Genomic DNA, 144,179 nt, shown 5'->3' on the forward strand with positions numbered 1-144,179 from the left:
TGGCTATGGTGTTGGGCTGCTGAGCACGAGGTCGCGGGATCGAATCCCGGCCACGGCGGCCGCATTTCGAGGGGGGCGAAATGCGAAAACACCCGTGCACGTTTAGGTGCACGTTAAAGAACCCCAGGTGGTCGAAATTTCCGGAGTCCTCCACTACGGCGTGCCTCATAATCAGAAAGTGGTTTTGGCACGTAAAACCCCACTATTATTATTAACGCGTATAAGTCACTTTTACACGCTGAGTTTTCGCAGTTTTGAGGCTTGGGGGGACAGACAGGCGAAGTCAGCGCCGCCCTAAAGCTTTTGACAAATAGCAGAGTACTAACGTCGAAAGGGCGTCAAATCAGAAATAATTTATTTCTTTTGTTCGATCAAATCATGTATAATCAGCGTATACACGTTGTATCAGATGGGGCGCTATCGCCGTTCTCGTGACGTCGCGTGACAGACAGGCGAGATTGGAGATAACCGAAAATTTTTTGACCAATCGTATGCGGCTGATTGCAGAATTGGAAAAGTTTAGAATAAATTTACCTTATAGAGCCCTTGATTTCTTCATATTTTTCCGGGATGATGACTGCAGTAACAGAGCTGTTGAGTTTTACCGAACCATCTGTGTAGACATGTTACCAGATTCTGTGCACGTTGTAAAGTAGTTCCAAGGTTGCTTTTTTTAAAGCTTGCACCTGAGGAAAACATAGGGCAGGCAAGCACATCGAGCAGGCAGGGCAGGCAGGACAGGTAAGCAGAGCAGTGGAAAGGTATTTATTGCGTTCGTATTGCGAATGTCATTTCGCTCGTATCTATCACGCGCAGCACTGCGTAAGTAAATCAAATCAAATCAGTCTTACTCCGCAGTCTTTCATTTACAAAAAAAATTAACGCTGTGGCAAGAACTATAAGCTATTTGTTTGCAGCTTGACAAGGTTCTTGTCCCTATTCATACCAACGAGTACATAATAAAATTTATAGACTTTAGTATGTGCAGTGTACAATTAATGACAGAGTATAAGCGGGAATGTGTCAGGTAGAATGTACAATCAGTGTTACAAAATAGTAGGTTTAGTCAGTATAGATAGCGTGTATGAATACACAGCATATAATAGAAATAATTATTTTTGTTTGCTGTAGGTTAAGAAGTTATCGTATTAACATCCCATTTACACACGAAAACAGAGACCGCAAATAAAAGCATCTAGAAATGACTGACAGGTTACATTCTATACAAAAAAAGTTATATTTCCTGTAGAGGTACAGATGTATAATTGTATACAAGCCCTAGTATACATCTATGCTATTGGAACACAAAACCACCAGTACTAAAGGAAGTAAGTAATGACTTCCTATAGCGAAAAGAAGGTTATGTAAATAATTACTCGGTTTGAATTAGGTAGTCACGTATTGTTTTCCTAGTAATATCAGTTATCTCGACACCGTTTTCGTGTAGTTTAATTAATAAGGATGGAACGCGATTGGTTAAACGATTTAATCCATAATTTGTACGGGAGAGCGGTAGCAGTCATTTCTCTAATGTTGTAAGATATATCTGTTCGTTCTGTTAGGTTGCACAATTCCAAGAACGCTTCATTGTTACACTTAAAATACCTCTGGTACTTAAGGGCAAGGTTAACTTCATATAAATATGGTACACAAGTGACGTTAAACTTCGAAAATAGTTCAGATGCATGCGCATCGAATGGTGTGTTTGCGATATGACGAACATCCTTTTTTTGTAGCAGAAATAATTTACTGATATTGTGCTTTTATGTGGTGCCCCAGACAAGGTTGCAATGCTGTAAATGAGATGAGAATAGTGCAGTATAAAGGATCAGCTTAACTTTAGGTGATATCGTCTCGCGGAGTCTACAAAGCACGCCGCAAGCCTTGGCTAAGCGGTACGCAATAAGTTCCACATATTCATTCCACAGTAATTTTTCATAAAATAAAATACCCAAAGTTTTGACGTTAGGAACAAGTTCAATTGCTTCATAGCCAACTTTCAACAATATGTCTTCACTGAGATGCTTTTGTGGAGGTGCAAAAATAACACCTTTGTTTTTGTTGTGTTTAATTTGAGAGCATTGGCCTTGCTCCATTCGGTCAATTGTTCCAGTGTGACATTTGCAAAGAACGAGAGATCGCCGATATTACGAGACTGAAAAGAGAGGCTGGTGTCGTCCGTATAGATGACAAAGTTCGTGTCATTACATATGTTGACAATGTCGTTATTAGATGTGTTAAACTCTACTGACCCTAGTATACTTCCCTGGGGAATGCCCTGTGTAATTTCCCGCAGACGTGAGTCTTTTGATAAAATTGAAAGGAGTTGATTTCTGGGCTTAAGATAAGATTGTAAAAGTTTCAAAGAAATTCCCCCAAATCCATAATCTTCTAGTAAACCTGCCATGGTTGCCTAGTGGCTATGGTGTTGGGCTGCTAAGCAGGAGGTCGCGGGATCGAATCCCGGCCACAGCGGCCGCATTTCGATGGGAGCGAAATGCGATAACACCCGTGTGCTTAGATTTAGGTGCGCGTTAAAGAACCCCAGGTGGTCCAAATTTCTGGAGTCCCACACTACGGCGTGCCTCATAATCTGAAACCTCATAACGTAAAACCCCATAATTTATTGCTCTAGTAAGTAAATTCTGATGATTTAGCCTAGCAAATGCTTTAGAGTAGTCCACGAATATTCCTATCATTAGTTACTTATCTTCAAAACCATTTAAAATTTTAAAGTAGTTAGTAGAGCCAATTCAGTAGACATTCCCGCTCGGAACCCAAACTGTTAACTATCTGATATGATGGAATGTTTATCACAAATAACTTTACTCTTTTACAAATAACTTTTTCTAGTCCCTTGGATAGGACAGGTACTACTGAGGCTGGCCTGCAATTCGACGATTTTTTTTTCTTTTGCTACTGGGCCTGAATAAGACTGTTACTTTCGCGTGTTGCATTTTTTTTTCAGGGGAAATTCCAGTTGACAGTGATAGGTTAAAAATATGAGTAAGTACCGATAGTAAGAGATCAAGCACGAACATAATAGGTCTTATTTGAAGCCCGTTCCCATCACGAGATTACTATTTCTTAATGACATGAATGCCGTGTAAACTTCATGTGGATCTGTAGGTTTAAGAAAAGCTGTATGTGCGTCGCGTGTGCCCAAACATTTGGCTGTATACTGCTGTGTCGTGAATGCTTTTTTTTCCAGACTGGTGAAAAAATTATTAAATACGTTTGCTAATTATTTGTCTCTTAGCGTTCTATCCTTACCTACGAGTTCAAGGTCAACACTATTGCGGACATCCGACTGCAAAAGCTAATTAATTTCGCGCCACAAAAGACTCTTTCGATTACTTACCTCTTGAAAGAGGTTCTGATATTGCAGCTTTTTAGCATTTCGCGCAAATCTTTTAACATGGTTCCGCTATTTTTTAAAGCCTGCAGAATCATCAGGGTTCCTCGTGTTGACAAACTTATAGTACAGTGAATCCTTCTCAAGGATCATCCTAAGGCATCCGTCATTAAACCACGGTTCCCGTATACGAGTTGACCTCTGTATTCTCTTATATTTAAAGGAGTTGTCATGTGCTTCCATAAGGGCGCACATGAGTTTATCATATGCCCTATCAGTGCCATGACATAGAAGCACAGAGCGCCAATCAATATTATTAATCTTTTGTTGAAAGGCGTTTAGTGTTTTGTAATTAATTTCCTGGAAAACAAATGACTGAGACTGACGCACTGGTTTTGAAGCTTTGCGAAACTTACAGAACATGTATACCGGCAAATGATCGCTCATGTCAGCTACAATCACTCCCGATTTGGTGGTATCTTCAAAACATTTTGTCATGAATAAATCGAGTTGCGTTTCAGATGTATGACTTATGCGCGTAGGTTCTGTGACAACATTCCTACAGTAGAAATACTGGATGAGTAGTTGTAGCGGATTGCGAAGTGTTCGGTAAGAGATTAACATTGAAATCAGCCCCAACGGAAAGAATATTCATCTCATTTAAACATACAAAACGGATAATCTTTTCAAAGAAAGAAATAAAGTTATCGATCTTTCCATCAGGTGGACGATACACAACCACAAAAACGTGTTTTTTTTTGTACTGCAACTTAAAACTTCCTAATCTGGCGTTATAGTAGAGAACTCAGGGATCAAGGTGAAAGAAAACTCATTCGATACTGACTGCAACACGCCGCCTCCGCGACGGGAAGGCCTGTTTAAGAAAAAAGATCGATGTCCAGAGGGTGAAGTACGCCATTCTCCTGTTTGCACCAGGTCTCAGTTACCATAACGACATTAAGTTGAAAAGAAAATTTACTTAAAAACGCGGAAAGCTCATCACACTTGTTCTTTGCAGATTGCGCATTCAAGTGCAAGAACTTCAAGTAGTTGCATGCGGCTCTACAATGTCACCGGGTGTATTCATTTATAAAGAAAAGACACGATTAACGGGAAAAAAAAAAGAGTAAAAAGAAAGGAAAAAAAAACGCCTTTAGTTAACTGTGGTGGCCCGTTGCATTTTTTGCAAGTCTGATTCACACGAAATACGCAGTACACGTGATGTGTTTGTCTGAGGTGCAAAAATTTTGCCGCTGTTCAGTTGCGCCATACTGACTCACGGCAGGCGCAAGAACAGCACAACAAAAAGAAAAGCAGAAACGCCGTCCAGCTCTCAAAGAACGGCGAAAAGCCCTCCGAAAGGGCGAAATTTACGTCGCCTATTGTTCACCAGGCGGGAGGAAGGACAAAGTGAACAAGGTTGAAGGGCCTGAGCAGCGGAGCGCGTCGAAACCTCGCCGGCCCGCTTTATACACGACTTCTTGTGTATAAGCAGCTGACAGCAAAGCATTCCCCTGGGCGTTTTCTCGTACGTGCGCGCCGGAAATCGGCCGGCCGCGTGCTTTTACAAGCGCGCGCGTTCAACGGGGAAATCTACACGAGATACGTGCCGTCTCCCGAGCCGTGGAGCGCGAAAGAACAAAATTTCTTTGCGTTGGTTGAGCCGACGCCGTCATGACTCCGGGCAGCGTCCTATATTCGCGCGAAGCCCCTGAGCGCGCGCGTGTAAATATAGAAAGTTCACGAGAGAATGGCGATAGCCGCTACGTAATTCAACGGCTCTCGGAAACTCGGCGAGCAGGCTGCGAGTTAGCAAAGCGGGCGAGAGAGAGGGCAGCGGGGTGGCTCTCGCGTGCGCGTAACCGGCGATGACGACGCCGACTCTCGCGGTGCCTGCATTTCGCTTCTCGCGCGCGCCCTCCGTAACGGCCGAGAGCGTCAGCGCCACGAAAACAGAGTTGAGGAAACGCTCCAGGCGCCGGTTACGCTGCAACTGCTGTGCGTTGTTTTCGGAGTGCGGCACCTTCTCTCTCGCTATATTACTTGGTTTGTTTATGTGTCCAACACCGACTCGCTGTGATCTGCGTGGCGGGCGTCGCGAGACTCTATCGCTTCTTGCTTTAACTGCGCACACGCTCTCTATAAATGCGCTGCTCTCTTTTTCCTTAAAAGAGCAACGGCTTGCGACGGTGACGTGCGTTTTGTTCTCGAGTCGTTATTTCCTTCACTTGGTCGATTACCTCGTGTTGATGTAACCACGCTATTTCAAGTCATTCAACAAGTCGATGAGTGATACATTTTTTTTTCAGGACACCGTATGCAGGCCTCGCTTGTTCACACTGTGCGGGCACTTGTTCGCCGTACCTGACGCAAGAAAAAGAAAAAAAAAAGGGGTAAAAAAGCCCCGAACCGCTTCACGACGTGCACTGGGTTGCACACTGTAATTTTCCTCAAAAGGGGTCATTAGGATATTTAATCCAAATTGGTGAAGAAACCATCGACGATGATTGTCAATGTATGCGTGTAGCCGGACGGTTCTATAAACCTGTTCGCTTTATCAAAGGAAGCTACGCTTGACGGTGTACATTTGGTGTAGAGTGAGGTTACTTCACCAGCGTTTGTTGATTCACTGCACGATTCCATCGAGAACCAGCACGTCTGTAGTGACTGATGGTATAGATAGACAACATGTGCGTCTCGAAGAGCTGCAATTGTTGGCGTTCAGCGATGAACGTGCCCCGCAACGCGGCTGCGCGAGCGCCCGCACCCGTTGCATTGGTGCCCTTGCATCGGCGGTGAAAGTAGAACCACCAACCACGAAAACGGGAGAAACAGCCAAAGAGAGCAGCCTGGTTTAAAAAAGAAAGAAAGCCAGATGATACATTTCTTCTCACGATGTGCCTTAAGAAAAAAATAAAAGGTCAATTTTAGCGAAGCGTGCTGCTCACGTTCGCGAAATAGCGGGTTCACAGCAAACGTGCCCAAAACCGTTTGGTCATCTGTTGGTGCACACGCTATTTTGTTGCGTACATGGCACTAAAGTTGTCCACTCAGAGGAGACTAAATGAACAAGGATGGTGGCTGCGATGCGGGAAAGCGGTGGACAGGGGTAAGCTTGTGTGAGAAGGGCCGGAGTATTAACGTCTTCTCTAAACATCTTTCCCATTGCCACAGTGAAGGTGGACAAGCACGCTGAACAACAAGTTCAATGTGAAATTCTGTAAGTAGACTTTACACGCTATTAGGCTGCCCTGCACAAGATGACCGACCACTCCACTCACGGCACCATTTAGCCGAGGATGGCTTGCAAGCAGTGATGACGTAGTAAGCAAAGGATAATGGCAAGGATAGCTAGTGGCACGAGCTCGGGCGCATATGCTTTATTTATATTTCAGGGGTGACGCCCACCTTGTTGTATGAGTCGAACGAGATGTATGGGAAAGCGCACTCAGGTAATTTTGCATATCAACCATTGAAACAGATATATATTGAAGCAGATATAGCAGTACAACTTGGGGGCGGTTTCATCATCGGCAATAATACGTACTGGTATCTACAATTATGCTCGTCTCCAACGAAAATACATTAGAGGATCCTCCATCTAATCTGCAGCCGCCTGTCTTTCACTTTTGAGGGCTTTCTCCTTTGAGGGCGTGCACGATTATTGCTCCTGGTATACCACCTGTCACAATGTTTAGACTGATCCTCCAATTTCATTCCCTTTTTTTAAAACCTGAATCGATCATTTAGAAACTTAATATTGACAAGTGCTACTGCTGACATATTGGCGATCGAACTGAGACACGATCAGGTCAGAAAGACTGCAGGAAATATGATCAGCAGCGAACGCATTGTGCAGATGATTAGGTCGGGCACAGTTCGTTGCTCGCATTGCAAGAAAGGGAAAGCGGGAACGTTTATATTCCCTAAACGTACCAGAACCAGAGAAGCAACTCGACAGGAAAAAAAAAAAAGAAACTGGAGCAGCGACGTTAAACAATTTCATTCACCGAGAATGAACTGCGCACTTCATAGAGGATCCCATTGGTAACAGACGAAGATTGTTCAAGCTAATGCACAAGGAGTTGCGTCGCATAAAAATTATATCCTAATGTTTTCGCGTTGCATTACAGATCTGCCCAAACGTTCCGAGAGCCTCGCTCAGTAGTGCACACTCGTTGTGTTTTGGCGACAGCGCGTGAAAGAGGTAGCACAATGCCGGAAGCCTACAGCTGGGACAAGCTTTTTGGTACATTTAGTTTGTGATGAAAGTACAAAGCTATAACGGGACGTATGGTAAAACAGCAAAAATTACTCTGTTGTTTAATAAGTGTCGACTGCGGTGAGACAGACGGCATGTAACGTCCATTAATTTGGTAGCCTGCTCGTTTCACCGTTGGTGTATATTGTTCCGTAAGCCAATGCGCCGTGCTGCGTAAAGAGCGACATGAGTCTCTTAATAGAGAAAGTGTGCAACGCAAAGAGCCTGACCATGTACCTTTTCTTTCTCTTTTTTTTTGGCGGGGGGTGGGGGGGGGGGGGGACACACGAGCAACGTCGACGACTCAGTTTAAAGGCTTCATAAATCTAATATTAGCAACAAAGTGTGCCTCTAATGTGCCTATACTGAGCACACGATGCTTACGAGATGCCCGCAGTATTATAGCTAGAGTATTTCACGTCCGCGAAGTGTGCATGTAGACAATGGTTTTCGATGTGTCTTGACACTAAAATACCACCCGGTTCGGTTGAAATAAGGGTTTCTTCATTCAATTTCTTTGTACGAGCCCTTATCACTTGTTCCGTGCAGCGTTTCTGAAAGCTGCAAGGTGTAGCGGGCACAGTTTCAGCTGTTAAAGGGCCGGTGCTGCTCTCTGTATCCAAGTTTTCGCGAATGCCGGGCTAAAATGTTTCCTATACTCTTCCTTAGCATACCTTCACGCGTGCAGCGTGCGCGTGGGCTTGCCTCGCACAGGTTCAGCGGCCATCGACAAACTCAGTCTTGCATAAATCCGGCATTCGCTTTAACAAACCACTTCCTTCAGATATCTGATTACATCACACTATAGCGACGGGCCACCGGACGGATATCTTACAGGAAGATCTAGAAGGAGGCACCGCACACGCCTACCGTAGCCCGTTTTGAGACTTCCGAAAACATCGCATGTGCGACGCGACCTACATATTAACCTTGCCTTCCCGTGGCCACTTACAGGAATTATCATTTGTGGCAACAGGTGGTGCTACGTATGAAGAACGGGCTCTCACCTCGGGATGCTCTGCCGTGCAGACGCTGGTTGTGAGGAGATCACGGAGAACAAGCACTACATTATTTTCAGAATCACGCAGATGGGACCATGTTGGAGTCATTATGTGGATGAACCTTTAACACTAAGGAGTTCTATGGATAAGGCAGACAGCGAACATGATTTCAAGCTTATTGCAAGCTGTTCGCCCCTTTCTGGTAGCAATGTATTCTGTTAAGAAGATAGCTTATGGTTTATGCAAATGGTATACCCCTTTCGTGATTACTCAAGTGGGAATGTATCCATAATATAACGCAAGGACAATATTTGCTGTGGAAGGGTGCAGCTTTGAAGCAGTGCATTCGAAAATATGACACCGCGGTCATTGCTGTTACAGGTCGCTGTTACGCTTTGAGTGACACTGCTCTATCAGTACTCAACCCATACTATATACTGTTCAACAAAAGCACTAGCAAAGCAAGGAAGGTGCATAACTCACGCAACATCTACGTTGTAAAAGGGCGGTCTCTTTAAAGCGTATGGTCACAAAACCATCACTAAAGCTCCTTCTTACTGAAATCCTGCCCTGTAGATTTCTTGCTAATGCCGAAGAGCCTAAAACAAGAGTATTGAGAGTCGTGGGCGCAACATCTAGAGTTGCCATGCCTAAAGGGCGGGTGGCCGTTTCCATGTATATCCGAGTAGCCGTTGCCGTTATCAAATAGGTGAGGCGTTTCTAGATCATATGATCTGCTGCAGTGATTGCGATGTTTGTACGGAGAGAGAGAGAAAGAGATGTCTGTAATGACACGCCGGGCTTCTTGTTTGCCTGGTTTCAGGCGTTGGGTAAAGAATATGGTTGCACACACACACACACACACACACACACACACACACACACACACACACACACACACACACACACACACACACACACACACACACACACACACACACACACACACACACACACACACACACACACACACACACACACACACACACACACACACACACACACACACACACACACACACACACACACACACACACACACACACACACACACACACACACACACACACACACACACACACACACACACACACACACACACACACACACACACACACACACACACACACACACACACACACACACACACACACACACACACACACACACACACACACACACACACACACACACACACACACACACACACACACACACACACACACACACACACACACACACACACACACACACACACACACACACACACACACACACACACACACACACACACACACACACACACACACACACACACACACACACACACACACACACACACACACACACACACACACACACACACACACACACACACACACACACACACACACACACACACACACACACACACACACACACACACACACACACACACACACACACACACACACACACACACACACACACACACACACACACACACACACACACACACACACACACACACACACACACACACACACACACACACACACACACACACACACACACACACACACACACACACACACACACACACACACACACACACACACACACACACACACACACACACACACACACACACACACACACACACACACACACACACACACACACACACACACACACACACACACACACACACACACACACACACACACACACACACACACACACACACACACACACACACACACACACACACACACACACACACACACACACACACACACACACACACACACACACACACACACACACACACACACACACACACACACACACACACACACACACACACACACACACACACACACACACACACACACACACACACACACACACACACACACACACACACACACACACACACACACACACACACACACACACACACACACACACACACACACACACACACACACACACACACACACACACACACACACACACACACACACACACACACACACACACACACACACACACACACACACACACACACACACACACACACACACACACACACACACACACACACACACACACACACACACACACACACACACACACACACACACACACACACACACACACACACACACACACACACACACACACACACACACACACACACACACACACACACACACACACACACACACACACACACACACACACACACACACACACACACACACACACACACACACACACACACACACACACACACGCGCACACACACGCACGCACGCACGCGCACACGCACGCACGCACGCACGCACGCACATGCACGCACACAATTGTGAATCTTTCGTTTTACTCCGCAATTTGCCGCCCGCACGACACAGCTATGGTCATTTGTTCAAGCCACGCTGCATTGCACACTTGACGGGCTGATGCCTTAAATGACCGTGGACACATGCGGAGAAAGAGAGATGACAGCGTGCTCATGTGGGAACAGCCGACGGCGTGCGGCTGCCGCTTTCCTTCCCGGATAAGTGTCTTTCCCGGACAGCTCTTTTCGAAGGAGGAAAGCGCGTTCCCTGGTCCCACTGCAGAAAAGAAGTGAAATATTCCAGGAACGTACTAATTGCGTGAGACGTCGTAAGCGTTACGCAACGCTATAATTTCCCCAATAAGTAAGAGACACAGAGCTGTTGCCCCGAGCGTTTTCATTTGTTGTCCTTACTTCTTTATTTATTGTGTATTTCTTTATTGTTGTTTTTAATCCCCGCACACGCTTTGGTTGTCATCTTTGTGGAGTTTTACATGTAATTGTGACGGTTTGCACAACTGGGGCGCTATAGGGTGACTTTATTCTCGACTGTTTCCGTTCCATTTCTACAGTCGGCCCTCCACGACTGGTCGAACATTTTTCGTGCAACCCCAACTTCACCTGTTTGTCACGCGACGTCAGGAGACCGTGAAAACTCACCACGTCAAAGTGATGCCGTACGAATTAAAGATCTCATTAATACACCGAACAAAGCAGAATATTTTTCGGAATAACCGTAGACAGTCCCGTTTCGATAGGAATAGAAGATGGCTGCCCGCCTGAGCGCCCAAGCCCTGGTTGCTCGGAGCTACCGGGGTGAACCGATTTATTTGCGTGTAATAAATTTTTTTGCATGGCAGTGCAGTGTTGTTGAGCCCTTTCAGGACGTATACGACATTGTTCTGCCAACTCTTCTTTGGTGAGGATTAGTTTTATTGGTATTTTTAACCTTCTGTTGCACGCAGCCGCGATTTTTGACCAGCCACCGCAAGCTAAGTAAGGGGAAGGGGACCCATAGCAGACGCCAGCACCATCCTCCGCACCCGGTTATTTATTTTCACTATGCTAGCTCAGCCCCATAGAAACCCTCTCCACTTCTGCGTACTCCTGGCCTCTTATCAGCCAATTAGATTAGAAAAACCTGTCAAGGTTGGCAATGCTCTTATCCTTGAAAGAAAACAAATGTAACCTCCTATCAACAAGGAGAGTGTTTGAATGGGCGGTTCGGACACCGCTGTGGGCACCCGGTCGATGTTGCGTAAGCGGTTACGTAAATTTGACGTCAGGAGTTTGGAATAGTTCTACGTTATAGAGCCTCTGCTGACATTTACTAACATTTATTTCACTCGCCCATTTTACTTGGAGTCTCGTTCAGTTTGACAGTTTGCTTTTTTTTTTCCCGCGGTGAACGTGTGGATTGAAAATACCAAAAATAGCGGCCCATTTCCCATGTCAAGTCAAAGATGACGGGGAAAATTGAAGAAGAAAAAAAAAGGGTGACTATGGGCGCTAATTTCGCTTTCGCAGGATGCCATTTGTAGGGGACGTTTTCTGACCACATTTTTCAACACACTTTTGCAATAGTGCATCCATTCCACGGTTGGTGAATGAGAATTTGAGAGCATAAGAATGGCAGTCACGGAAGAGATGGGCGAAATACTTTGATCCACGTCCCGACCGATATAAACGGTGTAGGCGTGCAAGATGCTCGAAACACAGCGGCTTGCAGAGACCGTGGAACTGTCCGATAGATTACAAACGTTTGCATACCTCCTCACACGTGTGTCCTCGTTACGATCTTCTTTTCAAGTTTTCAGCCCGTCTTTTCCTCACACGCGGTAGCCAAACCGATTTTCATTGGCTAACCATCCTGATCTCCTTTACCATGGCTTTGTCTATCTCTCGTTTTAGAGCGAAATATTATTTTTTAATGAAGCTTTCACTATCAGGAAATACTATTTTATATGCTAGGGAAAAAGGCTTAGAAAAATATTTAGGGATCTTTAATTTGTGAACCAAACTAGTTGATCTGCGGAAGCTGAGGCCGGTATGGGCTTCAGGAACAATGGAATTGATAAAAAATAACTGTGCAAGTAGCACCTGGCTGGCGATGGTGCCAGTCTGCGCGACTAACGCGGTTACAGCGTTTCTTGCTCATTTCTCTCTGCCTGACGCTTCCTCAGCCGGTGTTACCTAACTCGGTCCGTCTAACTCTCCGCAGTTGACGGAGCACTTTCCCGCGTCGGATCCCTGGATGGCCCGTCGTCGTGAGACAGCGCCAAAGAAGGTTCTTCTCTACCGCTTAAAAACGAGAAGTCGGAACTGAAAATGTAAGCTTTCTCTATAGCCCCCACGTGGTCGGATCGTTTTCCAGGGCTAGGGAGGCTAACAACAGTGCGTTTATCAGTTGGGAAATATGTATAAAAGCCTTTTGACGCATTCATGAGTTTGTGAAATTAAACGAGTATTTCAATCATCTCGAGACTTGAGCTTCCGCGAGGAAATGAGCGCTGAAATGATGAGAATTGCTTATGCGTTCCCTATCTGCATCTTTAAGCGTATTACAATAGTGCTGAGGCTTCGGCAGGTTAGTACATATCTATAGCGCGTAGAACGAGGGACATGTGTCTTTATGTCCTTGTTTATTTTGCACGATTGCCCCTGGTTACATTAGGCGTTTTCACGCGTTCGTGTGCTTGTGTACCTCAATTAGTGCTTCAGTTATTTCAAGACTCAAGCTACCACGAACGAAGAGCGTATGCTGCTTGATGCCTTACCAATCCAACCCAATAGCATGAAGAGCCGCCTGCTGTATTACGAATCTCAAGAAGACCACCGAGATATCGCCTGAATTTCGCCGCCCAGACGAGGTGAATAGGAGTGAAGGCCTACAACACCATTTACTCCGCGTGAAGGACGCAAATGTGTCAGAAATGGCTAGCCGTATAGCCTGAAGAGGGCAGGTTTGGCGCCTCTCCTCCTCCCCGCCCCCCCCCCCCTTCTCCCCCACACGAACATCTCGATGGTATACCTGTGTTCCATTTATTTGCTTTATTCCAGCGACTTGCATCTGTTCGGCATACGTCCAGCACGTCCGCTCTGTGTATGCACCGCCAGCTTTAACCTTCTGAATAAAAACTTGAGCTTCATGTGGCAGTCATCTGAGCAGTCGGCAGCCGTTACCTGGGACCCAAACATTTTGCTGTTTAAGCTCAATGCTATTTTCTTCTAGTTCCTCAAGAGGCCAAAGGAACCATATTCGAGCTGGCCTTGGGGATACTTGGAAGCAAGGAGGTCAAGCCACACACAGACATCTGGCTTCCAGCCCACATGGGACAGATTGAGGGTGCCCCGCCCAACCTCAATGAGTCGGCACACAATGCTGCGCGACGGATCATCGAACGCGTAGCCACCTGGCAGCGTGATGTTGGGGGTACAGATAATCGGGACTCTCCTTCCTCGTACAACGACCTTACTAAGCACTTTTACTTGGCTCGGAGGATCTACCCCCTCCGACATTCTAAACTCAATAGACCACAGGCTCTAACGCTAAGGCTTCTACAGACTGAGGCATACCCAAACTCCCTACTTCACAGTATTTCCCCGAAGTTCAGGCAACAAATGCATGTGCACTATGAAATGACTTAGCGAATTTAGATCACATACTCTGGCGGTGTCCCACGTTACGCGGCGATGAAAGCAACACTTCTTCACGTTGGGATGCAGTTCTACACAGCCCCAACCTCGAAGTACAGTTATGGGCTGTCCAACGGGCCCACGACACGGCGGGGAGGCTCGGCCCTCTCTGTCCCGACGTGGGAGCGGCCCGCTGCGCGCTCACGCGCGCTCTAAAGGACCACAACAAAGTTGATCAATCCATCCTCAACCGGGCGGGGGGTCGTGTACGCGTAGTCGTGAGGCGAGCGGAGCACTCTCGGCAAGGCTTGAGTGGCATCATTACTATGCTCCCGGGCTTGCACTCTGTTTTGCAGGTGGAATACGCGGCAATGACTGAAGAGTTCAATAGGGAAGCCAAAAGCGAGAACGAGCAGTTGCTGCAAGAATAAGGGCTTCGTTGGCTGGACGCATACAGTAACTGCTGATGCCGCCAATCTGTGGGACATTGCCTAATAAAAGATCGCAAGGAGGGCGCAACATTTGGACTGGGTTATCTATAAGCTTTAGCGTCTGGATACTTGCTTTTGTCGTAATGAAATGTTATTTATCTTTATTGTACAATGTGTATTCCATTAAATCAGTCTATCACGGCTTGTTCATTTTTACAAGGTAGCACAAGCACGGGCTGAAAGTTCATTATGTCTATACAATCCTCTAGCACGACACTTTGCGCCATAATTCTTTTGCGGGACACGTCAGTTAAGAACGCGTTCATTCGGGCTGGTTGACAGGTACTCGAACGCGAGGAGCAGCGCAGGGCGAAGGAAGAGCACAACCGCAGCGCTGACGGCCAGCAGTCAGCGTTTCGTTCGGCTCGTCCGTATACGCTCTTCCTCACGTTCGACAAGTAAGCTGTGGCGTTTTCACTTTTGTGACGGTGCGCTCGCGCATGACAAAATTTGTGCGAACGGATACTAAGTTTAAAACTGTTCTTGGAGCGGCAGAAGAGAACGCGATCATTACTGAGCATTTCTGCTTTGCCGGAATAAATGCTTACAGCCTCAATAAGTGAAAAGTCGCGCGTGGCGATCAATAGACTAAATCGCACTCTTATTGCACTCTGAAGCAGCACTAGCTCAATAGACGAAATCACTTTTGAATTAGAATTCAAAAATTTTGTTCGCTGTGTCTTGGCAGTGACTTCGTGTGAAGTGTACTCGCTGTCTCAAGCAGCGCCATAGCCGCAGTGGCTCAATCGATCATTTTATGCTACACAGTGGATTTGAGAACAAAAGAAAGGAAGAGTGAAAAAATAGCACAGAAAAAAATGGCTGGCCCAGCAGGTAATTGCTCTCCCATTGGTCCTTGCCACAAATGCCTTCTCTTAGGTTGCATTTATGGCCATAATGATGGGAGTGGTAAGAGTATTTTTCATCGCAGCGACGTCATGCCCGCTACATTGGAGTTCATTGTGCGCTGTAAGAAAAAGGGAATGTGCAATAATGAATTAAAAAATAAATAAATAAAAATAAATATTAAATGATGGGGTTTTACGTGCCAAAACCACTTTCTGATTATGAGGCACGCCGTAGTGGACGACTCCAGAAATTTCGACCACCTGGGGTTTTTTAACGCGCACCTAAATCTAAGTACACGGGTGTTTTCGCATTTCGCCCCCATCGAAATGCGGCCGCCGTGGCCGGGATTCGATCCCGCGACCACGTGCATGCTCAGCAGCCCAACACCATAGCCAGTGAGCAGCCACGGCGGGTAAAAAGAAATATGTACTTTTTTTAGCGGGGAAATTGTTGATCACGTTCATAAAAACATGTAACAGTATTTGTCTTCTACATTTTTGCAATATATAAGATCATTCTACCAACCTCTTTATTTGTTTGTATTTGGTTAATTGAAAGGGGACGCAGGCCGCATATTTTTTCTTTACAACCGATTACTGGGGTCGAAGACACTATGATGAGCTCAGCAGAAAATAAATCGGCCAAACGCTGACTGCTGTGTCTGAACTAAAGCGTTTCCGAAAATAGGCGAAGCCTGTGCACTGATCCCTGTCTCGAGCGAGTCCCTCAGTCGCTGGTCAATGATCGGGTGCTCTGGCACGCGCCTGACGCAATAGCGAGACGAAACGTCCAGGAAGCTGCCGACCCAAAGATCACGTCGTGTTGCCAAACGGGGGAGCGCACAATACAGTTCCCATGGCTGCAGTTACTTCTAATGGTACCCGTATGGCGCAGTGAAAGCCGCGTTGCAAACCTTTAATCACAGTTGCCTTTTCGCTGAAAGCGGAAACGCGCGCCCCAAGCAGACGAGAGGCCAGCGGTCAGGCAGAGAATGGCCCGGCCGTATGCTGTTCGCGTCATTCATTCTCATCATTGGGCTTATGTACACACGCACAAGCATGCACAAACACATGAAAGAAGACAAGATGCATCGTCTTGTGATGCCGCCGCTGCCGCCCCCGTGCACGGTGCCCGTACGCTGCCAATCTTCCTGCTCCTGTAAAGAAACGAGCGGGCGAGCGGCGGGCGACTCGTTGTTCCGCCGGACTTCCTCGAGGAACTGAAAGGAGGGGAAGGCCTCCTAGGAGGAAGGAAGCACAGACGGACGGCCTGGCGGAAGGTGGAAAATAAGGGGTGGAGAAGAGAGCCACGACACAGCGGGGAGCGAGAGAAGGCGAAAGGGACGAAGGAAGGAACCTCTGCTCTCCATTCAGGCGAAAGGAGTTCCAGTTCTTTCCGGAGGCCCCCTCAGAGAACAACAACGCGTGTCCCTCCATAGCATCGCGAGCGTACGCAGTTGCTACGACTAGCCGAGGCACCCGCAATGTGGACCCGCACGACGTTCGCGGTCGCCGCGGCTTGCATCTACCTCGCCGCCGCGGGGGCGGCCACTATGCAACCACAGGTGTCACGCGCCGTGGCCGAAGACCGCGTCGGCGATACGACGGCTGGCGGCGAACCGCCCCCGTCCGCCGGCGCCACCACAGTGTCCGACGACCTGGACGTGGAGGGTCGCCTCAGGTCCCTCATGGACCGTCTCATCCATGACTCACTCCCACGCATGACTGCGCTGGGCAGCGGCTCTAACGTGACCGGTGACTGCTCAGCTGCCCTCTTCCGGCTGCTTCTGGGAATGCGCAAGTTCGAGCCCTGGGCTCTCAGGCGTAAGTGCCGTGTGCTACTCCGTTTTCGACAGCGTTTTCGTTCCTTTTATCTCTTCTATAAACCTGATGTCTGCCTTGTGCCGTGTAGGCTGTCTGTCGTGGCTGTCCAGAACCTCCTAATAGCAGCGATATGAGAAATGTTCGCGCCACACCACGCACACCGCAGCTGCCTTGCGACAGCAGCAGTGTACGTTGTTGACTGCTGACGACTCAGGCTTCCGCATAATCGCTTTACTTTGATGTTGCATATGGTTTATTTCCTTTCTTTGCCTTCTCAATCTGTTGTATAAGATGCTTCGGTAGTCTAAGAGAAAGTGACGGCTATACGGTAAACGTCTATGCTGGTGTCCCAAAGAGAAATCCAATGAATAATTTAAGGGCTTCCTCGAAACTATATGAGATAAATTTTACTGGTGACTGAGCGAAATTTCTCGGTTAGCGGACCAAGGCGCTGCGGTCGTAATAAACAGCATGGCAGGTTCAGCATGTGTGGGCGTTCTGTTTTAAAGACTAATCCGTATAACATTACCCGCCGCATAGTGGCATGGCATTGCGCTGCTAAACATGAGGTCATGGGATCAAATCCCATCGTGGTGGGCGCATTTCGATGGGGGCGAAATGCGAAAACGCTCGTGTGCCGTGCATTGTGTGCACGTTAAAGAACCACAGCTGGTAAAAATTATCACGGACTTCCCCACTGCGGCGTGCCTCATAATCAGATCGTGGTGTTGGCCCTTAAAGGTGAAGAATTTAACTTAATTGACATCCGTAATAATGTGGGTACTGTCACTGTGTAATTGCCCACCAGATTTAGAGCGGAGAGCAGAATTGTTTAGTTTTGATTCGGTGGATAAAACACAGAAAATTCTGTTTTAGTCAATAAGCTGCCATCGTTTTGCCGCAAGTCAATCATAAGACTCATTTTGCAGCAGTCGGAAGTAGCGGAGACACGAAAGTTACCACTTCCCGCCGCCTACCCCTACGCACTTCGCCATCCACGCTGCTACTGTTTACGCAATGTTTGACCCTAGTCGCACTCTTGACAGAATATCGCAGCAGCAGGCGAACTACCACCACCCCTTCATTCATCCGACGCCACGCATTTCGACTATAGTATACGAGGATTTCTTCTTCTTCTTGTCTTTTTTGTAGATTTCAAACTGAAGTATAGTTGATTTAGCTGTTTCACTCCGATACTCCAAAGTAATTAATATGGAGAAATGGTTGCAACACAATCAGAGATCCATAGCTCTACGCTATGGGGAACGGGAAATAGAGTTGAATGCGTCCCGGAGCGCCTGGTTTCGTGAAAAGAAAACGGAATCGCGCCCACGGTCATCCCGTTACGTTGGTCGCTCATTCCCATCCTTCCTCATAGCACCACGCTTTGCGTCTCCCTTCTACGTCCTAACGAATATGTGCCACCTGTTACACAACGCTTCGTCGACGGCTCCAGCACGGGGAATGCCACCATGGCTTCCCGTTCCCAAACCGGTGGTGCGCGCTGCCGCCTCTGCCAGCGGTCAATGCCGGTATTTCGCTGGCGCGTATGGGGTATCTTTCCTCAATGCCCATCTCTTTCGAACGCTAGCATAAAGTGGAGCGGTGAACAAAAAAGAAAGAAAGAAAGAAAAATAGACGATAGCGCCGCAGCGGAGTGGCTAACAGGAGCCGTGGGGAAAACAGTGCACACGCGATTCAAGGACCCATTATCCAGCGATCTTGGGCGCGCGAAAGAGGTCAGTGTATCCAAATTGCCTCATCTGTTGCGCATTATTCAGCGGACGCCCGGTGCTCAGTGCCTAGTGCATCATTAATTCATCCATTGAACTACAGGCGAACAAGACGTAGCGCAGCAACAATGAAACGCGTTTCATTGATAGTCAAATCAGGCGCGCCATCCAGCGATAATTATATGATGGCGTAACACTTTGTTATGTCACACTTACTTGCAGTCATGAGATTGCCTGCTTCTATAGCAATTTTTCAAGGGCAAGCTTCGACATTTGCCATTTGTTGGTAATACGTACGCAGCTTAGGCTGTTGTCAAGGGCCTCTCACGGCATGTATACCAGGCATTTTGTTTGTGTATCAGCTCAGCACGCCATTTGAAACGAACGAAAATAGACCTAAACCGGACTGCTTGTTAGCATTTGGAATTATTCTCGCCACTTAGGCAATGATAGAATGATGTAGTCCATCACAAGGAAATGACTATACCTAAGGTATAGCTGCATGGCTTAGCTTGGCCAATCTGAAATCACTGACCTATACTTGCTACAATTTACAACATTGTATGAAGCACTTGCGTCTTCTTAGTTAACACAAAAATGTTATGTGCCATATTTAGTTATGAATATCGTGCAGTTTTAGAGAACAGTCCGAGCATGTAAATTTCTCGCACAGGTGGAGCCATCTGGTAGCAGTTCTGGCGGCACTACAAATGCAGAATGTCTTATTGCTTGAGGGGAGGGGGGGGGGGGTCGTCAAGAAAGCCTATATCTACGGAATAATGAAGATGTTTACTGAAAGTTTAGAACTATCTACAGCTTCACAGGAAACCTTGGAGAACAACATCAATGAATGCCTCTGTATTGGTTGAACCGCGCAATCTTGTTTTAAAGGGCATCGCTTTCTTTGACTCTTTCGGCCGTTCTTGTGTTTGGTTCGTGGTTGTTTGGTGGTCGGTGGTCGGACTCAGCAAGGAAAACACGTTCGCTCACTCGATCGCTCACTTTGTCGCTAGTTCGTTCGCTTGTTCGCTCAGGCTATTCGGTTACATTGACAATCACGATCGATGGTTCCGGTACATAATTTCTTTTTTAGCTAGTCTCTTTATTTCTGGGAAAACTTTGCCTACAGCAGCAGACAAGAAATAAAAAGAATTGAGGCTGCTAAAATAAATACGTCGATTAACATGCCGCTACTTTTGATGACACCCTGGCATGTCTGAGAAGCTCCCAGCGTAGGTTCTACAGGAGGTGCACTGACACTCCACGTGGGACCACGGTGCGGCACTGCTTACATCCTCTGCTGTTCAGAGCACAATGCGTGATCATGACTGCGGGCCCCTCGTTAAAGCCGCCAAAGTTAACGAGACCACAGAGCGAGAGCAGAATCAGTGAGTGTCACAACAGTGCACTTGCGTGCGATGTAGTCGCCGGGGCAGTGTGCACGAGTCCTTAGCGCCTCCGCAATCGACCTCGCTGGGTAGCGCGCATTTCTGCGCGCTCTATCTCCGGCCCAAGGAGCACATGGCCATGGAGGAAGTTCGAAAATAACCTGGGACGCAGAGCTATGTACTTTATCGGCATCACGATAGCGAATCGAGTCTTTCCGTTTTGGCGAGACGGAAAACGGCCCGACAGGCCCGCGCCGCTTACAAACTGACGGAACCAGCGAGCAGTTTATACGCAGCTTTTCTGTGCGACTGAGCGCGTTCATTTGCTCAACATGATCATTCTTTGCGGCTGTAAAGCTGTAAAAATGAAATGAAAGCAGAAAACCTACACCGACAAAGAGCCAGAGAAGATGGTGCGTAATGCGTCGGACGCGGCGAGTGGCCCAAGGCAGACAGCGTGCGACGGCAACGGGCTTTCCCGCTGCGTCGAGCCTCTCGCGCCGCTACGCATGACGGCCCCGCCGACCTTTGAGAGCCGTGACCCTCTTCGACAACGGATTACCCAAGCGCGGCGTCTGAAGGACGGGGGGCGGCGTGCGGTCCCTGCGGGCCATTGGTCCCGCACGCGCGCCAGGCTCCCGGAAACACCCGCGCCGCGCGGATGTAACTCATTCCTGTAGTTTCCTTTCAGTGGAGGCGTCGGTTGGCGCTTGGAGAACTCTGACCTGCAAATGCAACGACATAATACCTTTGTCACTTCATTCTTTTCGATCAACGTGAGGCACTGGTCGGCTAGCATATTTTTCAGCGGAACTGCGAGTTGAAGGTGCGGTAATTTTGACAATTCTCTCCAGTTAACAAGTGCGACTTGTGGCTGCCAGCTGACCAAGACGCACCACTTGTTGACAACGCTCTCCTGACAACCTACATTATTTGCGACGGAGTCAATAATTTGCGTACCCAAAGCAAGCTAGTGATATTTCAACAACTTCATCGCCACCTAAATTTGTTTTCTATATGAGCGCATTTCGCTCACCAGTTTGATTTGTACCCAGTGTGTTCAGTGGGCAGGTTTTTATATCGCCAACGCTAAAGTGTCGCATCGTATGCGATGGCAGCAGTATCGCTTCGGCAAAGCTAGGTCGTTTGTTTGCTTCGCATTCTAGGACCTTAGCTTAAGCATCAAGCTAATCATCTTATACGAGTAACGGTAATTTACACCCATAACTGCGTCATGTACTGATTTTCCGCAGATAAGCTCAGCATAGATAGATAGATAGATAAACTTTATTAAAAGAATAATCAGAAAAACCGCTAATGGTCGGGGCCCTTAGTCCAGGGCTCCGCTGGCTCTTGCCATCTTTTCAGCTCTCTTAATCAGCTTGAGCTGGTCGTCGAGGGCCGAGCTGGACAGCAGTGCCTCCCATTGCTCCCTCGTTGTGTTCGTGTCTGGGTGTTCTATGTTGTGTAGTGTGCACTCCCACGTAATGTGGTATAGGGTTGGTGTGGCCCCACACCATGGGCATTCGTCCCTGTAGGCTGTGGGGTGTATCCGATGTAATATGTGTAGGTTCGTGTAAGTGCCTGTCTGGAGCCTACGCCAGGCAGCGGCTTCTTCTGTCGTTAGGTTTCGATGGGGTGGTGGATATCGCAAGCGACGCCCTCTGTGGTAGTTCACGATGGCTGAATACTCGAGGTCGACAGGGTCCAGGTCTTCTGCAGCCGACGTGATGAGTGCTCGGTTATGTACGAATCCTCGAGCTGCTCCGTCGGCTTGCAGGTTGCCCGTGATGCCAGTGTGGCCCGGTATCCAGATGATGGTTTGGGTGGTGAAGTCCTCAGAGTCCTCCTTGAGTATTCCGGCTAGGACTTGTGCAGCAGGTCTTCCAATTCTTCCCTGTAGGAAGTTGCGACAGGCCTGCTGGGAATCCGTGAGGATCGTCAATGGTTGGTTTGCGTGTAGGCCCTCGCGGATGGCTAACGCGATGGCCAGCTCTTCGGCTTCCGTAATCGTGCAGGGGCGGGTCGATGCCGCGGAGGTAACGTGGCCTCGGTGGTCGCATGCCACTGCAACTGCGCCCTTGTTGTTCGTCCCATACATGGCGGCGTCCGTAAAACGGGCCGTTGTACTGAACCTGAACGCTTTCTCCATGTACTGGGCCCTTGCTCTCCTCCTGCCGGAGTGTAGGTTAGGGTCCATGTTGCGTGGTATCGGGGCAACGTGAAACCTGTCCTGGACGTGACGAGGTATCAAGCAGGTTTCTTGGGTTCGTGTTGTTATTGCTGGGAACCCCAAGGTTTGTAGGACCTGCCGGCCCGTGCGAGTCCGCGCAAGTCTCTGTTGTTGCGAGACGTAATGGGCTTCTGTCAGTTCGCTGAGGGTGTTGTGCAACCCTAGCGCCAATAATTTTTCAGTCGATGTACTCATCGGCAGGCGGAGAGCGGTCTTCAAGGCCATCCTCAAAAGTGTGTCGGCCTGCTTTGTCTCGGACTGTGTGAGGTGGTAGTAAGGCAGGCTGTATGTGATTCTGCTCGCCACCAGGCTACTGACCAGTCGGAGGGTGTCCCTTTCCTTCATGCCTCTGTTCTTGGATGTTACGCGGGAGATCATGCGTGATACCGCCTTGACACTGGTTTTAAGGAGTGTAAGGGTGTGTGTGGCCCGCTGGTTGGACTGCAGTCACATGCCCAGCACCCTCAGCAATGGCTTCTCTGGTATGAGGCCCCCGTTGAGGCGTACCTCGAGTCTTCTTGTTGGGTCTGTGGGGACTGTGTGGTTACCCCGGCCTCGCCAGACTCGTAGGAGCTCAGATTTCTCGGGGGAGCATTGTAGATCTCGTTGGCCGACGTAATCTTGGATGAGATTTGCAGCAGTTTGCAGCCGTTCTTCTTTTTCAACGAGGGACCCTGTTGTGGTCCAGAGCGTTATATCGTCTGCGTAGATTGCGTGCCGAAGACTTGCTACATCCTGCAGTTTGCTTGCGAGACCGATCATGGCGACGTTGAACAGCGTGGGAGAGATGACAGCACCTTGTGGTGTGCCCTTGTTGGGAGGGTGGTACACTGGAGTCTGGATCTCTCCCATCTTCAGCTCCGCCGTGCGGTGGCTCAGGAAGCTCTGAACATACTTGTACGTTCGCTCGCCGCAGTTGGTGTCGGCCAGCCCTTCTAGGATTCCTTGGTGGCTGACGTTGTCGAAAGCCCCTTTGATGTCGATTGCTAGGATGACGTGTTCGCCGCTGCGGGAAACGTTACTGAGGACTTCTTCCTTGATTTGAAGTAGCACATCTTGTGTGGACAGGCCTGCGCGGAAACCGAACATGGTGACCGGCAGGTGTTTGTTATCTTCCAAGTGTCTCTGTAGTCTCGTGTTTATAATTTTTTCGTACACCTTGCCGAGGCAGGACGTGAGCGATATGGGTCTGAGGTTTTCAATTGCCAATTTCTTGCCCGGTTTAGGGATCATGATTATTCGTGCGTGTTTCCACATCGCCGGCACAGTACCTTGTTCCCAGTGTTGGTTGAGAAAGGCCGTGAGCGTGGAGATAGACTTGTCGCTCAGGTTTCTGATCATCGAATTCGTGATTTGGTCCGTGCCCGCCGCTGTGTTACGGGTGGTGGCTGCGATGACTGCTCTCAATTCATTTTCGGTGATAGGTTCGTCCATTAGTGGGTTGGGTTGTCCTGTGTAGGGTGTTCTACATGGTTGTGTGGGAGTGGGATCTCCATAGCACTTGGTCTTGATGGCATCGATGAGGTCTTGTTGGCTCCCTGGGTAGGTGTGTAGTAACCGTTCCAGAGCCCTGTGTCCTTCTCCTTTGGTTTTGGTGGGGTCCAGGATGGCTTTGAGGATGTGCCACGTTTTGGCCGTGTCCAGCGTGCCACCGAAGGAGTCACAGAATCTATACCAGTTCGCTGAGGCGAGTTGCATGGCATATTCTTCTGCTTCCGCTGTTATTTGTGCTATGCGCGTCTTCAGTTTCCTGTTATATTTCTGTTTTTTCCAGCGGCGGGTAAGGCCCCTTTTGGCATCCCACAGGTGTAGCAAGTGGGGATCCACCTCTGGGGTCTCTTCCGTTCTGGCGATTTCCTTTGTGTGGCGTTGTTTATGTCGACGGAGATTGTCGCACCAGTCTTCCAGGTTCGTGATTGTGTCGGCATCCTGTTCTTGGGATTCCCTGATTTTTCGCCAGTCAGTGAGTTTAGCTGTGCCGATCTGCCTGCGTAGGCGTCCAGTCTGTAGTGTTATGTTTAGTATGTAGTGATCGCTGCCTAGGTTTTCGAGTGTGTTGAGCCATTCGGCTCGCGTGGTTTGAGTGATGAAGGCGAGGTCGGGAGTGGTGTCGCGTGTTACGCTGTTCCCTTCCCTCGTCGGTATGTTCGGGTCTGTGATGAGTGTGAGGTGACATTGTTCAATTAGTGTTTGTAGCTGGAGACCCTTCCAATCTATGATTACCAGGGGACTGTCTTTAGCGAGGCGGAGGGTGTCCCCAAAGAGTTTTCCGATGTTTGCCCGCCTTTGGCTGGGGGGGCAATAAATGTTGAGGCTCAGCATGGGAATATAACAATCGTAGCCCTACTGGTATTGGCTGATATTCGCGCACTTGCCGTCCTCGTCGTTTAAGGTGTACAGCACTCGCTCACGTAACAGGGAAAGAACTTTCCTCGGGGGCAGGAGTGCGAGCTCCCGACGCCCTTCGTATAGGCGTGCGACAGGGAAACGCCGTTCTCTTTCACTCGGTATATGGTCAATTGTCCTTCCTACGCTTTTCCTTCGGATGAGCGCGATATCCTTATACCCCAGCGCGAGCCTCAGACCCAGTTCTGTTCCAGGACATCGTGTGTTGCGTAAACGGGCTCCTTCAGTGCACAGGTTCCTCTTGACCGCCAAAGAAGGGCATTAAACACGCAAGCTTACGTAAGCAAAGCCAGAACCGGAAGAAACGCGCAAATATCATTATCTCAGTTTAGTTGCCGTTTGCGCTGGCTTCCTCATAACCTTCTAAACCAGTTACTTCTTGTCCTGTCAGTTTTTTTTTTTTTTCGTTAGGCTGTCGGACTTTATTTTCTCTTGCCAGCCCGTCTAGACTTCCGCGCTTTACGGGAGCCCGCATAACTTCCGTAATCTGCATCCGGTGCAAGCCGACGCCAAGATGGTCTCTGAGCTGCATGACTTCCTCCACGCTAAAATTAACTTGACAAACGCCAGAAAGCGAAGCCCGCGGTGTGCTTTCGAGGAAACGCGGAGGAATGACGGCTGCCCGCCGCCGCCACCGCCAATGCACTGAGTGTGTAGGGCGGCCTGTGCGCCTCTGTATGCATGTAACAAGCAACGGACGGCTCGAGATCAGTGCACGTAGGAAGAAGAGGCGGAAAGATTTGTCCTCAGCCCAGACCGAATCAAATTGCGCTCGGCTGCACAGTCTCCGGACCGACTGCCTGCTGACGTTGCGGACTATCCGAATTACTGCGGGACCTGCATGCACGCTCCGCGGTAATTTTCCTTGCAGGGCATCGGCTCGTTCTACACGATCTGTCCGAATAGGCTGGAGGTGGAGAACGTTCACCTGTCACGTTCAGAGTTCTAGGCACTATTACCACATTGCCGTAAAAAATCGTGGCTTTGTGTGCATATCTAAATATGGTGACAAGAAAACGGAAAGAAAAGAATCATCTCGAGAGAACCCTCTCGTCAATCGGACCAGTTGTGCCTTCGTTTCTGTAAATGACGCTAACTGAAGCTGTGCGCATATGTATGGCTTTATGTAATACGCGTGTTTAAGCTGAATTCATGCGGCAATATAAAAATGAAATTTTTTAACGACTGACATGGCATTGCGATGTACACAGATATTAAAGTAGCTACACATTTTTTTTTACGCGCGCAGAAGAGCGTAGAAAAAGTGGTTACAGCTATGAACCACCCGTGACTGCATGTTGCTCACAAAAATATCGTCAACTCCAGCGAAAGTTAACTATCGATGTAGGCGAACTCTTTATCGTGTAAAGGGACTGTGGCTGATGCGCGCTTCGCCCCTCCTTTTTTTTATGTGGTATGATTCAGCTAGCTTACGTTGATCTCGATGCTGGAAACAATCCCTGTTTCTCAGGAAACATCTCTGTACTTTACGGATAGGGAACATCACGTATTGGGAAAGGCCATCAGAAACTTCACATATTGCTGACCATTGCAGCACCTGCTGGTGCTAGAAACAGAAATTATTTTCAGACATCTAGGTGAAATCGCTCGGGAGCTAGCTGAATCATACCGTATCGAAAATAAGGGCGAAGCGTCAAGTCACATGTACTTTACAAGAGTTCGCCTACCTCGATAATTAACAGTTGCCTGAGTTTTAGATAGTTTTATAAGCAACACGCTGTCATGGGTCTTTTTTATCATGTAACCAGTTTTCATACCTTCTGTTGCACGCGTGCAAGAAATTTTGTGACCGCTTATATCGTCTGTGTTCAATAAAAAAAATCACTTGTGAGTGAAACGCTGTCCTATCTGTTATCGCTTCTCTTACTTTTTGTGCACGCGCTCTTACGCTTCAAAACCTTTCTATGACATCGCGTGCGAGAAGCGTTTATTTGTTTCAGCATCCGTACAATATACATGTTTAAAGAAGTTTCGAGAAACAGCTCCTTCGAGTACCGCTGGAAAGGATGATACAAACAGAGAGAAGAACGAGTCTAAAGTGTCATTTTTATATGAATGTCTGGTATGCAGAAAATGCCTTTTAAAAACGAAACATGACGGTACTGCTAGGCTTGCTGCTATACAGACAGAGGCGATGAGGTGATGTTGAAAAGGATATAGAAAATACATTCTCCGGAATAAGAACGGTGAAGTGGAGTTTGGCTGCTCCAGCATTATAGGCGGTTCACTGTGACCTTCATTAGTTCAAATTTCATTGTTGACGCACGTAGTAACGCAGTAACGTAGTAACGTAGATTACCGCGTGGGACCACTTGGTGAATGCAGCAGAGTCATGGCCAAAATATACATCACGGCTAGCTCGCCACGGATCGGACCTACGCCTACCTTACCAGTGCATTCGAATTATAGTCCGTCACGTTCTGAACCACCATGCCGGCTCGTGAGCAGCTGTAACCTTTGCGTTTCATTTTGTGACTGTGTTACGAAAAGAACGATCTCGAAAAAAAAATCTTGTTAGCCATTTCGACACGCGCTGTTGCAATTCGCGGGAAGCAGATCCTTCAAAAGCTCAATCGCACGTTCAAACTAAATCCCAAACTGAATCGAACATTCAAGTCAACCCAGTAGTTTATTCGCAAATTGGTTTCATGTATGAAAAATAAAAATCACCATATACATAATTTGCAGAGAAACACTTCGCGTGCAATACAAAACATTATTTCATTTTTCTTAAAGTTAGGTGATACAGGAACCTACGTACATATCGTAAAGTGTTAATAACGAGGCAAATAATGCTTTGAATTAAAACCTGCACTGTCCATGCGTCGTATGCGACCAAGTGGATAATTTAAATTTCTTTCCAACATTTCTGGTTCACTACCTCTGCATTTAGTATTTTTTCGCAAACAAGCGCTCTTCCCTAGAGACCACCTTTGTTCTGTTTCCGGCAGCTAAACGCACTGGTTGGGCATGTCCGTAATTTCTAGACTCTAGTGTCGTCAAGATTCTTGTTCCGCAAAGCACGGAAAATTTCTCAGGAAGACACCTCGGCTCTCTGCTATCGAATCAAGCACATGAGACAAAGATTTGACGACAGCCGCTTGCCAAGATCTAACATCAAATCTTGTCAAGTAGTTGGTGCCGGGCTTCGTATATTCTTTGTGATCCTGTATGGGAAGGAAGGAAAACAACAGTTTGGGTCAAAAATCTACCTTTCCTTCGCATGTTACACTGGAAGCAATTCCTTTTTTCTTCCTGTACGGAGGGACGACTATTCCATAGATCAGACATTTCTTTAGGCTGCTGTTCTTGCTTGATTATAAGATTTGCTGTGCATAATGATCGCGACGGAGGCCAGGACCAATGTATGTAATCTATTGCGCCAAAAAGACCGGGGCAGTGGTCTGCCCAACGTAAAGGTGGTACAGACGCGTCGAACAATGCGATTACGTTTTCTTTAAGGGGATGACATAGCAACTGATAAGAAAGCATTAAAAGCTGCGAGCTTTCTTGTTAATAGTACAATGTTGGTGAACGCGATTCGTAGTTAAATTCGATTACACTGGAAACGCATTGGCGAAACCTTCAATTTAGAGATTTATGCGCGATTTATATTAGTTTTGTTAAATTAATTTAGCTTTCTTTATTCTCGACCGTCTTACAGATCCGTCAGCATGATCAGTAAAGTATTCTGTGCTCTCAAGTATAAGGCCTCTTCGGATAAAAAGCGAAGACAATTACATAGCGCACTGTCGGAATAGAAGTAATGACCAAATCTCTAAAATACGAATGTGCCCTATGTGAAATTTGTTAAACATCGTTTCTCGACCCATTCGATTGCTTCAGCGGAGGCAGCTCGCCTGATCTTCAGTCATACAACCACCTGCTGGGGCTGAAATGGTGTCACTGTGGTTACGGTTGACTTCGTTGGACATTGCGCTTCTCGGACAAGCCCACAAACACGCTTCTGAGAATGAGCTTCGCTTTGTGCGGACCGTTTCTTTTCGTATCTTCGTATTTTGTCTTCATATATTCCATCCTTTCCACTCCTCCCCCCCCCCCCCCTCTTCCCGAACGCAAAGTAGATAGCCGGAGAATTATTCTGGTTAATATGTTGGTGGATTTAATCTTGCTGCAGGGCCATAGCCAGGACGTTATTCTGGAGTTCTTGTCAGCCAACTCAACGTCACGTTTTTTTTCTTTCTTAGAGTGGTCTCATAAAGGCCATTCAATTTTAGGAAAAAACGAAGGAAGGAGGTGGGCTGTCTGACAATCTGGGGATATGTGAACGCATGCTGTAATAGTAGGTAGACGCATTTCATTCTATATACAAGAACGTAACCGGGTTTTGAGAGCCCTTGCAAATTATAGCTACATGTAGCACAGAGACCGAAAGGATATCATGTCGGCCAAACCTGCATTTCATCGCACTGCTCAGCGGGAAATAGATCCGCAAACCTGTCTAGCATTTAAAATAATTATTCTGTTCTCTTTATATAGTTCCACACAATGGCAAATAGGGGGTTAATTAATGATCTCGAAATACTGGCGAGTGACGCGCAAAGTCGGGGGGTTATTAACGGTCCTTTCAGACGAAGCTAGAAACGACCAATAGTCGTCGTCAGTTTCGATTGTTCTACGAAGCTACCCTTTGGGCCTATAGTAGAAGCTGTCGTACCTCTTTTATTAAATGTAGCTCCCTTAAACAGTGTGGGACTTGTTGGGACCACTTTAATCAAACGTATGGTTTCCTTAGGGTAAAAAGCGGCAAAAATATCCCAAGAAGCCCGAGAAGTTACGTTGCGCCCAACGCACACACTCCACGGGTGGCCGGTGACACAGTGTTCGCGACTACTTCTCTGGAGTGCTCTGGAGGGGTGACTCAGTGGGTCAGGCTTCTGCTGTTCAGCACGAGGTCACAGGTTGAAATCCCGACCGCGGCTGCGGCATTTCGATGGTGGTGGAATGCAAAAACGCTCGTCTGCTTAGATATCGGTGCAAGTTAAAGAACCACACGTGGTCAAAGTTAATACGGAACCTTCCCCTACGGCCTCTCGCATAGCCCCATAATTGGTGCGCGACGTTAAACCCTATGAATGAATGAATACTTTGCTCTGAGCACGTGCCTTTAAAGCATGGTTATACCAAAGCTAAGTTCTTGCACTCTCGCCATTTGCCAAAAAATCGCTTTGCGCACCTGCGACTATCCGCCAACTCTGACTGGCCTACCCCAAAATGCACATTTGTTCTCAGCTCTGTAAGAAGAGATCTGGCGCAGTAAGCGTGGTAGGCTTAATGGGTGCGCACAGGCGAGCTGCTGTGTGTAATGTATACGAACGGCAGTGCGAAGTAGGAGAAGTAAAGGCCGCTAATGGTTGCAGAGACTTGACGGAGCAGCCCGTTCAGTTTCCTTTCAGGTTCTGTGCCAGGGGCTAGTTTGTATATTCCACCGCGTGCAAGCTTCAGGTTTTAGAGCAGTCGACTTCGTGGTTTGAATAAAACATCGAATACTATGTTTCTACGCGCAAATCCAATCACCGTGGCGCGTGGGTAATGCGATACTTCCCTACATGTTTCGTAATCTGGTCGCATAAATGATAGCATAGCCTTGCACGGAGGGCTTCTAGGTGTGTGCAACCTGATTTAGGAAACTCCTGAGCACATGCCTTTTTTATTTTATTGCATGACGACATCTCCTCATTCTTTGCAGCCATTAGACGTCTGTTCCTTTTGTTCGTGGTCAGTGCAGCTACGCAACTATATTTCTCTGCTTGAATTTACAATATCTTGCCGCAGGAAGAATATATTTCTCTCAGGATAGTGGAACATTCGTGAAATGTTAAAAGGTTTGAGCTTTACCTAGGCACGTAACATTCTTTTTTTCTGTTACAATAAAAATTACTCAGACTTCTACGAAAACAAATCCGCCTCTGCTGCTGTCAAATGCACTATCTTCTGTATTTTTACATGGACGACTTCAGTATGCAATTCATGACCGAATGCCACGTGCAAATGAATTATTTTATAGCTCGAGAACTATCTTGAACATTTAAGTTTTTTGTGAATTGAGACTTTTTTACCTTACAATCATGTTTGAGACTTTCAGTATAATCAATTGTTCAATGAATCTCGAGGAATCAAAATATGTTTTCTTAGATCTTCAAGTCTCTACGCAAAATACTTTTACATTCAATTAGAAGTGAAACAAACTTACAATGAAGGCCATGTTTTTAAAAAATCCTCGGAGAATTTTGTAGTCACGCAGCACACTTTACGCTTGGGTGAGAAAATTAAGAAATATTATTTTAATAGGAACCATTTTTTAAGTATACTTATCAGATCATTATTATGAATTACCTTCGTTTTTCAAAGAGATCAGAGCTTGTCGACCTGAGCGCTCGATGACGCAATGTGGTGACACAGCAGTGACAGAAAACAGTTGTGGCCGTTTCCTGTAGATTAGCTTCAGGAAACGTGTGCACTGTGATGTCTCGAAACCATAACTTGGTTTAGAAATCAGCATTTGCGGAAACACGCTCCGCTCTCGGCGTCCCGTAACATGCCTTTATGAACATCAATTTTTTTTTGGAACAGTGCTATTATAAGACATGCTGTTTTTAATGAAAGCAGATTTTTGCCTGGCTGGTGACCTTGCATGCTGTTGCAGGCGTTGGGAGAAAGTTATGATATGAAAATTGATCACAAGTGCTACAATGGCACCTATATCCATAGAGATGCGCACACTCAACCGGCTCATGAAGTTTCATTAAGACATGTAATGTATATTCTAGAGTAAATAGTTTATCATTTCTGCCCACGACAGAAGCGCCAGTGATCAGTGCTATCTTACATCTACGGACATTTTTGGGCACTACTCATTAGCCTAGTTATTGGCGCTAACCCACCAAATGCAACTGTAAACTTAATAGAGAGAAGTAATAGTGAAGGATAGCCAGGGAGGCCAACCAGACACACGCCCCGTTTGCTACCTTACACAGGAGAAAGTTAGAGTACGAAAAGAAAGGAAGAAAGAAAACGAAAGAAAGAAAGAAAGAAAGGGAAGAAAACACTGAGCGTATCGCTTCGTCTACAGGTGCACATGGAAACTAGAGTCGCTCACTGAAGTCTGTCGACTTCAAAAACTGCAGTAATGCACTTATTGCTTTCTGGGCCTGTGAGTCATGTGGCAGTGGTCGAAGCACTTTTACCACCATAAGTAATAATAAATGCAGGTGATCTTACATGGTACGGAGTAGAAGGCACGGGTCTTCACAGTGGGGTCAAATACAGAGGCGCTTGACAGACACCTCACACCTGCAAAGGTCGCAAGAAAGGTATGTCACTCATCTCAATGAGGAAGACGAAGCGTGTCTACCTGGCAGAACGTTGTTTGAGTACCCCTTTATTTTAAGCATGAAATGCTTTTAGCTCCCGTTGTCCGTGACCTTCAAGTGACCTTGAGCCAAAGGCCAGAGCCGTTATCCGGGCATTCAAAGGAGAACATTCGGGAAAGTTGCGAGATCAGAACGAGATCATCCGGGCAACCAGTCAAACTTAAGAAAATGCGGCCTCTGGCCCCGAACCCTTTGTACAGGACCACATTACATATGCTAGTTACTGCCCAAACAAATTGCAAAAAATATTGCTTCCGAATTCTTCTTGATGTTCACAATATCACTAAACTGTAACTTCTAGTACTATGAATTTTTATTTGTCATTTCCAATAGTGACGTCCAAAAGGCACATACAGCGCACCATACACTTCATTGTCATCTTTTGGAGCTGCGACAACCCTGTCTCAGCTCTAAAGAGCACAGACAACCCTGCCTGTGTTCTTTTGAACGCCAGCGGTCCGTGAATTCCGCAGCGCGGGTTTTGCGTCGCCTCGAGACATGGCGCCACGCTGCGTGTCGCTTCATTCAGGCGCTTTTCTTCTTCTAGTTGGGCAGTGCGCTGTCTCCCTGGCGCCTTTCGCTGCCTGTCTTGCCACCTTCAGTCGGTTTTTCTCCTTCTGGCTGGGCAGCGTCCATATGGACCAGTGCACAGTATGGCGTAGCGCGGTGCGGTGTGGTGAGGTGTGCCATAACGAACACGCATTGCACTCATATTAAGATTGTGGCTAATGTCATCTCCAACCAACCTGTTTGGCCGATTGCCATTTCGTGCTTATATCTACTGTCAATTCCGAGAGCGCCAGCTATTGTTTTTCGGAATTATACGCGTACCTCTGGGATGTCGCTTCTTGGTTCGTCGGTGGTGGACATTGACCATGACCACCTCGGACGTTTGCCAGGCTCGATAACGTCAGCTGTGGCCGCATCCAGAAAACGGACTGGCCTTCACAACGACTTTGTCATTAAGGGCATCGGTGTCAACTCCCTGAACAGCGACGGCCTTGCGACGACAACTTCGAACTATTATTGAGCCGTACGGCAAAGAGACGAAACACCAGGGGCCATTAGTCTTCAACATTGATTGAAAGAACGCAATGAAGGCCGTCGGTGTCACTGTTGCTGTCACCGTGAGGTTCCGTGTAAAGTACAAGGACGAGAAAATTGTCGCCGCGCGCTATCTGTTGTATGTGCAAATGAAAGCGCACGAGGGTGAGCCGGCGACAGCGGCTCAATATCGTGCTCGCAAGCGAGGAAAGCGAGGAGATAGCGCGCCGACTTCTGTCGCGAGCAAGGATCCGGCGTGGGGGGGGGAGGTAGGGAGGGGGTGCGTTTTACTCCGGGCTGCTGCATCTTGAAAGCCACCTGTGACGGGCACAGTATCCGACATGCGCTGTGTTTTCGTGGCTTAGTTCGCGTTGATTAGAGACGCAGCACGAAGGTCAATTCGCTCGCTGCTGCTACCGCACTTCCACACTCCAGGCTTTTGACAGCGAATTTCCACGCTCATCGAATGAAATGCGTTCATGTTTACTTGTGCACGCATGGCACCATGCTTGTTAATCTAGTTCGTATGTCTATGTTTACAAGCTTATACGGTTTTAAAACTACTATCCTTACTTGGTATAGCTATACTAGGGGAATGCCAGCAAACTTGAGAGTACAAAAAAATCAAGAGGCAGACATAGACAAAGAGCCACCTCCCTGTCTCTTTGTCTATGTCTGCCTCTTGATTTTTTTCTACTCTCAAGTTTGCTGGCACTCTCCTAGTATAACCATGTACCAACTAGCCCAACAAGCCACTCTCATGAACTTGGTATAGCTAGCTGTTCGCTAATTTGTTATCGCAATCGATGCTATCTATGCCTTTCCGGTGAAACTGCAACTTTTTTTTGTTCGTCAGGTCCCCAACAGCAACATGAAGTGCCTCAACAGGCGATCTGTTTCGGTAATGGTGGAGGATTGGATGCCAAATGAAATTACCGACATCACAGTAAACGGACGTAAGAACGTCCTGGCGATTCATGGTGCGCATGCGGCCGCGTTGAGCACACCGCGAAACCTCCCAGATTTGGATAGAATGAAAGCCTATTCCCATGTCCCGCTGAGCTCTAACGTCACCATCTGCGATGTAGATGCTGCCATTCACAAATTCCACATAGAAAATCTGGCCAACCCAGCCAGTGAAGCTGCCATTATCGCAAATGTCGTGCGCTTGCCAACTCACGTTTTTTGAAGATTGTGTTCAACGGCGAGTGTAAAGGTGGGCCACTGTGTGTGGCCCACCTTTACACTTGGTGGACGAGTTCGTGTGTGAAAAGGTGGGCCACGTCGTGTGTAAAGGTGTGCCACTGTCGACATCATGTGCGACTTTTCGTAGCGAAGCCACTACAATGTCATAAATGTGTCGAGCTGGGTCACGTGAGAAGCACAAGCAAGATTACCACGATGTGTTCTCGCGGCGCTGAAGCCCACTCCGCGGTTGAGGGATAGACCACTGTTCTTAAATGCTCGAATTGTGATGGATACCATGAAGCTTTGTAAAAGAACTGCCTAAACATTAAGAAGGTGCTGGCTGTGTTTTAATTAAGTGGTGAAAGACCATTCTTCTCATCGGGGAGGCTGCCGAAACCATTGGAAAGCGGCCATATCGACACCGATACTCGTTAAAGAAAGCCAACGACTTTACAGCGTCCGTCCCAATCCCTGCTTCTCCGCCTCCCCTTTCATCCAGAGCAATCGGGGCTGATATTTGCAAGAACACCAAAACAAGCATGGTTGCAGCTGGTGCAGCTTGGCCTACGTTGTTAAAGCCACATCCACTAGTAAGTATTCCCAGTGTACATCAGCGGCCTTTGATTCTCAACATCCCACCGATAAGCTGCCTGAACAGGATAAGCGTGTAAGTGTAATGCTTCGATCGCGTATGAACCCCATTGCCATGCTTTTTGTCAAAGTACAATATTGTCAGCTCAGAGTGCACTACAGGTGCTGAATGCTCTAAATCCAGTACTTGCCAGCCTTGAGTACTCGTTCAATACTTTCATTTTCTACTGAGATCAGACATACTTCGATTTTACAGTGAAATGACAGAGGCCTCAGTTCCCTCGTATCATCCTTCCGTCAATATATCTATACAAATTGGATTCCCGTAATCGTTATTTTCGAAACCAACGTAAAAAGTCCTATCGAAATTACAGGGTAGGAATCATTTGTTTCTTCGACGTGTGAGCAGCGCAGCGAGGCGGTTGTTTACAATCACACGGATTTTACGTATGCCCATCGCGCGGTACAACCACATGACGACAATTAGTATGCCTGCTTTACGTGTAAGAAATAAGAAAGTGTGTCTCATGGTGTCTACACATGACCTGTCGGGGACATATAGACATTGTTCGAAATTGTTTGAACGCGATAGACTGAGAGACATATTGGACGTTATTAATGCCCCTTGAATTATACCACGCGATTTCAACGCATATCACTCACTATGGGCTAGCTCGACCATTAACTCCAGAGACAATGATATGGTGTCATTCGCCGCTGATCACGAGCTTCATTTCAGGTAGAAGGGCAGTCCTGGCTCTCTGAGGGGCCGTACGCACAGCAGTCGTCTAGACTTGACTCTGCTATCACGCCACTTCATTTCGCCAGTTCAGTAGTTTTCATACATAGAAACGCATGGGAGTGACCATATTTTGACTTATGGAGAGATCAGGAGCCTTAACAGTTCCTTCTCCTCGACTGCATTACGAAGAATCGACTGGTTCAATGTTTAGCTGCACATGAAAAAATGCATGCCGAGAAGACCTTGACCACAACTTCGAGGATATCATAGGAGATGAGATGAGAGGAACTTCACGCATCCAAGAAAGGCCACGTGCACTTCGAAGACGAGCAGAAAGTAGATACAGCCTTACAAGGGCAGTCTTTAACTCGAGAATGGCACGGCAAACACAGAATAAGATCCAGCGTCGTTTGGACAGATTGTAGGAACCGTGTTAGAAGTCTTTTTGTGAATGACTGGAACCTTGTAAACCACTGTCGCGCATCTGAATGTTCGTGGCCTGCACTCGTCCCCACGACAACGAATACCTGTCAGGGTTTTAGCCGTACATGCATCACTGCCGGACAGTGCTTGAGGTGGCGAATGATTTCTGTGCACGAATCGCTAGCGTGTCCTTCATCCTCAACGCAGAGGATGTGTCTTCCCTCTGGCTTGCGTTATAGAAATGGACATTCGAGTTACTATGGCATAACTTAACGCATCTTGTCAGGCGAACAGCCAGCTAACATTTCCAGATACCATTAAAGTTTGTGCGTCTCTCTCTTTGGCTTCTTCTCGACGTTCTTCTTCACCAGGGCCCGACGGCATTACCAATGCTCCTCTCGCCCATCTAGGACAAGAGGACAAGAAAGAGCTGTTAAATTACTACCCCCGCGAATAGCATGAAATCATTGTTCCCCCGCAATGGCAGTTAGCTTCTACCGCTACTTAAACCAGGAAAGTCGCCATTTGACCTGGCATCTTCTCGCCCTATTGTCCTGTCAAGTCGCATAAGGAAAGTAATGGAGAATTATCCATACACACCTAGAATGACACTGACATGAAGGTAGGTTTCCAGCGAGGCAGGTCGTCAATGGAAAATGTTATTGACCTCACAACGTTCGTCCAGCAAAGAAAATTCCTCAAACGCGTATCAGTGGCGCATTTTTTATGTGAAAGGCGCATACGACAATGTCACTCATGAAGCGATCCTCAAATCGCTGGAGGCGGCCGGAATCGGGGGTCGAATATTTCAGTGGATCCGCGACTACTTGTCTGAAGGTATACTTCTCTGTGCAGACCGAAGATGACAACGGTGCCATCTATGCTACTATGGTGTCGTCCCACAGGGTGGAGTATTGAGCTCTACCTTGTTTAACGTTACTATGGTGAGATTTCCTGAACTTTTGCCCAACACAGTTCCCCTATTAATATACGCCGAATATATTTGTCTTTGGTCTTCTCTAGTGACCCGTCTTGAAGTGCAGTCAAGGATGCAGCGGCCAGTCACCCTACGAAGTTCCTATTTCCGCAAGCAATGCCTTATTGCCTCCACTGAAAAAAATGCGCGTTAATTCCATTTACGCGAAGCCCACGACGCAATACCCCATCTGTATCTATGGCCAGGCTGTTTCATACCAGAACTCTCATCGCTTCTTAGGAGTGATTATTAAAGGCAACCTTCATGGAGCCCCCACTGCTTCTACCATAAGAGGAGACTAATCGATCTGTTCACATAATGAAGTTCGTGGGCAGAAAAATTTGGAGCACCTCAGTATGCTACATGCTGCACCTGTACAGAGCGCTGTTTCTGGGCTGTTTGCGTTACAGCTTACCGGTTTTGGCAAACACACGCAAAACGAATGCTCACGCCATCGAAAGTTTGCAAGGCCAAGCATTGCGCTCGTGTATTGGACTACCACGGAGCGATTCGACTCATGCAACGATCATGATCACTAAAGACCATTCAATTCCACCTTGCGTAACATCTGACAACCTCGGAACTGACACTCGACATCTCTGTCGAGTCTTCAGTCACTATATTGCTGCTTTACCGGTGCAATGACCTGAAGTCATATTTTCAAAACTCGTCGGTCTTTAGACCAGCAGCAAGACCACTGTTACCCCTGCAGTACATACGACATCCACAAGCACGCCTCACGATTCCTGGAATTGGGAAGAAGACACCCCATTAAACAGGGGCCCTACGACACATGGCATTGTTAATAATGAACGAGATGTATGGACAAAGAACGTACATTTACACCGATGGATCGGGCTTCGCCATCTGCTCCACAGGCGCAGTTGTCATACCTACCTTACTAGTCACAATCAAGTTGAATGTGTCTCAAATGACGACGTCTGTGGCAACAGAACTTACCACCCTGCATGTTGCGGTTAATTAGATCGCGCAAGCGCAACCTCGAAAATGGGTAGAGTTTTGTGATTCCCAAGGCACCCTTCAAATTCTGCAGTTGTTCTTACGGCGCCAGACCTATGACCAATTTGTATGAGAGTCAAGAGAAGCGCTCCATCAAGCCTTCTCGATGGGTTATGATATCATCTTCCAATGGCGACTGGGGAACCGTGGCATTGTCGATAACGACCTTGCTGGTGATGCCGCCCGGTCAGCCCATAAAAGAACCAAGACAGCTTTCATGTCCCTGCCGATAACAGACGCTGCCAGTGGTCTTAGTTTGCCGTTTGCATGCTTACACCAAGGCGTAAACTTCGCAGAATACTTCGAGTGCGCCAAACTATCGTCTCCACAGACTTGATCTTTCGTTGAAGCTGCATATTCATTGCTCTTCTCCAACGGTGACGCAACTTTACTGTGCCGCCTATGGTTAGAGGTGGCTTTTACGTAAGCTTACTCATTATCTCCTGGAATTTCAGGCACATCCATCTGTTACATATGTAACTGCGAAGAGACAAGAGAACACGTGTCCTGTTTTTGTGATCGTTATCGCCAAACGCGAAGTTCTCTGGAGTGTGTTAAACCGGCTAGATCATAAAAAATTATCAGAGACAAAGGTGATTCGACCATGGCCCCACGCGTCGCCCCCTCGCAGGCTTACAAAGCGACGTGGGCCTGACTACGGTACGTCAAAGCGACTGGCATTATTGACCGATTGTAGACATTATGAACAACCGTAAGTGTTTGCATTGCTAGCACTTTCCTTCCTCTCTCTCTCCTTTTATGTTTACTTTTCATCCCTCATCTCACTTCCCCTTTCGTAAGGTAACAACCCGGACGCGCGTCTGGTTGACCTCCCCGCCTTGCCCTCCTTCCTTTCCTCCTTCTTTGTGGATACCACGCCCAGCCACAATAATCTTGCGTCGCAGCGGGAGAGGCCTTGTGGTAGCTTGAGATTGTTGGAAGGGCGGAGAATTCATTGGCAGCAGATAGAAAGACCGGGGGAGTTCCAGTCAGGTACAGTGACATTACGAGCGCGTAATCCGAGTTTTCTTGCAGCGCCCGTTCTAGATGGAGCTATCCGAACTGTCCGGGCAGTGTCGATGGTGGACCGAGTGGTACCGTCAGCAGCGTCATCGAGGTCATTCGTGACGACGCCGCAATAATGCTGCACCCTCTGAGAAACCCTGTTATGACCCTTTTCGAGAGCACGATGGAGAGCCTCCCGGATGTCGGACACTAACTAGTTTTAGGTTCCATAACGTAGGCTTCACATCAGGCTCTGAAGGGGTAGCTTGGGATCACAAAAGAACGCCCACCTTTTCAATGGTTCTTCTAAAATGCAATTAATCGTGGTAAAACGAACCGCAAGCTCAGCCCCGCCGATTTCATCTGGCCCATTATGAACTTGATTGTCGGTAATTTACCATAGATGATAACGGCATCCGAGCAGCTCTCGAATGAAGCGGATTCGTCGGTGTAAATGTGCAAGCAGTTAACATACTCCTCTTGCCATAAAGATAAACACATATGCCTTCAGACTTAATCATCCTTATGAGTGGGCGCTTTCACGAAGCCGTCTTCACCTTCATCTGCCCTCACCCTCACGAAGTGAGGTGACGTGAGGGGAGGATCGTATAGCTGGAAAGTCGGGTGAGCGAAGATGATAGAGGGTGCAGGCCGTGAGGCAAGGGCGAACGAAGACGACTTGGACAAAGTGAGGCAACATGAGTGAGTCGCCATTCAAGCTGCTAAGATGGGCGGGGAAAGTGTGAAGGCTTTCCATTTGATCGAAAATGTGTGGCCACAAAGGAAAGACAACTCGGTGATTTCTGGCGGCCGACTTCCGGTGACAACAGTCTCCGTCGTTTCGACACCTCTGTAAATGCGCCGACACCAACATACTGCAGACCATCCGCCGAAGGTCCGTAGATTCAGACTGTCTATAACACTGCCAGCAGCACAATGGTCCTATCGCCAAGCCGACGCGGCTGCCGTTGATTTTGTTGCCGCCGTTTACGCCAGCTGCTCAGTTTTTCCGTGTTCTACCCCTTCTTAAGAATGCATTTATTACCCACGACTACACGTTATCACAGAAATAAATTATGATGCCACCAGGTCCGTAAATTGTAGTTATTAAAGAAACGCGTTTTACGGTGCCGCATTTATCGAGCATCTATATAAATAAAATGGTTTGGCCTTTACGTAACTGTCTCTTCTACGCACTTCACATCAAGTAAAATAGTCTAATGACATGAAACTTGGAAATATTGTAGGTGTTAAAGGTAGCTGTAGACAACCCTTAAATTTTATGGAAATAAATTGCGGGAAACAGAAGATGGCTTTGTGCCTATTAGCTTGATTTATTTTTTTCTTCCCACATCAGCGGCATCGCCCATTCATGGTTGAAAAGAAATTATGTAAAACTTGGCAATGCAGCATTTAGCCGACCTTCACATGTACTTGTTTTTTCCTCTCGGTGTGTTGACTATTATAGAAGAAAGCGTCTTACGTGTGCCTGTGTGCTATGTTATTCATGTATCACAAAAAAGTCGCAGTTTCGCCCGAAACGCCAAGCACCCCTTGCGATAGTAAATTAGTAGACAGCTATACGAAATAGGGATAGTAGTTCTTTCGGCCGTATAAACTTGTAAACACTCGCTTACTAACTAAATTAACAAGCATGGTATCAGCGAGCACAGGGAAATATGCACACATCCCACTCGATGACCGCGGACACTAACTGTCAACATGCTGGCGTCAGGAAGTGCAGCAGCAGCAATGAGCGAAGTGACCTTCCTGCGGCCTATCGCTTTAACGCAAACCCAGCGGCGAGAATACAGCACACGCAAAGCTACGAACCGTCAGCCCATCGGGACTCTGCTCCTAAAGCAGATCACTTTCGAGATAAAGCCCGCGCAACAGCATGTTGCTGCCGAAGTACAGCCCCCCCCCCCCCCCCCCCCTACCATCCCTTCCTCCGGTTCCTTGCGCGCGACGGAGGACCGCTCGCTTCCTCCCCGCTTTCGTTCCTTGCGCGGGTAAGATTTAGCCTCTATCGTCAGCTCCCCCTCGCACGCCTTCACTGGCATAAAAAGGGTGTTTCAGCCAACACTTTCAAAAATTTTGGAAAACTGTCTGTGGCAGATAGCACAATTCTAGCCTGTGGGATGGTCTACTCGAAGAGGCGGACATAACTTGCGCAAGAAATCGAAATGCGTAATTGACGAATTAACAAAAGCTCACTAATGAAGTTTTTAACTAACTACCTTATGGCATTGCAATTTACAAATTCTAGCGGGTGAGACTGTAGGGCACATCCACTCGAAAGGAATTGTGTGGATGGCACCATTTACAAGATATGCGCAATCACACTTGCTGTAAAAATGCGCTGTCGTTCCACTTACTGTCTTCACAAAGCCTCGTCTTATGCATTGAAGCACAAAAGTAACTGGAATACCAGTGCATTATTCCGCAAAGTTCGGGAATCATTATCTCCAAACTGGTATCATCCTTACAATTCGTTCTAAGGGGACCCGCCTTGCGAACTCGCCGGCTGGAATTTGTAAATTGCAATATGTTCCATAAGGTTATAAGTGAAAAACTCAATTAATGAATGTTGGTAATTAGTTGATTATGGATTTTAATTTCTGAGGAAGTAATGTCCGCCTATTCGAGTACACCAGCTCATGGACTAGAATTGGGCTATCTGCCACGAGCAATTATTATTTAATTGGAAAGTGTTCGCTGGAACCCCCAGTATACAGCATACGGCGCACAGCAAAGGTGTTAACGCCCCTGGACTTTATACGGAACATCACGGCGACGACGAGGGTGATGACGACGGCCAAAATGCACCAGGAGTGTCCATATAATTGATATCGCAATAATACAAGGCGCTTGCGGAAGACGAGCCAGGCAAGGCGCCTCTCCATCTGTGTCCTGTATTTGGGACCCTGCCCATATTTCTCACTATTATTAGACACAAAGTTCTGCAGTGCTTGGCAAAGGTTGAACGTTTCCTTCTTCTGTACGCCCTTGAAGGAAGAGCTGTTCAGAATTTCTGTTGGTGATGTGGCTGTAGTAAGCCAACGCCTTTCGAGTTGCTGTTTCAATAGTTCCACCGGGCCATAATAGTGCCACTCCATCGTTCTAATTGTTTCAGTTTGTTGCGTATTTGACATATTTTTCGAACGAAGTTTTTATCGTCGGTTCGCCCCATACTTGAATTTTCTCTAGTATCTGAGTGGGGAGCGTTGTGTGTAACAAGAGTGGTCCACCGCTACAGCGTAAATAATTAATATCAGTGTGCAGTGTCACGTGAATGAAACAATATAAGCCGTGCACATGAGTTTTGATGCATCTCTACCTCAGAGTAATGGTTCACGTTGAGTCTCTCGACTGGCACTACAACTATAAACATGGAAAGAGCGCAAATGTTCCGAAGCGAGCACATGTTTAAAAGTTTATGGGCGATGGGAGATTGAGTGTTTCATTAGTGCGGTAGATGTTTTCCGAGCCAAAGTGACCCCGAGGTAACAAACCTATATACGACACCCGTATTGTTGTTCTTAAACTCTACGAGTATTCAAATTTCAGTCGGTCTTTTTTCGTGCGCACATAAAATATCTGGCTATAGTATGAACTCTGTAATTGTTCGTTGTACAAGCAACGGAAATGCGCAGTATGGCTTTATCGCAAAACTACAACAATAAGCAACCCTTATTACTGAGGCAAAATTGGCAAGTTCCTAATCACTCGGCTGTCCTATCCCTTAGGCAGCCCTGGCTAAGTGATGAATACAGCTAGTTCACAGGTGGTTCCTAGAAAAAAAGATCCATTATGTCTTTTTTAGCATTGTCATCATAGTGAGCGTGCGCGTATGTGTGTGTTTGTGTGTGTGTGTGTTTCTTGTTCCAAACGTTCTAAAAAATCCTGCAAAAGTTACTTGAATCATCTCACTACAGATGAATTATCTGCTCAGCTGGACATCATTTGCAACAGGAACGAAGGCAATACGTTTACTAAATCAACTAATTGCATTAATTAATTTCTTATTTACCAACCTTGCAGCACATGCTCATACAGGAAAGTTGAAGTAAATTGTCATAAAAGTCTTGTTCTGCGTTTCCGCATTTGAATATCGCCATATAGACCTAAATAACTGCTGTCAAATTATTCGGTTAATTTGCCTGACTACGCACGTGGTACTGCGAAACGGGGCTCTCTCTCCAACGCCTGCGTGACGTAGAAGTGTGGCGTAAAATGAAGTTTCTAGACAGAGCTTAAATTCAGCTCGTAACATACTCGCTAGCTATATCTGAGAAAGGAAGAGAAAGCTACCATGAGGTACGAGTCCAACCATTCGAAACTAGTGAAAATAAGTGTGGCCCACTCTTGGTGGACGCGAATTGTAAAGAACTCATATAGTCATAGGGTGGCTCTAAGTCTGAAAATACAAATGGAAAGATCGAAACAGAGTCATTTTTGTAACAGCCTAATGCTTCAGTTGCTGAAAAGTTAAGCTTGGCTGCAAAATGTTAAAAAGAAATACAGAAGGAAATAAGAAAGCATTAAAAGCAACCGGTGGTAGACAATCGGATTAGAACAGTGACTTGGGCAATATAAGAATGTCAACGGTAGAATTTTCACGGCAAACCGAGTACATCATGGTGTCGTCGGTGTCAGGGTTGCTTTCGTTGCCATTCCAATTCCATGAGTCAGCCGCCGCGGAAGCTGCAAAGTCTTGTATACGAGACAGCCTGTGTGGCCCTTTCTTGCAGCGAAAAAAAAAAAAAAAAACAAGGGACCGACGAAAGCATATGGAGCCAAACGACACGGTGTTCAGCAAGAAATACATCTCGCCTATTGCGATTCTGAGGTTGGTTTGTAAATTTCCCTTGATTAAAATATCAATTACTTTGACTCGACACTCTATTTGCGTTAACGAGTTGTTTATGTACAAAACATTTAGCAACCAGCGTCAAATAAATGCATGCAGTATTATTTGATGTAGCTAATGCAACAATGAATTCGCGCACTTGGCGCTGCTTCCTAAGCGTACGAAAATTGTCATAAACTTCGGTGATTCGTTTTCAGGACGTTTTGTTGGGGGTCGTTTTGACCACAGTTTGGGACGCTGTACAAATATCTTCAAATAAAAATACACAAGATACTGACATACACACTTGAGCGCTTCGTCGCAGTGATTCAACAAATGTCGCCCCAGCTGCTCAAACCAGAGCAACGGAGTCGAAGAAATCTCTATCAAGCTATGTCGAATGGTACGATGATTTTAGACTGCGTGCCATTAGCTATGATATCTTAGACACTCATTCGGTCATTAGAGGGCGTGATTTTTCTCACAGTCAGTTTCAGTTTCATAGGTAAAATGAGCCAACACTTACCTAGATACACGGTGTAGTAGCACCAACAAGCCCACATCACCCCCCTTGTCGAGCATAAAGTTGCTACAAAGCTAAATACTCACATTTATATGAGTACCTCGGCTGAAGAACCTCACATTCCTATCCACCATATTTATTTTGAGTGTTTATCGTTTGCTTCACCTTAAACTTAATGTAAATATTCTTGTCGATTATTTTGACCTACCCGCCGTGGTTGCTCAGTGGCTATGGTGTTGGGCTGCTGAGCACGAGGTCGCGGGATCGAATCCCGGCCGTGGCGGCCGCATTTCGATGGGGGCTAAATGCGAAAACACCCATGTACTTAGATTTAGGTGCACGTTAAAGATCGCCAGGTGGTCGAAATTTCCGGAGTCCTCCACTACGGCGTGCCTCATAATCAGAAAGTGGTTTTGGCACGTAAAACCCCATAATTAATTAATTAATTGTTGACCTGCTCCTTCTTGCTGCACTGTTTGGTGAATCTGCTTAAACTTGATAGGAATCTCTCACACGTCGACTGGGAACGCATCCTCCTGCCGCGGCTGGTCGCGCAGATACTGTCACTGAATCGAAAAGCATGTCGGTAACTTTCGCCGCTGCGTTTTTATGCAGTGCTGGACGCCAACTCCCGTCCACCGGGTGGCCTCATCTCGGGCACGTTCAACGACTTAGGCACCTACGACCAGTGCCTGTCCACGGCGGCACGCGATGCTGACGGTGGCGTCCACTTCTCGGGCCAGTATTGCACGCTGTACCTGCAGCCACGACGGCTGCCTTTCTTCGAGAAGATCGTGCGCCGGCTCCACGACGATGTCTACGATGGTGTGAGTATTGCCCTTTAACGAAGAATATTTTCACTGCAGCACCCGAAATTTTAAATCTAGCACCCACTGTGCCACACTGGAGGAATTTGAATGCATCTCACTGGGTACTACGCTGCATGGGCGCTCTTCATTGTGGCGCACAGTGTTTCGCTCACTATGTTTGTTGACACTTCCAGGGGCCGATGTATTTCGCGCACTTGTCGGATACGCGCAATACTTCAAGCTTCGAGTCTCGGTAGCTCAGTGGATGGGACGTTGCGCTGATGACCTCTAGGTCGCGAGTTCAATCCCGGCAGTGACAGCCGCGTTTCAATGGTGGCGAAATGCAAGACCGCTCGTGTACTTAAATTCAGGCGCACTTTAAGGAAACACAGGTTTCCAAAATGAAAATTCTGAGTGCCCCATTGTTGCGTGTCTCGTAATTAGATTGTGATTTCTGAACTCAAAACTGCCGAATTTTTTATTTATTTATTTATTCGTTCACTGGAGAGCAGCGTCTGGCTCGGGTTACAGTGGCTGCTCCAAAGGTATTGTGAAGTAATAAAAGAAGGTGTCGCTGACGTATTGAATGAGAGTCCAGGTTACTTTGTAGTACTGCAGTGCACATCTTAACTTCCTGTTTCTCTCATCTTTAATGTCACGAATATTCACCGGACATTTTTCTCGCTATTACGCGACCTTTACTCTTTCATATCTTCCTCAGCCAGCTTCTTTCCTGCCCTCTTATTCCAAATCAAGTGATCGAAAGAAAGTGATGCGCGCTTTGCTGCGCTTTAATTCAACCCTGGGACAACCTACCAAACAATCACATGGGGCCCTGCATCGATCGGCATCCTAGGGAGAGAGGCAGATAGGGAAAAAAAGCTTTAGGTTCACATAATGCTCAAAGCAACTTGGTCTGTCTTTTTTTCTTTTTTTTTGTCTCTATCCCACTTGACGAGTTTGCATGCCTGCAGCGAAAAACCTTATTTTAACATTATGCGGCTTCGACAAGTCAGCGTCAAACGGCACAAAAAGCTCATACCATAAAAATGATATCGCGCATACAATTGAAAAGATCCGTCGTTGTCGAGAACACAATCTTCATTATCACCGTAATAAGAATCGCCAAACGATAAATAACCATACTAAACATCTCGAATAACAGGCGTTTCTTTCATTGTAAGAAATTATCAGCACCCTCTGCTACGGAGCAAGACTGATAGCCCTTTTACAGATGCTCTACAGCCGTTGGGGGCAGTTTGCCAAGGACCATCGTGGTGGCCATGCTTCTAATTGTGTTTTGTTTTTCAGTCAGCCATTATCTAAGCCTGCCACTGACACTTCGAAATGCATTTTAATTGAAATGATCCAATTCGGTTTCCTAATCGAGGCACGTTACTGACAACCACGACGTGTTATGCAGCTTGGTACAGTTGGTGTATTGCTGACATTTTGACAGTTTAAAAGCCAATAGTTAAGGCAAAAATTTAATGTAATGTCGTTAAACGCATTTATAAACCCTCTTCAAAGTGGTTCAATTATAGGCACCATAAGAATAATAGCCTAGGTATTGCTGGTTAGTAGTCCTTTGGCCACTGCTCACTGTTCATACCACGTGACGATGGTAACTAGGATGAGTAATTTCGAATAAATTTATTTCAGTTCTGGCAACCTGTCATCAAGGAATCCACACCATAAAACCTACTTATTCGGTCCTGTGTATGGACACCATTACCGGGTTATAGTATGCAGGTGGATTCACGAAGCCACTTATTAGAAACGTTGGTTCGAAGGAATTTTTATCCGTCCTTTCTGCGTGCTGTTATGATTCACCTGTCAAGTGTGAGAAGCGTTCACGCGGGCGTCCCCAAGTCGACATAATTGCCCTCTTCGAAACAGCGTCACCCCTTTTTTTCTCCGAGCTGACACAAAGGGATCGACGAAGAAAAGACAAACCGAAGGGCCGGAGGTCGTCGACGACAGAAGCTGACACAAAGGGAAGGACGAAGGGAAGAAAATCCGAAGGTCAGGAGCTCGACGGCAGAACCTGACGAAAGCACTAATACTTCCACGGGCTCCCGAAGAAGTCGTCGACGTCGACGACCACAAGACCGCGACGGGTTATTTAAGGCCTTCCTGGCCCCCGTGTTAATCATAACCGTTCGAGACTCGGAGGAGAGTCACAACCATGTACTAATGAAGTGAATACAACTTTCAATTGTTCCAAATGAATACAACCTTGAATACAACCTTGAATACCAATGAAGTCAATACAACCTTCAAACGTTCCAAATGAATACAACCTTGAATACAACCTTCAAAAGTTCCAAATGAATACGCTGCAGTCGACGGCGAATATGAATGCCTAAGAGCAATTAGAAGGTGCGCAGAACAGGCTTACCGCCGCAGTGGAAAGCTGGACGACTACAAGATGGCACATAAAGTTCAGTCAACTTCGCGCAGACGCTTACAAAAATTAGGTACAAGAAAATGGCGAGAATACTGCGCGTCGTTGTCTCCGTTTACTCCAGTTCCCAGAATATGGTCCGTTGTCCGATCTTTTAGTGGTCCAGTTACCCAGAGCCATCCCTTTCGAGCCCTTGCCGTAGCTCGAAGCACTCCGGAAACATCTGTTGCTGACGAATTTTGTCAACGTATATCCAGACCAGGAATTCCGTTTACTTGCCTACAATTTGCAAGTTTGACAACACTAGCAGAACAGAAGGTTCGTGCGTGCTTTATGTCACAACATCCACAACTTGATTGTGAGTTTATATTAAATGAATTAAAGAGTGCTCTTTCGTCATGCCGTACAAAGACAACCGCAGGCCCAGATTGTGTTACGTATGTGATGTTAAAGAACCTAGGTCCAGTAGGAAGAATGACTCTTTTGGAGATATTTAATGATATCTGGATAAGAGAGACTCTACTGCATTCATGGAAATTAGCTCGGGTAATTCCAGTGCTAAAACCAGGAAAGACTCCGCTTTGTCTTGACTCCTACCGACCCGTCAGTCTCACAAGCTGTTTTTCCAAGCTAATGGAGAAGATGATAGACAGTCGACTGCAATGGTGGTGTGAACACACAAATGTGTTTTCCGACCACATGACCGGTTTTCGACAAAATCATTGTACTTGTATGCAGTATTAGATATTGCCACATACATCGAACATGAACGAAGTTGCGGAAATGTGACAGTAGCTGTATTTTTAGACATTAAAAGAGCATTCGACACTGTAAGTCACATACGCGTCCTTGCTGGTATGTTAGAGCTTGGCCTACACGGTCGAACACTGCGATGGGTATCAAATTTCTTGAAAGAGAGAAAAATATTTATGGAAACAATCGAAGGAGAAAGTAATTATCACAGCATCACGCAGGGCGTTCCGCAGGGCAGTGTTCTCAGTCCGTTTTTATTCAACTGTGTCATGGCAGCCTTGCCACAAAAACTCCCGTCTGGCCTACGGTATGACATCTGCATATGAGCCTCTGGTTCTAATATACAAGTCATTCAAACAACGCTGCAAGAGGGCCTTGATAGTATCGACACCTTTTTAAAAGAAAGAGACATGAGTCTTTCATACGCAAAGACAGCTGTACTTCCTTTCACTAGACGACAGTTGATTAATTTCCAACTTAGGCTTAACGGGCAAACTTTGATGTTTGTGAAAGAGCATAAATTTCTGGGAGTTATTCTTGACCGTCAACTTACATGGGCTTCACACATCCGCGCAATTGAAAAACAGACCAATGCAGTAATAAATGTGCTTCGGCGACTCGCAGGCACAACGTGGGGGGGATCAGTCTCTTCGCTACTACAAGTTCATAACGCACTCATAAAACAAAAAATCGCTTACTCGGCACCTATTCTCCATGGTTTATCGCAAACTTCTGAGGAACGTCTTCAACGTTTACTAGCAAGGGGGCTGCGAGTGTGTCTTGGGGTGCCGCAGGCTACCTCGAGTTCTTTAGTAATTGCTGAAGCTCGTCACCCCCCATTTCCAGTCATACGAACGGTTGAAACATGCCGACATATCTATCGCACCTTAACCCAACACGAGAAGCATCCATTAAACCTCGCGCTCACCGAAAGAAACAAAAGCAAAATTCACGATGTTGTTCGAGAACATAAAGCATTATTACCAAGATTTGAATTATGCAAAGTGGATGTTAGTTACCCTCCCTGGATGTTAACATACCCTAAGATTGAGTTATCGGTTGACGGGATTATATCTAAGAGAGACATGTTCATAGTAGCCGCACAGCAACTGGCACTCTTCCAAATTTACTCATTATACCCCCAGTACATCCACGTTTATACAGATGGTTCGTGTCATAAAAATTCCTCGACTTCAGCATTCGTCATACCACATTTAGGCTAGAGCAAACATTTAAATTATCCCGGGAGACATCTTCCACCATGGCAGAACTATTTGCAATCCTGTGTGCTTTGCGTTTCATAACATTAGAAAAACATTCGCAAAAATTGGTTATCTTTAGCGATTCGCAAGCCGCTCTCACATTACTACAGAGCAATAAGAAAAATTCTTTGAACACTTCGATATTGTATGAGACGCTCAAAGAACTTACAAAAGCAAGCGCAATGAACCACGTAATTGCATTTCAGTGGATTCCTGGGCACTGCAACATTCCTGGTAATACTGCAGCGGACGCAGCTGCGAATCGAGCGCACAATAAGGCAGAGACAACCAATCTCCCCCTATTGCGTAGTGAAGTCCGTCTGATCCTGAGACAGATTTCTTGTCGTCTTAGCAAAACTACCTGGTTTGACCAGCAAACTAAAAACTCGGAGTTATACTCTATAGCCCCATCTATAAACTTATCAATGCCGGAAACTCTAAGAGACAACAGAAAATTTGAAACTTTAGTACACCGGCTGCGTCTTGGTACTGCATTTACGAAACACTTCTTGTACAGAATAAAACGTGTCCCTAGTCCGCAGTGTTCTTGTGGCCATCCAGACGAAGATGTGCATCATCTTCTTCTCGAGTGCTCGAAATACGATACACAAAGAACGGTACTGCAAGCTCATTTGTTTATATTAGACAGAAGACCATTCACTCTAAAAAAGATACTTGGCCCACATGGCCAACTGCGGGCCTTCAAAAAAAAGCGCTTCTTGCTCTGAAAAAGTTTTTAGAGGACACCAACATTTTGGGAAAATATTAAGTATTGGATGATCCGAATACGCTCAATGAGTTACATAAACGTTGTTCGTGGTTCATAGTTGGTTTATGTGGTGATCGCAACTTTTACGCAGTATGTATAATTCTGTCGTGTACTTGGAGTGTATTACAAGTGTTGTTGTGTGTTTTGGCTGCTCAAAACATGGGACTTTATATATGCGTACGTGGACTGAACTAATGCACATAACTTTGCGACTCATGTACTGTTGGACTGTATATTTTTTATTGATCCGGTGTTCTACTGAGTGCTATATTTAGTGTCGCTATTCTCCCTTTTTGCGCAAATTTGTTTCGTCTGCTGAGTGACAAGGAGTAGCCGGTGCCACCACATAAAGGCGCCAACCTCTCCTAACATTCACTTCAATAAAAAAAATACAACCTTTTCTACTTTTTTTCATCATCACGATGCCCAGCTTCGTCGTCCTTTTCTGATTCTTGGGGTGAAGACCCACCTCCCCCGGTCGAGATCGTATCAGTGCAGACTACTTGCAGGCGGAATATTTCGAATGAAAATTCTCACATCTCAAAGATTACCACTGTTCGGCGCTGTTCTGTAACGTTGCACATACGATGTCAACATTAAATTAAAGATATAACATCCCTGATCTGTCTTTGTTTTGTGCACGCTGACCTAACTAAATACATCAACATAACCAGAGATAACAAAATGCTCTTGTTGAGTCTGACCATTCTTTAGCCATATTTGTCCTCTCACCATCAATAGTGTTGATTCTAGATTACTGAAAGCGTTATTTCTCGAACATTAGCGACAAAATATTTCAGCTATTTCGGAAATTTTATTCCAACTACTTTTCTAAAAACCATCGCTTGTATCTCAGTGGCGTTCACAAACAAATTGATCAGCCCTATTGACGAATATGTGCCGACAGTTAACATCACTAGCGACGCCGATATACCATGGCATTCGAACACTAAAAAAGAAACAATCACAAAAGAATAATACCTTCTATTGAGAATGTAAGTGTGCAAAAGAGAGATAGAGAGCGCGGATAAGGAGGTAGATGGCATCGAGGTTGACTAGGAAATGGCCACATTTGCTATCCTGCACGGGGAGAAGGAGAAAAGAGCTAAAGAAATTGAGAAGTATGAGCAGGCAGACCCAAACCGGAGCACAATATCTGAAGCGGCCTACGTCGCTGTCAAGGCCTATCTAGCAGAGATACAAGCAAAATGAGTGAAGATATAGCCTCCTATATTTTTTCTGTGCCCGCGTCATCGCTCCAGTAGCGCCGTTCAATGTCCTAGCCTGGGCTCCTCGTATTTCACTAGATGATGATCATAATAATAGCGATGATGATTTATTGGCATCTACTTTGAAACGGAGCGGTGACAAATAGTCACCTAGCCTGCTTCAATTAATCAGGTATGCTTTAGTAGACGCTTATCATTCTAGCATTTCGCCTACAACTGTGTAATCATTTCTTTCTTCCTTAAAACTTCTACATCAACCCTGTACAGTTACCTATGCCTGCAGTGGATCAGGTGATATCAATCCCTTCCCTGCATTTCTACATTCTGGAATGGCAGCGCCTATCGCTAGGGGCGCTATCGAAGCATCTGCGATATCATGGGTCGCGGCAATGGAAAAGAAAGCTGCCATAAGTAACTACTTAAGAGGAAAACACGAAATCGGGAAAGAAACAATTTATGATAACTCAAAGGGAAGCTCATTACTTTTCGAAGCGAAATCGGGATGCCTTAGAACACGCAACTATAAAGCGAGATATAAGAAGGAAGAAGAAGCATGTGCTTGCTGCGGTAAAGCTATGGAAACGATGGAGCATGTTTTATTAGAATGCGAAGACGTCTGCTCAGCGGTCGATTTAGGCGCCACTAGCCTCCTTGAAGCCCTTGGGTTCAGCGAGAGCAGTGGAAAAGTAAACATGTCCACAATAGAGATTAGTAAGAGGCGATTGGAAGATTGGTGGAAAAAAAGTAGGGAAACGACAAAAAACGGAGACGTACAAAAGCAAAGTTCGCTATAGGGAATCAGAAAATTTGGTTGTGGGAGTTCATAGCTTTTTTTCTTCTTTTTCTTTCTTTTTTCTTTTTTAACCTAGGTAGGACATTAGGCAGTATAACAGCAAGGGCTTGGTGGCGCAATCCACCGCCCCGTTCCAAAGGGGACGCTCATAACATCCGTCCATCCATCCATCCGAGGCGTTGCCGGCGTGCGGAACAGGCACAAAGGTAGCGTCTGTACATCTGGAAGTCTGAGACTTCCAGGTGTACATAAAGCAGCGGATGACAATAAAGTATAAAACGAGTATAAAGCAGCGGCTGCTGTACATAAATCAAAGAAAGCACTTTCATCACTGAATTTGACTACAGGCGCATCCTTCCCAGAAAAAGTACAGAAGAGGCTGTCCTAGCGAATTTGTTGTATTCCACTAAACAGATTCGCAGTTCGCTTTAGAATTTCAGTAACTTATATTTATTCTCGTACGCATACTTTCATTTCTGCGGCATACTGTTTGTTCGTGCCTGTGTAGGTGTTACTGGTGATTATATTCAGTAAATGGACAGAAGCTTTGCAGAGAGAAGGCCAGCTGTAGCGGGGGCCATGCTATAGCATCGTCTGCTCTGATGAAGATGATGATTTATTGGAATTCCCTTAGAAACTGGGCAGTAGATAAATAGTCACCTTGGGCCCTGTAATGTAAAACTATTCTAATATATTTTTATTCCAATCTACTGACGCCAAATTTGCATAACCGCCTACGCAAACATCGGGCGGTGACCTGCAGTGTTACCTCAACAGCCCTATCAAACGCTCTCTTAGCTTATATATAGGAGGTCACTATTTTTCGCGTACAAAACGAATTACATTGCCTACATTGAGTGGTTTTATTTCGTTGGTAATTGGCTTCCAGGAGGCGAGGAGCACGCTCAAGTGGAGAGGGTTTGGATGGGGCCGAGCCAGCACACTGAAAATAGATAACCGGATGAAGAGCGTGGTGCCGGCGCCTGCGATTGGTCCGCTTTCCCTTACTTAGCTTGCGGTGACTGGTCGAAAATCGCGGCGGCATGCAACAGAACGTTAAGAATGCCGCTAAAACGGATCCTCAGCAAGAAAGAGTTGGCAGAGCGAGGTCGTAAACGTGCCGAAAGTGCTGGAAAACGTTACATGGCCACGCAGAAAGTTTTATTATACGCAAATAAACCCATGCTCTCCGGCAGGTGCGACTAGCCAGTGCATGAGCGATCGGCGGCAGCCATATTTTATTCCTTTCGGAACGGTGCAGCCTGCGGCTATTCAGAAAAAAAATTCCGTTTTGTTCGGCATATGAATACATCTTTAACGCGTACACGTCCTTTTGACGCGGTGAATTTTCGCGGTTTTGTGACGTTGCGTGACAGGCAGGTGAAGTGGGCGCAGCCCGAAAACATTTGACCAATAGCCCCGGGGGCTAATAGCGAAAAGGCGTCGAATGAGAAATAGCTATGTTTCTTTTGTTCAGTCCAATCATGCATAATGAAAGTGTACACGCCATATCAGATGGGGAGCTACTGCGATTCTCGTGATGTCGCGTGACAGACAGGAGAGGGGGGGGGGTCCAAAATGTTTTTGACCTATCGCGGAGGGCTGACTGCAGAATTGGAATAGAAAAGTTTAAAATAGCTTCACGTTATAGCGCCCCTGGCCTGCTTGAGTTAATCAGGTATGTTATACACATTTTTCATCGTAGCATTTTTTATACATCTCCTTATTCTTGTTACTCGTCCTCAAAACTTCTCTATCTACCTCGTACGGCTACTTATGCCTGTAACGGATCCGGTCGTATCAATCTCTTCCCAGCATTTTTTTTTCACCAATACTGCAAACGTCTCTTGCTTATCTCGACTGCTGACCGGCTGATGTTTCCGTTCACTTTAAATTCAAGCGCTCTATTTTGAATTGGCACTGCCGACTGGCGGCTGGCGCCGGAACTAGGCTCGACCACCTCGCTCTGTGCTCTTCACGCTGATGAGTAGCATGAAAGTGTATAGAAGGCTATAAGGTCAAGCACTATGCGGTCTTAGGGTATTTTAATACGCCATCAAGATGCATTCAAGGAAAACTTCTTCATTGCCGAACACCCCTCCTTCTAAAAAGCGAATGTTTTGAAATCATTGCTAATCATAAGGCAGGTGTTATTGAAATATGTATTCAATCAATTAAAATGGCATGCAGCCTCGCTCTGAATCTGGCGTCAATGGGAAAATTTTGTCCTTTCTCTCTTTTCTTTTTTTTTTCTTTTTCACCGTGTTCACATGTGGCTGCTTTCAGTGCGTGGATGCTCCGCATTCACGCAATGCTTGGAAAGCATCAATATACATACGCGCTGACATAGATTTAACAGTTCTTGATACAGACCGCATCTGTGACGCCGAATTCGAGTGTACAGCAGTTACTGTAGGCCTCAGGGGTGCAACGACGAAAGTGGCAAGCATATACAATCGACCTACACGTTCTTCGGACACCACACATAGAGTGCTAAGCCTCTCGCTGATGTCCGCCATTTGTGCTATGTGGATACTTTAATGCTCACCACCCACGCTAGTGTTGCCATCCACAAGACAGTCATGGAGTGGAGGTTCACGATCTTATTGTCAAACATAGTCTTCAAACACTTGATGACGGATCACCTACATTTGTGGGCAGAGGAAAATAGCATTCCACCATCGACCTTACGATATCAGCAAGAGATGCGTCCCTGGCCTGGTCATGCGAAGCTGACCAATGAGGCTCAGATCACCTACCTATCTGGTTGACGCCACGACATACTTCGAGCCGCCAGACTTCCAGCTACACAGTGACAAACTGGGACAAGTTTCTTTAGCTGATTTCATAGGCGCCATCACATTACAGTCTGTTAAAGTTGGTGATCTACGATATGACGACTGCGGAGCACAGATAAACCGAACCCCGATCTTAAGCTCTTGAAGCTCCGCGCCTGTCGACGCCGCGCTTACAGGAAAGCACAGCGCCCTAAAAGGAGCACCGACTGCACGCTGTACAACCGCTTTGATGCAGCCATACGGCGGCATACAAAACAGCTTCGTCGCAAGAGCTGGGCAGCCCGCCGTAATTCCTTGCATTATGCAGGTAGTTTTGGAAGTGTATGGTGCGTGATAAAGACCCGCTGCACTCCTGAAATCTGTAAGCACCCAACGGCAGCATTGTGCATAGCGACCGGCCAGTCACGGAAAATTCTTGCAGAAGCATTTGCAGACCTTTTCGTCTCTTCTATGTCAAGTGACAACACAAACGGCAACTTTTTTTCTGATTATCTGAACGGCAACTACTTGCTATGGCCCTGCTTGCCAAATGGACGAGGTAGACTTCACTCTCGAGAAGCTGCGCCAAGCGCTCAGTCTCTGCAAGCGCCGCACTGCCCCAGGTAAAGACCCTATTGCCTACCAAGCCTTACGAGACATTCACAAACCTTTTCATGAATGTATACTGGACCAATATAACGAAGTGTAGCGAACCTGCCTGATCCCCGATGATTGCAAATCACCCGCGCTGATACCGGGTACTCTAGAAAACACCTCATGTCCTACAAATGTTATCAAGCTGATGGAACGAATGGTACTGTTTCGTCTAGATGTCAGGCTGCAGGAGCTGAAGTTCTTTCCTGATGTCATGAGCGGCTTTCGTCGCTGTCGTTCAGCCTTGGACAGCATTGCAAGCCTTGTATCATCGCTTGAATTTGCTCGAGAGAACAACCATTCCGCATATATGCTAGTTTTAGACATACAGCAAGTCTTCGACTCTTTTCCACATAAGGAGGTTATTGTCGCACTTGCCACCGCTGGAATTTCGGGCCATCTGCTTCTATTTCTTCGCAATTTTCTATCAGAGTGCAGAATGAAAGTGCGCGTTGGAGGAGCCATAAGCGAATCTCGCAATGTGATGCGTAGTGTACCGCAATGCAGCGTTTCGTCGTCTCTTCTTTTTAACTGCGTTTTTGCTGGCCTCCCAAGGCGTTTGCCTCAGGAATGTGGCAGCCCAATAGCCATAGCTGTCTATGCTGATGACATCGCTCTCTGGATAAGTAGCCCTTCGCACCTTGGCCCAAGCCTTCGTGTAAGCTTGCAGAGAGCTCTGAATATCACTGCATAGTACTTAGATGAAGTTGGGTTGCAGATTTCATCTGCTAAGTCAGCTGCAATTGCATACCGTCCCTGACAACGTGCTCGTCGAACCATTAGCCGACGATACAGTGGCGTGACACCAATATGATGGGTACCACAACACCGTTACCTCGGTCTTATTATTGATGATCACCTCTCGTGGCCCCGTGCAGTTAAATCTCTACGGCGCAAATCACAGTCCCTCCTCAAATATGTGACTACCTTGACTGCCAGGGAGGGGGGGGGGGGGGCAGGCTGCATCTTATCTGTACTATCTGTACTATCAATTATCTGTACTATCTGGAGTGATGTATGCGTTGCAGTCCTGAATGTGCCGCCAAGTTTGATGGCCCAACTGGAACGGGAGCACCGGGTTGCCCTCCGAGTCATGTTTGGCTTACCTCGCGAGGCACAATAAGTTCCGTTACTTCCTGAAGCACATCTGTTTCCCCTGACACTGCAAGTAGCCTGCAGAGCTCCTCGTCACATCGAGCGTCTGCACCGCGCATCGGATGACCAAGCGATTCTTAATCGACTGATTCAGCATCCATTCTCTCGCGTGGGGAAAATGGTATCATTGTTTAAAACCGTTGTAGGGAGTTCTGAAGGTGCCACTTTAGTTACATCTTTGGGAGGTTTCAGCAAATGTCTATTCTCCGTTTATCTTGCGATTCCAGATATGCACGAAAATTCTTCACTGCCGGTTCCGCCGCTGATGCAGTTCGCTCAGTCACACTCATTCGGAAGATTTAGAGATTATGTTAAATTATTTACAGACGCATCTGTATACGGCGATGACCAGGACGCCTCTGTAGATTTCTTCGGCCCTACAACTGACATCCGATGGGTGTTTCGCATACCGCATCCAGCATCATCAACAACTGCAGGGCTGGCAGCGATTGATGCTACTCTGAAGTAGATGCAAGAAGAGTTAAGGACATTGAAGGTTCTCATCCTTACGGACTCCTGCGTTGCCTTCAGCATATTACAGAGAAGTGACTCTGACCACCAAGTTATGCGTAGCATCAATGAGTCTGCCAGCAGATTTTTTTTTTTTTAATGCGAGGGCATACAGGGCATACCTCAGGGCATACAGGGGTATGGGAGACGGGCGAATAAGGATGATTAAATGAATGAAAAGAAAGATTTGCGGATCTAATAAAGGCTAGGAGGGATCGATAATGTGGTCCCTACGTCCAAGCAATGTAATGGCTAGGATTATGCGGCGAAAGTCCCACTGGCCAGCAGAATTACATTTCGTAGAGTATTCCTCGTCGGCCAGTGGATACCTTCGCACGTAAGTATCGCTGGAAACGAAGAGGCCGTTCGGCTGCCTTTCTCTTGTGCTCACAACGAATGTGATTGTCCGGAAATTTTGTATAGGCTTGAGGATGCTCGTCTGTTGACGCGAAGGTGCTTAATCAAGCAGCAACTAGAGCAACGTGTTACAAACGCAGCCTTTCCTGCCCGTGTTCATGGTCGAGGCTTGCCTCGTTGTGCTGGGGCTCTACTGCTCAAGTTAAGGGTTGTGTCCTGGTGTCTAAATGATGATGCTGGCAAAGACGTGTAGGCAGTCTTTCGTGTGCTTCTTGTGGTTCCTGCGAGCCACTGGAGCACCTTGTATGAGTGTCCTGCTTTCCTTTCGCAGCGCACGTCGCTACTAGGGAACTATAGCCTACTTGGCCTCCAGTGTACACTTGATCATTGCCTGCATCCAAGTGGCTGTGCTTCTCGACGCGACCAGGCTCATTGTACGCTCCTTACTTTTCTGCAAGAAAGTGGCTTGGCTTCCATTTTGCGAGTTTGCAAGCGACGAAATATTTTGTTTGCTAACTTTGTCTTTGTACATCCCTCTGCGATTAGTGCAACGTGCGCGTTTTTTTTTTTTCGGTTCTTGCGCGTATGTTCTTGGTTTACTTTGGTCATTGTGGCCTGTCATCTTGCTGTTTATTTATTCTATACACTCCTTCTCCTTATCTTCAGCTTCCTTTTTTATCATCCCTCCTTCCTAAAGGCTTTGTGGCCCGCTCGGTGGTAGGTGGCAGCCTGTTCCTTCACTACTTTCCTCTCTCTGTATTTATGTGTTTTCATATGTAATAGTAATAATAATATTAATAATAATAATAATAATAATAATAATAATAATAATAATAATCTTCACGTTAGAACTAGTCACCAACTTTGCCGCTAACATGAGAGGAATATTTTACAGCGATGTTACTAAGGAGAGTTCTACAATGGTTCTCATGCAGCGTCGGCGAAGGCCGATTACGGCGTGGTCGATATCAAATTGTTAACCAAGACGAGCCAGCAACGAAGCCGGCGTCGGAGCCTTTGGGCAGCCGTATGACCAGGGCATCACTGTATAATACGCAGGCGGACGCTGGCGTCACTGACGAGCTACGTGCCAGCCATCAAAATAACCCTACCAGGTGGCCGAAACGCGTGGCCAGATGCCGGCGTCAGTAGAGCGGGCGCAGCTTGCAGGAACATGCGTCTAATTTAACGGAAAATACAGAAGTATAGAAAGATTGGATATAGTGAAGAATATGGAAAGACCCCTACGATTAGGAGCTCGTACAAAAACTACTGAAACATGTAAGGAAAAATTCTTGAGAATCATACACACAAGCCAAAATGCACCGCGAATACTTTCGCCCCCAAGACCATTCCCCTTACTCAACACGTGTAGCTTTAGGATCTCCCAAATTCCCTCTTTCGTCCATTTAAAGAGCCGTTACGCTCTCCCTGCTTTTCTGCTAACGGAACTTACTTCTGTGTTGTTTTTTTTTTAGGGCATTTAGCGGCCTCATGCCACAGCTAAAGCTTTTGATCAGTGTTTGGTACCTGTTAAACAAGCTAGTTCAATCCATTCTGCAGGTCGCGCTTTTTCATGAGGTCAAGAAAACTTATACTGCCTTTCAATTTTATTTGCAGGCAAAGCTGGATTTCTTCAGATTCATGTACAACGACATGGCGCACGGCCTTCGCCTAGGGGTCTGTTTTCCATCAGCCTGCTCTGCAACCGAGTTCCAGTTCTTGATTGGATCGCGTGAGTACATCTACAATTCACATTGCGTGTGCCACGAACCAAAAACTAGAAAGAAAGAAAATGTATGGCTCTTAGTTGCGGTTCTTTCAGCTGCTACTGTGTGGTCTGATAAATACAATGCAGAGTCGATAGCTCTGTCGAGTAAGTGATGAAAACAGAAATTCTTACTCATCTCAGGACTGCATATCTTGCTTGTCAGGCTGCAAAAGAGGCCGTGGTGAAAAACAGGTAGACTGGACAAGAAGCGGCGCCCTATAACGTAAAACTATTCCAATGTGTGTTTATTCCAATCTCCTAACGTCAAACAACTTACGTAACCGGCGACGTCTGAACGGCGTTGTCTGAACAGGCCAATGAACGCTTTTCTTGTTTTCTCGATTATAGACGGTCACTTTTGTTTGCTTTCAAAGTGAATGACATTGTCTTAGTTGACAGCTTTTCTTATCTAATTGGCTCACCAGAGGCGAGGAGCATGCAGAAGTTGAGAATGTCTTGTTGGCGCCGGGCTAGCACCGTGAAAGTAGGTAACATCGGACGACCTGCATGATTTTCTTTTTTTTCATTTTTCTTCTACCTACCTTGTTCTAGGGCCGTTCTTCGCCTTCGTCTCAATCCTTGCAGAGTAGCATGTAGGCGAAAATACTCTGGCTAAACACTGCATTTTCAATAAAAAGCTTTCTCTCTGTCTCTCTCTTATGTGGAGGGCGGTGCCTGCGTCTGCGACTGGCCCGCTTCTTCTTGGTTCGCTTTCGGTGTCTGATAGAAAATCACGATGGCGTGCAACGGAAGAGTAAAAATGCAGCTGAAACGGATCCTCAGCAAAGACAATTTGTCAATGTCGTGTACCTGCCTAAAGGGCTCAACAACGTTGTACTGCCCCGTAACGTGCTTATTTATTTATTTATTTATTTATTTATTTATTTATTTATTTATTTATTTATTAAAAACTTTCTGCAACGCCGTAGTGGCATTACTGCAGCAGGGGGGGGGGGGGGGGTTGCAAGTCGGCATAGTTTAAACACATTGCTAGAAAATAATACGAAAACAGAATACAGAATACAACAATAATAGGTTATCACTACGTATTTAGTAATGCAAATGGTTAACCGATGTTTAGTTGTTAGGAACACGCAAATGAATCCATTCTCCCCGGCAGCTCCGAGTAGCCAGTGCTAGAGCGATCGGCAGGCAGCCATCTTCTATTTCTTTCAGAATGCGGCAGTCTCCCGCTATTCCAAAAAAAAAAAAATTCATTTTTATTAGGCATATTAGTACATGTGGCGAATCGGGCGTGTTGGTACATATTTGAAAAGGCGGCAGCGCAAAAAAGACACGGATGGAGACAAGATGTCATGCCGTATGCCGTGAACAGTATGCCGTGCTCGCGAACTCTCTTTCTGTCTCCGCGCCAAGCGACTACCTCAAGAAGTCTGCGTGTTGTTCGGTGGACTCTCGCCATCCGTCCTCCATGGAATACTGGTCGTCAAAATCTTGTGGCCTGAATGGAGACGCCAAGCGTGTGTGTACCGAGATCTTCTGAGTGTGCAAATCTACAGTAGGGCGCACATTTCATCCCGCCAACGTGAGCTGCGTGCACTTCCCGTTCTTGGCGGCCAAACAACGGAGTTCCTCTGGCAACAGGTGCTGGGAAGACTGAAGTTCCGGTCTACTTCGAGTACGCAAGGATCACACTGCAACGTGCATATCGTAGTCAACGCTCGTCCGTTTTGTCTTTTCTCCATCCGTGTTTATTTTTGAATTGCCGCGTTTTCAAATATTAATTCGTCTTTAATGCATACGCGTCAATTTGACCTGGTAAGTTTCCGCGGTGTTTTGACGTCACTTGAAAGACAGGTGAAGTGGGCGCAGCCCGAAAACTTTTGACCTGTTGCGGAGGTTTGATGGCGAAAAGGTGTAGAATCGCAAACTATCATTTCTGTTTTGTTCGGTCTAACCATGCATAACCAGACTGATGGAACAGAAAAGTTTGGAATAGTTTTACGTTATAGGGCCCCTGCTTACAACAGAAAGAGCGACCAGAAAAATAATTGCAGCTCACACTCATGAAATAGCTGCGAAAGGGGGAAGAGGTCGCGTTATGATCCCCACGCGTACCAATTCTGCGTGTATTAAATTAGAAGCCAGACTCTCACAGCGGCTTGGTTCTAAGGTTGTCAAAGCGCAACAAAGTCGTCTTGTGAAACATGCCTTTCGAAACGTCCGTCTTCGAAATTGCGGCCCAGAAAAATTGCGCAGCTTTACAGTACGGCGTGTAAATACGTCGGTGAAAGGAAGAGGCAGGAAGGGTACCTTGCGAATATTGGCGCGTGCTGTACTATTCAATTCGTTGCAGCTGGTTTTAGTTCGTTAGCACTTATATGAAGAAATACCAAGTCGAATAAACGCTGATGGCTTATGCGTCACCAAATATAAAATTAAAGGCAAAATGAGTGCTTGGTGTTTATGATAGCATGATTAGTTGAGGCAAATGGATCTTCGATGACGGACGCTTCGGATCACTTTCGTTCTAGGGCGTAGTTACTGACGAATGCTAAGCAACTAAGTAGCTCTCATAAAACAGTTGCTTTCTTTCTTCAATTTGGCAATAATTGTCATACGAACCAAAAATTAAGTTAGTCATTGAACTCTCATGCACCACTGACTACTGACCGCGCCGCAAGGTTGTTCACATGCAAGACCTATAACTGTGAAACTGCAACGACAACAAAAATAGTCGTGTTTCTTGTACAATAATTGTGAAAAGATTCCAAGAAAAGCCTGCCTGGTTGGACATCCTCTCTGGAGGACGCACTGGGAAAGACTGAGGGGGACAGGACTTCTTGATCTGTTCTATTTCAGGGAACCGGGCGTGCCAGAAGGACGCTACAATAGGGCTCGGCAAGAGATCATGTCACTCGGGGAGTGGCTTAGAAATTTGCGACAAAGGCTGTATGGGCACGTACACACTAAGAAAAAGAAAAAAAAATCTTCGTATATATTGTTGCGCGAAATAAAGTGGTATATTCGCTCTTAAAACCTTTTTTTCGTATCCCATTTATTTATTAACTAAATTAATGTAAAAAAATTAAACGACTGCTTTAGAAAGAATAGTGTATATGTTGTGTCGTATTTGATAATAATCAGCACTAAGCATTCACCAGCGCATGCGTTAGATTGGAAACAGCGACGCTATAACGTAAAACCATTCTAATCTGTTTTTATTCCCATCTTCTGACGTCAAATTTACGTAACCGCCGACACAAGCATCGGGCGGTACACCCCGACGTTGTTTGAAAAGCCCAATCAAACGCTCTCCTGGTTTATAGGAGGTCACGTCTGTTTGCTTTGAAAGCGAATAACGAGTGACCGCGTTTCATCGTCTAACAAGTATTATCCCTCAGCGCCGAACACGCCGGCATGTATTGGAAGTTTCTGGAATGTCATCGATGGTTTTATCCGTTGTCTGTTTTGACCGAACCATGTGTAATCTGATTGCATGTATGCACGACGCGAATGATGTAGAACTTTCTGGAAGACACGCGGGCACCAGCGTGGTGGTGGTGGTGGTGAATTGTAGCAACAGGCGGATGTAGCCTGGCGAACAAGGCCGGCAATTGTTCCGCCCGAGCGTCTCGCACAATACCACTGGAGGGTTTCACCATATGTCCATCAAACCAGTCTCTCTTAAGAATTCTATGAGGAGACGTGAAGTATCTTTGCGGGCTATAACTGATCCCTCGGGAAATATAAGGTGTTGCAGGCGCGCATGCGGAAGGTCCTTGTTTTGCAGATTCTTCAGGAGAGTGTCTCTTTCATCTTGGAATTGCTGGCAGGACCACAAGAAGTGCTCAATTTGTCCTGTCTCGTTGCATGCCGTACAGTTCGGAGAATCGATTCGCCCCGTTTTAAATAACCAGGCCGGTGTATTAGCAGATCCTGTCCTTATTCGATATAGAAGTGAGGCTTCCTCTCGGTGCAATCTCTTGGTTCCGCAAGGCATATGCGGTGGAACCCAAAGCGACGCAAAGTGATTTCGAATGTCAGATTTTGGCACTTGATTACTCTTTGGAGCCTTGATTTTGGGAGGATGATAGAGCGCTGCGTATGCTAGCGCATCAGCTTTTTCATTTCCTGAGATACCAATGTGGGAAGGAATCCACTGAAACTTTACTGTGAAGCCTTTGTTGTTGAGTTCTTTCACGATGGCTAGTGATTTGCGTGGGAACTTGAGGGATGGCAAACCACGGTATACTTGTTGTAATGCGGCCTTTGAGTCCGTAAGGACAACCACATTCTGCGGAGGCAAAGTCTTTAATTTGCGCAGAGCAGAAGCTATTGCTACGCCTTCCACAACTGTCGTCGAGGCTATACAGTCCAGACGGTCAGACCACGTATATCTTAGAGAGGGAATATAGAATGGGCAGCTGCACAGCGGTCTTCGTCTGCCTTGACAGAGCCATCTGTGTATACTTGTAGGTGATTCGGGTAAGTCGTGTTCAGGTGTTCCAGGACTAATGACTTGGCTCACGCAGATGGAATGCAGCTCTTTGATTGAAATCGTGGTACACTTAAGTTGCATGTGATGTCCTCGAATGTCCAGGGTGGTTCTATCCTTTCCCTCTGTCTCTAGCAGCACAATCCTAATACGCGAAGCGTGTTCAATGCTGCATAAAAATGTGAGCGCGGCCTGTTACCTATACGCCGTAAGAGGGCTCTACCGGGCGTAGACTCACTCAATCGTAGGAGCTGGATCATCAGAGCCTGGGAAGCCTGAAGTCCTAGAGGTCGTGACTCAGCTTCGTAGAGCACTTTCTTGTTTGACGCTGGCTGAGGGACTCCAAGGCAAAGTCGGATACCTTTTCTGTGGATGGCTTCTAAGCGCTCGTATTGGCTGTCTAAGGGTGACATCAGAGGTAGCTGATACAGGATTCGACTGGTAACCAACGCTGTATGTAGCCGTAGCATCGACGTCGGGTGGTTGCCCCAGCGTATGCCAGCGACTCGCTTGAGCACATGTAGCCTGGGTGACGATGACGCCACAACGTGGTCAACACCGCGGCGCCAGAGTAGCCTGTGGTCTAAGGTTACGCCCAGAAATCGGACGTTGGTGACTTGTCGAATCTGGTATCCGTCCAAATTCAGCGTCAAGCGTGTAGATTTTCTTTTCACTCCAGGAAATAGTACCAATGATGATTTCTCTGCTGATAGTGATAATCCAATCGTTGCCAAGTGGCCCTGAATGGCTTTTACTGCTCCCTGGGCTATTCGTGCGAGGCGGCGATGCTGGTAGCCGGAGACCCATATGCAGATATCATCAGCATATATAGATATCTTCACTGCTGTTCGATGGTTTAGTACTCTTGGGAGGCTACTCATGGCAATGTTAAATAATAAGGGAGATAAAACACTCCCCTGTGGCACACCGCGAGATATACGTATTTCATCGCTCAAAGTGTCGCCAAGACGAACTCTGATGCGACGATCATTGAGGAACGTATGTATGAAGTGCAAGAGATGACCCGTGACGCCTATAACTTGCAACTGGCTGATGATGGCTCTTTGAGACACGTAGTCGTAAGCCTTAGAAACATCCATGAAAACAGCAAGTGTCGACAGGCCATCCGCACTGTAATGTTCTATGTGGCTTAGCAGGTCCAGCACATTGTCTTGAGCGCTTAGACGCTGCCGAAACCCAGTCATGCACGATGGTAGTTTTCGACCCTGCTCGAGATACCAAGTGAGTCTTGTGCACGCCATTTTCTCCATTAGCTTCGCTGCACACGAGGTCAGTGATACCAGTCTGTGTGACTCCAGAGCTGCAGAATTCTTTCCAGGCTTCAGAACCGGTACCACCCATGGTACCTTCCATAAATGTGGGATAGCCCCACTGGCCCAGACTTGGTTAAAAAAATGCCAGCAAATCACGCCGTCTCTCAACCGGTAGGTTAGTCAGCATCTGATTACTGAGAAGGTCAGGTCCCACCGCACAGCGACGTTGGAGCCTGCTCATAGCTAGTTCCAGCTCTCTGAGTGTGAAAGGAGCATCCATTAGAGACGACGATAGCGGCGGAGGCGGGTTCGTTGTGCCGGCTGACCTGCCGGAAGAGTATATTTCAGCGAAGGCATTCGCAAGACAAGCGAGTGCCTTGCCTAACTTCAATGCGAGGGCTTCAAATGGCTTGTTTGGTCGAAAGTTTCCAGCAAGGTTATTAACGACCCACCATATCCGTGGAACTGGCGTGAAGACCGATAGGCTTGCACAAAATGATGCCCATTGATCTCTTCTTAGTTTCCTTGTATAACGTCGAATCACTGCGTTAATCCTGTTATATGTAGTCTTCATTGGTGGGTCGCCCTTCGTCCTCATCAGCCTTCGTTTCGCTCTTCTACGGGCAGCGCATAGAATTTTGAACTTTTGATCCGGAACGGGGAAGTGGTCGGGTAGCTTCAGCTCAGCGGTAGCCAATCTCTTGCTACGTAGCATGTCCGCGAACAGGTCTCCAGATGATTAGCTTAGGCCGTCCCTATACGTATCCCAATGCGTCACAGGATAGGATCTTCGGCCGTTGGTTCTATATCCAGCAATGTTAACGAAGACAGGAAAATGATCACTGCCCATTCTATCTTTACTAGTCGTTGACGATGCGAGAATGTCCGTTGAGTGTAACGTCAAGTCAATGACACTGTAAGAGGCCGGGGGTCGAAAAAACGTTGGCTGTTTGTCATTTGCCACGTAGAGTCCCTCGGTGTTTAAAGCACTAACAATTTGCTTTCCACGTGCATCAGTCGCCTTGTCGCCCCAGAGAGTATAGTGTGCGTTGAAGGCCCCACATATAATCCTAGGAGCTGGGCAGCGGCTGCAGAGGTCTCTTATAATTTCTCCCATCGAGACCTTCAGGCGAGAGCTCACATACACGGAGGCCACGCTGAGGCTTCGGTTTCCCAGCCGCACTTGTACAGCAGTGACTTCCAAAGCACTGCTGCAAAGGTCTTGAACTGGTAGAACGTAATGTGGTATTTCACGTCTCACATATAGCATGACGCTTCCGTTCGGAAATGTCGGAATACTTTGGTTTCCATGTGCGACATAACCAGCAATTGATCTGGAACTTGGAAGACCAGCCTCGGACAGGGCCAATATGGGCACAGGCATGTTGCGTAAGAAAAGCGACAGTTCAGGTAAATGACACGCAAGACCCGCACAGTTCCATTGCATAATAAGTGGCACCTGTGGATGAGATGGTGAACATTGTGTCCTGACCGCATCTATATTGCTAGGTGCTTTAAAAAGAGGCAGAGCTTAGAATCACTGACTCGAGAGCTACTTCGAGCATTTCCTTCATCGAGCTCGCCAGCATCTTCTCTATGTGTGATCGCAAGGCCTTGAAAAGAGCACGTAGCACCTGCTGACAGTCCTCCTGTGGTGTGTTTTCATCGCAACGCGATTGGGGTCGCTGCAGTACAGACACATAACTTAGCTGTTCCGGTTGTTCAGCAGTCTTCTCGTCTACGGGGCCTCTGTTCATTGATTTGACTGCTTTAGCCGGTCCGCTGCGCGATGGCACCACTGTGTCCTGGATTCCTGGAGAAGGCTTCAGGCTTGGAAAATCAGTTTCACTCTTTGAGCTCCATTTGATTTCGTCTGACTCTCTGTGACTTTCTGTCTTTTTCTTCGTCGTATTTTTCTCATCGTTTCCTGTTGGCCCCAAGATAAACGTTTTCTTACGCTTTATTGCCGCTGCCCGCGTAGGACACTTGCTATAACTAGCTGGATGACCACCACTACAGTTTGCACATAGAAAGTTCTCGCTGCACGCGCATGTTTTGAAGTCGTGTGGTCCTCCACATCTCTTACACCGCTGCTCACCACGGCAGTACTTGGCCACATGTCCATAGCGCTGACACTTGAAGCACCGAGGTGGTGTCTCAACGTAGTCAATGGTCTCGTGTCTTTTGAAGCCCAAGTTGATCTTCTCTGGACGGTCTGTATTTGGAGCGAACGTAAGAACCACGGAGCTGGTTCGCCTGGACTCCCAATCGGTTTCGAAAATTTGGACGCGTCGCGTGACTCTCCTTGCATGGTAAACACCTTGTGGTTTTAGGTATAGCAACAGTTCCTCGTCAGTGTACCACTTCGGTACTCCTCTAATAATGCACGTGTTTTGCAGTTACGAATTGGGCACTCGTGCTGAGATTGCAGTCCCTGAGATTGACTTGCAGCTGAGAAGGGAATTCACATGCTCTTCTGTCTGTACATCTAGAAGCAGGGCTCCTTGAGCAGTAAATCGGCTCCTAACTGGCGATGCGCCAAGAATTTTTTTAATTTCTGTAGACAGAACAATGGGATTTACTTTTTTCAGGTCGGCTCCTTCTGTGGCAGGCGTAACAATCACTGGGATTCCGACGATCCTCTTCTTGCGGTGACGCACAAGCCTGAAGCCTTTATCGTCCAGATCTGTGATGTCAGCTATGTCACAATCGTCAATAAGCGTAGACTCGTCGTCTGTTTCTGTAGCCTTGTATCGCTTACAGTCACGATTGCTCTCAGGGTCAGTCGGTGGCGTCTGGCCCGGTGTCAGGTCAGGCGTAGTCATGACGGAGCTCTCGCCGCTACCAGATCGGGCTCTTCTGCAGGCTCCTATCGAAGCGACGGGAGGCGAAGGCCCCCCTGGCCTCCGGTAGGGAAGGTACCTTGGCGAGTCGTCCGACGTCTTCGGCACCAGCGATAACTGTGGAACCTTCGATGGCTTATGTATAAAAAGCCGACGCGCTTGACCCGCTGGTCAGATTTCGACGACCCGCTGACCGTGTTCGCCGCTATTATTTTTCTTTGAGTACAGCCTCTTTTTGAGGGCCCAAGTTCGCCCAACAAAACCCTAGTTTCGCCATTCACAGTTTTGCTGCTTTCTTCACCGTCACTACCACGTGACAATATGTTGTGATCACTGCACCCCATATGAAGCTCCCTATCAATCTGGGGTATCCTGTTCACAACGTTGCAAAGACTATTCATCAAGCGGCCGGGCTCGACATGGATGTGCCTGTTTCGGATGGGGTGCTATAGCGTTAATATATTTATGTCTTCGTACCCTTTGTATCACTTTGGCACAATCATTCTGAGGTGTCCGCCAAGAAGGGCCTGTACCAATGCTGCATAAACAGTGCCAAAGTTGCCTCTGCGGGACGCATACCCGGTGGCCCATGTTTTCTGCAGGACAAGACAGCAGCGAGCACATACCTAGTGGCTTAATCTAGTATAGACAACTTGTGTCACTGGGTATGGGCCACTGTTTACTGTGCGAGATCATCCAACCATCCAAAGTGACCGAAGTAGCTAAAGGAAGCTGTCGTATTAAAAAATATAAGCAATTCCATACAGCACAACAAGGTTTCACAAGCCCGCGTTTACGGTCACGACGTCACTTATGTTAACGGTACGCGATGGTTATAACGTATAACGCTCAAAAAACGGCTATATTTTGAGTGCATTAATTTCTAGGGGTTATTCTCACTCTCTTTTTCCCAATCTCTAAACCAGGATAGCCGTGAGTTTCATTCGTCGCCCACTGCATTCATTTACTAGCCATTAAGCTACTCGCGTAATATTGTTTTAAGAACCTTATGTACGCCGCTTCTGCATGAGCTGTTTTGTTGGAAATGGCGCAATGCGTCAAGACATTACTCCTTTTCATACAACAAGTAGCAGTTTCTTCTTCATGTGCTAATAATGAATTCCATTCTTTTCACGCCTACGCCGCAGTGGTTGGCCAACACGGCTTTGACGCCACCGTCAAAGGTTGCGTGATTAAGGAAAAGACCCCGCTCAGCACTACGGAGAAAGCCCTCATGTAAGTCTGGGATCCCTTCTTTCTCCTCTTTCTTGTGCAGCGAGTGAAAAAAAAAAAAAAAGCTTTCGAGTCGTGGCGAAAAGTACGATGCGAAGGATGGCCATCCATCGTCTCAACTTTCCCTTCGCTTCGTGCGTGCATGCAGGTACTTCATGGCCTCGTGTATATCTTTCGTAATCGTCGGTTCGCTCACGGATATCTACCTGCGCAAATACGGCAAAGAAGCCGGACATGACCTCAACAACATTGGTGAGTCCCTAGAGGTTTTCTTGCATCCTTGAGCGCAACTAAAGCTGTAAAGAAAGCTCCCCACTCAGGAGAAACAGCAAACCTCATGACCTGAGCATGAAATGTGCTTCTATTTTTTTATATGCACGGTTTGAAATGCATTATGCCTTCATTGCTCCTTCATGGTGCCCACTTAAAAACTGGTCCTTCTTTCGCACATGTCAGCTGGAGTTACAGATCCATTAACAGCAGCGCAACAGCAAGAACATTTTTTTTTTATTTATCAGAAAAGAGCTTACTGGCTCCGACAATAATCCATTATTTGCACAATCTCTAAAGAGAGATAAATAAATGGGATGTGAAAGGCGGAGAGGTTAACCAGAAGATAACCATCTAATTTGCTACCCTGCACTGTGGAAAGGGTCAGGGTAACGGAAGGATAAAAAAAATCAAAGTGCATGCCGATAGACAGAAAGAAAACACATACACACGGACACACACAGAACGCGGAAGTGTTATAGTAGTTAAATTAGGTCTCTTGACCACAGGAACTTCAGCAGTGCATTTGTCTTCTTCTGGTGTGAGGACCGTATAAGCCGCCACTCCAAGATCGCTTGCTCAGAAAACGGCCCTTCTTCGAGGCGTGCCAACCTGTAGCGAGTGACTGCCTCTTCAATCCAGGACAATTCCAGGCGACATTTTCAGTGGTTTCCTCGCTGCCGCAATTGTCACAAGCAGCACTGTCAGCCATTCCGATGCAGCAAGCTTAAGTATTCAAAAAAGACACTCCAAGCCACCGATGGCAAAGCGCAGTTGTCACGATTCGAGATAGTTCAGACAGAATGTGGAGTCGGAGGAATGGGTCCAGGCGGTGCCTACGGGTGTGCCGGAAACCTGGCGTATTCCACGTAGATCGTGCGACATCACGCTCGAGCATGCAAAGCTTTGCGGCCGCATCTGTTCTTGACATCGAACTGGGTCCCTGTACGCCCATCTTCGTGAGCACTCCTAGCAGCTTCATCAGCATGTTCGTTGGGCAAGATGCCACAGTGGCCTGGAAGCCACTGAAAAGTGACGGTGTGTGTTTTCTTGGCTAGTTGCTAATAAAGCTATCTTATTTCGAGGTCTATTTGGTATTGTGGCCTACGCCGTAAAGCGGATAATAGACCGTGCAGGGTTGCTTTATGAACGGTAAAGACGCTACATTTTAGTGATGATCTATCATGAATCATACGAAGTACACTGCGAAGTGCAGCAAACTGTGCAGCAGTCGACGTTGTCCGGTGAGAAGTCTTAAACTGATTGTTGACGGCTTTTAGGAGGAAGATCACAGCTCATTCATATCCGCCCACAGTTGTCGGTCCTAGATGTAAATCTGAAGATAGTCCTTGTATTAATCGTGCAGCAGGAGTAAAGATAGCTGCTTGAGAGCTGACGACACTAATCCTGCTTTAGTCAGAATTTCTGGCACTGAACGTCGAACTTGTGGTCGAGCAAAACACCAAGGAGGTGGCCAAGGAAGTGCCAGCATTCTCTCGGTAGGCACATATTCTGTAGGCATGCAGTCGTGCATGATACCTTCTGAGAAGAGGCACAGACAGATACTCTTCTGGCATTGAGGCGTGGTGGTGGGAAGTAAAGGTGCCTGATGTCTGCTCTGAACACACATGAAGTAATGGGGGTTATGACTGAGTAATCCTGGGCAAGTACAGTGGTTTCCACTGTTGATGCGCAGCGCGGCAGTCCGAGACAAGCCTTGCGTGCTTGGGCCTGAGCACTTTCCATTGTGCGGATGTTATTTCTGCAAGTATTGGTAAGTACAGGTAAGCTGCATAGCAGATATCCAAGAAGCAGCGCTTTGTAGAATCGCAAAATCGCGTCTACTGACAATACGCCACATTTTGTTTTATTTATTATTTGTTTCACGGATTCTCTCCGTGTAGGGGGCAGCGGTAAAGGCGAAATGCCTGACAGAGCCTCTACGCCCCTACAGTTCAAGGCAGCATGACATCATTCACATACATATTTGCCGAACATATCTTTAACACACAGCACACAGCAACAAAAAATTCAATTATTCAGAACACATGTCTCCAAAGCATTACTTTTGCTTCAACGGGATAGATTTCGAAAAAGCAGAAGATACATATGCAATAAGTATTACATAACAATAAAATTGGCTTACACCAGAAGTCAACAAAGAAAAGAAAACCATAGAATCACTTGCTCCAAAATAAATAGCATATACAGTAAATAGATCAGTACATAGAAACATTTCTGAAAAAAACGAAGGTTTAGACTCATACACATTGTAAATGCCGAAACAATGGCAAATATGATTTGCAAGCGCTGAGAAAAATCTGTAACATAACTGAGGTTACATGTGTTATCAGGGATGAGCACACGTTACTCAAAATGAAAATGCAATGTCACTGCCCACTAATAGGTTTTGACAGTCATTTTTGAAGTTGTGGAAGGATTGTGTGTATTGTACGTTAAAGTGATCACTGTTTAATATATTAATCGTTTGATAATTCAATGTTTGCTTTCCGTAATTAGTTCTTGTGGCGGGCTTTACATAGTGTGGTTTACGTATTGGGTATGAGGTGCAACTGTCGACAGGTATTGTGTGCAACCTATTTTTATATATCCACTGGAGTAGTTTGAAATAATAAACTTGATCTGCTTTAAGCATGCTATATTTAATGAAGAGCGGTTTTGTTCGGAGTCCTCGTTTGTCACCCACATAGTTTTCTTACATTCTCAATATTTTCTTTTGTACAATGATTAGTTTGTTTTAGTTTGAAGCTGTCGTAGTTCCCCAGACTAAAATGTCGTAACTGAGTTTTGAATAGAAAAGTGAGTAATATAATGTTTGTTTCAACCAGGTGGGTAGTATATTTTGTATTTTATACATGCAGCCAGTAACTCGAGATAGCTCACTTTTTAATTTGTCAACGTGAGTATTCCAAGTAAGGTCCTCTGTAAACCATACGCCCAAGAACTTGTGCTCTGTAACTTGTTCCAGTAACGTGTCCTCAAAGTGCAGATGAACACAGTAGGGGTCTCTTTTATTTGCTGGCTTAAAAATTATATATTTGGTTTTGCTTGTGTTTAAACTCAGCCGGTTGCTTTCAAGCCACCTGGAGAGGTGTAAGAGGTAACTGTTAGCTGATGATTCTATGACCTCTTTTGTAGTGGCAGTAAAGAAGATATTAGGGTCGTCAGCATACATTATTATTTCAGGGGAGTTTGGTATTGACGCTATATCACTTATGTATACAATAAATAAGAGGGGTCCTAAGATTGATCCTTGAGGGACGCCATATTCGACTTTCAATTTTTGTGATACCAGATTGTCGACGCATACATACTAATACCGATTTGAGAGATATGATGTAATTAACTTCTGTGCTACTCCTCGAACACCATACGCAGCAAGCTTCTTCAGAAGGATATCGTGCTGCACAGTGTCAAATGCTTTTTTTTAAATCCAAGAAAATCCCCAGAGTGAGCAGTTTGTTCTCAATATTTTCAATTATTTTGTCCTGTATGTTTATTAAAGCTAGTTCTGCAGACTTATCCTTTTGAAAGCCATACTGCGACATCGTAATTATTTTGTGTTTATGAAAAAAGACGTAAGTCTATCATTAATAACACGCTCAAATATCTTGGAAAACACCGGCAAAACAGATATCGGCCTGTAGTTGGTAAGCTTTTTCTCATCGCCACCCTTGTAGACAGGGGTGACCGTAGCTATTTTTAATTCATCTGGGAACTCACCACGTGTAAGCATCTCATTTATTATATGGGTTAATACTGGACTAATAAGATGAGCGACATACTTGACAGGTAAGGCCTTTATTTCGTCTTCCCCGCCTGCATCTTTGTTTTCTAGGGTCATGATAATTGCTTCAATTTCAGTAGGAGTCGCTGGTGTAAGCATAATGGAATCAACCTGCCCTGTAGTCATGAAACTATCCGCTTCCAAGTCTTGTCCACTATATACCCCTGTGCTAACAAAGTATCGATTCATTTCATCAACAAGCTGTTTCCCAACTACACTGGCATTATCAATTACAATTTCATTCACGATATGCGTTTTTCGCCCTCATCCAGTTAAATTATTCACAGTATTCCACAGTCTACGTTGATCGTTTTGAATTTTGTAAAATTTTCTTTCGTAATAATCATCCTTTGCCTTTTTCAAATCGAAGTTTAATTTATTTCTGAATTTCTTAAACTCAGTCAATATGTCACAATTACGAGAGCTAATGAAACTGTGGTACAAATTATTTTTTTTTACGTATTCGTTTGTATAAGTCCGCAGTTATCCATGGTTTTCTAACTTCTTTATTTCTTTTTTTCTGCTTTCGCAGAGGGAAGGCTGTATTGTAGCACTGTTTGAATTTATCCAAGAAGATCTTGTACGCAGCTCTGGGGTTATGCTCATCATAAACGGTCTGCCAGCTTTCTTCGTTGATAAGGCAGCTGAACGTGTTTAGCGTAGTTTCGTTTATCGTGCGGAGCAAGAGGTTTCCTTCATCATTATGTTGTTCCTTGTGGGATGCGTTTGTCAGGCATAACACGGGCAGCTGATCGCTGATGTCATTCAAGATTACACCAGCGGAAAGCCCATCGCTATCTATGTTTGTGACGCAGATGTCAAGGGATGTGGCCGTGTCAACGGTCACCCTAGTGGGCAGTGTTATCACATTGTTGCACGCGTACTGGTGAACAACGTCTTGAAATGTGTTAGCATGTAAGTTACCGGATATTGTGTCAATATTTATAGCTCCAAGGATCATAAACGGCGCATTCGCCGAGCTAAAAGAGCTAAGTGAATTTTCAAAAAATGACATGAATTCAGATACGCAGCCAGAAGGTGGCCTGTACACGGCGCAGACAGTGGTGTTAAGCACTTTCACCGATAAGCTCTCGACTTTTTCATCCATTCTGCACATGCAGTCTAATACCTTATGCGGGAAATTATTCTTTAAGTAAATGGCTATCCCACCACCTCTTTTGTTTTTTCTACTTATGCAATCAGCTTGAATAGGTGTGTAACGGTGGTTAGGCCCTTCTCCAGGTAAGTCACACGGGGATTCCAGCAGAGGTCGCGATCAATGATGACCCGTAAGAATTTGTGCGTCCTGGCGAACCAAACTGTTTGCCCATTGACAGATATGGCCTACGCGTTCCACGTAAATGCGACTAGCGGACATTTCTGAAGTCCAATCTCGAGGCTTTGTTCACTAAAGTACGCCTTAATTGAAGTCACGGCTTTTTGAAGTCTCGCGCTCACCTGAGGACGTGTTACACTTGACGTCCTGACACATATGTCATCTGCATACATTGATATCTGGAAAACACGTGGTATTCGTTCCACGAGACCGATAAGAGTAAGATTTATTAGTGTGGTGTTCAAGACGCCACCTTGGATAGCATCATGCTTTCTGTAGCGTTGAGAGGTCGGACTGTCATTGATATGCACAAAAAAACAAACCTCATGTGTAAGTGCCTTCGGGTCCAGAGCAGACATCAGCCACCTCGCCTTCCCATTACCTCGCGTCGATGTCAGAAGACTGTCAAAGCCAACAGATTCAAGAACATCAAGTATGGCGTCAGGAGCAGCATTGTCATAAGCTCCTTTTACGTTCAAAATTATAGCGACGGATAAATGTTTGCATATGCGATGTTGAACGTAAGTGACCAGGTTGATGGCATAATCAAGGAGCAAGAGAGTCGTTAGAAAACGGCCATAGCGTTTGGGCAATCCATACTTCAGACATTTTCAACTAGTGCTAACAACATGCACACATTGCACAAGACTTCAACGGGAGCTACGTAAACTTGGCGTGAGTCTGTGGAGTTTGATCAACTTTGTAGCGTTCCAGGTACCATTCCAGTGGCAAGGATCATTCGTTCCACCACCTTTCCTACACAACTAGCCAGCGCAATTGGGCGGTGTGACGTGAGCTCTGGCGGAGACTTGCCAGGTTTGAGAAGCGCAACCAGGGGGCTTGTCTTCCATTCTTTAGGAACGTTTTCATCCCACCATGGTTTGTTAAGTACAGGCCGAGCAGCGCATTTTGGGCCGGCTCACCGAGGTGTCACAAAATGCAGTGTGATATTCCATCTGACTTCGCCAACGATATCTCAGTGGTAAAAATTGACATATTGATTATGGATTATCATAAGGTATTCCAACGTCCACTGCGCTATTTGGGGAAGGTCTAAAATTAACGCAACGGGTCAGCGATTGGCTTCACTTTTATCTTATCATGGACTGTACTTGCATAGCGGTGGCAGCCTTACTCTTCTACAAGGATCAACGTACAGCAGCTGCTTAGACTTGGCTTTTCTGTCAAATCGCTTCACCAAAGGTGCTAAGTGGTTTAGACATTGAGAATCATGGGAATTATCATATGCCCAGTTACCTCAAGATCATAAGTTGGGCTGTCTGTCATTCGTCAAATATGATCCGCCGAATTGATTGGTCCACATTCAAAACCAGCATCGAAGACGCTTGTGGCACAGATCTCAACTCTGGCATACAGCTGGCGATTAAAGAAGCAGCGGAGACGCCGATCTGCACGCTCACGTGCTCTCCAATGTACTCGGAACGTGGAGTTGGAGCGAGTCCGTGATATTCATTGTCGTCGCACCGACGCACAATGTCCATCCCTGATACAAGGACAGCCAGGTGGGCGCAAAGGAAGATCCAGCGCCGCATTAATAAAATGCAGTCTCAACGGTGGGCGAAACTTTGTGAGTGTGTAAACCCCCACAAACCTCTTGTTTCCTATACGGAGAACAGTGCGAGGCCTTACGTGTATTTCCTGAACAATGCCTCACATTCAAAGCCCGAGCGCTTTTCCAACGTCGACAGGATATCGAGGTAGCGAAAGATTTCTGTAAGAGGATCCGGTCCAATCAACTTGTACTGGCGTCCTTGCTACTAATAGCATTGCACATTCACGGGATTCCCACAAACTCTCTTGAAGTGCGAGTATACGAAGAAATGCGCCTGTCCTATTATGTGCCTTGCACGCATCGGGAGTATTACATGTAACTTTTGTGCCTTTTTTGTGTGTGTGTCACTTTTGTCCCTGGGGATTTACGCGCCTTTTGTCTTGTTAACTGCGATTCCATGCTATTATGTTTGGGCTTATTCGCGCGAATGAAGGCCAAGAAGCCAAAAGCAGTCGTCAGCCAATGTTTACGACTTGAACGATTACCCTCCCCACCCCTTCTGCTAGTCCGGATGGTGGGTATAATGCGGTGACTTGATTCCAATTATTTTTCTTGTTGATCTTCGTCAGTGGCGCGGGTGCCGCTCCCCCTGCGCCATCAGGACAATCGGCAGGTTCTACGTGAGCGGAGGATGACAAGAAAGGAAGCGAATATAGCAACAGGAATCCGTACAATATAACATCCTATTTCTTGATTAGCGTATACGGGAGACAAAAGATTACGCCATCACAAGCAGCTTGACGCGTACATGTTTTTCGGATGCGTTACGTTAGGTCGGAATTAGCCGAACCATCATCCATCACAAAATACTTGGCGAAGCTGTTCGGCGAGATTGAGTCTATTTTCTTCATTTTCCCTTTATTTCCCGCATTCGCTAACCGGGCCGGTATAGTGCAGTGATTCCTTCTACTCGATTCCGTGCCACTCTTATGATTCACTGTTTGCGGCCGGCTGATCCCATTGATACTAAGAGAGGAGCGCCGTCCTGACCACTGATGAGGCGCGAAAAGGAATGGCATTGCATCGAATATTTACGGGATCCCGGCCCGTGTCGCATAATTATAGATCTTGGGCTTCGGCAACCCGAAGTAACTAGGGCACACTTGCAATTAGTGCACTCGTTTGCAAAACTGTGAAATACTGTATGTGTTCTTTGACAAGTACATTTATTTACTAATGCAACTGTACATATATATTCATACATTTTTCGCGTGTGCGCGTACTATCTTCTGTGGCACCGTGGACTCCGGCGCAGAACTTTGCATCTGTTCCTATTCCTTTTCTGCATTTACAGTTTTTCGACACTTTCTGATTTCATATTGTGTGCCATGCAATGGGAAGTAGCCGGTGCCATTTCAAGGCACTAACGTCTCCTTTAAAACCATGTAAATAAAAAGAGTAACAGCATAAATTTACCACAGTTAAAAGGAAGCTGATATGTATAGGGAGTTCTAATTAAGTTGTACCAAACTTTTTAACATTGCGTGCGGTACATATCACAATTCTGACCCTTGAGCTAAATTACTCGATTAGGTGGCCATTACTTCCAAGAGAAATCGAAATGTGTAATTGAATTATTAACATAATTACAGCAATGAACTTCTTTATTAACTTACGGCACATTTTTATATAAGCAGTTTGCAAGGAATATCCACCTGGAACGAATTTTGAGATGGCACAGGTTTCGAGATATGCGCCGTCAAGCTTGCGGTAAAAATGCACTGTTGTTCCACTTCCTTTTTTAAGAAAACGCTGTTTTATGCATTGAAGACCAAAAGTAACTGGGACGTCAGTAAGTTCCCTTGGACACCTTGGAAATTAATATATTGAAACTGGCGCAGTCCTGAGAATTCGTTCAAAGTGAATACGCCTTCGGAACTCACCGGCTAAAGCTTGTAAATTGCAATGTACAGTAAAGTAATTAATAAAAAAGTTAATAAGTGTAATTATCTTAAATAATTAGTTAAGCATATTGATTTCTCGTAGAAGTAATGGCCGCCTCATCGAGCAACTTAGCTCAAGGGTTAGAATTGTGCATTCTTCCGGGGCAATTTTTAAGTAAACTCGGTGCAGCTAAAAACAGCACCTTGTATATCTTAGGCTGTTATGTGAACTGGTTTCTTACATAGAATATTGCAGTATAAGCGCAGGAACATTTCTTACATTCATGGTGGCTAACAAAAAAAAGAAGAAAATAGCGCTAAGACGAAAGCACCTCTTTTTTTCTATAACGACGATGCTAAACTCGGAGTATTTAACAATGATGTGGGTGGCACCCGCCGCGGTTTCTTAGTGGCTAATGGTGTTGGGCTGCCGAGCACGAGATCGCGGGACCGAATCTCGGCGACGGCGGCCGCCTTTCGAAGGAAGCGAAATGCGAATTCTACCAGCGTACTTAGATTTAGGTGCACGTTAAAGAACCCTAGGTGGTCCAACTTTCCGGAGTCCTCCACTACGGCGTGCCTCATAATCAGATCGTGGTTCTGGCACGTAAAATCCCATAATTAAAGAAATGTGGATGACAAGGTGCTCTAGAACTTCCTCGGAATTTCTGACAGGAAAAGGGTCACGCACTTTTAGAGTAAGTAGCCAAGTCGCATTGCAAATATATTGAAACGCTGAGCTGCCAAGTTTCTTTTTTTTAATGACCACGCAAAACGGGTCATCCGGTTTATGCGTTTCGCTAGTTCGAAAATAAAAGTAATATCCTAGATACTTTGCCTATCCCACCACTGTAAACATGTGCAAACACTGTCTTTCTCTTTTATCTAACTTTACTGAATCATCATCGTCTTAAAATTTCTTTCTAGAGCCTTGGTAGCTTCTAGCAGAAAAATAAACTTTGTCTTCAAGCACAACAAAAGATCCTCATTTGTCGGCTGTGATTACCTGCAAACCTGCCGTATACTATAAAAAGGAACTGAACCAATGGTCCCAAATATTCAGTGCCGACATCGCCCGCAGTTATCAAAAACATGTATGTCCACACAGTCTGCACCTTGAAAATTCATCTGCTGCCAGTCTCGAGATCTTTCTTCGGGTCCCTATTTTCTCCAGCAGGCTCGGTGATAGCTAGAAGTGTAAGTACGGTCCCATTTGCTGAGCTCCTCAATTATTTTAAGAGATGGATGGGGACGCGAGGATTAGGATCTTTCGAAGAAGCGGATTTTTTTACAGTGAAGCTGTTAGCCTCTCGGTGGTCGACATTTTTTGTGTCCATCCACGAGCAGAAATTATCATCATCAGCAATGACTCATAACCCTCTGAGCAAGCAAAAACGCAATGTCTGGTCCCCCCCCCCCCCCCCGTAAGACAGAGGCTACACGCGCTCAACAAAGTGAAGCGAACAGTGCGTACATTAATTGAGATCAACCATACAACACACAGAACAGCATACGTTTCAATAAAGAACAAGCTCGAAACAAGCACCCTAATCATCAATAAAGCACAGCATACCTTCCTGGGCTGTTGCAGTTGTGGATTTGCAACAACTTCGCCGGACATACACTTTCACAGGGCCGGGATGGTGAGTCAAGTTTTTTAAGGGCAGGTCAGGGTCGCGCACTGTTCTACAAGAAATTGGAGGAATGTTCCCTTGTCTTGCACACAAGAGACAAGTACAGACGCTCTTGACGCCACCGCTCGGTACTGCTGACTCGGCCAATCTTTCTTGCGGTCCTTCAGATGGTGCCATCGAGCCGCATATCGCTTGAATATCAGCAGGAGAATGGTCCTGATGATAGTGCAGCGATGCAATACTTTCTCGCCAGAACGACACTGCCAATAAGATTACAAAGATGACTTACGAAGTACTGGGTTACAGCACGAAAAGACACCCGTTGTACAAGAAATGTGTTCAATAAAGATTGAACGTTAGGCTAGTCGGATTATATTCACGGTGGCAAACAGAAAAACAGGGCATGTGTCTTGCCTTCTTCCTGCTATGCTTTGGTCTTAGTGCCGAGTTTTGTGTCTAGCACCATGAATCCTTTCCAACGAGCTCAACTTGCAGCACGGATCCACAAACACAAAAAATGTTTGCTTGTTTAACTTCTCATCTAAACACGTTTTTGAAAGGAGCCCGAGGCGTCCTGCTTATGAGGAAATCGAGGTGTTCAGTTGTATGTGCAACGGAACACCATGGTATGTGCAGCTGATATCTAACAGTTATTATCATTATTAACAGTTATCTAACAGCGTGTGGGGTTGTCTTTTCTCCCCTCTTGTGTACGCGTCCTCGAAGGCTGGGTTTCGTTGTTTGTCAAGTTATTTATTGCACGTGCTACGCGCGCAGGTGCCTTCTTCAAGGTAGTGCTATCGTTTAGCGCGGTGGCCAACACGGAGAAGCTTTTGAACGTGCGTGCCGAACGCGGTAGCGATGCCTGGCGTCTGCGTTTCCTGCACGGCCTGCGATTTCTCAGTGCAAGCTGGGTCATCCTGGGCCACAGTTACCTGACTGTCGAGCCGACGGCTGTGGGAGAGCTGCTCCGCATCGTTCGCTTTGGCAAGAACTTCATCTGGTGCATCGTCGGCAACGCCTATCCATCAGTGCAGACCTTCCTCTTCATGAGGTAGTATACTTCTTAAGTGGTACAGCTTACAAGACCTCCCTACCACCATTCCTGCTGCACGAGGCTGATTATTTGAAGGCAAAAGCAAGAGAGGAGTACGGGCTTCTATTCGGAGCTGCATTATCACCCCTAAGGTCTAAGCGACGAAAACTTTCCCCTAAACTAAAGGAATTAATTCTAGCAGTAAAACGTTCTCCGTATACAGGAATAATGGCTTAGCTAGACCATTTTGATGTTTGCATCTTTATTGCTATTTATTTCTGTTTAGTTTTATTTCAAACTTCTTGCCTTATCTATCTCTTGAAACAAAAGGGGTAACCGTCAGCACCTATACGCTGATTAAGTCTCCCTTCTTGATTTTATTTCAGCGAAAGAAAGAAAAACATAACATTTACGGCAGTTTGCGGAATAAAAATGGCTGCTACGCATTTCATTAGTGCATGGTATACCTCTGCGCCGTAACCATTAGTACACTCCGGTGAAACTTAATTTTGAAGAAGCGCACTGAGTCTGAAACACGGCCAGCAGCTATCAACTACTAGGCAATTGCGCCAGTGTTATAACTAAATATACATTAAGTACGACAGCCGTTCCTTGTATTTACAACCCTGTGCACTACTACGCACTCTAAACCAAGCTTTTCAAGGACAATGATGCTTTTTTTAACACACTAGGGTATAATCTCTTTATTTTCAGCCATCTTAACCGGATGCCTTTGACATTAGTGATGAGTGAGTGTTTCATCAGTTGCCTTCATTAGACGTCAAAAATAAAATGTCGAGCGAATGATGTAATACCAGCTCAGACAGAGATAAGAACTGCATTGGAAGGCAGGGAGGTTACAAAGTGGTAGTTCTGGTTGGCTACCCTGCACGAAGGGAAGGTGCAAGGGGCTAGAAAGCTCTTCAAAGAAACAACAGCGAAACATATAGGTGTACTTTGTTTCGAACCAGCCATCCATTAGGTCCATTCCAGAAATGATACAATGATTCACAAGCAATACTGCATAGAATGCCAATGCACCTTCCGCGCACAGATTCGGGATGGATATTTTGAAACCAACGCTTGTGTCACATTCGCTTGTCGATGGACCTGCGCTGACCACAGGCTGGTTTCAATACAGCATCTGAAGTACGAGCGCCAAAGCTGCTCATTAAAAATAAAATAATCCATCCTGATTAGTTAACGAATAAAGTTTGCTAATTACTATGATTAGTTGTGACGCCATAATGAGTGGCCGCCTTTAATAACTTGTTACCGAAGAATCACTCTATCACCTCGACAATGCTGTCTTTAATGAAGTTGATTTTACTTCGTGCTCTAATGGGCTGTTATAAGAATAGTTTATGACGTGCTGTTGTAAACTTCTTATCAAGTCCCGGAGTTCTTTTGCTGAGGCTAGTTGTGCCGTTAAAAAAACATGTCAGTTACATGACACGAAATGGTAAACTATCGCAACAGAATGGAGCATAACCTTCTGCTTCGGTATTTTCTACCGCATGCTTTGAGGGAAGGTAAGATTGTTGCCATATTTCAAAATTGTTGACGTGGCACCAGTCAGAACTTGATAGTATTCAAGAGGGCGTAATTTGCCACCACATCACCTGTTGATACCAATATGGTTATCCCGACGATGTGCGGCCGCGTAACTAATGGGTATTTAAAGATTCACGATTACCACCGAATGAAAAGCCGCATGCTGATTGTTTTTACTTTCGCCTTTCGAATGCTTCTAGCGGATTCCTACTGAGCTTTAACATCGCCAGGCACTTGAGGCAAAGAAGGGGAAACCTCTGGCTACCAGTCACCCTGCTTCTCATAAGAAGATACATAAGGTAAGTAAGAAAAACTTCGCGCATAGCCTAACGCACCTGCCGAAAAACGCGAAAGAAAGGGAAGAAAGAAGAAGAGGCTAACGCGATCACAATTTGTTAAAAGTAATCACTTCAGTAAATGAGAGAAAGAGGGAGAGTGCTATTCTATTTAGCACTAGGAAGTTTTCTTTTTTTTTTAATACGTCTTTATTTATGCGTTTAATAGGCCAAGCCTTGCGGCAGAAAAGGGGTGCTCTATGGGGGAGGGGGAGGGGGACCGGTGCTCTCTTCTTCCTCGAGGTGGAGTGGTCCCGAGGTCGGCTCTGCAAAGAGGCGGCCAGGCCCTTCCTTGTCCCTGAGGAAGTTTTCGAAATAGTGCCCCAATGACCTCACACGAACTGCTTTCGTTTCTTTGTTTATAAGTTGGGTGCTATATCTTTTCTATCCCAATTCTGCAATCAGCTCCCCACGATTGGCAAGAAAAAACGTTCGGGCCACCTGCACTTCGCCTGTCTGTCACGCGACGTCACAAAAATCGCGATAGCTCCACATCTGATATCGCGTGTACACACTGATTATGTATGATTGGACCGAACAAAAGAAAAATAGCTATTTCTAATTCCACGCCTTTTCGCCATTAGACCTCTGAGTTTGCCAAAAATTTTCGGTCTGCGCCCCCTTCGCCTGTCTGTCACGCGAAGTCACAAAACCTCGAAAACTCACTGCATCAAAATGGCGTGTACGCATTAAAGATGAATTGATATGCCGAGGAAAACTGAATGTTTTTCTGAATAGCCGGAGTCTGCAGCATGCCCCGTTCCAAAAGGAATAGAATATGGCTGCCCGCCGATCGCTCAGGCACTGGCTATTCGCACCTGCCAGAGACCATAGATTAATTCGTGTATAATAAACTTTTTACGTGGCAGTATAACGTTACCGAGCCCTTTCAGCACGCATACTACATCACTATGCCAACTCTTCTTTGCTGAGGGTCCGTTTTAGCGGCATTCTTAACCTTCCGTTGCACGCCGCCGCAATTTTCGACCAGCCACCGCAAGCTAAATAAGGGGAAGTGGACCAATCGCAAATGCTTGCACCACCATCCCCATCCTTTTATCTATTTCCACTGCGTTGGCTCGTCCCCATCGAACCCCTCTCCACTTGAACGTGCTCCTCGCCTCTTGTCAGCCAATCAGATAAGAAAACCCGTTCGATGTACGCAATTCTATTCGTTTTGAAAGCAAACAAAAGTGACCTCCTATAAACGAGGAGAGTTCGATTGGGCTGTTCAGACAACACTACGGGTCACCGCCCGATACTTGCGTGGGCGGCGTCAGGAGATTGGAATAAAAACAGATTGGAATAGTTTTACGTTATAGGGCCCATTTTTGCGTTCTTTTTTTTGTTTTGTTTTTTGGTACACCCGGCGGTGTGCGTCCTCTAACTTTGGTTGCGCGGAACGTAAAACTCCCTACTGCTCTTTTTAATGCGTAGCATTCTTTGGCTAGGTGCTCGGGGTCATTTTCTGCTCCGTTCTTTTCGTCTTTCCATTTCGTGTCCCTCCAAAAAAATCTGTAACGCCATCTAGGCTTGAATGGGTGGATATCTGTGAATACGCTTACCGCCACCTACTTGAGGGCGCACGAACCTCCCGACACAATATTTTGTCAGCCATCATGGGAGTTGTGGTTAGCACATACATTTGCCTGAACTTCGTCCTTCAAACGGCTTCGTAAGGTCATCGTTTTATAGAGGAAAGGTTTCATAACTAATTCAATAAACACCATTAAACCAGTCCCACGGCACAATTCGAACACATGACGTCTAGTGCTGCAGCCCGATATTGAAACCGTTACTCTGCTGACGCATTCATCGACAACCGGCATAGAACACTCTTATGAAATTCTCGCCGGCAAGCGAGCGTGTTCAAACGCTTGCCGCGTTTCGGTTTTGCCTTACCGAGGCACAGTTAGCACGTAGGCGAGAGTATGTGCGAAAAGGAACGTGCGCAAAACGCAAGCAACCAGAGAATTGCGTCTGCAACAACAGGGAGAAGCTTCAGGACAGGACGCGCTGGAACCTTGTTCGTACGCAGGCGAGCGTGTCGGTGGGCAAATTATGCGAGAAAAAAAAGCACAACAACAACACTTCTCTCATTTACCAAACACAAGATTGGAGGTAAGAACCAGTTGACCGAGGGGATGGGCAGAGTGGGCGTGGTATTCTTTGTAGTTATTATCTCTTAAAATACGGCAGCCTTGGTTTCACCCACCGCGGTTGCTTGGTGGCTATGGTGTTGGTCTGCTATGCACGAGGTCGCGGGAACGAATTTCGGCCACGCCGGCCGCATTTCGATGGGGGCGAAATGCGAAAACACCCGTGTACTTAGATTTAGGTGCACGTTAAAGAACCCCAGGTGGTCGAAATTTCCGGAGTCCCCCACTACGGCGTTCCATCACATCGTGTTTCTGGCACATAAAACCCCATAATTCTTTTTGTCTTGGTTTCCAGGACAGAGTATAGGCTTCATAAGTAATGATTACAAAGAATTCTATGCACTATATGACAATTCACCAGTGTGGAATTTCTGCCCTAACTTTTTTCTCGATGAAGAAAAAAATTAAATTATGGGGATTTACGTGCCGAAACCACTTTCTGACTATGAGGCACGCCGTAGTGGAGGACTCTGGAAATTTCGACCACCTGGGGTTCTTTAACGTGCGCCTAAATCTAAGTACACGGGTGTTTTCGCATTTCGCCCCCATCGAAATGCGGCCGCCGTGGCCGGGATTCGTCACAAGGTCACAAGGTCGGTCACTGTCAAGGAAATACGCGTGCTCACCGCGGTTGCTAAGTAACTGTGCCATTCAGTACCGAAGGGCGTTTGATTCCTGGCACGCGGCGAGCGCTTCCCTAAACGCATGAAAGTAAACACCCGGACGGGAAGATTGAAGCGCATATTAAAGAAACCAAGCCGGTCTAGGCTATTCCGGAACATTCCAATGTTTGTCCACTTGTAGCTGCTACGCAAAACTCCAATTATTATTATTATTATTATTATTATTATTATTATTATTATTATTAGTTGTTGTTGTTGAGTATCTGCGCTGTGTGTTCCTACGAACTGAACTTGAGTGCCGAGCATGTATCGAAAGTATTCGTACCGACGAATGCTACTTGTTTGTTCACAAGAACTGCAAATTTTTATGCTTGAATGACCTGTGTAGGTCTTGCCTACCGAAAGATTTCGCTTCTAGCTCATAAGGCGCCTTATTTCTGTCTTGAGGTGCAGTTTTTGTCAAAATCCTCGAAGCCACTGCGGGAGTGCCGAGAACCATTGTCTAGCATTGCAAAAGCGCAGTTGCAGCTCTGAACCTCTGTAGAAGGAGAGGCGATGTAGAAGACAAAAAAGAGAACGGGTGTCTCAGTAATCGACATTACAGCTTTGGTGAAGCGCGCAACGGCTTCAGTCACTTTCGTCCAAGAGTGTATACCTGCCTTTCCTCTTCAGCCTGTTCGTCTCTCATTAGTTCGGTGCGAAAGTGAAACACATTGCTCTACTTCTCTTTTTTTTTTACTACAGCAGTTTAACTTCACCATAAATATAGGAATAACCCTACGAACGGAGACCGCAAAGCAAAAGTCTCAACAGGCATTGAATGTGGCAAGGCTGGCGCACTCCTCTCCCGCAGGTTGACGGCGCCGCTCATGTTCGTGATCGGGGTGTGGCTGCTCGTGCCGCTGGTGGTGGACGGGCCGCTTGCCAAAGAGCACCACCCATCCATCTTCGCCACTTGCTCGCGCAACTGGTGGCGGGCGCTCATACACATCAACAACTGGAGCGACCTGCTCGACATGGCAAGGGTGCCTTCGTGCTCTGTGCACCGCTGTTACACGGCGCTTGCTCACCCATACCTCAGCCATATTGTGTAGCTTGCATGCCCAGCACCGGCCGTGACCGTGTGCTGCTTACTAAGTCGCTGTGTATTTTTTTTTCTTTCGTTCCTTTTTAGACCCCTCGGGCTAGTGATGTCCCGGGGCGATCTGTAGCTAGATTGACAAAGTCGTGTCCATGCTAAACGCAGGCGTCTGCTCTCCGCGATGGCGATAAATGTGACCGCGCGAAAACAAGGGTAAAATAAAGATCTTGCAATAGTGCTGTTGTTTGGAATAAAGCTAACGGCAACACAGGACAGAGAAATACACAGGAGAGGCACTGACGAGAGCGACTGTCGTGTGTATTTCTCAGTCTTGTGTTGCCGTTATTTTTGCGCTGATTTTACCATGAAGATCAACCAACTCGCCCACGTCTACACTCAATTGTTGTTTGGAAGTAAACGGAAGCGATACCCAGTCGCCGTAATTACCGATCATGCACGCCAACCTAATCCAGCCTCTTGCAACACCACCATCGCCGTCATTATCAGCACTAGGTATTTTACTCCGCCCCTCACCTTTGTACAGCGTCTACGTGCCTGGTGTCACAACCGTTGGTTGAACGTCAATCTTGGTCAACTTAGTTTGTGACGAACTTCGTCTGGGCCTTACACCTTAAGAGTATCTAATCTAACGATGTATCCCCGTGTGTATGAGGATTCAACTTTCGCAGCAGCTTTGCCTCCTGCGTTTAGGTCCCGCATAAGCTTATACGATACAGTGCTACTGTCGTGTATAAACTATTTAGCGGAAACAAATGCACGAATCATTGGTTTTATCTTGCGCTCCGTATCAGGTCGGTTTCGACAGTCATTGTGTGTTCCGTTGCGTGAAAATCACATTAATGCATAGATATGCAAATACTCGAGAAATCTGCAGAGCCTCTCTATATGGCTTTCAAAGAATACGAAAAAGGCATTTGATTCAGTAGAGATACCAGCAGTCATAGAGGCAATACGTAATCAAGGATTACAGGAGGCATACCTAAATATCTTAGACAATATCTATACATATTCCACAGCTACCTTAATTCTCCACAAGAAAAGTAGGAATATACCTATAAAGAAAGGGGTCAGACAAGGAGACACAATCTCTCCAATGCTATTCACTGCATGCTTCGAAGAAGTATTCAAGCTATTAAACTGGGAAGGCCTAGGAGTAAGGATCAACGGCGAATATCTCAGCAACCTACAGTTCGCAGATGACATTGACGTTCAGCAAGATTGGGGACGAGTTACAGCAAATGATTGAGCACCTTAACAGAGAAAGCGTAAGAGTGAGGTTGCCGATTAATATGCAGAAAACAAAGGTAATGATCAGTAGCCTGGCAAGTGAACAAGACTTCAGGATCGCCAGTCAGCCTCTAGTGTCTATGAAGGAATACGTTTACCTAGGTCAATTACTCACAGGGGACCCTGATCATGAGAAGGAAATTTACAGAAGAATAAAAAAGGGTTGGAGCGCACACAGCAAACATTGTCAGATCGTGACTGGAAGCTTACCATTATCATTAAAAGGAAAGGTGTACAATCAGTGTATTCTACCGGGGCTAACATACGGGCAGAAACTCGGAGACTGACAAAGAAGCTTGAGAACAAGTAAAGGACCGTGCAAAGAGCGATGGAACGAAGAATGTTAGGCGTAACGTTAAGAGACAGGAAGAGGGCGGTGTGGATTAGAAAGCAAAGGGGGGTAGCCGATATTCTAATTGATATTAAAAGAAAGAAATGGAGCTAGGCAGGTCATGTAATTTGGAGGTTAGATAACCGGTGGACCATTAGGGTTCCATAATGGGTGCCAAGAGAAGGGAAACGCAGTCGAGGACGGCAGAAAGCTAGGTGGGGTGATGAAATTAGGAAATTCGCAGCTGCTAGTTGGAATCGGCTGGCGCAGGACAGGGGTAATTGGAGATCGCAGGGAGAGGCCTTCGTCCTGCAGTTGACATAAGATAGGCTGATGATAATGATGTAAATTGATTGACTCTTAAAACCGTTCAGCAGTCGAACAACCCCTCATCCACGAATAATTGATATTATTTTACTACGTTAGCTTAAGTGGTTAGAAACTTATTTTCAACCTGTCGTTCGAAGAGGAATGTTTCCGCCACATAAAGAAAATGCAAACGTGAGAAACGATTCGGAAAAACGGGGAATAATGCGTAATCAACTACGCTACGCGGGCGTAAAAAGAAAAGAAAGGTCCCGTACGTAGCTTTCTCATGGCACTACATACCTATCCTCTAACGTTTCCAATGTTTTTTTATTGTGACTTATAACCGAACTGTTTCGCAAGCATGCTTAGGTTATTTGCAATACTGGAAGGAGCGTTATGAACAGCGGGCAGTCTGTCACTTCATGAGAACGCTCTATCTTCGCTTATTATTTTTTAAATCTTATTATTATTCATTATACCACTGCGTACTTACGTGCTGCCTCCAAAATTGTACAGGTTGTTCGCATTGACATTATTGTGACCATCAATTGGGGTACTAGCACGCTGAGAAGCTGAGAAAAAAAAAAAAAAAGTGACAGCATGACAGTCGGGTCTTTCGCCGAGCGACCAATTCATAACAGCGATAAGTCGGTTAAAAGCGGTTGCCATAAAAAAATACAGCAATGCACGTGCGATAATACGGTGCGCTGGCGTGGTTGTAACCCCCATGTTCGTGTACTTGCACGGTGAAAAGCTGCGTCTATGATGCCACATGAAAACTATAAACACTGCTTCAATTCATACACAACACAGGCCTCACAGCACACATATAATACACATATACGCACCAAGAATTATGCCTTAAGGGCAAGTCTTTATCGTAATAAAAAAAAAGAAAACTATATCTACAGAACCATGGCAAGCGGTGAAGTTGCCCGATTTCTGTAGTACTTCAAGCAGGTAGCCGTCTATCGTAAATTCATGTTGACTTCGTCTGCCTAGTTCAACGGCGTCGTGTGTTTGCGTCAGTAAACTTGAGCGCTTTGTTGGCGGCATTTCCATCGATCTAGCCGTTTACTGCTTTATGGGTGATTGTTGCATGTCTTAATACCTGTGTTACATGTACACTTCTGATCACGATCGGGGCCGATCCGGATTGAGCTTGATCCGGATCGAGTGTTGCTACACAGTCATTTGCGATGGCAATCTTGCAAGAACTGGATCAGGACAATCGCCATCTGTGAATTGCGATCAGGCCTCTCAAACGCGATCGCAGGCTCACGTCTGCGCCCTCTAGCGCAGTATTCCGAAAACGCTAAAAACAAGAAGTGAAGGCAGCTCAATAAAAAAAAAAAAAAACATTCAAAAATTTTTATCAGCAATGGTAAGCTGTAAAATTGAAATACTGTCCAAATTTAACAATATTTTGCAAATCTCAATGTATAGCCGACGCATTAAGTAGCTCTGAGAGTTGCCGACCGTCAGCAGACGACAATAACTTGATCCGGATCGTTGGACTGTGTCGCAGCGAGCACTGTTGATCGCGATCAAGAAATCCGATCCACCAGCCGCGGTGGCTTAGCGGCAGTGGTGTTGCGCTGCTAAGCACGAGGTCGCGGGATGAAATCCCGGCTACGGCTGCCGCATTTCGATGGGGGCGAAATGCAAAAACGCTCATGTCTCGTGAATTGGGGGCACGTTAAAGATCCCCTGATGGGCAAAATTAATCCGGAGTCCCCCACTGCGGCGTGCCTCATATTTAAATCGTGGTTTTGGCACGTGAAATTTCAGAATTCATTTAACTTTAAATCCGATCTGTATCGGCCCCGATCGCGATCAGAAGTGTACGTGTGACACCTCTATAAGGGTAGGAAGAGCAACGATGTATATGATTTATAAATCGTTGGAGCACAAACGCCCATGACTTATTACAATAACATATTCTAAGTTTTACTGTTCGCAAATATTCACAGAGGAGGAGGAGGAGGAGGAGGAGGAGGAGGAGGAGGAAAACATTTATTTAAAAAAAAGAAGAAATGACAAGCATGTGTCTGTCTGCTTGTGCGGGAGACGCCCTTCATCCAGGGCTCCTGCGGCTCTTGTTGTCTGCCGGGCCCGCCCCACCAATTGCTGCTGGTTATATTCACAGAGAATGACAGCTTAGTAGAGTGTGTTTCTTGTCCTGTTGGTAAGGGCGTGCTATCAAAGATATGAAACAAGTGCGCAGTTGTTCTGGTCACTTTATGCTCACTAATGAAGAATTCAAGTATATGGCGCAACTCCCGAATAATGATTAAGTCAGATATGGTTGAAGTGATATGTCGATGTCTGACGCGATTTTCTTCGGATACTCTAATAGTTATTCTTGTAACGTTTCTAGTGTCGCTTTCATCGCCTCTGTACTCATCTTTGCTTTTCTTAAAGTTGGTTTGGTATCTTTGATATCATGCAGTAAGAAGTTTCAACTACGTACCTCGATGTGTTTGTTGTGGCGACACTTACGATGGGACGTAAGAAAAAAGAAAGCATGTCTTAATTTGCATGCTCTCTAGATATTTAAGTCACCTTTCTTTTAGTTTATTTAACGAACTGCATTCACGCTTTGCATGTTAAGTTTCCTAATTCCGCTGTGCAGTGCCTCCAGCACAGCTGGTACGTAAGCGTCGACTGGCAAATCTACATGTTCATCTGGATCATTCCCGTCATCATGCTGAGGTAAACACAACGCCCCACCCCATCGCTGCACGGGGACCCGTGCTGAGCAGAGACAGAAAGCGAATATTTTCCTTACAGCCACCCGAGGATTGGCTTGCTCCTCGCAGGTGGCCTGGCGATTGGCACGTCAGCTGCCGTCACCATCAACGCTTACTTGTACTCCTACCAACCGCTCCCTTTGTATGGTCAGCCTGAGCTCGAGTAAGCACTGATCAGTTTCGTACTTTTTCGAGCGAAAGCCCTCAGTTATTCGTTCGCTACTAAGAAGAGAGGGATCCGGCTCCGCTGGCATGTGAGCAGATTTTGCAGAGTTCGTTTATTCAGGCTACGTAACGTAGCATGCGCAGGACAGGATGTATACTATGAATTACGAGCGCTTTCTGAAGTGTGGCGGCAAGAGTAAATATATCAGTCTCCATTGCGATTCAGTCACTTCTCGTACTGTTACTACCCCCGTTGTTGAACGACCTAGTTCCCGCAAGCTATCAGTGAGCACAGTAGTAAACGCGCCAGGGTCACAAAGGGCGATATTTTGCTCACGCATCGTCATTTTTTTAAAATTTAAAGTACCTTGTACTACCACTACAAATGAATGGAGAGCGTCTGCCCTCTTCATTTTAATTTTATTCACGTCTTTTATTGAAACGCTAACTTTTTAAAAAGCTGTGTGGGTAGCTACTAAAACAAGGTGAAGTAGAGGCTATTTAGCGGCCAACTAAATATCGTACAATTTATACAGATAAAAAATTTCTTCCTCATTCTTTCTTTTATTTTTTGTAAATATGCTTAGTAATTTTTTTTTTGCTATCTGTGCTCTACAATCCTTAAATATTTGAACCATACTATGTTCGGCTTCTTGACCACGTAGGGATAATAGAATGTCATGAGTGGCGTAATTTTTCCACCCCTTCTCGCACGGCTCGACGATCATACTTGTCACGTACGAGCTTTAATTCTTACGTCTCTCTGCCAGCCATTAGTTGAAGAGGTTTTTTAATCGAATGCGAAAACACCCGTGTACTTAGATTTAGGTGCACGTTAAAGAACCCCAGGTGGTCGAAATTTCCGGAGTCCTCCAATACGGCGTGCCTCATAATCAGAAAGTGGTTTTGGCACGTAAAACCCCATAATTTAATTTTTTTTAATCGCTGGCGCGTCGAGTGCATGTGGCTTCTGTGTATCGCTGTGCTTGTTATCCCATGGGGGGCCTCCTTTCATCCCTGGTGCTTACAGCAAGACGCTGGACATGATGAAGTTCATCTACTACCGGCCGTACGTGCACGTCACCTCGTACGCCGTGGGCATCATGCTGGGCTACGCAGTCAGCACGAACGTGGGACTGAAGCTTCCACGGTTGGCGCGCGCCGCACTCTGGACGCTGTCCACTGTGCTGGCGCTGCTTGTCGTCTTCGGTCCCTTCAAGTGGCTGCGCGGAGATTCGTGGCTGGGTGCCGACGCCGTGGCTTACGCAGGCTTGAGCAAGCTGGCGTGGGCGCTGTCCCTCTCCTGGGTCGTCTTCGCCTGTGCCTCGGGCCGTGGAGGTGAGAAGGTGCCACTAATGAATGTGTTTAACTCTGTGCACCACTATGTACATCGCACCAGCAAAGAACCGAGACACGTATTTTTTTACAACTTTTAAAGAAACGTTCGTTAGTATTTGGTATTCTCTGACATTTTTTTTTTTCTCTCTACAGAGCCCATCTAGAATGTGCTTGTAATGCTTGGGAGAGCGTGGTGAATTTACTAACGCGACATAGCGCAAACAGGCTTTTCGCGCAGTTGTGGTACGTGCAAGTAGTATGCGCTGCCGAGCTCGAACTTTATCGAGCAGCTGGCAGGAAGTACACGCACGCATTCACTTTTCCTGCTGTCGTCCATGGAACGCGAAGCATGGGCTTTCTATCGCCCTCAAGTACGAGCTACCCCTGTGAGCGGCGGATGCCTAGCTGTGCCGACAAGAGTTCTTGCGAGGTTTTGCATCGCAGTTGAGAGGAGCTTTAAGTAACTCCTCTCTTTAAGCGGATTCATATGCGTTAGGAGTGATGGGGCTAATTACGTCGGCATCGCTTGATGCGCCGGAACCCTATAGGTTGTACCTCGTGAAAGAGAAAATACAATCTGAATTGAACCTAATGAAGTTTGTTACAGGTACGTGTGGCAGATTACGAAGCGAGCACGTTACCTTTACAGTCGTCAGGAACACCAATACGCACAGCACAGAAATACTATGCTGTGAACTATCTTTGTTTCCGCCTTTCCTCCAGTATTGTGCACAGTACGTTTCTTGTTGAGCCATACGCACGTCTTTACGGTGTCTCAGGCGCTCACGTTGTCTCACCAAAATGTGCAGTCCCGATGCTGCGACCGCATAGCGCTGTGAAAATGTGTATCGCCCACCGACCAGTGCTTTCATGCACAGTGTTCTGTGCGCTAGGCATATGCCAAGAAAGCGCCCACAGAGTAACCGCTAAGGAGCGCTCACTGGGTGCTACATTTCTTGTGTGAAAGGGAGATATGACATCTTCCTTCAGAATTTCAATGTGCGGCACTGTTCTTGCTAACAATGGCCACACCACAAAGAAAGAGCGATCGCTTGTTTTCGCCAGAGACAGCGAATGTGGTTCTCGCGAGCATCGGGAAGCATGCGAGACACTTTATGAATCGCCACTGCACGGAGCAAACCAGGCAGTCCGCATCATACTTTCCTTTTTTTTTTACGATAAGGCTAACGCGGTATATTTACAATTTAAGCACGAGATTCTTGGGACCAGCTATCACTATGATGCGGCTGCTAATTCACTTGAGCATCGTATACTTGATTAATCAATGGGAAATGAGACATCCACCCAATCGTAGCAATTGCTACAAAGGAAACCCGCACGGGTTTCCTTTGTACGGGTTTCCGCACGGGTTTCCCATTAATTAATTACTGCTCTCCACCTTACGGGTTTCCGCAGAATAATTACGTCGTATACTTGATATGAGAGAACAGAGCCCGTACTCACGAAAGGCTCATACGCTAGAATTCTTAGCAAGATCAAATTCCGCTCCCGATGCGGGACGTAATACTAACGAAGGTGGCCAACCAATGGCGAAGAGCACTTACGAACTAAACGTTCTGTGAATTCGGCTCCCGGGGTTCTGCGTCTCTCCTTGAACGTGCAATGCACAACGACCACATGCGGCAAGCGAGGGAGGAAAGGTTTAGCGTGCGCTAAAGACAGTTACGACTGAGACGGCTCTTTGCATTCAGAGAGAGAGATAGTGCCTAACGCTAATATCGACATTAGCGTTAGGCACTATCGCAGTGCTTATTTTCCTACAGTTTAAGTGACTTGCTCATTGCAAGCACTTAAATCTTGCTGCCGCTTTCGCCCTGAATGCAAAGGGCCGTCTCAGTCGTAACTGTCTTCAGCGCACGCTAAACCTTTCCTCCCACGCTTTCCTCCGACCGTGTTTGATTAGCACATCAACGCAGTCTGCTCTTGCTCTGTTGTCTCGCAGGTTTCGCCAACCGGCTGCTCTCCTGGAAGCCTCTAATACCGCTCAGCCGGCTTTCGTACGGCGCCTACCTCATCCACTCACCGCTCTATCTCATACGCGCCGGCATTCTGCGAGAACGAATGTCCCTGCAGCACTTCAACCTGGTACCTCTTTTTAGTCATATTCATTAATCCAGTCCAAGTGTCTACTTCTGTCTTTTTTATAATTTCATAAACACATAACACTGTACTAATAACTACTTACTAGTAATTATGGAAAACCAACTAGCCCAAAAATCAATTCTTCTACATAACACTGTACTTCGTGATAGCGCCACTGAAATGATTGTACAGTTCTACTGTGTCGTACCTATAAGTTTATTTCACTATATTCATCTTGCAATGACGTCAAAATGTCATGCTCAAACCCATAAACTGCCTGTTTATTTTTTCTTCAATATACCGAGAGTGTTAAGATGAGAAAACTCAGATACGGAAACGCTAGGCCACATAAGCGTAAAGCTTGAAGCCGATATCAGTCCTACATCAAAAGGCGCATTGAAGGAAATATCCGTGATGCATTTGTACATAAACTGTTTTTCTTATCGATATTCCTCAGTATGGAGAAGGCGCATGACACAACGTGGCGTTACGGGATCTCCCGATACTTGTCGGGAATCGGCATCGTGCAAATATGCTAAACATAATCGAAAGCTATCTGTCCAATAGTACCTTCCGCGTGAAAATCGGCAACGTATTGTCTCGACCTTTTATACAAGAAACAGGTGTACCCCAAGGAGACGTGCTTAGCTGCACGCTCTTTATCGTGAAGATGAACAGGCTTCGTGCTTCATTACCGCCAGCTTTATTCCGTCTACGTAGACGACATACAAATAGGTTTCAAATCCTGCAACCTTGCAGTGTGTGAGAGACAAGTACAACAGGGCTTGAACAAAGTGTCCAAACGGGCAGACGAAAACAGATTTAAAGTGAACCCCAACAAAAGTTCTTGTGTGCTTTTCACAAGAAAGAAAGGGCTCATTGCAGATCCCAGTATCGAAATGTATAGGCAACAAATGCCTGTGGATAAAAAACGCAAGTCCTTAGGCATTATACATGACTCTAAATTTTATTCCACTCATAAAATATATCAAGGTGAAATGCTTAAAACAATGAACTGTCTAAAAATTTTATCCCACACAACATGGGGCAGCAAAAGGAAGTGTTTAATGAATCTTTACAAGAGCCTGATTCGATCACGATTGGACTATAGTGCCGTGATCTCTCATTCTGCCGCCCCGAGCGTGCTAAAAATGCTAGATCTCGTCCACCGTCTAGGTATCCGGCTGGCCACTGGTGCTTTCAGAACAAGTCCTATTGAAAGTTTATACGTAGAATCAAATGAATGGTCACTCCATCTGCAGAGAGTATACATCAGCCTAACATATTTTTTTAAAGTTCACTCCAATCATCAACATCCCTGTTTTAATACCGTTAACGATATGACATGTGCTACACTCTTTCGTAATCGTCCCTCTGTAAGACAGCCTTTTTCACTGTGTGTGAGGGGGCTTAGCGTTGAAATAGATGTCCCACTCCTCGAACATCGCTTAATGCATTCAGCTAAGCTGCTACCGCCTTGGGAGTGGCAGCTGATAGGATGTAATTTATCTTTTCTACAAGTTACAAAGCACGCTCCAGAGATCGAAATCCGAATGCATTTCCTAGAACTCCAGTACAAGTACTCCTGCACGGACTTCTACACAGACGCATCAAAGTCAGATGACGGGGCGTCCTATCCAACCGTCGGTCCATCCTTCTCGGGTTCCGATGTACTGCATCCGGAAACAAGTACCTTTACAGCTGAGGCCTATGCACTATTGTCGGTTGTAAAGCCTACAAGAAATTTAAAACTCCAAAAAGCAATTATATATACGACTCCCTAAGCATCGTGAAGGCCTTGATTCACTCTGTAAGCACAAAAATCCAGTACTAATTGAACTCTATTCCGTCCAGTGTAAAGCGTATATATCTAACCAGCATGTCATTATATGCTGGGTGCCTGGCCCTAGGGGCATCGAGGGTTATTTTCTGGCGGACGAGATGGCAACGTAAATTTCATCGCAAGCTATGTTTATTTATTTTTTTTTATACAATACTGCGGACAAGAAGTCCAAGCAGGGTGAGGAAAAAACAATGATATGCACAGAACAAGATGAAACAAGTGTGTAACACGTTTTTCACACAAATTGTTTGGTCGTAAGGTAGACGATTAAGAATAAATTTAACTTGATTACAATACAACTATAATTAATACACGAAATAACAAAATTATTTACACAAATTATATACAGCTCATGGGCGCTGGGGGTATGCTTCAGTTAGTTTATTCCAGTCATCTATTGTTTGCGGAAAAAAAGAGTACCGAAAAGTGTCAGTCCTTGCGAAAACATGTGTTAGAGAATGAGGGTAGTGGTATCGAGTGCGTCTGCTTATCAAGGGCGATACGTATTTTGCGGTGTCTAAGGCTATCCTATGATTAATTAAGTTTGAAAGAAACTCTAGTCGACTTTTCTTTCTTCGAATTTGTAATAGTTCAATGCCGTTATCGGTTAGTAATGCAGAGGGGGAGTCAGTAGCCTTAAGTTTACTGTAAATAACTCGTACTGCCTTTCTTTGAATTCTTTCTAGGTTCTTAATGTTAATTTTTCTGTGAGGGTCCCAAACTATGAAAGCATACTCAAGTTTTGACCTAATTAAGGAAAAGTAAGAGATTAGTTTGACACTAGACGGAGCAGTCTTGAGTTTGTGGCGCAGAAGGCGTAGTTTCCGGAAAGCGGCAGAGCAGATGGTATTTATGTGCAAGTTCCATGATAAGTCACTCGTTAATGTTAAGCCTAAATATTTAAATCATGTTACTTTCAGTAAACGTGCTGCAGCTAAATTGTAAGTGTAGTCTAAGGGGACTTTAGACTACACTTTAGACGCGTTATGGGGAGATAGACACACTTAGTTGCATTAAGAAGCATTCCCCATTGCTCACACCATTTTAATACATTGTCTAAGTTAGAGTTAAGGTCATATTGGTCAGTAATGCAGGTAACTTCTCTAAACAAGACACAGTCATCAGCAAATAGACGAATCTGAACTGGGGTGTTAACGACATTGACAATATCATTAATATATAGTAAAAAAAGTAGAGGGCCAAGTACGCTCTCCTGCGGAACGCCAGAAGTTACCGGGAGGCAGCCAGAGACTTGTTCTCCCACCTGAACGTACTGGTTGCGGTTGTACAGATAGGCTGAAATCCAGGAAATGAATAATTCTGGTACGCCAATCATCCGAAGCTTAGTAATTAGTTTATCGTGTGGGACTATATCGAATGCTTTGCTGTAATCTAGGAATATTACGTCAATTTGACTGTTCGTATCTAGACAAGCTGCAAAGGTGTGAAATATAGTAACCAATTGTGTTGTGGTAGAAAATCCTTTTCGAAATCCATGTTGATGATTTGATAAAACTGAGTTTGCTTCTAAGAATTCGTGTAATTTGTGAGCTATTATGTGTTCGATAAGTTTACAACACGAAGTTGTTAAGGAGATCGGGCGATAATTTTGTACTAATAGACGGTCGCCTTTCTTGAATATAGGCACAACTCGGGCTGACTTCCAGTCATCTGGTAATTCCGCTGAGAGAAGGGAGGCACGAAAAATAATAACTAAGTATTTAGCAACAGACTCGGAAAAGCGACGAAGAAATATGTTCGGTATATTGTCGGGATCGCAAGAAGTTTTAGTCTTAGAGTCAAGCAACATAACAAGGACGCCAGGATAAGAAATGAAGTTTACATTTACAGCATGGTCCATGTTTCTGGTGGCTCGAGAATCACTAGCGGCAGAAAATACACCATGGAAATAGTCATTGAAGTGTTGAGCAATGGCGGTCTGATCAGATACCAATGAACCATCGACACGAACCTGTGATATGGGTTTATTTTTTTCGCTGATATAGTTCCAAAACTTCTTTAGATCACTTTATGAAGTTTGGGAGTGACGTATTGAAGTAGTAGTCTTTCTAGGTAAGCACCGCACGTGCAAAGGTATTTAGAGTGTCGGATATAAGTTGGGGATCAGCATGCTTTTTCTTTAATCTTTTTACTTTACGCTTGAGGTTAATGATGCTCCTCGTCATCCATGGTGTATGTTTATGCACCTTCTTACGTTTAAACGGTATAAAGTTTTCAATGCAGTAGAAGCATATGCGTTTAAATTGGTCCCACAATCTGCAAACATCCGTATTAACAAAATCTGTTAGACAAGTTTCTAGGTGGTCGATAATGCGTGCATCACGGGCACGTGTATAATCGTTCACATAATGAAAGGACGGGTTTGCAGTCTGCGAAAGCGGCACCAGGGGAATAGAAACTGAGACAAGGCAGTGATCAGAGAGCCCTTGATCAATTACAACGGTGGATGTAACGAAATCACGTGGAATAAACACCAGATCTAAAACAGATTTAGAGGCACCTTGATAATGCGTCGGTTCATGAACTAATTGTATCAAATTATGCGCGAGCATTATGTCAAATTAATTAATCCTACCGCTGCTGTCCCTGCCGCAGATCTGAGGCCTTTCTTACGAAGGAAACTGCGAAACCACTGTCAACGCTTGTGGGACGCGGAAACAAATAATAAGCTGCACGTAATAAAGCCACAATTAAGTTTTTGGCCCTCCGCAACAAAATCACGCCGAACAGATGTCCTATTCTATCGTCTCAGAATAAGACGCACATTTGCCACCCATAATTTTCTACTCACTGGAAATGAACCTCCAACCTGTTGGGAGAGGCTGGGAGAGGCTGACCGTCCTCCACGTCCTCCTGGAGTGTTGGGACGCCGAATCTGAGAGGAGACATTTTCCCCTAGCATACTGGCAGCACATCCCCCTTCATCCTGTCATGTTCCTCGGTCCAGAAGCGTTTTTTGATAATTATACAGTCCTAGCTTTCTTGAAAGATGTTGTCTTACATGTTATTACACTGCATTCTTGTATAGTATAGCATATGCCTCCAGGCCCTTGCGTTTCAAGGGCTCTGGTGAGGCAGTAGTGCTCTAACAATTTTTTCATCTGACATATTTTGTACATCGTATCATTTTTAGCAATGCCTTTCAAGGCTCATAGTACAAGTCATTAGTCATTGCCATAATCATATTAGACGTAGATTTTACGCACTTTACAGCGGATATATTTAAGGCCCCTTTACGGCCACGTCCCGTCAACTTCATAGAACTCATCACTCCACTGCGAAGTCACTAACACTGGCATGGCGCTCTTTGGCCATAACTGACCCTTTAAACAACACACAGTCATTTATTGATCAACAGGTGTTAGATGCCAAACAAAAGTTTGAACATAAAAGGATGTTTGCCTTTCTTATTGCAGTGCTTCTAGAAATAGGAAAATTTTTATGAAGATATTCAACGACATTTTCATGGACAGTTGACAAACGACTTGTGTAGTACACTAATTCAGTGATGAGTGCGCCTTTTAAATCAGTTTTCTAAGTGTTACAATCGGTGAAGCGCGCGAAGCAAACGTTGGACTTGACTGGCGTGTCTTCTTAGCGCTCCCACCAAATGAACCAGTTAAGTGAAAGCTTGAAGTCGAGCGATTGTAATATTCATTACCTGATCTTAACACTTTATGTCACGTATGGTTAAAAATGAACTCTAAAGAGACACTTGGCTTTAATTTCGACAACAGCAGCCCATTTCGGCGTACGTGTTTACTTCGCGTTTCGATTATATTGAGTACACTTACTACAGGACCGGCCACCTAACTTCAAGGTTAATACGATAACTTTCCAGTGACAGCTCCACAGCAGTGAGTGACGTGGTGAACCTCCCACCCACTTCTACGTCAGTACTGAAGATATGCAATTCTGCTTCGAATTTTGAAAACCTCTTCGAAGTGACCGCGAATTACGCTTCCTCTTGAGGTGGCAGGTGGCGCGGCTGTCATCATCGTCGTCCTCGCAAACAATACATTTACGGATTCCTGCCAATTTCTTGTGCGCATTCTCTATCGATGAGGCTCATTTTAAGCCTATATGGTTCGTGCGTCAGCCTGTACGCACTAGAATTGGATGTTTTGGACGGGCAAGAACATGACAAAGGTCCGTTTGCATGAGAAATGCTTTACTCAATCGCTTCACCTTGCTGGTCTAAACGCAGGTGAAGGACTTCTTCGGATGCCTGACAATGTCGTTCCTGATGGCATACCTGCTGTACCTGTTGTGCGAGGCACCTGTTGCGTCACTCGAAAAACTGTTGCTGGCGCCCGCAACTCGTCGGATCCAGGCAGCGGCCGCGCAAAAGGACGCCACGAGCGAAGCCCTGCATGGCCAACGTGGCCGCGAAGATGTATGCGTCACCGTCGCTTCTGCGCAACATTACGCCATCACCGAGTCCAAGTCCCGCCTCTAGAACTGCTTGTGCGTGTAGAAAAAAAAAAAAACTTCACCCTTTCATGCCAGCACTTTGAAGCGATCAGTCTCGTCACACAGCATCGACGACATCCGACCCCCGCTGGAGTGCACGGCGCCACCTTTCCGACCGAGAGTGATTGAGTCGACTTTCATGACTAGCCCTTGTACATCATCGCGTTTGGGCACCTTCTCAGGTCACTGACTGTTTACAACTGCTGAACAACTGTGCTAAGTCGTATTTTTCGTTTTTGTTCAGTTCGGTGCAAGCGACTGAATGCGCGTGTATTTCTACCATAGTTTAAAGCCAATGCATTGACATCATTTAGATTCTAATTACGCAGCATGTGACACTTCCGCTTTGCTTTTTCTGCCATATTTCTTTAAATATTTTGTACCTTTAGAAGGCAAAACTCGACAGCCTTCACTTTTCTTAAAGTTAACCTACGTTGGCACTAGATTTAATAGTAATCTTGCAGTATAAAAAACGTTATATAGGTCTGCCGCGGGAGAACTTAGTCGACTTTACTTGCGGATACTCAGGGGCAATCATATGGTTACCGAACGTCAACTTATACAAGCTCCAAAAGTCATGTAGTGCTTGTACGTCATACTTAAGTACAAATGCTCCATCGAAAGAATGAACAAAAAAACAGAATCAGTGATTTCTCCGGAGACGTCGCGCCATGCAGTATAAGTTGACTTTGTTGTGATCCCTTGCTCGGCAAAGAGGACCCGCCGGTATTCGAGAAACGAACGCTTCAGCAGAGCCCGACAGACGTGGACACGAATGTGGGAGTGTCAGCCGCTTTGTTGCACTCAGCTGGTGACGCAAGGATGTGAGTCGTAGCTCGATTTCAAATATGATAGCATTGGAAAGTTCATGCGCTTGAGATCACGAAAAGAAGGAACTAATTGTTATTTTGTATATATAAAAAACCTCACTACCTCTCGATTATATATCATACCTCATATGGCGCATCCTTGTTTTGCCAGTCATCAGTGCTGTCTATACGACCAATCATGCTCATCAGCCCTCACACTTTTTGTTTACCACCGGCTACAGCATTGAGAATCTGCTGGCATTCGCGAAGCTGAACATTTTTTACCATTTTATCGCAACTGCGTATGGCTCAATAATCATCACACACAGGAGCTCGGTTGTGCCAACTTTCTGGTCAATTTCTGGTGACTTCTGGTCATATCGCATCTACTACGCATCTATAAATGAGTGCTGTAACCGCAAAGTACGCTGCCATGTATAAAAATTAAACATGAACAGAGTGTGGATCTTGAATCATATAGACTGTGTGAAAGCGTGACGCAATAATTTATTACGCGATATACTTATGTATATGTATACTTCTAGCCGAAGAATAGCCTCACGCACAACAGGTTTTTCATTTGGTAAAGCTTAGGCTAACGTATAATAACACACACAAGGAGTGAGGTCAAGGTAAACGGGAAGTACCTCTGCGATTTGTCAGCATCGTATATTGCTCGTCAACAGCACTTTAGTTCCCCGTGTCAAAATAGGCTTTTTAGTTATTTGCTTTACAGGAATTTTCACTTTTTTTCTATATGTTAAAAGATCTCAATTTACCGCGTCTAGCGTGTGGACAGGTTCGATTTATAATCCGGGAAGCTGAATGGGAGCTGGTGCGGACGCGGTACCGTGCTGGAACATGTTAACTTTGCGGTATTAATGTCGTCAACCTTATCAGAAATCCTTACCTATTAAAGCTATCAGTCTTGTTATTATAGCATTAGAACAGGATTAGTGTCATTTGAGGAGACGTGCACTCGTGTAGTTCAAGTGACTTCTTTTTCTTGCTATCGTTACAGTGAAGTTACGCTGCTGTTTCTCTTTTGTTTATGTTTATTCCTTCATCCATGGAGAATCAAACCAAGCCCTCCCTTTTAACTTTTAACTGCCGTAATCAAACGCTATGCTTTGACAGAGCTATGTGTCGGGTTTTCTTTGACTCATGTTTTTCATTTTTAATTGTAAACAAAAGCACGTCCATTCTGACGTGAGAAGCTACATTACTGCTGCCCGAATTCCACGTGTTAGCAATTGGCGAGCTTTTTGATGATAGTAAGTATTTTTTTAACAATTCTACAGATTCGCCAGTGATGAATACTACCTTTATACAGATTTTTTCAAAATGAGCAAACAACACCGTTAGGCAGCGCTCATTAAGCTTTTGCGCCATTACAACAACAAAAAAAACAGCAAGCAAGAGGGGTGCAACAGTCTTTAATGGTGCATTGCTTTTCTTATTAAGGTCTGTTGAATCCCTCTTGATTGCTGTCTTTAACAGTGCATTGCCTTCCTTACCGACAGCCCTACTTGCAGCACCTGCGGCTGCGAGGAGACGATTGAGCACCTCCTTTGTGACTGTCCCCGTTACAAAGTGCCAAGAAAAGTGTTCGTGACCGCGCTCGAAAAACTGGGCAATCGCCCCTTTACAGAGGAAAAAGCTCTAGGACACTGGTCCAGACGGGCTTCGGCACTCAAGGCCTTAAGGGCTTTGCTAAAGTTTTTAAGGACATGCGAATTGTGCGACCGTCTTTGAGCGTTGTAGCGCGTAGTATCGCTTTACTGTGTGAATTTTCCGGTTTCCTTTTTCCCCCTTCTTCTTCTTTTTTCTCCTTTTATTCCTTTTACCCCTTTCCCCAGCACAGGGTAGCCAGCCGGTACTTACACTGGCTAACCTCCTCCTGTCTTTCCTCCACTTTGTCTCCCCCCGTCCTTGCTTTCCTTACTTCGTCTGTGCAAGCGTTCGTGCCACAAGTATTCCGAATTCATACGGTTGATTGTCCCCAGACTGTTCTCCCAAAGTTTTCACAACAAATCTTACTTCCTGTGCTTTCCGTCGTCACTTCGACTTATGTACATAGCTTGTAAATATTTGGCTTCATACATAAATACACACTTGTTATCCGAGACACATGTCATTAAAGACATTTTTGTGAATGTGAGTGCCTGACTGACTGACTGAATAAACTTTATTGAAACCAGCAAGAGATGGTGGCTGGGCCTAGGCCTCCCACGTGGGGACGTCGAGGTGTTGCCTCTTCGCCGCCTCGCAGGCCTGCTGGGTCGCCCAGAGTTGGTCGTCAAGGTTGGGGCTACACAGGGCAGCGTGCCATCTCGACGAGAGGGTCGTGGGGTTAGTGTCGGGGTATTGGTGTGTACAGTGATCAATTTTTTTTCATGGTATGTTTTTACGTGATTGAAACAGTTACGAAGTTCAACAAAACAGATTGGTGAGCTAGCGCTGTGTCCTGTGTGCCTTCTCTCATGTCGTGCGTTTCTTCGCGCTAAAAACTATTAACATGAAACAGTCATCTGCCACTTTTTTATTTTGTGTGAGGGTGAGGCAGGCAAGGAAGTGAGATCTTATGTGTGTTTTCTTATCAAGATCAGTAAAGGTGCGATAATAGCGGTAATGAACATTAGCTTAAGCATATTTTTTGTCGAGCGAGTTGCCTTATACTGTGTATAAGAAACATCGATGGGTGCGATATTGAAGACCAGGACTCGAGGCAGAAACGAGTAACATATGAGAAAGGTTCTCTTCCAGCTACTTTATTATCGATGTACTCGGATCTGTTTTGATACACATGTTAACCACCAACAAGCAAATAGCGTTCAGATAAATTTAATAAATAATAGCATTTCATTGCTACTATTATGAAAACCACACGCGCGTCTGGTTGACCTCCCTGCCTTTCCGTCTTATTCGCATGACGGTATATATGTTTGCGTCGCAATGGAACGGAATTTTTTTATCGCTTTATAAGATCGCAGTTTGTTCGTGGTTAACGCATGTACAATTTTAGGTGTAAAGGCTTCAAAGTAAAGCAATTGGAAGTGAGCGTTTGTCGCTTTATCTGGTTAATACCACGGTGCCGGCCTTCAAATTCAGACTCATTATTCATATTGGTACTTCAGTACATCGTTTAATCAATCGATTTATTGAGATACACCGATCAACTACTTCAACATGCTCGCGCGAGTCATCGTAACTTGAACATGGTAGACCTTTACCAATACTAGCAGTTGCAGCTTGATGAAGACTGACTGCTTTACGCACCAAACTGAGGGTGAGCCCAAAAAGAACCGAAGTGTGCAACATCGCCTGATAGAAAAGAAACAGCTGCAACTGTCCTTTTGTCACATGTGTCAACGCACCACGATCAGGTAACAGCAATAGTTGATGATGCTTTAGTGTCCCAAAGCTGCATCTCATCTGTGAGTGACAGTGGAGGGCCCCGGGTTTTACTGTGAGAGCTGTTAAAATAAAGTTGGGTTCACTTAGTCCATCCGTCCGTCCCTCCGTATATTAAGATAGGCTCGTTGTCGTCATCGATGTTATTATGTCGTCGTGAGGCTTCACCATCGCCATAGCGCGAAGAAATAGATAAATTTGCCCGCCATGCCACTGCCGTGCTCGCTTTGAAGACACTCCAAGCCCAGGGAAACCGGCTCTTATAGAACGGCATTTTGAGACATTTCATCTTCACGTCGATACGTTTTCCCAAATAGGCCTCCAACCTAACCTACCAAGTTCCGTTACACTATCTGGCTACAAATTCATCAACTCTGCAACATCAGGCGAACACAGCAGTAGTAATTTATAACTGCATTGATTACGCATATATTCCATCAATTCTATGACTTGCGGCTACTACAACACAGTATTTATATACATCCACGATGATCTCACGCGTTTCCCATGTGCTGCAGCCCCAATGCCAAGAACCAATACCTCAAGCTCAGAAACCCACCTCTACAGGCGTCAGTGGCCAACTGTACAGTCGATACGCACCCCCATGTGAAGCAACAGCCTCAGTGTTCTCTTTCCTTCCTTTCCCTCTTTTTATCCCTTAACCCCGCTTTCCACTTGTGTAGCGTAGCAAACCAGACGCGCGTCTGGTTGACCTCCCTGCCTTTCCTTTTCCTCTTCTCTCGGTCTGTCCCACAGAGTGGTGGCCGTGAGCGTGTCTGTTCAGTGTAATCAACGAATAAATCATTACATAATACCTGTATAATCTATAGTCGCCTCGTAGGCCTCTAAAGCACAATGACCTTCTAATATAACAGCGCATATGACGTTCAACGGTTTCATAATAGAGATGGAACAACAAAGCTGTTGCATCACATCAGGTGGTAGCTACACACGACCGTTGGCAGGACGCACGGAGTGCGGACAGATAAGCGTTTAAAACAGAATTTTGCTTACCATGAGATTAAAACTAATGTCAATGCAGCAGAGTGCGCTGCGGTAGCGTGCACCTATTTGGTCCGACACGTGCAAGCGTACAGATGAAATGACCCACGTATAATGCGCGCATAGAGATACAAAGCGAGAGTGGGCGGGCTCTATATAAAATGGCACCCAGTGCTTTGCGCAATGTCACAGAGCACTTTCACTGACCGTATATTACATGGTGCAAAACACATAAGTGCGCCACCGCCAACTTGACAATCACAGGTAGGATGAACAGGCGAGCGCGTGGCCGCGCTATGCGGAGTGCCAGTGCAGCCAGCGCGGTCTCGCATCAAAACAAATCTGCGCATGTACAATAATTATCGGAGGGGTGGCTTCGTGTTGTCTGCTACATTGTTGGACCGCACCAAAGCTATATGCACTGAATAAAGCTACGCTCCCAGCAGTGCTGCGCGAGCAGAGTCGTAGCTGCGAAGTACACAGTTTGTCCAGGCTATCATGCATCCAGTGTAAACAAAAAGAAAACGGAAGAAAAGGAAGCACAGGGACCGTTATACGTGAATACGAACAAGTGCATGTTGTTGAGAATGTCGTTAAGAAACCGCCAGGAAATGTTTAGTCCAAGACGTCTAATTGTTTAATTAAATGTAATTATCTAAAATTTTAATTCCTGTACGAATATTTAAGACCTCAATTAGGCGGTTGTAGATAATCGTAAAACACGTCAAAATGAGGTTTTTGTAGGAAGTTACACATCGTCTTTTTTAATTTTTCCAGCTAATAAAGAAAGCCCGCGAAATATGGAAAACACCCTGTTACTGCTTAGCCGTGCGCACGGGATAGCAGCGTCATCAAACACTCTAAAAAAAAGTTTACACCCTTTGGAGCGTATATCTGCCACGCAAGAATAATTGTCATCTGCTTCGCTTGCGTTTCCTTTCTTGAAAACACCGCGCCCGCTACTTTCCCGTCGGCAATGCTATGTCATGCTGATAACGCGCATGCCGTTCGTGACTGGGAAGTGCCGGGCTCGCAGCGTTAAAGAAAGGAAATGCGGGCAAGACAGATGACGTCTATTGTTATTATTTATTGTATTTATTGTTATTGACGTTCATTAAAGACCCAATAAAGAAACAACAAAGCCGGAAAGTGTCTAACTAAAGAGATCGGACAGAATTGGCGGAACTATCAATGCTGATAAGTAAGAGGAAAGGGAGTGATATGCGAAATTACAAAATTGAAAAGATTGAGGAAGTAGTAAGAAATTGGAGCGGGATGAAATCAGTCAGAAGGAAACTTGGCATAGGAAAGAGAAACGTGTATTCACTGAAAGATACGCATGGCAATGTCTTTAGCAATTTCGATCGTAGTATATACTAATGGCTGCAGACGAATTCTACACTGAATTTTAAAGTACCAAAGGCAGCGAGGTTACCTTCCTAGTGTTCAAAGCAACTGCGAAGAAGCGAAAGCTTGATGCTATTGAGTGGCCACTGCGAATATTTCACCTCGTGCAAAATGACAAATCTCATTCCTTTATTAAATTTTCTAATTCAAATATAAACAAAAAGAATCACAGGGAGCTGAGCACGACGAAAAGGGTGGTTGGAAAACGCCGACACATCAGTGAAAGTCAAAATCATCACAGAGAGACCATCACGTCACAGACAAAGCAGTGCGAGTTGGGGCGCTGTCGTGATGGAGAAATCAATTGCCCGCATTCGACAATTTTGCGCGGTTTCCTCGCACATTCTCTCTCAATCGCCTCAATACCTCCTAGTAATATTGCTGTTGAGAGTCTGTCCAGGAGGAGCGAATTCCCGCTACACAATCCTGAGAACGTCGAACAAAAAAAAAATCACTAAATAAGGACAAACGATGACCATGGCCATCACACGAGCGCGCTTGCGGCAATTCTTTTTTTCGGCCTTTGTGAACAAGGGGCCCTCAGTAGGCCCAAAACCTGATTAATTTCGGTGTCATATCCATAGCACCACCTTTCGTCGTCCTTGATGATCTTCGAAAGAAAGTTTGGGTAATTTTAGAGGTGATTTTTCTAATCCTGGAATAAATCAAACAAGTGTTCGTTGTTTGCTTTTTTTTTCTCCTTTGTTAGCAGGCGGCGAACAAACTTTCCGGCAACACGTGGCATGCTGAAGTCAGCACTCAAAACCTACTCACAACAGCTCCAAACCACACCAGCAGCTTCCGAAACCACGTCAACTTGAAGTTTTTGTTTCTTTTGTTGTTGATAAACGTCGATTTTACATTGTGTTATGCATTGTTGCTGCAGTATCTTTGTAACTAGTTTTTCACAATTACCTGTTCATTCGTAACTTATAACGACTCATTTTCATGTCGCTACTTGTATATCTTTGAGTATATGTATGCACGTGTTTCAACGTTCTATATTCATCTTTTTTTTTTGTACTGTACCACTCCCCTCAGTAAAGCCCCTGTGGCCTTGAGGGTACCTGGAATAAAAAATAAAAAATATATAAATAAATAAATAAATAAATAAATTGTATAGCTATATTACTCTGGTTACTTTTTTGTTAAACCTTTCTGACAATTTGTCAGGTATGCCTGGCTGAAGGTCGGCCGAAATTAGGAAAGCTTTTAACGCTCATTTATCCTCTAGGAACCACCCAAACCACTCAACCACTCGTGTACGGCTCAGTTCCTCCTCCATAACCGTCATTTGAAGCATTTCAAGTGTTTCTTTGATCACTTTTCAAAGGAGGAACCAAAATCTCAGCAACATTTACTGTTAGTTAAAAAACTGAAGTCCCGATTCCACAAAAGTCGCGCGACAACAGTTGCGGCAACTGTCACCACAAACCCGAAAGACAGCTTACCGTCTCGTCGGCTTGGCAACTAACTTGTGAAGTGTCCACCTACACCCACTTAGCGAGAGAACATAGCCACACAATTTTTCGAGGAGTACCATGAAGCTATCCCGGATTTACTACTTGCTTATTTCATCGTAATTCAAGTAAATAATAATGTGACAAGAGCAAAAAACATCAAGACTTCGGAAAATTCTGCGCGAATGAGAGTGCAAACGAAGTTCCGATATAGTCCTAGACGCCCTGGAGCGCACAGATACAAAAGGCGAGAGTAAACTCCACTGCGCACACTGTACTATGGTGCACCTATTATCCAGAAGAAAAAAAAAAGAAAGAAAGAAAGAAAGAAAGACAGAAGGAACACAACGCAAAGCCAACAACTGTACATCTTCTCACGGCGTAGCCGTGGCGGCCAAAGCAAGTTACATTGCACACGTCATGACGACGTTTTCTCAAATGGGACGAAATTCTCAAATTATAGGGTACTCACGCGAGCAGCCTCCACGGTAAGCGCCGCTGAGCAAACACGGTATCGAAATCAGAGTTACACGGGTGCAATATTAATTACCAAAACTGCGCTGCCTTAAAGCTGCTCCCGAGAAAAACCGGTCGATAGAAGGGTTGTCACGTCCTACGGAAACCACACCGTGGGAGAGGACAACGTGAAAGTAAAATCGCTCCGTTCGGAGGCCCATTTTCTTTCGGTGTGGAAATCCCCGTAGCGATGTGCTCCTCTTTAGGAGCGTGGAGATAAGCTCACCATTCCCACCGTATCGATACACCATGACGATCAGCGCAGTTTGCAGTGCCTTCTCTTTCCGCATAATGAACGCGCAGAATAGATAGCTATAATTGTGTGCGGCGTTATTTAGTTAACAGGGACCGAGTGTGTCCTGGTCGCGTAACGAATAGAGGGCGAAGTGAGATCACCAAGAGGGCAGCGATGTCGTGGAAACTTGGCGGCATTCCAATATCACGGCGTGTACTAGGCTGTGGCGCACGCAGTGAAAACGCAACGGCTATGGACATTTTGTGAGTTGGGTCATCTTGTAAGCCTAAATACACAACATGTGATCGAGAGCCTGTGTAAAGGCACGTGGATTTAACGCATGGCATTGCGGCTCGCTGGAACCCCGGCACGTTTCCTCTTTATAGGGCGAAAGCCGCACGGTTGCGTCTGCTCGTATACGGCGTGCATAACTTGCAGCGTCGGAAAGAGCGCTCGTTTCGGATACGTGCGTTGCAGAGCGTGCGCCTTGACTCACTCAGGCTGGTATAAGAGCTGTCTATTCGTGACACGCTCTTATTACACGCTGGACGTTTCTTGATATTTTTTATGCCTTATTCGCAGTGCATACCCGCGGAGAAGTGCCCCGGCTTAACTTCAGAGTTTCCAAACCTATTGCTTTTTTTTTCTTACTAAGGCATCTACACTCGTCTGCTCTTATTAATTGCCAATGGTTAATCCTCCCCCTATAGCCTATACCTCGCGCATTCCTATACGAAGCTAAATGAAACGCCATTGAGTCTCACTGCTCATTTTATGCGCCAGTTTATTTGGTTCAGTCAAGACACATAATTCATACATGTTTAACATGAAGGAGGAGGTGCAGGCTGAAAAATTGTATGCGGACCTCTAGTCAGTGATGGTACATCGAGCGAAGTAATACTACAAAATCTCAAGCATAGCCAGACAAATTAAAAACACTGAAAGAAAGACATACTCGAAACGGTTAACGTATTGCATTTTATGCATTCATACCTGACATGGCACTCTGTTACTTAATAAGAATGCAAATAAACTGGTTTATTTTCCGCAGTCGGCAGCATAAGATTGAGATGATGTTCTAACTTTGTCTGATTTTCACTAGCAAGATCAGCAAACTGAGATCACTCATGAGGAGGAGGCAGATCAGTTATTATTATTTTTAGCAGTGTCACTGCAAATTTATTTGAGGAGGCGATTTGCTAAAATGATCTTGTAGCCATGACGCGGAGTTAAAGCGTTGTTTAGTAATTAGTAGGCAGGAAGTTATTATTCGGACGTTCTGTAACTTTGTACAAAAGCGAATTGCACAAGCAGTGTATCGAACCCTCGCAGCGCACTGCGGATTTTGTTTATTTCTTCATTTCTTTGTAAAATTATCGCAAAGCCCATGGTAATTCCTGCAGCGGTCATCGTCAGACACTGGCAGGCATCAAAACGACTAGGGGAGTGAGCGCATAACAGCTAGGAGCATAACAGCTATCAGCGCACAAACGAAGCCTCCTTTTTTTTTTTCCCAACAATTAGGGAATGCCAAGAAAGAGAAAAAGGTACTCCTTTAAGTGCCGTATGTGATTCATTTCCAAGAACGCTCACTCCGTGAGTGCTACTGAGAGAGAGAGAGAGAGAGAGAGAGGAAAGGGAAAAGGCAGGGAGGTTAACCAGAGGGGAAGATCCGGTTTGCTACCCTGCGCTGGGGAAAGAGGAGAGGGGGAGGTAAAGTGATAACAAAGTAGAGAGAAAGAAAGAAAGGAGCATAGACACACAATCACAGTCGGTCACTGTTGCCCCATACTGTCACCGCACAGCACACCAGCACTTGCAGCACTATGAACATCTGTTCATGCTACAGCCGCTTGTCCAATTCTGTCGCCCTCAAAAACCGCAACAGTGCCCTCGTCGCCCTCTGCTGCGATGGCTTGTGATGGCGGCATTGTAAAATAATTTCCTCTGTTAGAGGTCTTCGGTCAAAGCGCGCTATCGCGTTTGCGAGCGATCGTCTCTGTAAATTATAGCGAGGACAGTCACAGAGAAGGTGTTGAAGAGTCTTCTCGTTACCACAGTCATCACACGAGGCGTCGTCGGCCCATCCGATTCGGAAAGCAAAAGACTTGATGATCGCCACCCCAAGCCATATTCGACAAAGCAGGGTAGCTTCTAAAGTGTGCTCAAGAGCTAACGGGTTGGCCTACTTTCACAATGGGCCACCTTGCATCTGCGATATGCACCGAATTTGCCCTTAGGTTCAGGTTTTACTTAAGTATAAATAGTATATTTCAGGTTCCTTCCTTCTTCAAAAGCTACCTTTCGTACGTAACGTGGCCGTTGTCACGTTTGTTTGTGCGCAATTTAATTATTTTCTTCAGGCACCGATAAATTCGGTTCATTATATATATATATATATATATATATATATATATATATATATATATATATATATATATATATATATATATATATATATATATATGCTATGCTACGCTTCCCTTCCCAAGGGAAGGGAAGCGTAGCAGGGGGCGGCAGAAAGTTAGGTGGGCGGATGAGATTAAGAAGTTTGCAGGGACGGCATGGCCGCAATTAGTACATGACCGGGGTTGTTGGAGAAGTATGGGAGAGGCCTTTGCCCTGCAGTGGGCGTAACCAGGCTGATGATGATGATATATATATATATATATATATATATATATATATATATATATATATATATATATATATATATATATATATATATATATATATATATATATATCGCCAACACGGCGAGATTACCGGCATTTACCAGCCGCCAATATCTTGTGTTACAGTACACACGCACACGCACGCACACACGCACACACACACACTCGCACACAAACACACACACATGCACACACATACACGCACGTGTTGGTTGTGAGGATGGTTTCGACACTTTGGCACGTATACCCACCACGGGGATTAGTTGCCTAAGAAGCGGGCGGCACATTTGAAGTAATTAAGAACTGAATAAATTCAAGCCAATATACGTACTGTCACAGTGCGTAGCACGGGGGCGCGAGAGTACAAGCGCCTGCGCCTGTTTCCTTGACGCCAAAGACGCACGAATGAAATGGAAAAATTTATAGCATATATAATTAACCGCTTCACGAAAGCTTCGATTCAGAATGTTTCTATATATGCGCGTTCAATCTGCATTATTATTATTATTATTATTATTATTATTATTATTATTATTATTATTATTATTATTATTATTATTATTATTATTAATATTATTATTATTATTATTATTATTATTATTATTATTTCCTTCTTCGCTCTAGGACAGAGATAAATGTAGTATACTCGAGATGAGATTCTCTTTGAATCCCTCCACATCAATCGATATATAACAGAACAGTTCTGATATATCTTAGTTTGACAATGCACGTTGGTTCGAAACTACCTTGCCACTGTTTTCTCCATCCGCATTGCATGAATAAACGTGCTTGTTCCAAAACAATCTGTCGCATCAGCACCTGGTTCAACACGAGATTACTCGGTAGGTAGATTCCCTCGATCTGGGCCCGTAGCCCGCGACCTGAGATGCCGAACCGTTTGAAGCAACGTGTGCTCAATGTTCGCAGAGAGAAAAAAATAATAATTCTGGTCTACCCTGAATGTATGAACGGCTTGTTGTACTGAGCATCATCAGTTAACGTACAGTACGACCCACTGCTAAAGGGAAAGCCTAGTTCAAACTTTTTCATCGATTGTAGCTGAGATACATAAAGGCCTGCGGGCTACTGATATGCACAGATACCTGGACCTGTTGCTTCGTAGAAATGACATTTTCCAATAAAGTTGAAAAGCTGTAAAGCTTATAACAGTTTCAGTGTTCCCTTTAAGACTGGACCGAAATGTACTTTTTATATTTCATGTATACCCTACATCTCGTGACTAATAACTCCGCCTCAAGGTCTCTGTGCGCTATTCTGAATATGGCGCGAATTGGGGCTGCAACGGCTGTTAGCGTCCTGCATTACCGTGGCACGCAGTGGGTGTTATAGACGACTCGCGCGATTCAAAGAATATACTTCTATATACTTGAGTCGATAATGCTGCTGATACGAGAGAAACTTTACCGGCGAGACTGGAAGTCCGCTGCTTCAGCTACAGTTTCAGTTCTTGACATCCATAACTAAGCTGACACCAGCCGCGAAGACATTACAACATTAGACGGCGTCAGCTATGTCTGCGCAAGAATATTATTCGATGTTGCCTCCAAAATACTTGCGCACGCTTCGCCAATCTCCGTTTTTATGCTTAAAAACTCGATAATAGCACCATTTCAGGCACGATGTTTTTCTGCGTGTGTTTGCACGCATTAACTGCGTTAATGTATCCATTTCGCATACCTACAGTGGTTAACGGGGTCTACAATTGCTAAGTCTATTACTAAGTTTATTACGGGGTCCATTACTAAGTCTGAAAAGCTCAATATTTTCTCGTATAAGCGTGCTAGTAGGAGAGAACCTCCCTGGTTTTGAACAGCTGGGAGCGTGTTCTATTGTCCGGCTTGTTTCACTCGTCCGTATATGGCAGTTCTGAGCATTCTGTACACTGAAGCCAAGCCATAAACTTCTCATCCAATCGTTTTAGAAACGGCACATTGCGCGTGGGGGCATTGTCGGGTCCAGCACTAGACCTTCGTATAAGTTTAAATGCTGTATGACTTCAATCATACATTTTCTCAGTACGCCAGCAGGGCACAACGTCGCCCCCCGGCAACAGCGTTTCGCTTGCGCCGACAAACTTGCCCCTGCTTCACCCGAAAGCTCTCCGTCGCCTCCAGACGAAAGCCGGACCACGGAAAGCCCCGTCATAACTGTGCTGCGGACGGTCATTAGCTGACAAATATCATAAGGCAACCCGAGTCTTTCCGCATCGATTGATTTCTCAGAGCTCCATCGTTTGTGCTCCGCGCAATGGGTTTTATTCGGAGGCTTTTTTAGCGTACGCGGAAACGGCCCGCTCACCGTGTCCTTGACGTGCGTTTTGTGGCGGCCTCTATTGAGAGCTTTGCTACGCACTAACCGTTTACGGCCGGTTGCACGCCGATGCGGTGTATTTTTAGCCACGAGGCAACGCTCGGGCGGTCGCTGTGCGTGTAACGTGAAAGAAGCCCATCTGTACTCGTAGTACGCCCGACCGTTCACGACATTGCCACGAGCTTCGCGCAGACATACGGAAGATTGCCGGCAAGCGATGCGAAAACTGTTGCCAAGTGCATGCGAGCGGTTCATCAATTTGTTAACGTCAATGCAGTCGGTGCTGTTCGCCGAGGCGGACGCAAAAATAGTATTCGCACCCGCAACATTAATGTACCCATTTTGGCACGTATTGCTTACGTCGGAGGGCTCGATGACGCATTTATTTAAGTCAGGGCTGTTCATCGGCCTGAAGAACGCTCACCGGCTGATGAAGCACTTTATGAGCGCGTGTAATGATTAAAAAAAACCAGATCAGACACACCACTAGGTCCCTGTTCCCCCTACTCAGCTGCACAAAATTCATACGAGTAGGTACTTATTATTTATTTATTTATTTATTTATTTATTTATTTATTTATTTATTTATTTATTTTTACGTGTGGGCCGGTGTTTGAAGAACACAAAATGACACACAATGGTTTAACCCCGCAAGGAAAGGGCGCATAATGCGCCTAGTAGAATTCCAGTCGAGAAGCTTTTTTTTTTTTTTCAGATCGGTTCAACCGCAGTCTTAAAAAGAAAGAAAAGAACTTTTGCGACTCCCATGTGTTTAAACCCTGAGAGCAATAGCTAAGACTTCCTCTCGAATGTCAGTGTTTAGAGAGCTCTCGTGTATTACTTTCGTCCCTGTTAGGCGGGTGACGGTTTAAGAACGCTGAATTCTTGTGCGTGCATTACGTCATCTGTGTATTTTCTTACTTTGTACACCTGTTCAACTTGGACCGCATCTTGGCCTTGTGCACGTGTGCGGAACTCATTATACCCGTGTGTGTCGGGACTCCGTATATATTGTGTGGTGCAACGAGTCCTCCTCGCCTGTTGTCTCTGCATGTGGCAGCGTGTCTAGGACTATATGCGGTCTTGGTTCGCTCTCTTACCTAACCGCTCTCTATATTTTCCGAATGTGTGACGTTACTTATTATTGGACGATATTTGTCCTAATCTTTTTACTTTAATGTGAACAGGCGTAGCCGTCACCATTGTATAGTGTGACAAAATGCATTTTTTTTTACTTCAATTTCAATAGGGGAAACAAAGAAGCGCACAGCGGATGCCTGAATTTAATTGTAGCCTCATATTCACAAGTGCCCGTAGTTCGGAGAGTTGGCGTAGGTCGAGAGTTATTCAAAAAATGCAGATGAGAAGACGTCGCGAAATGAACGACCTTCGCCTTGCGTTGTCGACCTCGCTTCGGTGCAGTCGTATTCGTTGTTTCTACAATGTTAAATCCCGACCAACTACTCCAACTTCGTGCGCTCACGTTCAGTTTACTTCTTGTACACCGCGCACGCACATCAGACATATTGACAACTGCAGCCTTCTCGCGATCGAATGTGGAGCGTATGTTTAGCGGTCTGCAAGCAAGTTATGCTGGTGACCTATAGTTTAATGAGCGTGCGAATGCGTTTCTATATTGTATAGCATATTCCGACTTCTTCGCTTCTCTGTAAGCTTAAAAATTGATCGCAGTCTAGCGATACCACTTGCGCCTCGATGTCACCTGTACGCATCGCGACTTCTTCCATCGTGCGAAGGACATCGTACACTAACCACGATAGCTTCAGTGCAGCACTGCTGCATTGTGTACCTACGATGTGGACAGGCGGGAGAGGTCCTTCGTAGTCGTCTCAGCGCCTTGGATAGGCGCTTCCTCTCTGTGCAGACAGTGTTTGAACCATATTCGTGCCCCTGCAGGAAACATACAGGGTGTCCCAAATATCACGCACCGGGGTTTGAAAATATGCGAATGCCACGTAGCTGGGCAGAACCAAGGTTATATTGTTTGCCGTCACTTGGAGATACTCAGACTGTTCCTTTTTCTAGATTCCGCCTAATTACATAATTAGTTGTAATTAATTGATCAACTTCTCAAATATTATAATTAGATTAGAAGTGTCAGTGAGAAAATTGTAGAGGAACATGAAAAACTTCCAATACAGCGTTCCGTTGCTCAGTACGTGCTACGTGAAAGTTCGTTTCCGAGCGCGAAAGAAGCCCGTGAATACACGCAAATTGCCTCGAGCGGCCAGTCGTGTGGCAATGTAGCTATGTAGCATTTGCATATATTTAAATCTTGGTGCATGATAATTGGGATGCTCTGTATATTGGATTGACAAAGGTGATGTGGGAAAAGCCGGGAAATTAATCAGGCTCAGCCGAGTTAAATAACCTTCCATAGGAAAGGCGAAAAGGAACACAAATTAGGATTTTCTCATTGATAGGGATCGCATCGATTCTTTTAAGCAACAAGTTATGCGCTTTTTGTTTTCTTCTGTTGTCTATTTTCCGTTCATGCTTGAGTTGTTCGTGTGCTGTTATAATGTATGTCTTTTTCATTGTTTTTATTCGTGGCCCATGCACTTGTCTTGTTATTTGTTTTTGTCCTTTTCGTTTTCTTGTTTTTGCTTGGCTAACATTTTGAGATAGCCATTCTTATATAAGTGGCAAATCTTTCTATCCTTCCCAGCTGATAAAGAAGCAACAGAAAGCTCAACGTCATTTGTATTTCAATATGAAATTTAGCCTGATGTGGACGATCACTGCGAGCTCAATATAATATATACTTGAAAGAGCGTAGGTTAGGGCGTGTTGGTAATCCATAACTGAGGTTTTTTTAGCGCACGAAAAGGGACGAGAGACAGAGGCAAGTCCGCGTCTTGCCTCTGTCTCTCGTCCCTTTTCTTGCGCTAAAAAGCCTCAGTTATAATATATACAAGACGCGCCCTAAAAGAAAAAAAATGTTTCAGCGTTCTTTTTTTTTTCCCCGTATTGTTTAACTTTAAATTGTTTAACGGAAGCACTCGAAAAATGCACATCTCACCCCAGCTTTTCGCTCCCATTGTGACGCACTTAGCATTTCCCCATACAGGGTTGTTCGTAAAGTAACCAGATTGGGTCTGGCAAAAAAATATATATATTGATCCGATTGATACATATTATTGTAATTCTTTAAAATCGTCTCCTCGGGTGTCGATACACCGCTGCCAACGCAATTCACAAGCTGCAAAGGCTCCCCGGAAATCGGCTGCCGTAACCTCTTTCAGAGACTCTGTGACAGCCCGTTGGATGGCGGGAACACCGTCGAAACGGTGACCTTTCAGGATGCGATGTGCGCTTCTAGCTTTAATTAACCCTCTATTGCATGGCGTCCCAGATTTGGCACATAGCGATTACCATTTCTTTATTTGCAGGTGTGAGAGGCCCAGCTGAGGATGTGATACATTCAGAGTAATTGTCATAGTCATGCGTATTTATTATGAGCAGAGTGCTACCATCTCTTGAGCAGTACACAAAGCAGAGGTGAAGTAGATTTCGGGAAGCCGCGTGAAAGTCGGATGGGAGCATAGAGTTAGTAGAACAACTCTAGAGGAAAAGCTGGGCCGGAAAAGTGGGAACCTCTAGGGCACCGCCCTGTTGCTACTGGTCAATGTGGCCAGCGCAATTACTATTGAAAGAGCTGAAAACAAGTACAGGTCACCTTTATGAATGCTTTGTCATCTAAAAACGCATACCTGGTGGCTTTACGAAGGTGGTGCGTTGATACTAAGTTTACAGAAAGCGATCGCTAAGTCCGTGACTTATGTAAATCACGATGTACGCATTCATGCAATAAAGTATGACGTGAATTTCGGTTTCGAATCTGTTTTTTGGATGCGTAGCAGTTTCGTACAGTTTAGGTTTGACATGCGATCGCGCGTCGACATCGGACGCTATGGCACACTCGTGCCTTATGTGCCACCGAAGCCCCGAAGTGCTCTGGCATATACCTTCACATGTAAGTAAACGAATGTATCTCCTTGTTGAGAATATCACGCGAGTAGGCAGCTCTTGTGGTGCATCACAATCGTTTGAGAAGCGTCACAGTAGAGCATTTTTCTACATGCGGAGAGGTGTCTTTATTTGCAGGTTTCCCTTCAGTAGGAAATTGCTGGACAGGTGGACCAGCGCACCGGAATTGTACTGGCGAAGCCACAAGCAACTCAAAGAATCTGTTTAATTGCTGCATTTTGAACAATCATGCTTCTACAAAGGCCACAGCAGAAAAACAGCCTGATGCCGAGTATTTCTGTGCCACGAAGTAATCAAGAGGCGAGTGCCTAATGCGGACGAAATCGAGTGCATCGAGACTTAGAACGACAGAAAGCTGAGCTAGTTGGTAAGGATTCATTATGCAAAACAGAGGTGAGGCGTGCAGACAGGACACAAGAGTATAGAAGTGGGCGGCGCTCGTGTTGTTTGCTTGTAAATACTCTACTCTTGTGTCCTGTCTGCACGCCTCACCTCCGTTTTGCATAACGAGTGCATCAACCCACATATTAATAGCGTAGGCATTTTATTAACTGTGCAATATTTTCAACACTTCCTTTCATGCCATTTCATGTGGAATATCTTTTCTGGTCACAAATTTGTGCAGCGAATCTATTTGCATGATCGACTCCGGGCCTGTGGGACCATTCACTTGCACTTGATGCTGAGTCTTTTACATGTATCCATAAACTGCAGATATGCACATCAGATCCCTGCGAGCATTTTCAAAATTCAATTATTTTAGACAACATAGATTATGCAATACTGACATAATCTTAAATACCACTAAGCAGCTGGGACACATTCTTGTTGACCATACTCGCAGGTAAAATAAGTAGATCAAGTGGACAGCTCCACCTCATTTTCCTTAAATCAGTGCGTACAAGGGGTATGCAAAAATATTTTTTTTTCTCGCGCACCGATTATTTTGCTGTATAAGCAAGAGAACCCACCACGTTAGTGTAACGTATCTTGTACATCACACTAATATGTGCTTTAATTTACCAAGTGAGATGAGTTACTTTTATGGCTCATTCAGTCATATCACACTGTAAGTTGCATTCATCAATCTTCAATTGGATTTTGCAAATTTTTAATGAAACATGTTTCCCTTTTATGCAGATATGCAATGGCAAGCCCTTCCGTGTGTTCCAAAGGTAAAATTTAAGCTCTAAATTAAAGAAGACATTTCTAGTCAGAAACAAGCAAAAATGGTGAATGCAGAGTATCAGAAGCCCAAGGTACAGAAATTATGAGAAGTGTCGAATGATTTTAAGGAAAGAGTCGTATCTGAAAATTCAAGACTCTTTAGTGGAGGTCAAGCAAGTCAATATAGGTAGAATACTTTGCAAAATTATGCGAGTGAGGGGATGTCAAACAATGGGTCAGGAAATGCGTTGTTTTTCTGCAAAACAAAAGCTGATTGCCATTACATAAGTCACTTTAGCATCGTGAGACTGCTGCTTGATAAATTCAGAAATAAACCAAAAAACAAGACACGCAATAATAAAAAACAATTTAATGATGCTCTCTCCACACTGGGATAAATAAAAACAAACACATCACATCTAATGTGGACATATCAGACGCCTTGTGAAACACTAAAGGAAAAATTCAGTTTCGAGCTATGGCACTTGCCACATAGATGTGGGGGGCCTTGCACTATAATAGTGATAGTTACCACTGCATTTAGAAATTGAAAGCATTCATGCAGACAAGGATGATTCTTTATATTTTTGGCTACCATTTCAAATGCCTCCACCAAGTGTTACAATGCTGCACGCAGCCATACTAAGGATCTCGCAGCAACACCTGCAGGTAAAAAGCAGAAGCAGTCAAAGTGCTGGTGTGTACTGGACACTATGTTTGAAAACTTTTAGGCAAGAAGAGTGCAAGAAGCAGACATAACTGCATTTATTTCCATAATTCCCCATTTGAATGGCCTTTTCATTTTGCTTAGACAATGCCTATGCCTAGCCACAGCAGCTCCCTCGTACAGACTCCGCAAGCCAAGAGGCCGTGGAAGCAAATGCAGGTAAGAGGCAAGAAGCAATAGCACTGGTATCGACATTCATCTAATTTCTTTCGTTTAGGCACACCTCGAACGGCCACCTTGACTGCGGGTGTGTCACCCTAGTCGCCAAGGAATCATTTGAGGGAAAGCGACAGGCAATGTGAACAGCCACTTCTCCATGTAAACGATACTCTTTCTCTCGGATGACTCCTACGCCTCGCCACGCCAGCACACTTGTGCACAATGATGCCGCGGAGGCACGTGCAGGTCAGAGGCAAGAAGCAGTGGCACTGGTGTCGACATTCACCCAATTTCTTTTTCTTACTCTGAGGCAGCTAGCACACCTCGAACAGCCACCTTGACTGCGAGTGTGTCAGTAGATTTCTGTTGTACATATGCTCATAATAAACTTCAGTAAACTTGAACTTGATAATAAACTTGAAGGCAAATGGGACATTGATGCATTGTTTTTTTGAACATTTATTGTACACATACAATATATGTTATGCTTTGCAGTGCTACAGAGCGTATTTTCAAGCTTCCCCCTATATTTTGCACCTTTAATTACGTATGTGTTGTGTGGTCCTCAATGCAGTTCATATTGTAGCAGCTGCTTTGTCTGTGTATCGCACATTGGCTTAAGCTCGTGATATCCACATACTTCTCTCACATATACAAAAAAACGTTCTATGTAGTCCTCAGTGTTACAACAAAAATGAAAGTAAACAATCCGATCGTGGAATTGTGTTTATTACAGTGATTCATTCCTATGACAGTTACTGATAAGTTGACAACTTGAACTGGTCAATCCGTCTATAGCCTCCTCTATTTTTCAAAAATAAAGGAGGCTATGATCCGTCATGGCAAGGAATTGTATGTATACATAAAAAAGGGGGGTATGTGTGTGTGTTTGTAGTGGGAGGTATAGGATTAGGGTGGTACGAAAAAATGTACCAATACCGTCCTCTAGACCCATTCCGTTAAGGTACCGTAACAAAGCGTATTATGCATAAAGTTCATACAACCAACTCTGATATTACTACACACGCCAGGCGACGCTAGCTACATTTGCCATGACGCATTCGCGACTGCATCGGATGCCCTCCATATTATTCTCGTTAATCGGGCTCACTGCACCTAGGCAAAAGAAAGATCATGGGCGCAGGTGCTTTTAAAGTATCTCGACCTTGCGAGGCACTGCTGCGCGTGCCAGGGGAGCTGTCCGTGCGAACACTCCCTGGCACACACCTGCCTCGGCGGCCCCAACCTACGTACCGTTCTGCCCCACTTTCCCTTGGGTGCCCTGGAGTTCCTGTGCCGCCTGCTTTATTATAATCTCAGGTGCTCTCCTGAGACTTCCGTTTGTCAGTTACATGTGCCCTACAGCTGGATCAGTACTTATAATAATAAAAAAAAACGATCTATCGTCGCGACCATTGATCGCGAAAGCGGCTTTTGCAACATACCGCGCCCGTGCGAAGAGAATTACGGAACGCCAACGAGGAATCTGACCATAGCTTCGAGCTCGTAACCTCGTCGAGTGACACTCCTGCAACAGGCGTGACCGCTCAAAACCGCATACCGCCGGAAACTTTAACAGGATCATCCCTCAGTTGCATAGCTGCCACCTGTACGGCCAACATGGACCACACCCACACCGTCCCGCAACAAAGAATAAAGAACCAACTTATAAAGCCCAGACACACGGCTGCACGCACACATCACGACACTACAAGCGAGACGCCATGCTGTACGCTGCTACGGTTGCCGAATTAAAACTGACTACTGTCACCAAGTCTAGCAAGCGTCTCAGGAGCTGGCAACCTCGGCGCGTAGCAACATGGCGGCGCTCTTGCGGTTCCCGATTTCAATGCATGGGCCCTATGGGTAGCTTGTCCTCTAGAGTCAGTATAGTAACTCTATGGATGGGAGAACAAGAGCAATTGCTATTTTTTTTCCTCGCAACATTTTTACCGCAGAAACACGGAAAAATTATTTCGGCATGTTTTATGCATGGTCTCATGAATTAAAACCAGTTATTAGTTAACTACTTTAGAGAACTGGAAATTGGTGTGTGCCATATTTGGCGCAGTATGTATTTGAGCGGGAAAATAGGCAATGTGCTGCTATCTGTTCGGTGGCGCACAAAACAAAGATAAACAATGTGTCGCCTCCGAGATTGTGCAGTACAGCCTTATCGGGCAGCCTCAATTCGTGCAGACTCAATTCAAAACATAAATTGCAGAATGTCCGACCTCTCATAACAAATGCCTACCCAACAAGCGACCAAGAAGGCCTTCTTCTCAAGATATCTTATCCCGGATTCAAGCCAAAAGAGCGCGGGGACCAGCTGCCGCAATGCCACCCAAAGATGTCTGATCTGACCAAATCGGCCACTGGCCAGAATTTGACGAGAAGTTGCAAAGGTGCAAGCGGCCATCTTGCACAAAAAAGTCGTCAGTAAGATGCAGGAAGTGCAGCGTTCGTCGATGCCTGAACTCAGCAAACAGTTGTTTCGGTTTATTCCACACATCGCGCTAACAAGAGCACAGCCAGTGAGGCATTTCTTCCCCTGTGGCAACAAGGCCGTTCGGCCATCTTCATGGCATGCCGTATTTGGCACAAAGCTGCATCTTTAATAATACAGTCGTAATAAATCCGAAAATGTTAGCATATGTTTTTGTTCATTCAATTTATAATACAAGCTGAGAAATTTCTATTTAAAATGACTTTTTCATAATTCATGCAATAGAGGGTTCCTGCTTGTCACATGTTTCACTGTGCTCACAAAGCACCGCCGTCGAAGCCCCTGGCGATGTCGAAGCCCCTGGTGAAGCCCCTGTATGTCGTAGGGGTGTGCGAATATTCGAAACTTCCGAATAATGGCACGAATAGTGTCCTATTCGATATGGTCTTCGAATCGAATTGTCACTATTCATAAATGCGAATATTTTTCTACTACTTTTCGAATATTTCAGAACGCCAAGTGCGCCTTAGTAGACATATGATTGGAGGAAAAGCACGGCAAAATTTTCATCCTCACGGGCATAGTATAGAAGTGAAACATGAGAACTCGTTTAGTGGAAAAGGCTACGTCACTTAGGTAACCATACTTTGCAGGCTGTAGATCGATCATTCGCGCTCTCTCAAGAGTTTTGTGCATGCGAAGAAACTACTTGTTTGCTGCTAATGCTCCAGCTGCGCCTTCAATAAAGAACGCTTCAGAACGTACTACGTAATGACAGAAGTTTGCCAAGTTTAAGAATACTGTGATATGAACGTCCTTCTATATTACTTGGGATAATGGCAGTTCATTATTCGAAAACTGTGCGATATTGGATTCGATTTGATTCGCTTCTGGCACTGTTCGATTCGTATTCGATTCGGCCTCAAAAATCACTATTTCCACACCCCTAGTATATAGCGAGTTCCGTACTTGCCCCTGGAAAGGCTACCGCTAAGTCAGACGCTCGAATTCTTTTATGTGGAATTATTATTATTATTATTATTATTATTATTATTATTATTATTATTATTATTATTATTATTATTATTATTATTATTAGGCGGAAGTGGTGGTAATTACGCAGGTTTCTGGCTAAACCTCTGGGGGAGGGGGGCAACAAAATAACGCGATGAGCCGAATAAAAGCTGCCACTCGCGTTTACTCTTTAATATATAAGCCGGGGCAATTATTTGTCTTCAGTGGGAACCGTTTCTATGGGTGACGAAAGGCGAGGGTGCATCGTCCGGTCTCCAAGGCCAACGCACATGGCCTCCGCCAACCCGCCCTTTCTTTTCTGGCCTAGAACCAAAGACCCGGATGACTCTCATAAGATTCTGTGAACGTGAAACGCAACGCGTGCGCGCGAACGGCGAGAATCACGTAGCGCTTCGTGCCGCGGGCGCTTCGTCCTCGGCGGCCGAGAAAACGAGGGAGCGAATCACTGGAGGACGGAGTGAACCTGCCGGCGGCAAGTATCGGTGGAGTGGAGGGGAGCCATATGAGAAACGCCAATGGGAGAGGCTGCGCCGTTTTCCTTCCTCAGTCCCTCATTAGAAAGCTCCTGCTTGATGCCCCTCGTTTCACGCCCGTAGGACGACGTTAGCTTAAGGGATAATTAAGAGAAATATAATTTCCGCTCTATTAGTCACTTACTTTTCTGCAACACCTACAAACCACTCTTATCACCAGGGGAGGCTGCATAAGCCGCAAAAGAGGCAAGAACCATAGACGGATGGCAACCCTGCTTTGAAGTTTCCACACCGAGTCACCGTGACGTCATTGATTTTGACTGTGTCTGGGGCAGGCCTAGTTAATTTTTCATTTCCGGCGAACATTTTTTTTTAATTTCAACGAAAAAAAAACAGCATATTTTGCTGCCTGAGTACCAAATACAAAGAAAGAAATCTTAATTTAAAGAGAAAAAATGTGTCTGGAGCTAATGCACATGCATACTCCCTAATGCGAAATTTGAGCGCAGTTGTATACTTGTTTGCATTTCGCGATATAATGACTTGCGCGAACACTCTGTCTCGTGTGGCACATTGCAAACGGAACGAAATGTGGCTCGACTGCCTCGCTAATCGTGAGATCGCGACAGGCGGCGCGTGGGTGACGCGTGGGTGCGATTCACAGCAGCCTCCGCAGGCAGACTTCCATTCATGCAGCGCTTTGTTTCCATACAGACAACGTGCGCTACTCTGGCGCCATCTCGTAGCTATCGTCGCCATAAAGTTCGTCTTGCGCAGCACCAGGCTTTTCTTCTCACGCCTTCGCCATACCCTCTTCCCCGCTTTCCTCCTCGTGCTCTCTTCGCTATTGTCGTTTTTCATCTTCAGCTGCTCACTGTGTTCCCAGTCATTCTTCGCTGTGTTCGTTCACTCGGCTACGGGGGACACCGCCGATGCTCGCCCCAGGAATGGGCACCTAAGGGCTGCGCCCTAAAATTAAGCCGGTCCTAAGTACTGTGGTAATCGATGTTATACGAATCATTCTACTGGTAGCTGGCTGCCCAGCATCGTTTGGGATTGCGCGAAACGCTACCAGGTAGACCAACGTGCCTGTGTAAGACGAACAGCTATGTATTTGAAGCAAGCATGTGTGTGACGACAGCAGCAAGACGATGGTAACGACGATAGTGCGACGCCTACGGCAGCATTCCTTACTCGGGGCTGTCGACGGGAGCTTAGGACATGCCGATTGTTGAGTTCAGCGTAGGTACTGGACGAAGCGTACGCGAGAAAAACACTGATTGTGACGTCATCAGCCAGTAAACGTCATACATTCGTGCATACAGTAAACCTCAAACGTTTACGGACTACGGGGTCACAGAAAACGTCAAATTTCTGAGCAGCCTGTAACAGTATTCAGTAAAACCTAACATCACAATGTTCGCATATACTCGTAGAGCCTGCAAATGCGAACATTAGGCTGCGTTGTGGGGCTGCGCAGATATTAAACTTTTTCTCAGACTTCGTATTCCATAAATTTTTCTGGTTGACTGTACCTATGGCTATGTCATGTGGTGTATCTTAAAATTACGATGCCATTTGCAATTGGGCTATGAAACGTTAAAACTTCTTCGACCTGGGTCGAGCATGAAGTCGGTATAGCATGTCAACGTTTCGGCGTAGCGTTAGCTGCCACGAGGAAAGTACTCGGGAATATGGGCCGATCCGGTAGATGGTGCAGTCCAACGTAGCGTTTCTAGCATTTCAAAGCGCAAGCTGTCCCGAGGAAAGAACGCGAGAAACTGTCACGTGACGCACGCGCCAAACGTCTCAAAGAGCTAGTGAGCGTTGGCACGAAGGGGGGTTGGGTCTTATAGCCCGATAAACCTCACCAACGTAGAGTACAAAATCTTTGTGAAGGTTATGGCCAAGAGAGTGCAGAAGGCGCGTTATAACATTGCTCGTCAGACACCATCCGACAAACGATATCAATTGCCACAACTGCACACGTCGCTGTAAGTGTGCTCGAGTGCGGCGACGTCACTGGTGATCAAATAGCTATGCTACAATTTGACCTTGCAAAAGCCTACGACCGTGTTTCACACGAAGTACTTTTCTATTTGCCTGATTATTTTAACTTGGGCAAAGTAATATTGGAAGGCATCAAGATGGTGTACGCAAAGTTCACAATACCATTTATTGTAAATGGTGAACTGACCGATAATGAGCATGTGTGCTCCAGTGTCAGACAGGGATGCCCTTTTTCGTCTTTATTATTTGAAGCATATATGAAACCACTCCCTCTATTGATCGCAAGTAACAACGTTATAAATGGTTCCAAGCTGCAGTCACTGCATGTAAAAAGTCAGCGCATGGCTTATGCGGATGATATCGCTGTGCTTTGCGCAAATAGGGAAAGTGTCCATGATGCTGTGTCTGTGGTGCCAAAAATTCTGTAGATATGCCAGGTAAACTGCGAGAAAGGTTCAGGGGCGGAATTCACTAAGCTGCGCTGTTCGTGCGCCATCTCTCAGCCAACGAGTTCTTACGCTGAGATAAGGGTGCAACCGAAGTGGCAGCGCATTTAACTTACGGCGTCGTATGCGGGCGAGCAGGAATCAAAGCTCGCATTAAACGACAAGAAATGAAAGAAGCACGGTCAACTGACAGCATGATCGCACATCATGCATGTCTAGTTTAGGGTATATTTTTACGGCAAATCCCTACACAGCCCCAGTCGACAGCTTCCGTTTCCGGCCGTCTGCTGTAGCGTCGACAAGCGCAACCACGCTGGCCCCTTCACCGCACCGCCGTCAGAAGAATGGCAGTGGAAGTGTCGCCCATTCTTCTCACATTTCTGCGGGGAAGAGCACTCATGAACACATGTTGGCATTCTTGGCGCAGAAACAAATGTTCAGGCAGAGCAAACGCGGCCAGGTCTGCCAGGCGAACGCCGCCTATAGCAACGTCACCACCACCACATTGAAAAGCGACTAAATGTCTTTGTTTCGACACTAACTACGGAAAGGGGGAAAAAGGAAAGCTGCAAAATATAGTTTATAAGGCCTCAATGGAAGGCGACCAACACCCGTATGTTCATCGGTACGGTGTGTGATCGCTCAGCACACAGTTGTAGGTGCGGTTCGCATGCCGCGCATAGGCTCAATATTAGCTCCTTCCGCAGCCGACACCGCCTAAGAGGTTCGTCGACGACGACGTCGTCAAACGCCTACCGACGACAAAACACGCGCTCCCTTCGCATAGGATCCCTGCCGAGGGAGATCGCTATGAAAGCAGCCCTAAAAGAGAAATGCCTAAAGAAGTCGTGTCTATACCGGTACTCCCAAATTATGACAGAAAACTTCCCTACGTAACATTCGCACGTGCAAGTTTCGCTACCTATCACACTAGTGCATCATATCAGCGTTCGCCGCTTCTTGACTTTTCCTCAGCTGATAAAACCGGATGACGCCTCACACCTAGGCGTTTTTTTTTTCTTCGTTGTTTCATCTAGCATGGATAATTATAGCCTAAAAAAGCGTTGGGGAAAATACTCATGCCCAGCCCTATGAGCAAAAGAAAGTTCAAATATTAAAGAAAACGATAGAAGTGCTCAACACAGATAAGTGACAAACTTGATGGTTGTCAGCGACGGACACTGCACTTCTATTTGATATAGTCCTATCTTTGCAGCGGCGGGCATCGCAAGCTCACTTATCTTACGAACAGTTTTCGCTTTGTGAATACGCTTCTTTCGTAAAATCTTTCTTACGCCAAAATGTGTTCGTAAGTTCGCTTAGTGAATTCCGCCGCAGGTTTTTGGCATGGTAGTTGAAACATCAAGTTGCAATACGTTTCTCAGTTGCCGTGGTCATCCCTACCGACTATCTGCTACCGTGAGCAATATGAGCGGGAACACGCGAACACGTGTCAAATAGCCTCGAACCCGACGTGAGGCGATTCGCGGCGGCCGCTGTCGGAAACAAAATGGAAAGGGCGCCGCGGTTCCGCCAACTGTTTGCACTCCCGCCCCGTGGTGTTGCTACGAAACAGCACCTGCATGCGTGTCACCGGCCGCTAGCAATGATATGAGTTCATATCAGCGTGCGCAGCCACCTCCAATGACCCATCAGGCTACGTAACTACTGAGGGATCGGCCGTGAAGTAATTACCTTCCGTGATACACAGGATTTGCTTATATCTAGGTGATGTTGGCTTAGCATTGATACACCTGTTTTATTATGTTATTTCGAAAAATATTTTTTTGTGTGTGGAAGTAGACCACGGCTGTCCGTGCCTAGCAGTCGCCTGTGTTTCAGCGCCTAACGATGTCGCGAGTGCCTTTGCATAAGCGGGAAAAAGTCGTCGAATTGGCAAAGAAACGTAACACGAAGCGCAACATTGCTGCCTTGACAGGCTGCCACTTGAAGACCGTCAACAGGATAGTCCAAGCATACCGAGATGAAGGACGCATTAAGGATGCGTCGCACAGGAGGCGACCCCTCGCCACGTCGATGAACCAAGACCTACAAATTGTTGCTGCAGTCATTGAGAAGCCATTTCAAGAAGGCGCAGGACGTGTGCAGTACTCTCGACCTGGCACATGTAAGTGAACGCACGTTACTGCGAAGGTTAAGGGAAGCGGCACTCCGAAGTCCCATCGCCGCTCAGAAGCCCCTTCTTACAGCTGCCAACAAAACTGCTCGCCTGAAGTTCGCTGTCGATCACCGCAGCTGGAGGGTGGCTGATTGGAAATATGTCATCTTTTCCGACGAATCTACTTTTTCGAGCCGCTGGGACCAGCAGAAAAGAACGTGGCGCATGGAGAACACACGTTGCTGTCCGCAGAGCATCAAGGAGGTGGCCGCAAGCGGACGCACGTCAGTGAACGTGTGGACGGCTATTTCGCGTGACGGCCTAATTTCCAATGTAAGAATCTCTGGGATGTTTACGAATGCTGCGTATTGCACATTGCTGGAGCACGAGGTGATCCCATATGCTTTGAATGGCCAACACCCAGATGGGTACTGTCTATTCCAACAGGACTTGTCTCCTGCGCACGTATCCAAGTTTGTGACCCGTCTTTTAGATGAACGAGGGGTAATGCGCCTTGAGTGGTGCGCGAAGGGTGCGGATGAACATAATAGAGCATGTTTGGGCACGTATGAAGGCTAACCTTTCCACGCTCTCCTTGGACTTGGCGACCGCAGATGGACTGTCGGAAGCTATGCACGAGGAGTGGAAACGTCTCAAGATGACACAGCTTTCGTTGAGGCTCTCTACGGGTCTCTGTCAGAAAAAATGGAGGCCGTCATTGAAGCCGGCGGAGCCATGCCCCGTTCGTTATTAGCCCACCAAACACGCAAGGAAAAGGGCAAGCTAATGCTGATATAATGGGGTACTTTTTTATGTGCATTAAAGGTTTGTTATCAAATCGCAAGCGCCAAATAAAATATCTCAGTGCCCTTCCAGTCTGTGAAGAAGGATGACCAGCGAAGCTGCGTATGTGGGCCCCTTAATGGTGAATGGTCATAGAGAGAGAGAGAGAGAGAGAGAGAGAGAGAGAGGGGTATCTTGCGCAGAACTATAAGCAAAAGATTGCTCTGCGTACTATAACCACCTTATCATCGCCAGCGGCCGGTAAAGCGCAGTCAGCTGCCGTTTCGTAGCAACGCTAGCGAGGCGGGAGTGCAAACAGTTAGCGGAAGAGCGCCCCCCTTTAGCGTCTATTTTCGACAGCGCCATCCGCGTATCGCGCTAACTCGGTTTCGAGGCTATTTGCCACGCGTTCGCGTGTTCCCGCTCATATTGCTCACGATAGTACTTTGGCGTGCCACTAAATCATTATCGATGTCCCAATGCGCACTGGACGGAGCCAATCTTCACTATGAAGGAAGCAGCAGATCGTTGGCAAGGAAGAACGTTATCAATGTTTTCGCCAGCAACCACTTGCATTGTATTCATAGTATTCGATATCTGGTGCGCAATAAACGTATTCTGCGCATCGCGTTCCAGCGTTCAGAAGATGCATCGGCTCTGTGCCGTATTTATTTGGGCATTGAGCGTGAAGCGAACAAGCAGGACGAACTTATTCCATTCCGTCAAACGCGGTGGGCTTGACTCGTTTATTTCTTTTTGCGACAAGTTGCTTCGTGTTTTATTTTTATTAGAGAACAAAATGGTGCCTTTCTGCAGAAATTTAATCAAATACGACTGCACAGGTTACTTTCAGGATACTGTGTGTCATGCAGCCAGGACATGCCCGGTGCTCTGAGAGGATACATCCGCGAATAGTGCTCTCTGTGAAGATGCTGACTGTCAGATTTTCTGACGTACTTGTGCAACGTTCCTAAGAAGAAAAAAATGCACAAAGACCATAATGGTTGATACACTCATGCTATAGGCATAACGAGTGTCACAGGGTGGAGGATGAAAAAAAAATGTATAAGGGGGTTAGAAAATGCCCCCCCCCCCCCCAGTTAGACCCCACATAAAAGCAGTCTTCTTCAGTTTACATAAGAACACACTGCAAGAACACAGTGAACATAAGAACACAGTGAAAGAATGGCTGAGCAATAAAGGCCTGTTGTTACCTTGGACGACAAACTGTCTACTCTGCCAAGAGTCTGAGACCATAGAGCATAATTTCCTACTGTGCTAGGACTCAGTCTTCCACTGGGACCTTCTACAGAGGACTAGTAAAAATGAACTGCCGATCGATCCGTATGGCATTAGGTTTCTACCAGTTGATACCACAAAAATACTTTCTGACAATGATATGCTCATTCGCCTCCACTGCTTGTGGAAAGCGCGTCTGCAGGTTAGACATGCTTAAGTCGATATCCGCTCAGTAAGTGAACATTTCATAGAAAGCGTTTTGTATTACAGACAGCTGTATCAGGTGCTGCCTGAACCGCCTGCTCGGATTACAGTGCTTGAAGACTTGGTTGTATTGAAGAAGAAGAAAATAAACTTTATTAATAAGAATGGTCCACCAGATAGAGACACTGATGCGCAAGAGCATCAAAAGGGTGCTAGGTCTTCCGATCACTACAAGCACGGAGCGGCTCGATCGGTTAGGGGTCCACAATTCACTAGCAGAAATCATCGAAGCACAAGCCAAGGCACAGGTTGTGCGGCTGTCAACCACCAGGGCCGGCAGATGCATCCTAGAAGAAGCAGGGATAAATGCAGAGGCAGAGTGCAACGCACGCAAGGTCGCTCTCAGTGCGGCGGTCAGGAGCACTTTCAAGGTAGAACCGCTTCCGAGAAACGTCCAGCCGCAATTCATCGAGGGGCGCCGAAAGGCGAGGGCCCGAGCACTGCTGAAATCGACCGCCAACTGCCCGGGACTGGCGGCATTTGTAGACGCGGCCCAGTACGGGCGCAGCGAACGGTACGCGGCCGTCTCGATACGCTGGGATGGTACGATCGTTAGCGCAGCATCGGTCAAGGGGGTGACGTCCGAGGTGGCCGAACAGGTGGCAATAGCCATGCTAATGAGGGACTCCGAACGTTTTTACGTGTACACAGATTCGCGATCGGTGGCTAGAGCATTCGCCTCGGGCTCGATATCGCGGGAAGCGGCGGCCGTCCTCGGCAGCGAAGGAGCCGCGGGTCATCACATCGTCAAATGGTTTCCAGCCCACATGGGGACCGACGTGCACCCCGACTTTCCCAACGCCAACGAGCTGGCGCACGGACGTGCGCGAGGACTCACGCACCGCGGCGATCGTCGCGAGCGAAGTGGCGGGGAGCACCGAGACCCGCTGCTCACCTTCAACAAAATAACAACGCACTATCAGCTGTCGAGGAGGACCTTCCCGCTCCCCCACGCTAAACTCACTAGACCACAGTCATCTATATTCAGAATGCTTCCGACAGGGTCGTCCTCCTCGAGAGGCAGACTGAGCCTTTATTCACCAGAAGTAGAGCCGCAATGTCCGGATTGTGGCGAATCGTACTGCCCGCTAGCGCACATGCTCTGGTGCCACGGTGCCGCGGTAAGCGGCACCGTGTTCAGTAAAGAAGACTGGGTGGACGCCCTGCGAAGCGACGACCACCAGACCCAGCTCCGGGCCGTCCAGAGGGCGCACGAAAGGGCGGAGGCTCACGGGCTTCCCGTCCCAACGTGGGTGCGCCCCGCGACCCCTGCCGACCACTAAACCAAGAGTGGGTGGGGAGGGGTTTCTCAGAACTCAATAAAGTTATTTCTACCTCCTCCTCCACCAGTTTTGGTTGTGGTGTCTCAGAGGCGCCTCGAAAACCATTCAACTTAGTCGCGTCAGCCAAGCACAGGCTGACTCGTTTTAACCAAAGTACTCAGTTTTGTTTTGTGAAAACTGGGAAAAGAAAAAAATGGTGGCTTAGTGATTAGAGCATTGGGCTGCTATGCTCGAAGGCAGAGATTCGACTCCACTGTGGGTCGTGCATTTCTCTTTATTACAGAGGTCCGAAGCGTGACGAGAGAGGAAATACCTACCAACCGTAAAATAATGTTTCGGGTTAAAGCATGTTACATTATTTGTTTGGTGTTGGAACTAAAAAGCAAGAAATATGACCGAATAGAAAGCACTACCGCGGCGATGTGTGGGACCCGGGAGGGCTCATAGTTGCAGGTTCCTATCGTTTACGACACGAAAGTGCTCCAAGATGATCTGAAAAGCTTGGATTGACAAAACAAGAAAATTTTGCGTGGAAACACTCAGCGTGTTCCTTCAACGTTTAACGTTCCTTCAAGTATGAACCAACTAGCCAGCAAGAACGTCCTATTAAAACCAATGGGTGGTTTTCATGCTAGGTTTGAAGCCGGAAAAGAATGTTTACATGTTTCTGAAGCTCTCTGCAGAATTGGTATTGGTTATTGGTGAGCCTCAACAATAACAAGAGAGTTAGAAGACCGTAACGAACACGCCGTCAGGTATGAGCACAAAAAAATCTACCTATGAAGAAATGACAAATGCAGTGCATAATTCTAGTTCAGCATGTTTGCGTAATCTGTTTACCTTGTATCGTGCATCACGGGAGCCTACTTCTGCCATTTAACGTTCAAGTGCGTTCAGCGAGTGTCTGAAAAAAAGAAAACGAAAAAAAAAAACAGTGGCTAGCAACTACAAGATGACATGCTGACAGACAGCTTTGGCCTGAGGCAAACTACTCTGTAAACAGACAACGCCTCCTCCCACCCCCCTTCCATCGCCCCCAGTACTTCCTTCTCTTTCTTCAGCTCTTGAGCCTGGCTTTGCATGTAGTGTGGTCAGTCCGCAGGCACCCCCGTCACGAATGAGAATGTAAACTTCACCGGATAACCAAAGCGCGCTGTAATTGTTGTATGACGGCTTTCGTCTATATGAGGCAAATCGTTGAGTTAGCAAAACTACACAGCGCCGCAAGTGGCGCCCAGAAAGGATTCGTGACGCCGAGGCCCCGCCACACGCTTCCTCGACGATGTGATGGGGCTGCCGGTCATGACACGCTTGTCCCGGAAGCATATCGCGCTGCAGCCATCATCTTCTGTTGGGGCCACCGCCCGCCTCGCATTGAGATCGCAGACAGCTGCGCACCCCCGCCTATAGCTACGGCGCATGTTTCGTTGCTTACTCTATAGTATCCTTCCCGCTCCTGTCCACCCACCACACACACGCAGACACATTCTCTCTCACGCACAAACACAAACAGGCTAACCCCCACCCTCGTAGTCACGCGCACACAAACACCACCAAAACCTTCCACTAGGCTGTAAGAGGAAAGAAGGAGCGGTTCCGCAAAAATACCCCCGACGCACGCACCTTGCGCGTGATCGCATACCGAGAAGTCACTCTAGCTTCCAAAAACCAGAGATCAATTTCTACTGCGTCTGTGCCAGTTGCCGCATGCGATGCGGCCTCCGATGAGACCGAACTCGTTAACCCTCGCGTCCGTAAACATGGGATCCCCGAAGGCGATGAAGAATCGTGCCCTGCGTCGGTCTAGTTACGTAAGCAATTGATAGAACGAGTATGTTTGCTTCCGTGTCTGATTCAGAGAAGTGTTCGGGAAAATGCGCAGCTTTGATTTCCGGGACATTCGCGAATCCGCAGTCTGATTTGCCATTAACCAGTGGTTAAAAAAAAGTTGACAGTCACTTTAGCATGCGCTAAAGAGGATGAAGGCGAAAGCCTGCGAGCTCACGAGACACTTATTAACTTATCTTGTATTGCATTTGTATTACATTTGTATTACATTTCTTTTATGTCATACTTCTTTTGATGGCATATTGCGCTTTTCGCTGTAGGTTTCGGCAGTTCATCCTCCGAAGACGTACTTTCCATAACGTGACACAGCGCATTCAGTAAGAGGAGACAGACTCAAGCACTAGAGCTTGATCTTCTTTTTTCACTTCTGCCTTCTCGCCTTGGCTCCACAATGTCGCATTTCAACACCCTCCTGACGCTTCTTTTTCTTTGCCTCGGCTTCATGCTTTCGTATAGAGAAATTGGTGGCTTACTGGAGCATGCGCTTGAATTTTTGTGTCGTAAAGCGGGACGGTCAATATTTCGATCCACGAGCCAATTAACTGTGTCCGAATTAACTGCGCCTTAATTAACACCGAGGGTAGCGGGTTCGACTCACGACCTTGACGATGTCAATTTCAATGCAACTATTAGATATGGCCGGTTCGCACATAGCTCTAAGTTGGATCGTGGGTTCGAGTGCCTTAATTGTAACTTGTAAGGTAACTAATTGTAAGGTCGTGGGTTCGACTCCCATCAAAGGTGGAGGTTTCCTTTCTCCACCTTCACGACGTCAATTGGAATGCAACTTGAAGACGTAGCCGGTTTGCCCATATCTCCGAGTTGGTTCGCTTGAATTTTGTTGCCATAACGCCGGACATACGATTTTTCGACCCATGAGCCATCGAAGGCCTTCGCCTTAATAAGCTGATACGCGATTTCTCTGGCGCTGAACTCATTTGTTGCGACAACAGCAGTCTGACGTAACAACTGACACCGCAATCTTCTGAAGAACAATCCTTTAAGAGTCACGCAATGTCGCCCTCGTTTGCTACGCTATTGCCGGCTGCGGCATCCGAAATGAGGGTCTCACGAGGGTCTCTACGGGAATTCAGCACGCAGGCTCCTTCCCCAAGCGTATCACCCCCGAAGAAAGCTGAACGCCAGGTTGGGGTACGCGTGTGCCCATTTGAGAACCAGTGGCTGCGCGGCGGCGGTGGGAATCGAACCCACGGGCCACCGCAGCCGAGGCAGGCGCTCTACAACTCGAAGACCGCATCTCCTAAATGCGTGAGTTCACGTTGACGACAACCATGTACACGAAGCTGCGGTTGTGCCTTCAAACAGGCCTGCGTTCTGTCATAAATAGAAATCTGAAGAAAAAAAAAATCCTTTATTGCCAACGTGACGTGCATGCACGTAATGCATATTAACTAAATTATGAAATGGCCTAGTACTCGGCGTTTCTAATTTCCTGGAACACAGCTCTCGAGGAGGCATGTTTGCATCTCGCCAACAGCGTTCTTCCTTAGCTCCTGCTTTCTCTTTATTTTCTTTGCTTGCGCTTGCGAAGAATTTATGCTTGCGAAGAAGTCATGAAATAAGCATGTGAAGACGGCTGACACGTAGTTGCGTTAGCGTTCTCCTACTCGATGTAATGGGTTCAAATGCGTGTTTGTCCGCACGTCAATGGAAAGCGGAACGAGAGCCGTTGCTCACTTTTCCGTAAAGCGATGCGGAAAACCTCCGCTTCAAGATTTGGCACCTTCTCGCTGGAGATATCCGCGGGTAAGCAGCACGTATCATGCGCCACCGAGGCCAAGAAGTGACGTCATCACGGCCTGGCTCATTCACGGCACTCAACGCAGTTTCTGTGGCCGTGGGGTAAAAAGTTTCCCTAACCGACTCTTAGGGTCATGTGCGGCCAACAAACACGCTCTGGCAAAGCAACGTTATTTCCTGCAGTTCTAGATACAATTTTAGTTTATATGTTGATTTACTTGACGTCTCAGCGCAATGCCATCACTACGGAGAAAGTTTGGGGCACAGCGCTCCGGGTTGAATACGGCCACAAGAGAGGCCTTATTCGATATTGATTGTTACATTACAAGTGCTACATTGACCGGGCTGTGTGAGGAAAGTACAAAACCAACTTTTATAATGGACTGCATAGGACTGTATGCTCCAGTCTTTTAACCCCTATGACGTTGCTTATTATCTTACAACATTTTTTTCATTATTATTATTGTAACTATCACGACGAAGACGAGTAGCTATCGCCATTATAGTGTGACTACACCCCTTTCTTTTATTGTCATTTTAATAAAATAAAAAAAGTGGACTTCCTGCACCTTTGGAATTTTCGTGGAGCCCATTGTGTACGCAATCAGGAGAGACCATATCATGCGCACTTCAATATGAGCGCGTGGACGTTCTTGCCTTCCGCTGCCACTTCATTCTGCCATCGCCTCTAGCAGTTGTGTCGCAACCTCACGTTCAGCAGCACAACGTCACTTGCTGAGGTACTGCTGTATCATCGTATACAGCATTTACGAGAAACTTCCCCCTGCAGTATGCGAAATGACGCTCTCTGTGAAATACGTTATTGCCGACGAATGACCTTCATGAATTAGGACCTGATATCTTCCCGTCTGAATTGTTTTCGTCGCAAATGCTTGCGCGTATTCTCTATCTCGTCTTTTATGCTGCTGTATACAATTGTTTCTCAGAATGCAGTTTCTTTTTTGTATATATGATGCGTTGCACAAATATCTAGCTACCGTATGGCGGAAGTCGATTTGTTCTTTCAATAATAAAAAGAAAAAATATGCGGATCCCACGCACTGCGGGAATCGATGTAAGCGAAGCTTTCGGCGCTATTTGCTTTGATTGATGATAATTAGCGGTGATTCTGGCGGCGAATGTTTTATTTCTTCAACGTATAGTCCTACACGAGAGTAGTGAGTTGATATTAAACGTTCCCTGCGTGTGCCACTGCTATTTGTCTGCGTAATACACAGAACACACAGGGGTAGGTGTTTGCTTGAGGCGTTGTTTTGCGCCGTAATGCATAACCTCTGAGAGGGTTGAGCGTATTCATTGCCTCGCGTGGCACATCGCATCGAGGCAGAAGTATTAAACTTGAATTGGATTACGTGCCAGAACCACAATCGGATTATGAGGCACGCCGTAGTGGCGGACTCCGGATTAATTCTGGCACCATCGTGTTCTTTAACATGTCCCTAAATCGAAGTGCACGAGTGTATTATTTTATTTTATTTTATTTTATTTTATTTCGACCCCTTCGAAATGCGGCTGCCACGGTAGGGATCAAACCTGCGACCTCGATCAATGCCATATCCACAAAGCTACGGCGACGGGCACATAAGTGTTGATTTGACTTGTGACCGCTTCCGTAGTGTCGCCTAGACTCTACAGTGCGCTTTAATGTGGCTCTGCCTTTGCACACTCTGCGTAAATTGTCCGCTTGGCAAATTTGCGGGGTGTTCATTTGTCAAAAACAGCAGAAACGTACCGTCATTTACCTTGAACTTCAATTTACCCAGTTTCCCCGTAACCACTGTCGTGTCTATAGCAGTATATATAGCGTTTCCTTGCCTTCTCACGTCACCCTTTCCCTATCCCACCCCTCCCACCCCCATGGTATGAAAACTGCGTGCGAAGACTGGCATGGCTGCTTGTCAATCGTTCTACGACTGCGCCGGTTTAGGTCCTAACCATTCTCTGCCTCATTTCCCCCCTTTTCTCTACCATTCTAGCTTCCCTCTGGACTTGCACGTTAGTAAAAAGGTAAGTGCTGCAATTTCTGCAGTGGTTTTGGGGCGAGGGGGAGGGGTCAGAGATAATTACCGCTGTCAAGGCACCCGGGGAGCTCCAGAGGGCATTGTGCCCATTAGACGCAGTGCCAAGGTCCAAGCGAATTTCTCGCGTCGCCTTTTTTCGCGTCACATATTTCGCACGCACCACACAACACATAAACACAGAATGCGACACACGAGCACATGACGAGCCGGACACATATCGGAAATATATGCTTACTGTGGTTGCCGCGTGACAGACCTCTGTTCGTGCAATTACGCACGACGCCCACCTCGAAAGAAACCACGTGTCACCGCTCCATTGCAAGTCACTCCGAACCAACAACACGTGCCATCCCTAAGGATCGCATGAAAACAAGAAGGGAAAGGACAAAGCGGGCACGCATGTTTCCGCGTTTTGCAGTTGCTACCACTTGGCGCGTCATCCTCGCTGCTACTGGGCCGATCGTATGTATTGACGTAAATAGAACGCCGTATTCTTCACCATTTTCGAATGAGGAAGTAAATGCGGAGGCACGCGCCGCAGCTCCCGATAAGCACCAAATACACCGGCAGGCATGTGTCGCGACCACGCTCCTAAGTCGCATGTGCGTGCAGACGTCAACAACGGGCGACAGGCGCAGGAGGTCAGAGCGTGCCCCGCAAGATCAAGCGGACCGCCGCCGGCACGAGATCATGAGCTTCGCTCTGTGGCGTCAGAGTACAGCGTAACCAGATCACACCGGTTGTGCGGTGACAACACTGGTGGTACCGCGCGCTGTACCGACATGCGTTTTCTTGTTTCAGTTCTGGCATCAGCTTCACCATCACTTCCTAGATGGCTTGCAACAATGGTCTATGTATATATATATATATACATGTCTATGTCTATGTATATATATATATATATATATATATATATTGTACAGCGCACTCCCTCCCTCTAGTTACGCCAGAGCGAAGGGCGTATCTGATTGAAACAAGTTTCAGTTTAGGGTGTCGTCTTGAATGAAGCAAAGTACACGACAGGCTACAGCAAAGGACACACGCGCAACTACACGGCAAAGAAATTCAGTATAGTAGTCAAAGCACCCAATTAGCATAAAGTAAAGCAACGCAAAGCTTACCAACCAAACACGAAAGTAACTGACAGGCAACTCGTTTTGCGAAGCAGACCAATAAGTCCCAATAAGTCACGAAGTCCCGGAAGTCATTTAGCGCAAATCAACAGTTTTTTCCACTAACGGCATAAAAAGTTCGTCTAAAGAGTAGTCAGTGTAATGTAAAGTTTACAATTCATTGAGCAGTATAGGACCCAAGGTCTAAGGTGCAAGACTCGGTCGGCTATCGAACTTACAAGTTGAAGGAAAAAATAAAAATTGCTGAAATTGGTGTGTACGATTTGAAACGCATTATTAAACAAAATACTAAATTCATCAAAAACTGCACTTGGGATGTCAGCACCTTTAGCAGGAGGAAACCCCGTCTCCGAGTTCCATGTATACATGTGAAGGTCTTCCAAGATATTATACATCACTAAGTCAACGTGTACTTCTGGATGACTGCCACACACGTATCGAGGCGTAATCACCAGGTTGATTGAATATTTTGTTAGAGGAAACGTTTGGGTGCTGCAACTTTCTGCTCATGGGCTCACGAATATAAGCAAGTGCCAGCTGCTGTGTTTTTGAAACTTTCACGCTTGCTGACGTACGTTTAACAGTAAGATATCGAAGATCGGCAGAGAGCTGGAGTATTCATTCATTGCGTATTTCAGTGAAATCTTCCCAGAAACTTACTAGTATTTTCGTCAAGTCCAGTCATAATAATCGTTTTTATCAAGACTGTCATAGCACTTTGGGTGAAGTGAAGCTGTTAATTTTTCTAAGCGAATACCTTCCGTGTAAGTGTAATGAAGTAGCCACGAGCGTACTGCTTCCAAACTCTCCTGTTCAATTCAATTCAATTCAATTCTTTATTCAACATCATGAGGATGTTGGGTGCGTCGACAAAAAGCCAGAAGAAAGGCTTGACAGAGGTCGACGCACCCTACAATGACTTGGCAACAGTATCGCAGTGTATCATACAGCATGTGTAAAGCATTCGTAATAGTAACATTGACACAAATGAAACGGTATTGGAACATTACAGGCAAAAACAAAAACAAGAACAAAGCACTATGACAAAAGTTTCAGCAGTACATAATTTTACATCAATTCACAGCGCGTTATTTAACGTCTGTGGAAGAATGTAGCTAAGCATTTGGTGACCATAATTCGTTCGCGTTTTAGGCACAAACTACGTGAAGCCAGTGCGGGTAGCATACTTAAGTTCCTTGCATTTCAAAATTGCCAGGTCTAACATAAATGTATTATTCTGTCTTATACTTGATTTATACCGCCTTAACAGTAAATTTTGATGCAGTTGGGGAAGGGGGGTGATGCCAAGTGACGCAAAGATCGGTGCGGTATGTTCAAATCTCGAAGCATTAACAATACTTCGAACAATTCTCTTCTGAAGCATGTGCAGCCGTCTGATATTGGTAAATGACGTGGTGCCCCAGACCAAGATACAGTAATTAACGACTGAAGAAAACAGTGCGTTGTACAGCATTTGCTTAACACGCTGCGGTAGGAAATATCTCAGTCCGGACACGATGCCAACAACCTTTGACAACTTGCCCCTGACCATTTCAACGTGATCGTCCCACGATAAATTTTCGTTAAAGAAAACACCCAGACTTTTGACCACGGGAACTATTTGAATGGACGACGAACCCATCTTTAAACAGATCTGTGGAGTAGAAGCAATCTTGTTACGAGGCCTAAATAACACAGCTTTACTTTTTTTCGTGTTTATGATTAGCGAGTTCGATTCAGACCATTTATGAAGTAGGCGCAGACACTCTGTAGCTTGCTGTTCAAGATCTCGTACATGTGCTGCTCGGAAGAACAGAGTGGTATCATCTGCGTAGATCACAAATGTTGGGATCTTACTTAAGCAGACTATGTCGTTGACATAAAGGAGGAAAAGCAGAGGTCCCAGAACACTTCCCTGCGGAACGCCAGAAGAAATATGTTTAACATCTGATAGTTCGTTGTTTACTGTTACTTGTTGGACGCGAGAATTGAGGTAGGATCTAATTATGTCAAGACACTTTCCGCGAAAACCGTAGTGTTCGAGTTTGGCTAACATTGTTTGGTGATTGATGCGGTCAAACGCTTTCGAGAAATCGATGAAAATACCAAGAGTGAAAAGCTTTTGCCCAAAGGACTCTAAGATTAGTTCTGTATGGGTTAGAAGTGCAGTGTCTGGTCGAAAAGTTCTTCCTAAAACCATGCTGGCTTGGCGTTAGGACTATAAATTTCTCACAGAAACTAGACATTCGCGTATACAGTATCTTTTCAAAACACTTTCAGAAAATCGGAAGAATAAAAATTGGGCGATAATTTGATAGGTCGTTTTTGTCTCCACCTTTATGAACAACGGTTACTTTAGCAATCTGCATTTGTTAACCCATGGTTAGCTAACCCATGGTTAGCCATACTTACCTATCCACCCAGAAGTATTACGGTCGATTTTAAATACAATGCACTCGAATCTAACTTGCTTCACCATACACTGAGCAAGTTAATGAATTGTCGAATCTAAATGAAGTACGTTGGTTTCTCTAAGTGTCATTGTGGTATATGTGGTATATGATTAACCTCAAGTAAATTATTTGCATAAAGTTCACGTATGTTGAACGCAGACATCCGTAATTCGCTAGCTATTACTTCTTTGTATTACAGAAGCGACTTAAAATTGTCTTTAGAACATCGTCTTCCCGTGATCGGCTTTCTCAGGCGAATTCAACGAGGAAGCGATAGGACTGTGAGATTTAAGGATGAAATTGCCAAAATATTTCAGTAGTGCTACAAATTACTTCTAGACAAATGATTATCTGCGTGTTTATGACGGCGTAGGGTTTGTTAGAGTGCTCTTGGCGTTTCAAGACACATAGACGTCATCAAAAGTAGCTATTTCGCCTAAATGGCGAAGAACTGACAGCTATAGCAAATATTAGACAACGAGATGAAGTATGGTTCGTAGTTTTATCGGCCGTATAAATTGCAGTAAACATTCCCTTGCTAAGTAAGTTAACATGCCTGAAGTTGCGCGCACAAAGCCAAACATAAATAGATATCACTCGATGACCGCGAGCACGCGCTGTCGCAACGCTGGGGTAATAAGAGGGCCTGCGCCAGGGAGCAAA

The 144,179-nt window shown here is 45.8% G+C and overlaps 1 protein-coding gene across 1 annotated transcript; it reads left to right on the forward strand.

Annotated features, from left to right (window-relative positions):
• Positions 1-17,398: 17,398 nt before the first annotated feature.
• On the forward strand, positions 17,399-105,233 carry LOC140217877 (nose resistant to fluoxetine protein 6-like). Its single transcript, XM_072288063.1, has 11 exons — positions 17,399-17,738; positions 45,893-46,104; positions 70,389-70,559; positions 81,586-81,890; positions 83,627-83,725; positions 87,397-87,562; positions 92,208-92,287; positions 92,366-92,488; positions 93,521-93,828; positions 95,792-95,934; positions 102,003-105,233. The coding sequence occupies exons 1-11, from the start codon at positions 17,399-17,401 to the stop codon at positions 102,252-102,254; spliced, it is 2,199 nt and encodes a 732-aa protein (XP_072144164.1). The 3' UTR covers positions 102,255-105,233.
• The last annotated feature ends 38,946 nt before the right edge of the window (positions 105,234-144,179 follow it).

The sequence above is a fragment of the Dermacentor andersoni genome, chromosome 1 (genome assembly GCF_023375885.2).
Source record: "Dermacentor andersoni chromosome 1, qqDerAnde1_hic_scaffold, whole genome shotgun sequence".
In the NCBI taxonomy this organism is placed as follows: domain Eukaryota; kingdom Metazoa; phylum Arthropoda; class Arachnida; order Ixodida; family Ixodidae; genus Dermacentor; species Dermacentor andersoni.

Coding starts and splice junctions, on each gene's coding strand:
- LOC140217877 (XM_072288063.1), top strand. CDS start 17,399: ATGTGGACCCGCACGACGTTCGCGGTCGCCGCGGCTTGCATCTACCTC. Junction 81,891..83,626: donor CAGACCTTCCTCTTCATGAG/GTAGTATACTTC, acceptor GAATGCTTCTAG/CGGATTCCTACTGAGCTTTA. Junction 92,489..93,520: donor TATGGTCAGCCTGAGCTCGA/GTAAGCACTGAT, acceptor TGGTGCTTACAG/CAAGACGCTGGACATGATGA.